The sequence below is a fragment of the Ambystoma mexicanum genome, chromosome 2p (assembly GCF_040938575.1).
Source record: "Ambystoma mexicanum isolate Mex_15411 chromosome 2p, UKY_AmexF1_1, whole genome shotgun sequence".
In the NCBI taxonomy this organism is placed as follows: domain Eukaryota; kingdom Metazoa; phylum Chordata; class Amphibia; order Caudata; family Ambystomatidae; genus Ambystoma; species Ambystoma mexicanum.
Window position 1 is genome coordinate 426,878,627 of NC_090923.1, and position 144,179 is coordinate 427,022,805.

A 144,179-nucleotide genomic window follows, 5' to 3' on the forward strand; every position below is an offset into this window, starting at 1 on the left:
ATGCGGCAGTAACAGCATTATCACCGCATTTAAGGGCTTCCGCCCAACTCGTGATAAGGCCCATAGTCCCAATGCATCATACACTGACAAAAACCTTGGTGTAGTCCTGCTATGTTGTGTGGTGTCATTGCAAAAGACGTGCCACTGAGTGTGATTTCCATAATGCATGTCTTGACCAAGGCTCCCATTATGCGCACATACCATGTCCATAATGACCTGATGTGGAGCAACATAAACAGATTGTCCTGCTGATCATTGTTAAAGTCCAGGCCTGATTCAATCTCTTGGGGGCATCCCCATGATGGAGCTTAGCAGTTTCCTTTATTCTCTTTTATATGGTGAGCAGAACACATCTGTTTCCTACCGGCATCCATTTATTGTACACTCATTTAGTACGTCTTTTGACCCGCTGTGAAACAGGGAATGGAGGGTTACAACAAAAATATAGAAGGATTAATTCTGGATAGCAACTCCATTCATAGATTTTTAGAAAATAAATACATGTAAATACCATCATATTTGATCATATTCCTCCCACACCCCGCAACAGATCTTGTCTTGTGGCACCTGGAAACACTGGTGTATAGGTGCCATACAGATGTCCAATACATACATAAATAAATAAATAAATACATAAATAAATAAATAAAGGAATTGGGCACATAGATATTTTTGCTGTAGTTCAATGTCTTTATAGCAAAGTAAACAGTTGGGAAAAGAAACGGATTGATCGCCAGTGCAATGAGCTATGCAACAGTGAGAAATGGAAGACAGGGCTCATTTGGCTGAAACTGCATGCCACAAAGATCCCTGTCTATAAACATACGGTCCCAATATGTACAAGATGAAGTTGCACACACATCAGAAGCAGGCATATGCACCCAGAACATGAAGCACACCGTCATCAATGTACAATTGCACTCAATGCTGGCAAATGCAAAACACACCCGCACAAGACCACAATTCCCAATGACACATCCATCAATGCATGGCAGCAAGGAAGGAGTCTGTAATCCTGACAGATGATGCACAGTCACATCAAGTTGAACCATATCTGTATCCTGCCAACACAATCTCTATGACAGAATGTGTAGACCATTGGCAGCATGCGGAGTGGAACACTGAGCACACAAGGAGGGCCCTAGTCTCCTTGTTTACCCCCTAGCTTAGAGCTGGGGGTAAATACGCTAGACTCAAATTTGGGCAGAGTGGTATATGCGGCAGTAACACCATTATCACCGCATTTAAGGGCTGCCGCCCAACTTGTGATAAGGCGCATAGTCCCAATGCATCATACACTGACAAAAACCTTGGTGTAGTCCTGCTATGTTGTGTAGTGTCATTGCAAAAGACGTGCCACTGAGTGTGATTTCCATAATGCATGTCTTGACCAAGGCTCCCATTATGCGCACATACCATGTCCATAATGACCTGATGTGGAGCAACATAAACAGATTGTCCTGCTGATCATCCTCCTAAATGATAAGGTGTAGATGTCATTTGTCCATGGATGTTCATGGCGTTTTGGGGTTGTACACATTCCCAGTTTTGTATCAGGCCCATGTACCAACATGTCGCTTATGCAGGATTTGCAGGGCACCACACATCTATGTGTACCTGGATTTCTGACAGTTTGTGGCTCACTTATTGTGTTGTTCTCGATTGTTCTTTCAGTGCCTGGTTGACATGTCAATGAGGAGACTTGCCTAGCATTAAATGCTGGACTGCCTCTGGGTAGGACAAAGACTGATATGCAGGGATATTTCTCCTCTGTGAAAGGGACAGTAAGCTAAAGACCTGGTGAGACTCTCCTGAAAGCCATCCACCCAAGAACAGGTGGATGGTCTGTGTTTGTGTCGGTAAAGAGACTCCCAGAAACCCCATTGTTTTGCATATTAAGTAAATTTGGGTCTCACACTAAGTTACCAGGGGAATCCAGACGTGGACCCCTTGCTCACTGTTCTCAGAGAGGCACAGATCCACCTCACTGATTATGCCCAACAAGGCTGAAACACGTGTATGGTGTTGCTCTTGGTTCTCTTGTTCAGAGGAGAATTGATAGCATTTCGGTGCTGGACTGCCCCTGGGCAGGACAAAGACTGATATGCAGGGATATTTCTCCTCTGTGAAAGGAACAGTGAGCTAAGGACTTGGTAGACTCTCCCGGGGGCCATCCACCCAAGAACAGGTGAATGGGCTATGTTCGTGCTGGTAGAGAGACTCCCAGAACCCCCTTTTGTTTTGCATATTAAGTAACTTTGGGTCCACTTTAAGTTACCACAGGAATCCAGATATGGACCCCATGCTCACTGTTCTCATAGAGGCACAGCTCCATGTTACTGATGATGCCCAACAAGGCTGAAACACATTTATGGTGTTGCTCTTGGTTCTCTTGTTCAGAGGAGAATTGATAGCATTTTGGTGCTGGACTGCCCCTGGGCAGGACAAAGACTGATATGCAGGGATATTTCTCCTCTGTGAAAGGAACAGTGAGCTAAAGACTTGGTAGACTCTCCCGGGGGCCATTATTAAGTAAATTTGGGTCTCACCCTAAGTTACCAGGGGAATCCAGACGTGGAACCCTTGCTCACTGTTCTCAGAGAGGCACACCTCCACCTCACTGATTATGCCCAACAAGGCTGAAACACGTGTATTGTGTTGCTCTTGGTTCTCTTGTTCAGAGGAGAATTGATAGCATTTCGGTGCTGGACTGCCCCTGGGCAGGACAAAGACTGATATGCAGGGATATTTCTCCTCTGTGAAAGGAACAGTGAGCGAAGGACTTGGTAGACTCTCCCGGGGGCCATCCACCCAAGAACAGGTGAATGGGCTATGTTCGTGCTGGTAGAGAGACTCCCAGAACCCCCTTTTGTTTTGCATATTAAGTAACTTTGGGTCCACTTTAAGTTACCACAGGAATCCAGATATGGACCCCGTGCTCACTGTTCTCATAGAGGCACAGCTCCATGTTACTGATGATGCCCAACAAGGCTGAAACACATTTATGGGGTTGCTGTTGGTACTCTTGTTCAGAAGAGAATTGCCTAGCATTTCGGTGCTGGACTGCCCCTGGCCAGGACAAAGACTGATATGCAGGGATATTTCTCCTCTGTGAAAGGGACAGTGACCTATAGGCTTGGTTGAGACTCTCCCGGGGGCCATCCACCCAAGAACAGGTGAATGGGCTATGTCCGTGCTGGTAGAGAGACTCCCAGAACCCCCTTTTGTTTTGCATATTAAGTAACTTTGGGTCCACTCTAAGTTACCACAGGAATCCAGATATGGACCCCGTGCTCACTGTTCTCATAGAGGCACAGCTCCATGTTACTGATGATGCCCAACAAGGCTGAAACACATTTATGGGGTTGCTGTTGGTACTCTTGTTCAGAGGAGAATTGCCTAGCATTTCTGTGCTGGACATCCCCTGGGCAGGAAAAAGACTGATATGCAGGGATATTTCTCCTCTGTGAAAGGGACAGTGAGCTAAAGACTTGGTTGAGACTCTCACAGGGGCCATCCACCCAACAACATGTTAATGGCTGTGTGGTGCCGGTAGAGAGACTCCCAGAACCCCCTTTGTTTTGCATATGAAGTAACTTTGCGTCTCAACCTAAGTAACAGGGGAATCCAGAATTGGATCTCTTGTTTACTGTTATCAGAGAGGCACAGCTCCACCTCACTGATGATGCCGAACAAGGCTGAAACACGTGTATGGGATTGCTGTTTGTATTCTTGTTCAGAGGAGAATTGCCTAGCATTTCGACGCTGGACTGTCTCTGGGTAGGACAAAGACTGATATGCAGGGATATTTCTCCTCTGTGAAAGGGACAGTAAGCTAAAGACTTGGTGAGACTCTCCTGAGGGCCATCCACCCAAGAACATGTCAATGGTCTGTGTTTGTGTCGGTAATGCGACTCCCAGAAACCCCATTGTTTTGCATTTAAGTAAATTTGGGTCTCACCCTAAGTTACCAAGGGAATCCAGACGTGGACCCCTTGCTCACTATTCTCAGAGAGGCACAGCTCCACCTCACTGATTATACCCAACAAGGCTGAAACACGTGTATGGTGTTGCTCTTGGTACTCTTGTTCAGAGGAGAATTGTCTAGCATTTTGGTGCTGGACTGCCCCTGGGCAGGACAAAGACTGATATGCAGAGATATTTCTCCTCTGTGAAAGGGACAGTAAGCTAAAGACTTGGTTAAATTCTCCCGGGGGCCATCCACCCAAGAAATGGTCAATGGTCTGCGGCAAGTAAATGGTCTGTGTTCGTGTTGGTAGAGAGACTCTCAGAACCCCCTTTGTTTTGCAGATTAAGTCACTTTGGGTCTCACCCTAAGTTACCAAGGGAATCCAGACGTGGACCCCTTGCTCACTGTTCTCAGAGAGGCACAGCTCCACCTCACTGACTATGCCCAACAAGTCTGAAACACGTGTATGGGGTTGCTGTTGGTACGCTTGTTCAGAGGAGAATTGCCTAGCATTTTGGTGCTGGACTGCCTCAGGGTAGGACAAATACTCATATGCAGGGATATTTCTCCTCTGTGAAAGACACAGTAAGCTAAAGACTTGGTGAGACTCTCCCGGGGGCCATCCACCCAAGAACAGGTCAATGGTCTGTGTTTGTGCTGGTAAAGAGACTCCCAGAACCACCTTTTTTTTCCGCATATTAGGTCACTTTGCTTCTCACCCTAAGTTACCAGGGGAATCCAGACGTGGACCCCTTGCTCATTGTTCTCAGAGAGACACAGCGCCACCTCAGTGATGGTGCCCAACAATGCTGAAACACTTGAATGGGGTTGCTGTTGGTACTCTTGTTCAGAGGAGAATTGCCTAGCATTTTGGTGCTGGACTGCCCCTGGCTAGGACAAAGACTGATATGCAGGGATATTTCTCCTCTGTGAAAGAGACAGTAAGCTAAAGACTTGGTTGAGAATCTTCCGGGGCCATCCACCTAAGAAAAGGTCAATGGACTGTGTTTGTACTGGTAGAGAGACTCCCAGAACCCCCTTTGTTTTGCATATTAAGTAACATTGGGTCTCACCCTAAGTTACCAGGGGAATCCAGACATGGACCCCTTGCTCACTGTTCTCAGAGAGGCACAGCTCCACCTCACTGATGATGCCCAACAAGGCTGAAACACCTGTATTGGGTTGCTGTTGGTACTCTTGTTCAGAGGAGAATTGCCTAGCATTTCGGTGCTGGACTGCCCCTGGGCAGGACAAAGACTGATATGCAGGGATATTTTTCCTCTATGAAAGAGACAGTGAGCTAAAGACTTGGTTGAGACTCTTCTGGGGCCATCCACCTAAGAAAAGGTCAATGGACGGTGTTCATGCTGGTAGAGAGACTCCCAGAACCCCCTTTGTTTTGCATATTAAGTAACATTGGGCCCCACCCTAAGTTACCAGGGGAATCCAGACGTGGACCCCCTGCTCACTGTTGTCAGAGTGGCACAGCTCCACCTCACTGATGATGCCGAACAAGGCTGAAACACGTGTATGGGATTGCTGTTTGTATTCTTGCTCAGAGGAGAATTGCCTAGCATTTTGGTGCTGGACTTCCCCTGGGCAGGACAAAGACTGATATGCAGGGATAGTTCTCCTCTGTGAAAGGGACATTGAGCTAAAGACTTGGTTGAGACTCTCCCAGGGGCTATCCACCCAAGAAAAGGTCAATGGGCTATGTTCGTGCTGGTAGAGAGACTCCCAGAACCCCCTTTTGTTTTGCATATTAAGTAACTTTGGGTCTCAACCTAAGTTACCAGGGGAATCCAGATGTGGACCCCTTGTTCACTGTTATCAGAGAGGCACAGCTCTACCTCACTGATGATGCCCAACAAGGCTGAAACACGTGTATTGGGTTGCTGTTGGTACGCTTGTTCAGAGGAGAATTGCCTAGCATTTTGGTGCTGGACTGCCTCAGGGTAGGAAAAATACTCATATGCAGGGATATTTCTCCTCTGTGAAAGACACAGTAAGCTAAAGACTTGGTGAGACTCTCCCGGGGGCCATCCACCCAAGAACAGGTCAATGGTCTGTGTTCGTGTTGGTAAAGAGACTCCCAGAACCACCTTTTTTTTTCGCATATTAGGTCACTTTGCGTCTCACCCTAAGTTACCAGGGGAATCCAGACGTGGACCCCTTGCTCATTGTTCTCAGAGAGACACAGCGCCACCTCAGTGATGGTGCCCAACAATGCTGAAACACTTGAATGGGGTTGCTGTTGGTACTCTTGTTCAGAGGAGAATTGCCTAGCATTTTGGTGCTGGACTGCCCCTGGCCAGGACAAAGACTGATATGCAGGGATATTTCTCCTCTGTGAAAGAGACAGTGAGCTAAAGACTTGGTTGAGACTCTTCCGGGGCCATCCAGCTAAGAAAAGGTCAATGGACTGTGTTTGTGCTGGTAGAGAGACTCCCAGAACCCCCTTTGTTTTGCATATTAAGTAACATTGGGTCTCACCCTAAGTTACCAGGGGAATTCAGACATGGACCCCTTGCTCACTGTTCTCAGAGAGGCACAGCTCCACCTCACTGATGATGCCGAACAAGGCTGAAACACGTGTATTGGGTTGCTGTTGGTACTCTTGTTCAGAGGAGAATTGCCTAGCATTTCGGTGCTGGACTGCCCCTGGGCAGGACAAAGACTGATATGCAGGGATATTTTTCCTCTATGAAAGAGACAGTGAGCTAAAGACTTGGTTGAGACTCTTCCGGGGCCATCCACCTAAGAAAAGGTCAATGGACGGTGTTCGTGCTGGTAGAGAGACTCCCAGAACCCCCTTCGTTTTGCATATTAAGTAACATTGGGCCCCACCCTAAGTTACCAGGGCAATCCAGACGTGGACACCCTGCTCACTGTTGTCAGAGTGGCACAGCTCCACCTCACTGATGATGCCGAACAAGGCCGAAACACGTGTATGGGATTGCTGTTTGTATTCTTGTTCAGAGGAGAATTGCCTAGCATTTTGGTGCTGGACTTCCCCTGGGCAGGACAAAGACTGATATGCAGGGATATTTCTCCTCTGTGAAAGGGACAATGAGCTAAAGGCTTGGTTGAAACTCTCCTGCGGTCCATCCATCTAAGAACAGGTCAATGGACTGTGTTTGTGCCGGTAGAGAGAGACTCCCAGAACCCCCTTTGTTTTGCCTATTAAGTAACTTTGGGTCCCACCCTAAGTTTCCAGGGAATCCCAACGTGGACCCCTTGCTCACTGTTCTCAGAGAGGCACAGCTCCACCTCACTGATGATGCCCAACAAGGCTGAAACACGTGTATGGGGTTGCTGTTGGTACTCTTGTTCTGAGGAGAATTGCCTAGCATTTTGGTGCTGGACTGCCCCTGGGCAGGACAAAGACTGATATGCAGGGATATTTCTCCTCTGTGAAAGGGACAGTGAGCTAAAGACTTGGTTGAGACTCTACCGGGGGCCATCCACCCAAGAACAGGTGAATGGGCTATGTTCGTGCTGGTAGAGAGACTCCCTGAACCCCCTTTTGTTTTGCATATTAAGTAACTTTGGGTCCACTCTAAGTTACCAGGGGAATCCAGATATGGACCCCGTGCTCACTGTTCTCATAGGGGCACAGCTCCATGTCACTGATGATGCCCAACAAGGCTGAAACACATGTATGGGGTTGCTGTTGGTACTCTTGTTCAGAGGAGAATTGCCTAGCATTTCGGTGCTGGAATGCCCCTGGCCAGGACAAAGACTGATAAGCAGGGATATTTCTCCTCTGTGAAAGGGACATTGACCTATAGGCTTGGTTGAGACTCTCCCGGGGGCCATCCACCCAAGAACAGGTCAATGGGCTGTATTAGTGCTGGTAGAGAGAGACTCGCAGAATCCCCTTTGTTTTGCATATTAAGTCACTTTGGGTCTCACCCTAAATTACCAGGGGAATCCAGACGTGGACCCCTTGCTCACTGTTCTCAGAGAGGCACAGCTCCGCCTCACTGATGATGCCCAATAAGGCTGAAACACGTGTATGGGGTTGCTGTTGGTACTTTTGTTCGGAGGAGAATTGCCCAGCATTTCGGTGCTGGACTGCCCCTGGCCAGGACAAAGACTGACATGCAGGGATATTTCTCCTCTGTGACAGGGACAGTGACCTAAAGGCTTGGTTGAGACTCACCCGGGGGCCATCCACCCAAGAACAGGTTAATGGGCTGTGTTCGTGCCAGTAGAGAGAGACTCCTAGAACCCCCTTTGTTTTGCCTATTAAGTAACTTTGGGTCCCACCCTAAGTTACCAGGGGAATCCCGACGTGGATCCCCTGCTCACTGTTGTCAGAGTGGCACAGCTCCACCTCACTGATGATGCCCAACAAGGCTAAAACACGTGTATGGGCTTGCTCTTGGTACTCTTGTTCCGAGGAGAATTGCCTAGCATTTTGGTGCTGGACTCCCCCTGGGCAGGACAAAGACTGATATGCAGGGATATTTCTCCTCTGTGAAAGAGACAGTGAGCTAAAGACTTGATTGAGACTCTCGGGCCATCCACCGAAGAGCAGGTTAATGGACTGTGTTTGTGCCGGTAGAGAGACTGCCAGAACCCCTCTTTGTTTTGCATATTAAATAACTTTGGGTTTCAACCTAAGTTACGAGTGGAATCCAGATGTGGACACCTTGTTCGCTGTTATCAGAGATGCACACCTCCACTTCACTAATGATGCCCAACAAGGCTGAAACACGTGTATGGGGTTGCTGTTTGTACTCTTGTTCAGAGGAGAATTGCCTAGCATTTCGGTGCTGGATTGCCCCTGGCCAGGACAAAGACTGATATGCAGGGATATTTCTCCTCTGTGAAAGCAACAATGACCTAAAGGCTTGGTTGAGACTCACCCGGGGGCCATCAACCCAAGAACAGGTCTATGGGCTGTGTTCGTGCCGGTAGAGAGAGACTCCCAGAACCCCCTTTGTTTTGCATATTAAGTCACTTTGGATCTCACCCTAAATTACCAGGGGAATCCAGACGTGGACCCCTTGCTCACTGTTCTCAGAGAGGCACAGCTCCACCTCACTGATGATGCCCAATAAGGCTGAAACACGTGTATGGGGTTGCTGTTGGTACTTTTGTTCAGAGGAGAATTGCCTAGCATTTCGGTGCTGGAGTGCCCCTGGCCAGGACAAAGACTGATATGCAGGGATATTTCTCCTCTGTGAAAGGGACAGTGACCTAAAGGCTTGGTTGAGACTCGCCCGGGGGCCATCCACCCAAGAACAGGTCAATGGGCTGTGTTCGTGCCAGTAGAGAGAGACTCCCAGAACCCCCTTTGTTTTGCGTATTAAGTAACTTTGGGTCCCACCCTAAGTTACCAGGGGAATCCCGACGTGGACCCATTGCTCACTGTTCTCAGAGAGGCACAGCTCCACCTCACTGATGATGCCCAACAAGGCTGAAACACGTGTATGGGGTTGCTGTTGGTACTCTTGTTCCGAGGAGAATATCCTAGCATTTTGGTGCTGGACTGCCCCTGGGCAGGACAAAGACTGATATGCCGGGATATTTCTCCTCTGTGAAAGGGATAGTGAGCTAAAGACTTGGTTGAGACTCTCCCGGGGGCCATCCACCCAAGAACAGGTTAATGGGCTGTGTTTGTGCCGGTAAAGAGACTCCCAGAACCCCTCTTTGTTTTGCATATTAAGTAAATTTGGGTCTCAACCTAAGTTACGAGTGGAATCCAGATGTGGACCCCTTGTTCACTGTTATTAGAGAGACACAGCTCCACTTCACTAATGATGCCCAACAAGGCTGAAAATCGTGTATGGGGTTGCTGTTTGTACTCTTGTTCAGAGGACAATTGCCTAGCATTTCGGTGATGGACTGCCCCTGGGCAGGACAAAGACTGATATGCATGGATATTTCTCCTCTGTGAAAGGGACAGTGAGCTAAAGACTTGGTTGAGACGCTCCCAGGGTCATCCACCCATGAACATGTTAATGGGCTGTGTTCGTGCCGGTAGAGAGACTCCCAGAACCCCCTTTGTTTGGCATATTAAATAACTTTGGATCTCAACTTTAAGTTATAAGGGGAATCCAGATGTGGACACCTTGTTCACTGTTATCAGAGATGCACAGCTCCACTTCACTAATGATGCCCAACAAGGCTGAAACACGTGTATGGGGTTGCTGTTTGTACTCTTGTTCAGAGGAGAATTGCCTAGCATTTTGGTGCTGGACTGCCCCTGGGCAGGACAAAGACTGATATGCAGGGATATTTCTCCTCTGTGAAAGGAACAGTGAGCTAAAGACTTGGTTGAGACGCTCCCAGGGGCCATCCACCCAAGAACAGGTTAATGGGCTGTGTTTGTGCCGGTAAAGAGACTCCCAGAACCCCTCTTTGTTTTGCATATTAAGTAAATTTGGGTCTCAACCTAAGTTACGAGGGGAATCCAGATGTGGACCCCTTATTCACTGTTATTAGAGAGACACAGCTCCACTTCACTAATGATGCCCAACAAGGCTGAAACTCGTGTATGGGGTTGCTGTTTGTACTCTTGTTCAGAGGAGAATTGCCTAGCATTTCGGTGCTGGACTGCCCCTGGACAGGACAAAGACTGATATGCAGGGATATTTCTCCTCTGTGAAAGGAACAATGAGCTAAAGACTTGGTTCAGACTCTCCAAGGGTCATCCACCCAAGAACATGTTAATGGGCTGTGTTCATGCCGGTAGAGAGACTCCCAGAACCCCCTTTGTTTTGCATATTGAATAACGTTGGGTCTCAACCTAAGAAACAGGGGAATCCAGATGTGGACCTCTTGTTTACTGTTATCAGAGAGGCACAGCTCCACCTCACTAACGATGCCCAACAGGCTGAAACACATTTATGGGGTTGCTGTTGGTGCTCTTGTTCAGAGGAGAATTGCCTAGCATTTCAGCGCTGGACTACCTCTGGGTAGGACAAAGACTGGTATGCAGGGATATTTCTCCTCTGTGAATGAGACAGTGAGCTAAAAACTTGGTTGAGACTCTTCCGGGGCCATCCACCTAAAAACAGGTCAATGGACTGTGTACGTGCTGGTAGAGAGATTGCCAGAACCCCCTTTGTTTTACAAATTAAGTAACATTGGGTCCCACCCTAAGTTGCCAGGGGAATCCAGACGTGGACCCCTTGCTCACTGTTGTCAGAGTGGCACAGCTACACCTCACTGATGATGCCAAACAAAGCTGAAACACGTGTATGGGGTTGCTGTTTGTATTCTTGTTCAGAGGAGAATTGCCTAGCATTTTGGTGCTGGAATTCCCCTGGGCAGGACAAAGACTGATATGCAGGGATATTTCTCCTCTGTGAAAGGGACAGTGAGCTAAAGACTTGGTTGAGACTCTCCCAGGGGCCATCCACCCAAGAACAGGTTAATGGGCTGTGTTTGTGCCGGTAAAGAGACTCCCAGAACCCCTCTTTGTTTTGCATATTAAGTAACTTTGGGTCTTAACCTAAGTTACCAGGGGAATCCAGATGTGGACCCCCTGCTCACTGTTGTCAGAGTGGCACAGCTCCACCTCACTGATGATGCCCAACAAGGCTGAAACACGTGTATGGGCTTGCTGTTGGTACTCTTGTTCCGAGGAGAATTGCCTAGCATTTTGGTGCTGGACTCCCGCTGGGCAGGACAAAGACTGATATGGAGGGATATTTCTCCTCTGTGAAAGAGACAGTGAGCTAAAGACTTGATTGAGACTCTCGGGCCATCCACCGAAGAGCAGGTTAATGGACTGTTTTTGTGCCGGTAGAGAGACTGCCAGAACCCCTCTTTGTTTTGCATATTAAATAACTTTGGGTTTCAACCTAAGTTACGAGTGGAATCCAGATGTGGACACCTTGTTCGCTGTTATCAGAGATGCACACCTCCACTTCACTAATGATGCCCAACAAGGCTGAAACACGTGTATGGGGTTGCTGTTTGTACTCTTGTTCAGAGGAGAATTGCCTAGCATTTCGGTGCTGGATTGCCCCTGGCCAGGACAAAGACTGATATGCAGGGATATTTCTCCTCTGTGAAAGCAACAATGACCTAAAGGCTTGGTTGAGACTCACCCGGGGGCCATCAACCCAAGAACAGGTCTATGGGCTGTGTTTGTGCCGGTAGAGAGAGACTCCCAGAACCCCCTTTGTTTTGCATATTAAGTCACTTTGGATCTCACCCTAAATTACCAGGGGAATCCAGACGTGGACCCCTTGCTCACTGTTCTCAGAGAGGCACAGCTCCACCTCACTGATGATGCCCAATAAGGCTGAAACACGTGTATGGGGTTGCTGTTGGTACTTTTGTTCAGAGGAGAATTGCCTAGCATTTCGGTGCTGGAGTGCCCCTGGCCAGGACAAAGACTGATATGCAGGGATATTTCTCCTCTGTGAAAGGGACAGTGACCTAAAGGCTTGGTTGAGACTCGCCCGGGGGCCATCCACCCAAGAACAGGTCAATGGGCTGTGTTCGTGCCAGTAGAGAGAGACTCCCAGAACCCCCTTTGTTTTGCCTATTAAGTAACTTTGGGTCCCACCCTAAGTTACCAGGGGAATCCCGACGTGGACCCATTGCTCACTGTTCTCAGAGAGGCACAGCTCCACCTCACTGATGATGCCCAACAAGGCTGAAACACGTGTATGGGGTTGCTGTTGGTACTCTTGTTCCGAGGAGAATATCCTAGCATTTTGGTGCTGGACTGCCCCTGGGCAGGACAAAGACTGATATGCCGGGATATTTCTCCTCTGTGAAAGGGATAGTGAGCTAAAGACCTGGTTGAGACTCTCCCGGGGGCCATCCACCCAAGAACAGGTTAATGGGCTGTGTTTGTGCCGGTAAAGAGACTCCCAGAACCCCTCTTTGTTTTGCATATTAAGTAAATTTGGGTCTCAACCTAAGTTACGAGGGGAATCCAGATGTGGACCCCTTGTTCACTGTTATTAGAGAGACACAGCTCCACTTCACTAATGATGCCCAACAAGGCTGAAACTCGTGTATGGGGTTGCTGTGTTTGTACTCTTGTTCAGAGGAGAATTGCCTAGCATTTCGGTGCTGGACTGCCCCTGGGCAGGACAAAGACTGATATGCAGGGATATTTCTCCTCTGTGAAAGGAACAGTGAGCTAAAGACTTGGTTGAGACTCTCCCAGGGTCATCCACCCAAGAACATGTTAATGGGCTGTGTTCATGCCGTTAGAGAGACTCCCAGAACCCCCTTTGTTTTGCATATTAAATAACGTTGGGTCTCAACCTAAGAAACAGGGGAATCCAGATGTGGACCTCTTGTTTACTGTTATCAGAGAGGCACAGCTCCACCTCACTAACGATGCCCAACAGGCTGAAACACATTTATGGGGTTGCTGTTGGTGCTCTTGTTCAGAGGAGAATTGCCTAGCATTTCAGCGCTGGACTACCTCTGGGTAGGACAAAGACTGATATGCAGGGATATTTCTCCTCTGTGAATGAGACAGTGAGCTAAAGACTTGGTTGAGACTCTTCCGGGGCCATCCACCTAAAAACAGGTCAATGGACTGTGTTCGTGCTGGTAGAGAGATTGCCGAAACCCCCTTTGTTTTACAAATTAAGTAACATTGGGTCCCACCCTAAGTTGCCAGGGGAATCCAGACGTGGACCCCTTGCTCACTGTTGTCAGAGTGGCACAGCTACACCTCACTGATGATGCCAAACAAAGCTGAAACACGTGTATGGGGTTGCTGTTTGTATTCTTGTTCAGAGGAGAATTGCCTAGCATTTTGGTGCTGGAATTCCCCTGGGCAGGACAAAGACTGATATGCAGGGATATTTCTCCTCTGTGAAAGGGACAGTGCGCTAAAGACTTGGTTGAGACTCTCCCAGGGGCCATCCACCCAAGAACAGGTTAATGGGCTGTGTTTGTGCCGGTAAAGAGACTCCCAGAACCCCTCTTTGTTTTGCATATTAAGTAACTTTGGGTCTTAACCTAAGTTACCAGGGGAATCCAGATGTGGACCCCTTGTTCACTGTTATCAGAGAGGCACAGCTCCACCTCACTGATGATGCCCAACAAGGCTGAAACACGTGTATGAGGTTGCTGTTGGTATTCTTGTTCAGAGGAGAATTACCTAGCATTTTGGTGCTGGACTGCCTCTGGGTAGGACAAATACTGATATGCATGGATATTTCTCCTCTGTGAAAGACACAGTAAGCTAAAGACTTGGTGAGACTCTCCCGGGGGCCATCCACCCAAGAACAGGTCAATGGTCTGTGTTCGTGTTGGTATAGAGACTCCCAGAACCCTGTGTTTTTTGCATATTAGATCGATTTGGGTCTCACCCTAAGTTACTAGGGGAATCCAGACGTGGATCCCTTGCTCATTGTTCTCAGTGAGACACAGCTCCACCTCAGTGATGATGCCCAACAATGCTGAAACACGTGTATGGGGTTGCTGTTGGTATTCTTGTTCAGAGGAGAATTACCTAGCATTTTGGTGCTGGACTGCTCCTGGGCAGGACAAAGACTGATATACAGGGATATTTCTCCTCTGTGAAAGGGACAATGAGCTAAAGGCTTGGTTGAAACTCTCCTGCGGTCCATCCATCTAAGAACAGGTCAATGGACTGTGTTTGTGCCGGTAGAGAGAGACTCCCAGAACCCCCTTTGTTTTGCCTATTAAGTAACTTTGGGTCCCACCCTAAGTTTCCAGGGAATCCCAACGTGGACCCCTTGCTCACTGTTCTCAGAGAGGCACAGCTCCACCTCACTGATGATGCCCAACAAGGCTGAAACACGTGTATGGGGTTGCTGTTGGTACTCTTGTTCCGAGGAGAATTGCCTAGCATTTTGGTGCTGGACTGCCCCTGGGCAGGACAAAGACTGATATGCAGGGATATTTCTCCCCTGTGAAAGGGACAGTGAGCTAAAGACTTGGTTGAGACTCTACCGGGGGCCATCCACCCAAGAACAGGTGAATGGGCTATGTTCGTGCTGGTAGAGAGACTCCCTGAACCCCCTTTTGTTTTGCATATTAAGTAACTTTGGGTCCACTCTAAGTTACCAGGGGAATCCAGATATGGACCCCGTCCTCACTGTTCTCATAGACGCACAGCTCCATGTCACTGATGATGCCCAACAAGGCTGAAACACATGTATGGGGTTGCTGTTGGTACTCTTGTTCCTAGGAGAATTGCCTAGCATTTTGGTGCTGGACTGCCCCTGGTCAGGACAAAGACTGATATGCAGGGATATTTCTCCTCTGTGAATGGGACAGTGAGCTAAAGACTTGGTTGAGACTCTCCTGGGGGCCATCCACCCAAGAACAGGTCAATGGGCTGTGTTCGTGCCGGTAGAGAGAGACTCCCAGAATCCCCTTTGTTTTGCAAATTAAGTCACTTTGGGTCTCACCCTAAGTTACCAGGGGAATCCAGATGTGGACACCTTGTTCACTGTTATCAGAGATGCACAGCTCCACTTCACTCATGATGCCGAACAAGGCTGAAACACATGTATGGGGTTGCTGTTGGTACTCTTGTTCAGAGGAGAATTGCCTAGCATTTCGACGCTGGACTGTCTCTGGGTAGGACAAAGACTGATATGCAGGGATATTTCTCCTCTGTGAAAGGGACAGTAAGCTAAAGACTTGGTGAGACTCTCCTGAGGGCCATCCACCCAAGAACATGTCAATGGTCTGTGTTTGTGTCGGTAAAGAGACTCCCAGAAACCCCATTGTTTTGCATATTAAGTAACGTTGGGTCCCACCCTAAGTTACCAGGGGAATCCAGACGTGGACCCCTTGCTCACTGTTCTCAGAGAGGCACAGCTCCACCTCACTGGTTATGCCCAATAAGGCTGAAACATGTGTATGGGATTGCTGTTTGTATTCTTGTTCAGAGGAGAATTGCCTAGCATTTCGACGCTGGACTGTCTCTGGGTAGGACCAAGACTGATATGCAGGGATATTTCTCCTCTGTGAAAGGGACAGTAAGCTAAAGACTTGGTGAGACTCTCCTGAGGGCCATCCACCCAAGAACATGTCAATGGTCTGTGTTTGTGTCGGTAATGCGACTCCCAGAAACCCCATTGTTTTGCATTTAAGTAAATTTGGGTCTCACCCTAAGTTACCAAGGGAATCCAGACGTGGACCCCTTGCTCACTATTCTCAGAGAGGCACAGCTCCACCTCACTGATTATACCCAACAAGGCTGAAACACGTGTATGGTGTTGCTCTTGGTACTCTTGTTCAGAGGAGAATTGTCTAGCATTTTGGTGCTGGACTGCCCCTGGGCAGGACAAAGACTGATAATCAGAGATATTTCTCCTCTGTGAAAGGGACAGTAAGCTAAAGACTTGGTTAAATTCTCCCGGGGGCCATCCACCCAAGAAATGGTCAATGGTCTGCGGCAAGTAAATGGTCTGTGTTCGTGTTGGTAGAGAGACTCTCAGAACCCCCTTTGTTTTGCAGATTAAGTCACTTTGGGTCTCACCCTAAGTTACCAAGGGAATCCAGACGTGGACCCCTTGCTCACTGTTCTCAGAGAGGCACAGCTCCACCTCACTGACTATGCCCAACAAGTCTGAAACACGTGTATGGGGTTGCTGTTGGTACGCTTGTTCAGAGGAGAATTGCCTAGCATTTTGGTGCTGGACTGCCTCAGGGTAGGACAAATACTCATATGCAGGGATATTTCTCCTCTGTGAAAGACACAGTAAGCTAAAGACTTGGTGAGACTCTCCCGGGGGCCATCCACCCAAGAACAGGTCAATGGTCTGTGTTTGTGTTGGTAAAGAGACTCCCAGAACCACCTTTTTTTTTCGCATATTAGGTCACTTTGCGTCTCACCCTAAGTTACCAGGGGAATCCAGACGTGGACCCCTTGCTCATTGTTCTCAGAGAGACACAGCGCCACCTCAGTGATGGTGCCCAACAATGCTGAAACACTTGAATGGGGTTGCTGTTGGTACTCTTGTTCAGAGGAGAATTGCCTAGCATTTTGGTGCTGGACTGCCCCTGGCCAGGACAAAGACTGATATGCAGGGATATTTCTCCTCTGTGAAAGAGACAGTAAGCTAAAGACTTGGTTGAGAATCTTCCGGGGCCATCCACCTAAGAAAAGGTCAATGGACTGTGTTTGTGCTGGTAGAGAGACTCCCAGAACCCCCTTTGTTTTGCATATTAAGTAACATTGGGTCTCACCCTAAGTTACCAGGGGAATCCAGACATGGACCCCTTGCTCACTGTTCTCAGAGAGGCACAGCTCCACCTCACTGATGATGCCCAACAAGGCTGAAACACCTGTATTGGGTTGCTGTTGGTACTCTTGTTCAGAGGAGAATTGCCTAGCATTTCGGTGCTGGACTGCCCCTGGGCAGGACAAAGACTGATATGCAGGGATATTTTTCCTCTATGAAAGAGACAGTGAGCTAAAGACTTGGTTGAGACTCTTCTGGGGCCATCCACCTAAGAAAAGGTCAATGGACGGTGTTCATGCTGGTAGAGAGACTCCCAGAACCCCCTTTGTTTTGCATATTAAGTAACATTGGGCCCCACCCTAAGTTACCAGGGGAATCCAGACGTGGACCCCCTGCTCACTGTTGTCAGAGTGGCACAGCTCCACCTCACTGATGATGCCGAACAAGGCTGAAACACGTGTATGGGATTGCTGTTTGTATTCTTGCTCAGAGGAGAATTGCCTAGCATTTTGGTGCTGGACTTCCCCTGGGCAGGACAAAGACTGATATGCAGGGATAGTTCTCCTCTGTGAAAGGGACATTGAGCTAAAGACTTGGTTGAGACTCTCCCAGGGGCTATCCACCCAAGAAAAGGTCAATGGGCTATGTTCGTGCTGGTAGAGAGACTCCCAGAACCCCCTTTTGTTTTGCATATTAAGTAACTTTGGGTCTCAACCTAAGTTACCAGGGGAATCCAGATGTGGACCCCTTGTTCACTGTTATCAGAGAGGCACAGCTCTACCTCACTGATGATGCCCAACAAGGCTGAAACACGTGTATTGGGTTGCTGTTGGTACGCTTGTTCAGAGGAGAATTGCCTAGCATTTTGGTGCTGGACTGCCTCAGGGTAGGAAAAATACTCATATGCAGGGATATTTCTCCTCTGTGAAAGACACAGTAAGCTAAAGACTTGGTGAGACTCTCCCGGGGGCCATCCACCCAAGAACAGGTCAATGGTCTGTGTTCGTGTTGGTAAAGAGACTCCCAGAACCACCTTTTTTTTTCGCATATTAGGTCACTTTGCGTCTCACCCTAAGTTACCAGGGGAATCCAGACGTGGACCCCTTGCTCATTGTTCTCAGAGAGACACAGCGCCACCTCAGTGATGGTGCCCAACAATGCTGAAACACTTGAATGGGGTTGCTGTTGGTACTCTTGTTCAGAGGAGAATTGCCTAGCATTTTGGTGCTGGACTGCCCCTGGCCAGGACAAAGACTGATATGCAGGGATATTTCTCCTCTGTGAAAGAGACAGTGAGCTAAAGACTTGGTTGAGACTCTTCCGGGGCCATCCACCTAAGAAAAGGTCAATGGACTGTGTTTGTGCTGGTAGAGAGACTCCCAGAACCCCCTTTGTTTTGCATATTAAGTAACATTGGGTCTCACCCTAAGTTACCAGGGGAATTCAGACATGGACCCCTTGCTCACTGTTCTCAGAGAGGCACAGCTCCACCTCACTGATGATGCCGAACAAGGCTGAAACACGTGTATTGGGTTGCTGTTGGTACTCTTGTTCAGAGGAGAATTGCCTAGCATTTCGGTGCTGGACTGCCCCTGGGCAGGACAAAGACTGATATGCAGGGATATTTTTCCTCTATGAAAGAGACAGTGAGCTAAAGACTTGGTTGAGACTCTTCCGGGGCCATCCACCTAAGAAAAGGTCAATGGACGGTGTTCGTGCTGGTAGAGAGACTCCCAGAACCCCCTTCGTTTTGCATATTAAGTAACATTGGGCCCCACCCTAAGTTACCAGGGCAATCCAGACGTGGACACCCTGCTCACTGTTGTCAGAGTGGCACAGCTCCACCTCACTGATGATGCCGAACAAGGCCGAAACACGTGTATGGGATTGCTGTTTGTATTCTTGTTCAGAGGAGAATTGCCTAGCATTTTGGTGCTGGACTTCCCCTGGGCAGGACAAAGACTGATATGCAGGGATATTTCTCCTCTGTGAAAGGGACAATGAGCTAAAGACTTGGTTGAAACTCTCCTGCGGTCCATCCATCTAAGAACAGGTCAATGGACTGTGTTTGTGCCGGTAGAGAGAGACTCCCAGAACCCCCTTTGTTTTGCCTATTAAGTAACTTTGGGTCCCACCCTAAGTTTCCAGGGAATCCCAACGTGGACCCCTTGCTCACTGTTCTCAGAGAGGCACAGCTCCACCTCACTGATAATGCCCAACAAGGCTGAAACACGTGTATGGGGTTGCTGTTGGTACTCTTGTTCCGAGGAGAATTGCCTAGCATTTTGGTGCTGGACTGCCCCTGGGCAGGACAAAGACTGATATGCAGGGATATTTCTCCTCTGTGAAAGGGACAGTGAGCTAAAGACTTGCTTGAGACTCTACCGGGGGCCATCCACCCAAGAACAGGTGAATGGGCTATGTTCGTGCTGGTAGAGAGACTCCCTGAACCCCCTTTTGTTTTGCATATTAAGTAACTTTGGGTCCACTCTAAGTTACCAGGGGAATCCAGATATGGACCCCGTGCTCACTGTTCTCATAGGGGCACAGCTCCATGTCACTGATGATGCCCAACAAGGCTGAAACACATGTATGGGGTTGCTGTTGGTACTCTTGTTCAGAGGAGAATTGCCTAGCATTTCGGTGCTGGAATGCCCCTGGCCAGGACAAAGACTGATAAGCAGGGATATTTCTCCTCTGTGAAAGGGACATTGACCTATAGGCTTGGTTGAGACTCTCCCGGGGGCCATCCACCCAAGAACAGGTCAATGGGCTGTATTAGTGCTGGTAGAGAGAGACTCGCAGAATCCCCTTTGTTTTGCATATTAAGTCACTTTGGGTCTCACCCTAAATTACCAGGGGAATCCAGACGTGGACCCCTTGCTCACTGTTCTCAGAGAGGCACAGCTCCGCCTCACTGATGATGCCCAATAAGGCTGAAACACGTGTATGGGGTTGCTGTTGGTACTTTTGTTCGGAGGAGAATTGCCCAGCATTTCGGTGCTGGACTGCCCCTGGCCAGGACAAAGACTGACATGCAGGGATATTTCTCCTCTGTGACAGGGACAGTGACCTAAAGGCTTGGTTGAGACTCACCCGGGGGCCATCCACCCAAGAACAGGTTAATGGGCTGTGTTCGTGCCAGTAGAGAGAGACTCCTAGAACCCCCTTTGTTTTGCCTATTAAGTAACTTTGGGTCCCACCCTAAGTTACCAGGGGAATCCCGACGTGGATCCCCTGCTCACTGTTGTCAGAGTGGCACAGCTCCACCTCACTGATGATGCCCAACAAGGCTAAAACTCGTGTATGGGCTTGCTCTTGGTACTCTTGTTCCGAGGAGAATTGCCTAGCATTTTGGTGCTGGACTCCCCCTGGGCAGGACAAAGACTGATATGCAGGGATATTTCTCCTCTGTGAAAGAGACAGTGACCTAAAGGCTTGGTTGAGACTCGCCCGGGGGCCATCCACCCAAGAACAGGTCAATGGGCTGTGTTCGTGCCAGTAGAGAGAGACTCCCAGAACCCCCTTTGTTTTGCGTATTAAGTAACTTTGGGTCCCACCCTAAGTTACCAGGGGAATCCCGACGTGGACCCATTGCTCACTGTTCTCAGAGAGGCACAGCTCCACCTCACTGATCATGCCCAACAAGGCTGAAACACGTGTATGGGGTTGCTGTTGGTACTCTTGTTACGAGGAGAATATCCTAGCATTTTGGTGCTGGACTGCCCCTGGGCAGGACAAAGACTGATATGCCGGGATATTTCTCCTCTGTGAAAGGGATAGTGAGCTAAAGACTTGGTTGAGACTCTCCCGGGGGCCATCAACCCAAGAACAGGTTAATGGACTGTGTTTGTGCCGGTAGAGAGACTGCCAGAACCCCTCTTTGTTTTGCATATTAAATAACTTTGGGTTTCAACCTAAGTTACGAGTGGAATCCAGATGTGGACACCTTGTTCGCTGTTATCAGAGATGCACACCTCCACTTCACTAATGATGCCCAACAAGGCTGAAACACGTGTATGGGGTTGCTGTTTGTACTCTTGTTCAGAGGAGAATTGCCTAGCATTTCGGTGCTGGATTGCCCCTGGCCAGGACAAAGACTGATATGCAGGGATATTTCTCCTCTGTGAAAGCAACAATGACCTAAAGGCTTGGTTGAGACTCACCCGGGGGCCATCAACCCAAGAACAGGTCTATGGGCTGTGTTCGTGCCGGTAGAGAGAGACTCCCAGAACCCCCTTTGTTTTGCATATTAAGTCACTTTGGATCTCACCCTAAATTACCAGGGGAATCCAGACGTGGACCCCTTGCTCACTGTTCTCAGAGAGGCACAGCTCCACCTCACTGATGATGCCCAATAAGGCTGAAACACGTGTATGGGGTTGCTGTTGGTACTTTTGTTCAGAGGAGAATTGCCTAGCATTTCGGTGCTGGAGTGCCCCTGGCCAGGACAAAGACTGATATGCAGGGATATTTCTCCTCTGTGAAAGGGACAGTGACCTAAAGGCTTGGTTGAGACTCGCCCGGGGGCCATCCACCCAAGAACAGGTCAATGGGCTGTGTTCGTGCCAGTAGAGAGAGACTCCCAGAACCCCCTTTGTTTTGCGTATTAAGTAACTTTGGGTCCCACCCTAAGTTACCAGGGGAATCCCGACGTGGACCCATTGCTCACTGTTCTCAGAGAGGCACAGCTCCACCTCACTGATGATGCCCAACAAGGCTGAAACACGTGTATGGGGTTGCTGTTGGTACTCTTGTTCCGAGGAGAATATCCTAGCATTTTGGTGCTGGACTGCCCCTGGGCAGGACAAAGACTGATATGCCGGGATATTTCTCCTCTGTGAAAGGGATAGTGAGCTAAAGACTTGGTTGAGACTCTCCCGGGGGCCATCCACCCAAGAACAGGTTAATGGGCTGTGTTTGTGCCGGTAAAGAGACTCCCAGAACCCCTCTTTGTTTTGCATATTAAGTAAATTTGGGTCTCAACCTAAGTTACGAGGGGAATCCAGATGTGGACCCCTTGTTCACTGTTATTAGAGAGACACAGCTCCACTTCACTAATGATGCCCAACAAGGCTGAAAATCGTGTATGGGGTTGCTGTTTGTACTCTTGTTCAGAGGAGAATTGCCTAGCATTTCGGTGATGGACTGCCCCTGGGCAGGACAAAGACTGATATGCATGGATATTTCTCCTCTGTGAAAGGGACAGTGAGCTAAAGACTTGGTTGAGACTCTCCCAGGGTCATCCACCCATGAACATGTTAATGGGCTGTGTTCGTGCCGGTAGAGAGACTCCCAGAACCCCCTTTGTTTGGCATATTAAATAACTTTGGATCTCAACCTAAGTTATAAGGGGAATCCAGATGTGGACACCTTGTTCACTGTTATCAGAGATGCACAGCTCCACTTCACTAATGATGCCCAACAAGGCTGAAACACGTGTATGGGGTTGCTGTTTGTACTCTTGTTCAGAGGAGAATTGCCTAGCATTTTGGTGCTGGACTGCCCCTGGGCAGGACAAAGACTGATATGCAGGGATATTTCTCCTCTGTGAAAGGAACAGTGAGCTAAAGACTTGGTTGAGACGCTCCCAGGGGCCATCCACCCAAGAACAGGTTAATGGGCTGTGTTTGTGCCGGTAAAGAGACTCCCAGAACCCCTCTTTGTTTTGCATATTAAGTAAATTTGGGTCTCAACCTAAGTTACGAGGGGAATCCAGATGTGGACCCCTTATTCACTGTTATTAGAGAGACACAGCTCCACTTCACTAATGATGCCCAACAAGGCTGAAACTCGTGTATGGGGTTGCTGTTTGTACTCTTGTTCAGAGGAGAATTGCCTAGCATTTCGGTGCTGGACTGCCCCTGGACAGGACAAAGACTGATATGCAGGGATATTTCTCCTCTGTGAAAGGAACAATGAGCTAAAGACTTGGTTCAGACTCTCCAAGGGTCATCCACCCAAGAACATGTTAATGGGCTGTGTTCATGCCGGTAGAGAGACTCCCAGAACCCCCTTTGTTTTGCATATTGAATAACGTTGGGTCTCAACCTAAGAAACAGGGGAATCCAGATGTGGACCTCTTGTTTACTGTTATCAGAGAGGCACAGCTCCACCTCACTAACGATGCCCAACAGGCTGAAACACATTTATGGGGTTGCTGTTGGTGCTCTTGTTCAGAGGAGAATTGCCTAGCATTTCAGCGCTGGACTACCTCTGGGTAGGACAAAGACTGGTATGCAGGGATATTTCTCCTCTGTGAATGAGACAGTGAGCTAAAAACTTGGTTGAGACTCTTCCGGGGCCATCCACCTAAAAACAGGTCAATGGACTGTGTACGTGCTGGTAGAGAGATTGCCAGAACCCCCTTTGTTTTACAAATTAAGTAACATTGGGTCCCACCCTAAGTTGCCAGAGGAATCCAGACGTGGACCCCTTGCTCACTGTTGTCAGAGTGGCACAGCTACACCTCACTGATGATGCCAAACAAAGCTGAAACACGTGTATGGGGTTGCTGTTTGTATTCTTGTTCAGAGGAGAATTGCCTAGCATTTTGGTGCTGGAATTCCCCTGGGCAGGACAAAGACTGATATGCAGGGATATTTCTCCTCTGTGAAAGGGACAGTGAGCTAAAGACTTGGTTGAGACTCTCCCAGGGGCCATCCACCCAAGAACAGGTTAATGGGCTGTGTTTGTGCCGGTAAAGAGACTCCCAGAACCCCTCTTTGTTTTGCATATTAAGTAACTTTGGGTCTTAACCTAAGTTACCAGGGGAATCCAGATGTGGACCCCCTGCTCACTGTTGTCAGAGTGGCACAGCTCCACCTCACTGATGATGCCCAACAAGGCTGAAACACGTGTATGGGCTTGCTGTTGGTACTCTTGTTCCGAGGAGAATTGCCTAGCATTTTGGTGCTGGACTCCCCCTGGGCAGGACAAAGACTGATATGGAGGGATATTTCTCCTCTGTGAAAGAGACAGTGAGCTAAAGACTTGATTGAGACTCTCGGGCCATCCACCGAAGAGCAGGTTAATGGACTGTTTTTGTGCCGGTAGAGAGACTGCCAGAACCCCTCTTTGTTTTGCATATTAAATAACTTTGGGTTTCAACCTAAGTTACGAGTGGAATCCAGATGTGGACACCTTGTTCGCTGTTATCAGAGATGCACACCTCCACTTCACTAATGATGCCCAACAAGGCTGAAACACGTGTATGGGGTTGCTGTTTGTACTCTTGTTCAGAGGAGAATTGCCTAGCATTTCGGTGCTGGATTGCCCCTGGCCAGGACAAAGACTGATATGCAGGGATATTTCTCCTCTGTGAAAGCAACAATGACCTAAAGGCTTGGTTGAGACTCACCCGGGGGCCATCAACCCAAGAACAGGTCTATGGGCTGTGTTTGTGCCGGTAGAGAGAGACTCCCAGAACCCCCTTTGTTTTGCATATTAAGTCACTTTGGATCTCACCCTAAATTACCAGGGGAATCCAGACGTGGACCCCTTGCTCACTGTTCTCAGAGAGGCACAGCTCCACCTCACTGATGATGCCCAATAAGGCTGAAACACGTGTATGGGGTTGCTGTTGGTACTTTTGTTCAGAGGAGAATTGCCTAGCATTTCGGTGCTGGAGTGCCCCTGGCCAGGACAAAGACTGATATGCAGGGATATTTCTCCTCTGTGAAAGGGACAGTGACCTAAAGGCTTGGTTGAGACTCGCCCGGGGGCCATCCACCCAAGAACAGGTCAATGGGCTGTGTTCGTGCCAGTAGAGAGAGACTCCCAGAACCCCCTTTGTTTTGCCTATTAAGTAACTTTGGGTCCCACCCTAAGTTACCAGGGGAATCCCGACGTGGACCCATTGCTCACTGTTCTCAGAGAGGCACAGCTCCACCTCACTGATGATGCCCAACAAGGCTGAAACACGTGTATGGGGTTGCTGTTGGTACTCTTGTTCCGAGGAGAATATCCTAGCATTTTGGTGCTGGACTGCCCCTGGGCAGGACAAAGACTGATATGCCGGGATATTTCTCCTCTGTGAAAGGGATAGTGAGCTAAAGACCTGGTTGAGACTCTCCCGGGGGCCATCCACCCAAGAACAGGTTAATGGGCTGTGTTTGTGCCGGTAAAGAGACTCCCAGAACCCCTCTTTGTTTTGCATATTAAGTAAATTTGGGTCTCAACCTAAGTTACGAGGGGAATCCAGATGTGGACCCCTTGTTCACTGTTATTAGAGAGACACAGCTCCACTTCACTAATGATGCCCAACAAGGCTGAAACTCGTGTATGGGGTTGCTGTGTTTGTACTCTTGTTCAGAGGAGAATTGCCTAGCATTTCGGTGCTGGACTGCCCCTGGGCAGGACAAAGACTGATATGCAGGGATATGTCTCCTCTGTGAAAGGAACAGTGAGCTAAAGACTTGGTTGAGACTCTCCCAGGGTCATCCACCCAAGAACATGTTAATGGGCTGTGTTCATGCCGGTAGAGAGACTCCCAGAACCCCCTTTGTTTTGCATATTAAATAACGTTGGGTCTCAACCTAAGAAACAGGGGAATCCAGATGTGGACCTCTTGTTTACTGTTATCAGAGAGGCACAGCTCCACCTCACTAACGATGCCCAACAGGCTGAAACACATTTATGGGGTTGCTGTTGGTGCTCTTGTTCAGAGGAGAATTGCCTAGCATTTCAGCGCTGGACTACCTCTGGGTAGGACAAAGACTGATATGCAGGGATATTTCTCCTCTGTGAATGAGACAGTGAGCTAAAGACTTGGTTGAGACTCTTCCGGGGCCATCCACCTAAAAACAGGTCAATGGACTGTGTTCGTGCTGGTAGAGAGATTGCCAGAACCCCCTTTGTTTTACAAATTAAGTAACATTGGGTCCCACCCTAAGTTGCCAGGGGAATCCAGACGTGGACCCCTTGCTCACTGTTGTCAGAGTGGCACAGCTACATCTCACTGATGATGCCAAACAAAGCTGAAACACGTGTATGGGGTTGCTGTTTGTATTCTTGTTCAGAGGAGAATTGCCTAGCATTTTGGTGCTGGAATTCCCCTGGGCAAGACAAAGACTGATATGCAGGGATATTTCTCCTCTGTGAAAGGGACAGTGCGCTAAAGACTTGGTTGAGACTCTCCCAGGGGCCATCCACCCAAGAACAGGTTAATGGGCTGTGTTTGTGCCGGTAAAGAGAATCCCAGAACCCCTCTTTGTTTTGCATATTAAGTAACTTTGGGTCTTAACCTAAGTTACCAGGGGAATCCAGATGTGGACCCCTTGTTCACTGTTATCAGAGAGGCACAGCTCCACCTCACTGATGATGCCCAACAAGGCTGAAACACGTGTATGAGGTTGCTGTTGGTATTCTTGTTCAGAGGAGAATTACCTAGCATTTTGGTGCTGGACTGCCTCTGGGTAGGACAAATACTGATATGCATGGATATTTCTCCTCTGTGAAAGACACAGTAAGCTAAAGACTTGGTGAGACTCTCCCGGGGGCCATCCACCCAAGAACAGGTCAATGGTCTGTGTTCGTGTTGGTATAGAGACTCCCAGAACCCTGTGTTTTTTGCATATTAGATCGCTTTGGGTCGCACCCTAAGTTACTAGGGGAATCCAGACGTGGATCCCTTGCTCATTGTTCTCAGTGAGACACAGCTCCACCTCAGTGATGATGCCCAACAATGCTGAAACACGTGTATGGGGTTGCTGTTGGTATTCTTGTTCAGAGGAGAATTACCTAGCATTTTGGTGCTGGACTGCTCCTGGGCAGGACAAAGACTGATATACAGGGATATTTCTCCTCTGTGAAAGGGACAATGAGCTAAAGGCTTGGTTGAAACTCTCCTGCGGTCCATCCATCTAAGAACAGGTCAATGGACTGTGTTTGTGCCGGTAGAGAGAGACTCCCAGAACCCCCTTTGTTTTGCCTATTAAGTAACTTTGGGTCCCACCCTAAGTTTCCAGGGAATCCCAACGTGGACCCCTTGCTCACTGTTCTCAGAGAGGCACAGCTCCACCTCACTGATGATGCCCAACAAGGCTGAAACACGTGTATGGGGTTGCTGTTGGTACTCTTGTTCCGAGGAGAATTGCCTAGCATTTTGGTGCTGGACTGCCCCTGGGCAGGACAAAGACTGATATGCAGGGATATTTCTCCTCTGTGAAAGGGACAGTGAGCTAAAGACTTGGTTGAGACTCTACCGGGGGCCATCCACCCAAGAACAGGTGAATGGGCTATGTTCGTGCTGGTAGAGAGACTCCCTGAACCCCCTTTTGTTTTGCATATTAAGTAACTTTGGGTCCACTCTAAGTTACCAGGGGAATCCAGATATGGACCCCGTCCTCACTGTTCTCATAGACGCACAGCTCCATGTCACTGATGATGCCCAACAAGGCTGAAACACATGTATGGGGTTGCTGTTGGTACTCTTGTTCCTAGGAGAATTGCCTAGCATTTTGGTGCTGGACTGCCCCTGGTCAGGACAAAGACTGATATGCAGGGATATTTCTCCTCTGTGAATGGGACAGTGAGCTAAAGACTTGGTTGAGACTCTCCTGGGGGCCATCCACCCAAGAACAGGTCAATGGGCTGTGTTCGTGCCGGTAGAGAGAGACTCCCAGAATCCCCTTTGTTTTGCAAATTAAGTCACTTTGGGTCTCACCCTAAGTTACCAGGGGAATCCAGATGTGGACACCTTGTTCACTGTTATCAGAGATGCACAGCTCCACTTCACTCATGATGCCCAACAAGGCTGAAACTCGTGTATGGGGTTGCTGTTTGTACTCTTGTTCAGAGGAGAATTGCCTAGCATTTCGGTGCTGGACTGCCCCTGGACAGGACAAAGACTGATATGCAGGGATATTTCTCCTCTGTGAAAGGAACAATGAGCTAAAGACTTGGTTCAGACTCTCCAAGGGTCATCAACCCAAGAACATGTTAATGGGCTGTGTTCATGCCGGTAGAGAGACTCCCAGAACCCCCTTTGTTTTGCATATTGAATAACGTTGGGTCTCAACCTAAGAAACAGGGGAATCCAGATGTGGACCTCTTGTTTACTGTTATCAGAGAGGCACAGCTCCACCTCACTAACGATGCCCAACAGGCTGAAACACATTTATGGGGTTGCTGTTGGTGCTCTTGTTCAGAGGAGAATTGCCTAGCATTTCAGCGCTGGACTACCTCTGGGTAGGACAAAGACTGATATGCAGGGATATTTCTCCTCTGTGAATGAGACAGTGAGCTAAAAACTTGGTTGAGACTCTTCCGGGGCCATCCACCTAAAAACAGGTCAATGGACTGTGTACGTGCTGGTAGAGAGATTGCCAGAACCCCCTTTGTTTTACAAATTAAGTAACATTGGGTCCCACCCTAAGTTGCCAGGGGAATCCAGACGTGGACCCCTTGCTCACTGTTGTCAGAGTGGCACAGCTACACCTCACTGATGATGCCAAACAAAGCTGAAACACGTGTATGGGGTTGCTGTTTGTATTCTTGTTCAGAGGAGAATTGCCTAGCATTTTGGTGCTGGAATTCCCCTGGGCAGGACAAAGACTGATATGCAGGGATATTTCTCCTCTGTGAAAGGGACAGTGAGCTAAAGACTTGGTTGAGACTCTCCCAGGGGCCATCCACCCAAGAACAGGTTAATGGGCTGTGTTTGTGCCGGTAAAGAGACTCCCAGAACCCCTCTTTGTTTTGCATATTAAGTAACTTTGGGTCTTAACCTAAGTTACCAGGGGAATCCAGATGTGGACCCCCTGCTCACTGTTGTCAGAGTGGCACAGCTCCACCTCACTGATGATGCCCAACAAGGCTGAAACACGTGTATGGGCTTGCTGTTGGTACTCTTGTTCCGAGGAGAATTGCCTAGCATTTTGGTGCTGGACTCCCCCTGGGCAGGACAAAGACTGATATGGAGGGATATTTCTCCTCTGTGAAAGAGACAGTGAGCTAAAGACTTGATTGAGACTCTCGGGCCATCCACCGAAGAGCAGGTTAATGGACTGTTTTTGTGCCGGTAGAGAGACTGCCAGAACCCCTCTTTGTTTTGCATATTAAATAACTTTGGGTTTCAACCTAAGTTACGAGTGGAATCCAGATGTGGACACCTTGTTCGCTGTTATCAGAGATGCACACCTCCACTTCACTAATGATGCCCAACAAGGCTGAAACACGTGTATGGGGTTGCTGTTTGTACTCTTGTTCAGAGGAGAATTGCCTAGCATTTCGGTGCTGGATTGCCCCTGGCCAGGACAAAGACTGATATGCAGGGATATTTCTCCTCTGTGAAAGCAACAATGACCTAAAGGCTTGGTTGAGACTCACCCGGGGGCCATCAACCCAAGAACAGGTCTATGGGCTGTGTTTGTGCCGGTAGAGAGAGACTCCCAGAACCCCCTTTGTTTTGCATATTAAGTCACTTTGGATCTCACCCTAAATTACCAGGGGAATCCAGACGTGGACCCCTTGCTCACTGTTCTCAGAGAGGCACAGCTCCACCTCACTGATGATGCCCAATAAGGCTGAAACACGTGTATGGGGTTGCTGTTGGTACTTTTGTTCAGAGGAGAATTGCCTAGCATTTCGGTGCTGGAGTGCCCCTGGCCAGGACAAAGACTGATATGCAGGGATATTTCTCCTCTGTGAAAGGGACAGTGACCTAAAGGCTTGGTTGAGACTCGCCCGGGGGCCATCCACCAAGAACAGGTCAATGGGCTGTGTTCGTGCCAGTAGAGAGAGACTCCCAGAACCCCCTTTGTTTTGCCTATTAAGTAACTTTGGGTCCCACCCTAAGTTACCAGGGGAATCCCGACGTGGACCCATTGCTCACTGTTCTCAGAGAGGCACAGCTCCACCTCACTGATGATGCCCAACAAGGCTGAAACACGTGTATGGGGTTGCTGTTGGTACTCTTGTTCCGAGGAGAATATCCTAGCATTTTGGTGCTGGACTGCCCCTGGGCAGGACAAAGACTGATATGCCGGGATATTTCTCCTCTGTGAAAGGGATAGTGAGCTAAAGACCTGGTTGAGACTCTCCCGGGGGCCATCCACCCAAGAACAGGTTAATGGGCTGTGTTTGTGCCGGTAAAGAGACTCCCAGAACCACTCTTTGTTTTGCATATTAAGTAAATTTGGGTCTCAACCTAAGTTACGAGGGGAATCCAGATGTGGACCCCTTGTTCACTGTTATTAGAGAGACACAGCTCCACTTCACTAATGATGCCCAACAAGGCTGAAACTCGTGTATGGGGTTGCTGTGTTTGTACTCTTGTTCAGAGGAGAATTGCCTAGCATTTCGGTGCTGGACTGCCCCTGGGCAGGACAAAGACTGATATGCAGGGATATTTCTCCTCTGTGAAAGGAACAGTGAGCTAAAGACTTGGTTGAGACTCTCCCAGGGTCATCCACCCAAGAACATGTTAATGGGCTGTGTTCATGCCGGTAGAGAGACTCCCAGAACCCCCTTTGTTTTGCATATTAAATAACGTTGGGTATCAACCTAAGAAACAGGGGAATCCAGATGTGGACCTCTTGTTTACTGTTATCAGAGAGGCACAGCTCCACCTCACTAACGATGCCCAACAGGCTGAAACACATTTATGGGGTTGCTGTTGGTGCTCTTGTTCAGAGGAGAATTGCCTAGCATTTCAGCGCTGGACTACCTCTGGGTAGGACAAAGACTGATATGCAGGGATATTTCTCCTCTGTGAATGAGACAGTGAGCTAAAGACTTGGTTGAGACTCTTCCGGGGCCATCCACCTAAAAACAGGTCAATGGACTGTGTTCGTGCTGGTAGAGAGATTGCCAGAACCCCCTTTGTTTTACAAATTAAGTAACATTGGGTCCCACCCTAAGTTGCCAGGGGAATCCAGACGTGGACCCCTTGCTCACTGTTGTCAGAGTGGCACAGCTACACCTCACTGATGATGCCAAACAAAGCTGAAACACGTGTATGGGGTTGCTGTTTGTATTCTTGTTCAGAGGAGAATTGCCTAGCATTTTGGTGCTGGAATTCCCCTGGGCAAGACAAAGACTGATATGCAGGGATATTTCTCCTCTGTGAAAGGGACAGTGCGCTAAAGACTTGGTTGAGACTCTCCCAGGGGCCATCCACCCAAGAACAGGTTAATGGGCTGTGTTTGTGCCGGTAAAGAGAATCCCAGAACCCCTCTTTGTTTTGCATATTAAGTAACTTTGGGTCTTAACCTAAGTTACCAGGGGAATCCAGATGTGGACCCCTTGTTCACTGTTATCAGAGAGGCACAGCTCCACCTCACTGATGATGCCCAACAAGGCTGAAACACGTGTATGAGGTTGCTGTTGGTATTCTTGTTCAGAGGAGAATTACCTAGCATTTTGGTGCTGGACTGCCTCTGGGTAGGACAAATACTGATATGCATGGATATTTCTCCTCTGTGAAAGACACAGTAAGCTAAAGACTTGGTGAGACTCTCCCGGGGGCCATCCACCCAAGAACAGGTCAATGGTCTGTGTTCGTGTTGGTATAGAGACTCCCAGAACCCTGTGTTTTTTGCATATTAGATCGCTTTGGGTCGCACCCTAAGTTACTAGGGGAATCCAGACGTGGATCCCTTGCTCATTGTTCTCAGTGAGACACAGCTCCACCTCAGTGATGATGCCCAACAATGCTGAAACACGTGTATGGGGTTGCTGTTGGTATTCTTGTTCAGAGGAGAATTACCTAGCATTTTGGTGCTGGACTGCTCCTGGGCAGGACAAAGACTGATATACAGGGATATTTCTCCTCTGTGAAAGGGACAATGAGCTAAAGGCTTGGTTGAAACTCTCCTGCGGTCCATCCATCTAAGAACAGGTCAATGGACTGTGTTTGTGCCGGTAGAGAGAGACTCCCAGAACCCCCTTTGTTTTGCCTATTAAGTAACTTTGGGTCCCACCCTAAGTTTCCAGGGAATCCCAACGTGGACCCCTTGCTCACTGTTCTCAGAGAGGCACAGCTCCACCTCACTGATGATGCCCAACAAGGCTGAAACACGTGTATGGGGTTGCTGTTGGTACTCTTGTTCCGAGGAGAATTGCCTAGCATTTTGGTGCTGGACTGCCCCTGGGCAGGACAAAGACTGATATGCAGGGATATTTCTCCTCTGTGAAAGGGACAGTGAGCTAAAGACTTGGTTGAGACTCTACCGGGGGCCATCCACCCAAGAACAGGTGAATGGGCTATGTTCGTGCTGGTAGAGAGACTCCCTGAACCCCCTTTTGTTTTGCATATTAAGTAACTTTGGGTCCACTCTAAGTTACCAGGGGAATCCAGATATGGACCCCGTCCTCACTGTTCTCATAGACGCACAGCTCCATGTCACTGATGATGCCCAACAAGGCTGAAACAAATGTATGGGGTTGCTGTTGGTACTCTTGTTCCTAGGAGAATTGCCTAGCATTTTGGTGCTGGACTGCCCCTGGTCAGGACAAAGACTGATATGCAGGGATATTTCTCCTCTGTGAATGGGACAGTGAGCTAAAGACTTGGTTGAGACTCTCCTGGGGGCCATCCACCCAAGAACAGGTCAATGGGCTGTGTTCGTGCCAGTAGAGAGAGACTCCCAGAACCCCCTTTGTTTTGCGTATTAAGTAACTTTGGGTCCCACCCTAAGTTACCAGGGGAATCCCGACGTGGACCCATTGCTCACTGTTCTCAGAGAGGCACAGCTCCACCTCACTGATGATGCCCAACAAGGCTGAAACACGTGTATGGGGTTGCTGTTGGTACTCTTGTTCCGAGGAGAATATCCTAGAATTTTGGTGCTGGACTGTCCCTGGGCAGGACAAAGACTGATATGCCGGGATATTTCTCCTCTGTGAAAGGGATAGTGAGCTAAAGACCTGGTTGAGACTCTCCCGGGGGCCATCCACCCAAGAACAGGTTAATGGGCTGTGTTTGTGCCGGTAAAGAGACTCCCAGAACCCCTCTTTGTTTTGCATATTAAGTAAATTTGGGTCTCAACCTAAGTTACGAGGGGAATCCAGATGTGGACCCCTTGTTCACTGTTATTAGAGAGACACAGCTCCACTTCACTAATGATGCCCAACAAGGCTGAAACTCGTGTATGGGGTTGCTGTTTGTACTCTTGTTCAGAGGAGAATTGCCTAGCATTTCGGTGCTGGACTGCCCCTGGGCAGGACAAAGACTGATATGCAGGGATATTTCTCCTCTGTGAAAGGAACAGTGAGCTAAAGACTTGGTTGAGACTCTCCCAGGGTCATCCACCCAAGAACATGTTAATGGGCTGTGTTCATGCCGGTAGAGAGACTCCCAGAACCCCCTTTGTTTTGCATATTAAATAACGTTGGGTCTCAACCTAAGAAACAGGGGAATCCAGATGTGGACCTCTTGTTTACTGTTATCAGAGAGGCACAGCTCCACCTCACTAACGATGCCCAACAGGCTGAAACACATTTATGGGGTTGCTGTTGGTGCTCTTGTTCAGAGGAGAATTGCCTAGCATTTCAGCGCTGGACTACCTCTGGGTAGGACAAAGACTGATATGCAGGGATATTTCTCCTCTGTGAATGAGACAGTGAGCTAAAGACTTGGTTGAGACTCTTCCGGGGCCAACCACCTAAAAACAGGTCAATGGACTGTGTTCGTGCTGGTAGAGAGATTGCCAGAACCCCCTTTGTTTTAAAAATTAAGTAACATTGGGTCCCACCCTAAGTTGCCAGGGGAATCCAGACGTGGACCCCTTGCTCACTGTTGTCAGAGTGGCACAGCTACACCTCACTGATGATGCCAAAGAAAGCTGAAACACGTGTATGGGGTTGCTGTTTGTATTCTTGTTCAGAGGAGAATTGCCTAGCATTTTGGTGCTGGAATTCCCCTGGGCAGGACAAAGACTGATATGCAGCGATATTTCTCCTCTGTGAAAGGGACAGTGCGCTAAAGACTTGGTTGAGACTCTCCCAGGGGCCATACACCCAAGAACAGGTTAATGGGCTGTGTTTGTGCCGGTAAAGAGACTCCCAGAACCCCTCTTTGTTTTGCATATTAAGTAACTTTGGGTCTTAACCTAAGTTACCAGGGGAATCCAGATGTGGACCCCTTGTTCACTGTTATCAGAGAGGCACAGCTCCACCTCACTGATGATGCCCAACAAGGCTGAAACATGTGTATGAGGTTGCTGTTGGTATTCTTGTTCAGAGGAGAATTACCTAGCATTTTGGTGCTGGACTGCCTCTGGGTAGGACAAATACTGATATGCACGGATATTTCTCCTCTGTGAAAGACACAGTAAGCTAAAGACTTGGTGAGACTCTCCCGGGGGCCATCCACCCAAGAACAGGTCAATGGTCTGTGTTCGTGTTGGTAGAGAGACTCCCAAAACCCTGTGTTTTTTGCATATTAGATCGCTTTGGGTCTCACCCTAAATTACTAGGGGAATCCAGACGTGGATCCCTTGCTCATTGTTCTCAGTGAGACACAGCTCCACCTCAGTGATGATGCCCAACAATGCTGAAACACGTGTATGGGGTTGCTGTTGGTATTCTTGTTCAGAGGAGAATTACCTAGCATTTTGGAGCTGGACTGCTCCTGGGCAGGACAAAGACTGATATGCAGGGATATTTCTCCTCTGTGAAAGGGACAATGAGCTAAAGGCTTGGTTGAAACTCTCCTGCGGTCCATCCATCTAAGAACAGGTCAATGAACTGTGTTTGTGCCGGTAGAGAGAGACTCCCAGAACCCCCTTTGTTTTGCCTATTAAGTAACTTTGGGTCCCACCCTAAGTTTCCAGGGAATCCCAACGTGGACCCCTTGCTCACTGTTCTCAGAGAGGCACAGCTCCACCTCACTGATGATGCCCAACAAGGCTGAAACACGTGTATGGGGTTGCTGTTGGTACTCTTGTTCCGAGGAGAATTGCCTAGCATTTTGGTGCTGGACTGCCCCTGGGCAGGACAAAGACTGATATGCAGGGATATTTCTCCTCTGTGAAAGGGACAGTGAGCTAAAGACTTGGTTGAGACTCTACCGGGGGCCATCCACCCAAGAACAGGTGAATGGGCTATGTTCGTGCTGGTAGAGAGACTCCCTGAACCCCCTTTTGTTTTGCATATTAAGTAACTTTGGGTCCACTCTAAGTTACCAGGGGAATCCAGATATGGACCCCGTCCTCACTGTTCTCATAGACGCACAGCTCCATGTCACTGATGATGCCCAACAAGGCTGAAACACATGTATGGGGTTGCTGTTGGTACTCTTGTTCCTAGGAGAATTGCCTAGCATTTTGGTGCTGGACTGCCCCTGGTCAGGACAAAGACTGATATGCAGGGATATTTCTCCTCTGTGAATGGGACAGTGAGCTAAAGACTTGGTTGAGACTCTCCTGGGGGCCATCCACCCAAGAACAGGTCAATGGGCTGTGCTCGTGCCGGTAGAGAGAGACTCCCAGAATCCCCTTTGTTTTGCAAATTAAGTCACTTTGGGTCTCACCCTAAGTTACCAGGGGAATCCAGATGTGGACACCTTGTTCACTGTTATCAGAGATGCATAGCTCCACTTCACTCATGATGCCGAACAAGGCTGAAACACATGTATGGGGTTGCTGTTGGTACTCTTGTTCAGAGGAGAATTGCCTAGCATTTCGACGCTGGACTGTCTCTGGGTAGGACAAAGACTGATATGCAGGGATATTTCTCCTCTGTGAAAGGGACAGTAAGCTAAAGACTTGGTGAGACTCTCCTGAGGGCCATCCACCCAAGAACATGTCAATGGTCTGTGTTTGTGTCGGTAAAGAGACTCCCAGAAACCCCATTGTTTTGCATATTAAGTAACGTTGGGTCCCACCCTAAGTTACCAGGGGAATCCAGACGTGGACCCCTTGCTCACTGTTCTCAGAGAGGCACAGCTCCACCTCACTGGTTATGCCCAACAAGGCTGAAACACGTGTATGGTGTTGCTCTTGGTACTCTTGTTCAGAGGAGAATTGCTTAGCATTTCCGTGCTGGACTGCCCCTGGGCAGGACAAAGACTGATATGCAGGGATATTTCTCCTCTGTGAAAGGAACAGTGAGCTAAAGACTTGGTTGAGACTCTCCCAGGATCATCCACCCAAGAACATGTTAATGGGCTGTGTTCATGCCGGTAGAGAGACTCCCAGAACCCCCTTTGTTTTGCATATTAAATAATGTTGGGTCTCAACCTAAGAAACAGGGGAATCCAGATGTGGACCTCTTGTTTACTGTTATCAGAGAGGCACAGCCCCACCTCACTAACGATGCCCAACAGGCTGAAACACATGTATGGGGTTGCTGTTGGTGCTCTTGTTCAGAGGAGAATTGCCTAGCATTTCAGCGCTGGACTACCTCTGGGTAGGACAAAGACTGATATGCAGGGATATTTCTCCTCTGTGAATGAGACAGTGAGCTAAAGACTTGGTTGAGACTCTTCCGGGGCCATCCACCTAAAAACAGGTCAATGGACTGTGTTCGTGCTGGTAGAGAGATTGCCAGAACCCCCTTTGTTTTACAAATTAAGTAACATTGGGTCCCACCCTAAGTTGCCAGGGGAATCCAGACGTGGACCCCTTGCTCACTGTTGTCAGAGTGGCACAGCTACACCTCACTGATGATGCCAAACAAAGCTGAAACACGTGTATGGGGTTGCTGTTTGTATTCTTGTTCAGAGGAGAATTGCCTAGCATTTTGGTGCTGGAATTCCCCTGGGCAGGACAAAGACTGATATGCAGGGATATTTCTCCTCTGTGAAAGGGACAGTGCGCTAAAGACTTGGTTGAGACTCTCCCAGGGGCCATCCACCCAAGAACAGGTTAATGGGCTGTGTTTGTGCCGGTAAAGAGACTCCCAGAACCCCTCTTTGTTTTGCATATTAAGTAACTTTGGGTCCCACCCTAAGTTGCCAGGGGAATCCAGACGTGGACCCCTTGCTCACTGTTGTCAGAGTGGCACAGCTCCACCTCACTGATGATGCCCAACAAGGCTGAAACACGTGTATGGGCTTGCTGTTGGTACTCTTGTTCCGAGGAGAATTGCCTAGCATTTTGGTGCTGGACTCCCCCTGGGCAGGACAAAGACTGATATGCAGGGATATTTCTCCTCTGTGAAAGAGACAGTGAGCTAAAGACTTGATTGAGACTCTCGGGCCATCCACCGAAGAACAGGTTAATGGACTGTTTTTGTGCCGGTAGAGAGACTGCCAGAACCCCTCTTTGTTTTGCATATTAAATAACTTTGGGTTTCAACCTAAGTTACGAGTGGAATCCAGATGTGGACACCTTGTTCGCTGTTATCAGAGATGCACACCTCCACTTCACTAATGATGCCCAGCAAGGCTGAAACACGTGTATGGGGTTGCTGTTTGTACTCTTGTTCAGAGGAGAATTGCCTAGCATTTCGGTGCTGGATTGCCCCTGGCCAGGACAAAGACTGATATGCAGGGATATTTCTCCTCTGTGAAAGCAACAATGACCTAAAGGCTTGGTTGAGACTCACCCGGGGGCCATCAACCCAAGAACAGGTCTATGGGCTGTGTTTGTGCCGGTAGAGAGAGACTCCCAGAACCCCCTTTGTTTTGCATATTAAGTCACTTTGGATCTCACCCTAAATTACCAGGGGAATCCAGACGTGGACCCCTTGCTCACTGTTCTCAGAGAGGCACAGCTCCACCTCACTAATGATGCCCAATAAGGCTGAAACACGTGTATGGGGTTACTGTTGGTACTTTTGTTCAGAGGAGAATTGCCTAGCATTTCGGTGCTGGAGTGCCCCTGGCCAGGACAAAGACTGATATGCAGGGATATTTCTCCTCTGTGAAAGGGACAGTGACCTAAAGGCTTGGTTGAGACTCGCCCGGGGGCCATCCACCCAAGAACAGGTCAATGGGCTGTGTTCGTGCCAGTAGAGAGAGACTCCCAGAACCCCCTTTGTTTTGCGTATTAAGTAACTTTGGGTCCCACCCTAAGTTACCAGGGGAATCCCGACGTGGACCCATTGCTCACTGTTCTCAGAGAGGCACAGCTCCACCTCACTGATGATGCCCAACAAGGCTGAAACACGTGTATGGGGTTGCTGTTGGTACTCTTGTCCCGAGGAGAATATCCTAGAATTTTGGTGCTGGACTGTCCCTGGGCAGGACAAAGACTGATATGCCGGGATATTTCTCCTCTGTGAAAGGGATAGTGAGCTAAAGACCTGGTTGAGACTCTCCCGGGGGCCATCCACCCAAGAACAGGTTAATGGGCTGTGTTTGTGCCGGTAAAGAGACTCCCAGCACCCCTCTTTGTTTTGCATATTAAGTAAATTTGGGTCTCAACCTAAGTTACGAGGGGAATCCAGATGTGGACCCCTTGTTCACTGTTATTAGAGAGACACAGCTCCACTTCACTAATGATGCCCAACAAGGCTGAAACTCGTGTATGGGGTTGCTGTTTGTACTCTTGTTCAGAGGAGAATTGCCTAGCATTTCGGTGCTGGACTGCCCCTGGGCAGGACAAAGACTGATATGCAGGGATATTTCTCCTCTGTGAAAGGAACAGTGAGCTAAAGACTTGGTTGAGACTCTCCCAGGGTCATCCACCCAAGAACATGTTAATGGGCTGTGTTCATGCCGGTAGAGAGACTCCCAGAACCCCCTTTGTTTTGCATATTAAATAACGTTGGGTCTCAACCTAAGAAACAGGGGAATCCAGATGTGGACCTCTTGTTTACTGTTATCAGAGAGGCACAGCTCCACCTCACTAACGATGCCCAACAGGCTGAAACACATTTATGGGGTTGCTGTTGGTGCTCTTGTTCAGAGGAGAATTGCCTAGCATTTCAGCGCTGGACTACCTCTGGGTAGGACAAAGACTGATATGCAGGGATATTTCTCCTCTGTGAATGAGACAGTGAGCTAAAGACTTGGTTGAGACTCTTCCGGGACATCCACCTAAAAACAGGTCAATGGACTGTGTTCGTGCTGGTAGAGAGATTGCCAGAACCCCCTTTGTTTTACAAATTAAGTAACATTGGGTCCCACCCTAAGTTGCCAGGGGAATCCAGACGTGGACCCCTTGCTCACTGTTGTCAGAGTGGCACAGCTACACCTCACTGATGATGCCAAACAAAGCTGAAACACGTGTATGGGGTTGCTGTTTGTATTCTTGTTCAGAGGAGAATTGCCTAGCATTTTGGTGCTGGAATTCCCCTGGGCAGGACAAAGACTGATATGCAGCGATATTTCTCCTCTGTGAAAGGGACAGTGCGCTAAAGACTTGGTTGAGACTCTCCCAGGGGCCATCCCCCAAGAACAGGTTAATGGGCTGTGTTTGTGCCGGTAAAGAGACTCCCAGAACCCCTCTTTGTTTTGCATATTAAGTAACTTTGGGTCTTAACCTAAGTTACCAGGGGAATCCAGATGTGGACCCCTTGTTCACTGTTATCAGAGAGGCACAGCTCCACCTCACTGATGATGCCCAACAAGGCTGAAACATGTGTATGAGGTTGCTGTTGGTATTCTTGTTCAGAGGAGAATTACCTAGCATTTTGGTGCTGGACTGCCTCTGGGTAGGACAAATACTGATATGCACGGATATTTCTCCTCTGTGAAAGACACAGTAAGCTAAAGACTTGGTGAGACTCTCCCGGGGGCCATCCACCCAAGAACAGGTCAATGGTCTGTGTTCGTGTTGGTAGAGAGACTCCCAGAACCCTGTGTTTTTTGCATATTAGATCGCTTTGGGTCTCACCCTAAGTTACTAGGGGAATCCAGACGTGGATCCCTTGCTCATTGTTCTCAGTGAGACACAGCTCCACCTCAGTGATGATGCCCAACAATGCTGAAACACGTGTATGGGGTTGCTGTTGGTATTCTTGTTCAGAGGAGAATTACCTAGCATTTTGGAGCTGGACTGCTCCTGGGCAGGACAAAGACTGATATACAGGGATATTTCTCCTCTGTGAAAGGGACAATGAGCTAAAGGCTTGGTTGAAACTCTCCTGCGGTCCATCCATCTAAGAACAGGTCAATGGACTGTGTTTGTGCCGGTAGAGAGAGACTCCCAGAACCCCCTTTGTTTTGCCTATTAAGTAACTTTGGGTCCCACCCTAAGTTTCCAGGGAATCCCAACGTGGACCCCTTGCTCACTGTTCTCAGAGAGGCACAGCTCCACCTCACTGATGATGCCCAACAAGGCTGAAACACGTGTATGGGGTTGCTGTTGGTACTCTTGTTCCGAGGAGAATTGCCTAGCATTTTGGTGCTGGACTGCCCCTGGGCAGGACAAAGACTGATATGCAGGGATATTTCTCCTCTGTGAAAGGGACAGTGAGCTAAAGACTTGGTTGAGACTCTACCGGGGGCCATCCACCCAAGAACAGGTGAATGGGCTATGTTCGTGCTGGTAGAGAGACTCCCTGAACCCCCTTTTGTTTTGCATATTAAGTAACTTTGGGTCCACTCTAAGTTACCAGGGGAATCCAGATATGGACCCCGTCCTCACTGTTCTCATAGACGCACAGCTCCATGTCACTGATGATGCCCAACAAGGCTGAAACACGTGTATGGGATTGCTGTTGGTACTCTTGTTCCTAGGAGAATTGCCTAGCATTTTGGTGCTGGACTGCCCCTGGTCAGGACAAAGACTGATATGCAGGGATATTTCTCCTCTGTGAATGGGACAGTGAGCTAAAGACTTGGTTGAGACTCTCCTGGGGGCCATCCACCCAAGAACAGGTCAATGGGCTGTGCTCGTGCCGGTAGAGAGAGACTCCCAGAATCCCCTTTGTTTTGCAAATTAAGTCACTTTGGGTCTCACCCTAAGTTACCAGGGGAATCCAGATGTGGACACCTTGTTCACTGTTATCAGAGATGCACAGCTCCACTTCACTCATGATGCCGAACAAGGCTGAAACACATGTATGGGGTTGCTGTTGGTACTCTTGTTCAGAGGAGAATTGCCTAGCATTTCGACGCTGGACTGTCTCTGGGTAGGACAAAGACTGATATGCAGGGATATTTCTCCTCTGTGAAAGGGACAGTAAGCTAAAGTCTTGGTGAGACTCTCCTGAGGGCCATCCACCCAAGAACATGTCAATGGTCTGTGTTTGTGTCGGTAAAGAGACTCCCAGAAACCCCATTGTTTTGCATATTAAGTAACGTTGGGTCCCACCCTAAGTTATCAGGGGAATCCAGACGTGGACCCCTTGCTCACTGTTCTCAGAGAGGCACAGCTCCACCTCACTGGATATGCCCAACAAGGCTGAAACACGTGTATGGTGTTGCTCTTGGTACTCTTGTTCAGAGGAGAATTGCTTAGCATTTCCGTGCTGGACTGCCCCTGGGCAGGACAAAGACTGATATGCAGGGATATTTCTCCTCTGTGAAAGGAACAGTGAGCTAAAGACTTGGTTGAGACTCTCCCAGGATCATCCACCCAAGAACATGTTAATGGGCTGTGTTCATGCCGGTAGAGAGACTCCCAGAACCCCCTTTGTTTTGCATATTAAATAATGTTGGGTCTCAACCTAAGAAACAGGGGAATCCAGATGTGGACCTCTTGTTTACTGTTATCAGAGAGGCACAGCCCCACCTCACTAACGATGCCCAACAGGCTGAAACACATGTATGGGGTTGCTGTTGGTGCTCTTGTTCAGAGGAGAATTGCCTAGCATTTCAGCGCTGGACTACCTCTGGGTAGGACAAAGACTGATATGCAGGGATATTTCTCCTCTGTGAATGAGACAGTGAGCTAAAGACTTGGTTGAGACTCTTCCGGGGCCATCCACCTAAAAACAGGTCAATGGACTGTGTTCGTGCTGGTAGAGAGATTGCCAGAACCCCCTTTGTTTTACAAATTAAGTAACATTGGGTCCCACCCTAAGTTGCCAGGGGAATCCAGACGTGGACCCCTTGCTCACTGTTGTCAGAGTGGCACAGCTACACCTCACTGATGATGCCAAACAAAGCTGAAACACGTGTATGGGGTTGCTGTTTGTATTCTTGTTCAGAGGAGAATTGCCTAGCATTTTGGTGCTGGAATTCCCCTGGGCATGACAAAGACTGATATGCAGGGATATTTCTTCTCTGTGAAAGGGACAGTGAGCTAAAGACTTGGTTGAGACTCTCCCAGGGGCCATCCACCCAAGAACAGGTGAATGGGCTGTGTTTGTGCCGGTAAAGAGACTCCCAGAACCCCTCTTTGTTTTGCATATTAGATCACTTTGGGTCTCACCCTAAATTACCAGGGGAATCCAGACGTGGACCCTTGCACATTGTTCTCAGAGAGACACACCTCCACCTCAGTGATGATGCCCAACAATACTGAAACACGTGTATGGGGTTGCTGTTGGTACTCTTGTTCAGAGGAGAATTGCCTAGCATTTTGGTGCTGGACTGCTCCTGGGCAGGACAAAGACTGATATGCAGGGATATTTCTCCTCTGTGAAAGGGAAAATGAGCTAAAGACGTAGTTGAAACTCTCCTGCGGTCCATCCATTTAAGAACAGGTCAATGAACTGTGTTTGTGCCAGTAGAGAGACTCCCAGAAGCCCCTTTGTTTTGCTATTAAGTAACTTTGGGTCTCACCCTAAGTTACCAGGGGAATCCAGACATGGACCCCTTGCTCATTGTTCTTAGAGAGGCACAGCTCCACCTCACTGATGATGCCCAACAAGGATGAAACACGTGTATGGGGTTGCTGTTGGTACTCTTGTTCAGAGGAGAATTACCTAGCATTTCGGTGCTGGACTGCTCCTGGCCAGGACAAAGACTGATATGCAGGGATATTTCTCCTCTGTGAAAAAGACAGAGACCTAAAGGCTTGGTTGAGACTCTCCCGGGGGCCATCCACCCAAGAACAGGTCTATGGGCTGTGTTCGTGCTGGTAGTGAGAGACTCGCAGAACCCCCTTTGTTTTGCCTATTAAGTAACTTTGGGTCCCACCCTAAGTTACCAGGGGAATACCGACGTGGACCCCTTGCTCACTGTTCTCAGAGAGGCACAGTTCCACCTCACTGATGATGCCCAACAAGGCTGAAACACGTGTATGGGGTTACTGTTGGTACTCTTGTTCCGAAGAGAATTGCCTAGCATTTTGGTGCTGGACTGCCCCTGGGCAGGAAAAAGACTGATATGCAGGATATTTCTCCTCTGTGAATGGGACAGTGAGCTAAAGACTTGGTTGAGACTCTCCCGGGGGCCATCCACCCAAGAACAGGTCAATGGGCTGTGTTCGGTAGAAAGAGACACCCAGAATTCCCTTTGTTTTGCATATTAAGTCACTTTGGGTCTCACCCTAAATTACCAGGGGAATCCAGACGTGGACGTCTTGCTCACTGTTCTCAGAGAGGCACAGCTCCACCTCACTGATGATGCCCAATAAGGCTGAAACACGTGTATGGGGTTGCTGTTGGTACTTTTGTTCAGAGGAGAATTGCCTAGCATTTCAGTGCTGGACTGCCCCTGGCCAGGACAAAGACTGATATGCAGGGATATTTCTCCTCTGTGAAAGGGACAGTGACCTAAAGGCTTGGTTGAGACTCGCCCGGGGGCCATCCACCCAAGAACAGGTCAATGGGCTGTGTTCGTGCCAGTAGAGAGAGACTCCCAGAACCCCCTTTGTTTTGCCTATTAAGTAACTTTGGGTCCCACCCTAAGTTACCAGGGGAATCCCGACGTGGACCCATTGCTCAGTGCTCTCAGAGAGGCACAGCTCCATCTCACTGATGATGCCCAACAAGGCTGGAACACGCGTATGGGGTTGCTGTTGGTACTCTTGTTCCTAGGAGAATTGCCTAGCATTTTGGTGCTGGACTGCCCCTGGGCAGGACAAAGAGTGATATGCAGGGATATCTCTCCTCTGTGAAAGGGACAGTGAGCTAAAGACTTGGTTCAGACTCTCCCTGGGGCCATCCACCAAAGAACAGGTCAATGGGCTGTGTTTGTGCCGGTAAAGAGACTCCCAGAACCCCTCTTTGTTTTGCATATTAAATAACTTTGGGTCTCAACCTAAGTTACCAGGGGAATCCAGATGTGGACACCTTGTTCACTGTTATCAGAGATGCACAGCTCCACTTCACTAATGATGCCCAACAAGGCTGAAACACGTGTATGGGGTTGCTGTTTGAACTGTTGTTCAGAGGAGAATTGCCTAGCATTTTGGTGCTGGACTGCCCTTGGGCAGGACAAAGACTGATATGCAGGGATATTTCTCCTCTGTGAAAGGAACAGTGAGCTAAAGACTTGGTTGAGACTCTCCCAGGGGCCATCCACCCAAGAACGGGTTAATGGGCTGTGTTTGTGCCGCTAAAGAGACTCCCAGAACCCCTATTTGTTTTGCATATTAAGTAAATTTGGGCCTCAACCTAAGTTACAACGGGAATCCAGATGTGGACCCCTTGTTCACTGTTGTTAGAGAGACACAGCTCCACTTCACTAATGATGCCCAACAAGGCTGAAACTCGTGTATGGGGTTGCTGTTTGTACTCTTGTTCAGAGGAGAATTGCCTAGCATTTCGGTGCTGGACTGCCCCTGGGCAGGAAAAAGACTGATATGCAGGGATATTTCTCCTCTGTGAAAGGTTCAGTGAGCTAAAGATTGATTGAGACTCTCCCATGGTCATCCACCCAAGAACATGTTAATGGGCTCTGTTCGTGCCAGTAGAGAGACTCCCAGAACCCCCTTTGTTTTGCATATTAAGTAACTTTGGGTCTCAACCTAAGTTACCAGGGGAATCCAGATGTGGACTGCTTCTTTACTGTTATCAGAGAGGCACAGCTCCACCTCACTAATGTTGCAGAACAAGGCTGAAACACATGTATGGGGTTGCTGTTGGTACTATTGTTCCGAGGAGAATTGCCTAGCATTTTGGTGCTGGACTGCCCCTGGGCAGGACAAAGACTGATATGCAGGGATATTTCTCCTCTGTGAAAGGAACAGTGAGCTAAGGACTTGGTTGAGACTCTCCCGGGGGCCATCCACCCAAGAACAGGTGAATGGGCTATGTTCGTGCTGGTAGAGAGACTCCCAGAACACCCTTTTGTTTTGCATATTAAGTAACTTTGGGTCCACTCTAAGTTATCAGTGGAATCCCGACGTGGACCCCTTGCTCACTGTTCTCAGAGAGGCACAGCTCCACCTCACTGATGATGCCCAACAAGGCTGAAACACTTGTATGGGGTTGCTGTTGGTACTCTTGTTCCGAGGAGAATTGCCTAGCATTTTGGTGCTGGACTGCCCCTGGGCAGGACAAAGACTGATATGCAGGGATATTTCTCCTCTGTGAAAGGGACAGTGAGCTAAAGACTTGGTTGAGACTCTCCTGGGGGCCATCCACCCAAGAACAGGTCAATGGGCTGTGTTCGGTAGAAAGGGACACCCAGAATTCCCTTTGTTTTGCATATTAAGTCACTTTGGGTCTCACCCTAAGTTACGAGGGCAATGCAGACGTGGACCCCTTGCTCACTGTTCTCAGAGAGACACAATTCCACCTCACTGATGATGCTCAATAGGGCTGAAACACGTGTATGGGGTTGCTGTTGGTACTTTTGTTCAGAGGAGAATTGCCTAGCATTTCGGTGCTGGACTGCCCCTGGCCAGGACAAAGACAGATATGCAGGGATACTTCTCCTCTGTGAAATGGACAGTGAGCTAAAGACTTGGTTGAGACTCTCCCGGGTGCATCTACCCAAGAACAGGTTAATGGGCTGTTTTTGTGCCGGTAGAGAGAGACTCCCAGAACCCCTCTTTGTTTTGCATATTAAGTAACTTTGGGTCTCAACCTAAGTTACGAGGGGAATCCAGATGTGGACACCTTGTTCACTGTTATCAGGGATGCACAGCTCCACTTCACTAATGATGCCCAACAAGGCTGAAACACGTGTATGGGGTTGCTGTTTGTACTCTTGTTCAGAGGAGAATTGCCTAGCATTTCAGGTGCTGGACTGCCCCTGGGCAGGACAAAGACTGATATGCAGGGATATTTCTCCTCTGTGAAAGGAACAATGACCTAAAGGCTTGGTTGAGACTCTCCCGGGGGCCATCCACCCAAGAACAGGTCAATGGACTGTCTTCGTGCTGGTAGAGAGACTCCCAGAACCCCCTTTTGTTTTGCATATTAAGTAACTTTGGGTCCACTCTAAGTTACCAGGGGAATCCAGATATGGACCCCGTGCTCACTGTTCTCATAGAGGCACAGCTCCATGTCACTGATGATGCCCAACAAGGCTGAAACACATGTATGGGGTTGCTGTTGGTACTCTTGTTCAGAGGAGAATTGCCTAGCATTTCAGTGCTGGACTGCCCGTGGCCAGGACAAAGACTGATATGCAGGGATATTTCTCCTCTGTGAAAGGGACATTGACCTATAGGCTTGGTTGAGACTCTCCCGGGGGCCATCCACCCAAGAACAGGTCAATGTCTGTGTTAGTTCCAGTAGAGAGAGACTCCCAGAATCCCCTTTGTTTTGCATATTAAGTCACTTTGGGTCTCACCCTAAATTACCAGGGGAATCCAGACGTGGACGTCTTGCTCACTGTTCTCAGAGAGGCACAGCTCCACCTCACTGATGATGCCCAATAAGGCTGAAACACGTGTATGGGGTTGCTGTTGGTACTTTTGTTCAGAGGAGAATTGCCTAGCATTTCGGTGCTGGACTGCCCCTGGGCAGGACAAAGACTGATATGCAGGGATATTTCTCCTCTGTGAAAGGGACATTGAGCTAAAGACTTGGTTGAGACTCTCCTGGGGGCCATCCACCCAAGAACAGGTCAATGGGCTGTGTTTGGTAGAAAGGGACACCCATAATTCCCTTTGTTTTGCATATTAAGTCACTTTGGGTCTCACCCTAAGTTACGAGGGCAATCCAGACGTGGACCCCTTGCTCACTGTTCTCAGAGAGACACAATTCCACCTCACTGATGATGCCCAATAGGGCTGAAACACGTGTATGGGGTTGCTGTTGGTACTTTTGTTCAGAGGAGAATTGCCTAGCATTTCGATGCTGGAATGCCCCTGGCCAGGACAAAGACAGATATGCAGGGATACTTCTCCTCTGTGAAATGGACAGTGACCTAAAGGCTTGGTTGAGACTCTCCCGGGGGCCATCCACCCAAGGACAGGTCAATGGACTGTCTTCGTGCTGGTAGAGAGAGACTCCCAGAACCCCCTTTGTTTTGCCTATTAAGTAACTTTGGGGCCCACCCTAAGTTACCAGGGTAATCCCGAGGTGGACCCATTGCTCACTGTTCTCAGAGAGGCACAGCTCCATCTCACTGATGATGCCCAACAAGGCTGAAACACGTGTATGGGGTTGCTGTTGGTACTCTTGTTCCGAGGAGAATTGCCTAGCATTTTGGTGCTGGACTGCCCCTGGGCAGGACAAAGACTGACATGCAGGGATATTTCTCCTCTGTGAAAGGGACAGTGAGCTAAAGTCTTGGTTGAGACTCTCCCGGGTGCATCTCGTTCGTGCTGGTAGAGAGACTCCCAGAACACCCTTTTGTTGTGCATATTAAGTAACTTTGGGTCCACTCTAAGTTACCAGGGGAATCCCGACGTGGACCCCTTGCTCACTGTTCTCAGAGAGGCACAGCTCCACCTCACTGATGATGCCCAACAAGGCTGAAACACTTGTATGGGGTTGCTGTTGGTACTCTTGTTCCGAGGAGAATTGCCTAGCATTTTGGTGCTGGACTGCCCCTGGGCAGGACAAAGACTGATATGCAGGGATATTTCTCCTCTGTGAAAGGGACAGTGAGCTAAAGACTTGGTTGAGACTCTCCTGGGGGCCATCCACCCAAGAACAGGTCAATGGGCTGTGTTCGGTAGAAAGGGACACCCAGAATCCCTTTGTTTTGCATATTAAGTCACTTTGGGTCTCACTCTAAGTTACGAGGGCAATCCAGACGTGGACCCCTTGCTCACTGTTCTCAGAGAGACACAATTCCACCTCACTGATGATGCTCAATAGGGCTGAAACACGTGTATGGGGTTGCTGTTGGTACTTTTGTTCAGAGGAGAATTGCCTAGCATTTCGGTGCTGGACTGCCCCTGGCCAGGACAAAGACAGATATGCAGGGATACTTCTCCTCTGTGAAATGGACAGTGAGCTAAAGACTTGGTTGAGACTCTCCCGGGTGCATCTACCCAAGAACAGGTTAATGGGCTGTGTTTGTGCCGGTAGAGAGAGACTCCCAGAACCCCTCTTTGTTTTGCATATTAAGTAACTTTGGGTCTCAACCTAAGTTACGAGGGGAATCCAGATGTGGACACCTTGTTCACTGTTATCAGAGATGCACAGCTCCACTTCACTAATGATGCCCAACAAGGCTGAAACACGTGTATGGGGTTGCTGTCTGTACTCTTGTTCAGAGGAGAATTGCCTAGCATTTCAGGTGCTGGACTGCCCCTGGGCAGGACAAAGACTGATATGCAGGGATATTTCTCCTCTGTGAAAGGAACAATGACCTAAAGGCTTGGTTGAGACTCTCCCGGGGGCCATCCACCCAAGAACAGGTCAATGGACTGTCTTCGTGCTGGTAGAGAGACTCCCAGAACCCCCTTTTGTTTTGCATATTAAGTAACTTTGGGTCCACTCTAAGTTACCAGGGGAATCCAGATATGGACCCCGTGCTCACTGTTCTCATAGAGGCACAGTTCCATGTCACTGATGATGCCCAACAAGGCTGAAACACATGTATGGGGTTGCTGTTGGTACTCTTGTTCAGAGGAGAATTGCCTAGCATTTCAGTGCTGGACTGCCCCTGGCCAGGACAAAGACTGATAAGCAGGGATATTTCTCCTCTGTGAAAGGGACATTGACCTATAGGCTTGGTTGAGACTCTCCCGGGTCCATCCACCCAAGAACAGGTCAATGTCTGTGTTAGTTCCAGTAGAGAGAGACTCCCAGAATCCCCTTTGTTTTGCATATTAAGTCACTTTGGGTCTCACCCTAAATTACCAGGGGAATCCAGACGTGGACGTCTTGCTCACTGTTCTCAGAGAGGCACAGCTCCATCACACTGATGATGCCAACAAGGCTGGAACACATGTATGGGGTTGCTGTTGGTACTCTTGTTCCTAGGAGAATTGCCTAGCATTTTGGTGCTGGACTGCCCCTGGGCAGGACAAAGACTGATATGCAGGGATATTTCTCCTCTGTGAAAGGGACAGTGAGCTAAATACTTGGTTGAGACTCTCCTGGGGGCCATCCACCCAAGAACAGGTCAATGGGCTGTGTTCGGTAGAAAGGGACACCCAGAATTCCTTTTGTTTTGCATATTAAGTCACTTTGGGTCTCACCCTAAGTTACGAGGGCAATCCAGACATGGACCCCTTGCTCACTGTTCTCAGAGAGACACAATTCCACCTCACTGATGATGCCCAATAGGGCTGAAACACGTGTATGGGGTTGCTGTTGGTACTTTTGTTCAGAGGAGAATTGCCTAGCATTTCGGTGCTGGACTGCCCCTGGCCAGGACAAAGACAGATATGCAGGGATACCTCTCCTCTGTGAAATGGACAGTGACCTAAAGTATTGGTTGAGACTCTCCTGGGGGCCATCCACCCAAGAACAGGTCAATGGACTGTCTTCGTGCTGGTAGAGAGAGACTCCCAGAACCCCCTTTGTTTTGCCTATTAAGTAACTTTGGGGCCCACCCTAAGTTATCAGGGTAATCCCGACGTGGACCCATTGCTCACTGTTCTCAGAGAGGCACAGCTCCACCTCACTGATGATGCCCAACAAGGCTGAAACACGTGTATGGGGATGCTGTTGGTACTCTTGTTCCGAGGAGAATTGCCTAGCATTTTGGTGCTGGACTGCCCCTGGGCAGGACAAAGACTGACATGCAGGGATATTTCTCCTCTGTGAAAGGGACAGTGAGCTAAAGACTTGGTTGAGACTCTCCCGGGTGCATCTACCCAAGAACAGGTTAATGGGCTGTGTTTGTGCCGGTAGAGAGAGACTCCCAGAACCCCTCTTTGTTTTGCATATTAAGTAACTTTGGGTCTCAACCTAAGTTACGAGGGGAATCCAGATGTGGACACCTTGTTCACTGTTATCAGAGATGCACAGCTCCACTTCACTAATGATGCCCAACAAGGCTGAAACACGTGTATGGGGTTGCTGTTTGTACTCTTGTTCAGAGGAGAATTGCCTAGCATTTCAGGTGCTGGACTGCCCCTGGGCAGGACAAAGACTGTTATGCAGGGATATTTCTCCTCTGTGAAAGGAACAATGACCTAAAGGCTTGGTTGAGACTCACCCGGGGGCCATCCACCCAAGAACAGGTCTATGGGCTGTGTTTGTGCCGGTAGATAGAGACTCCCAGAACCCCCTTTGTTTTGCATAATAAGTCACTTTGGATCTCACCCTAAATTACCAGGGAATCTTTACATGGACCTCTTGCTCACTGTTCTCAGAGAGGCACAGGTCCACCTCACTGATGATGCCCAACAAGGCTGAAACACGTGTATGGGTTTGCTGTTGGTACTCTTGTTCAGAGGAGAATTGCCTAGCATTTTGGTACTGGACTGCTCCTGGGCAGGACAAAGACTGATATGCAGGGATATTTCTCCTCTGTGAAAGGGACAATGAGCTAAAGACTTGGTTGAAACTCTCCTGCGGTCCATCCATCTAAGAACAGGTCAATGGACTGTGTTTGTGCCGGTAGAGAGAGTCTCCCAGAACCCCCTTTTGTTTTGCATATTAAGTAAGTTTGGGTCCATTCTAAGTTACCAGGGGAATCCAGATATGGACCCCGTGCTCACTGTTCTCAGAGAGGCACAGCTCCACCTCACTTATGATGCCCAACAAGGCTGAAACACGGGTATGGGGTTGCTGTTGGTACTCTTGTTCCGAGGAGAATTGCCTAGCATTTTGGTGCTGGATTGCCCCTGGGCAGGACAAAGACTGATATGCAGGGATATTTCTCCTCTGTGAAAGGGACAGTGAGCTAAAGACTTGGTTGAGACTCTCCCGGGGGCCATCCACCCAAGAACAGGTGAATGGGCTATGTTCGTGCTGGTAGAGAGACTCCCAGAACCCCCTTTTGTTTTGCATATTAAGTAACTTTGGGTCCATTCTAAGTTACCAGGGGAATCCAGATATGGACCCTGTGCTCACTGTTCTCATAGAGGCACAGCTCCATGTCACTGATGATGCCCAACAAGGCTGAAACACACGTATGGGGTTGCTGTTGGTACTCTTGTTCAGAGGAGAATTGCCTAGCATTTCGGTGCTGGACTGCCCCTGGCCAGGACAAAGACTGATATGCAGGGATATTTCTCCTCTGTGAAAGGGACATTGACCTATAGGCTTGGTTGAGACTCTCCCGGGGGCCATCCACCCAAGAACAGGTCAATGGGCTGTATTAGTGCTGGTAGAGAGAGACTCCCAGAATCCCCTTTGTTTTGGATATTAAGTCACTTTGGGTGTCTCCCTAAATTACCAGGGGAATCCAGACGTGGACCCCTTGCTCACTGTTCTCAGAGAGGCACAGCTCCACCTCACTGATGATGCCCAATAAGGCTGAAACACGTGTATGGGGTTGCTGTTGTTACTTTTGTTCAGAGGAGAATTGCCTAGCATTTCGGTGCTGGACTGCCCCTGGCCAGGACAAAGACTGATATGCAGGGATATTTCTCCTCTGTGAAAGGGACAGTGACCTAAACGCTTGGTTGAGACTCGCCCGGGGGCCATCCACCCAAGAACAGGTCAATGGGCTGTGTTCGTGCCAGTAGAGAGAGACTCCCAGAACCCCCTTTGTTTTGCCTATTAAGTAACTTTGGGTCCCACCCTAAGTTACCAGGGGAATCCAGATGTGGACTGCTTCTTTACTGTTATCAGAGAGGCACAGCTCCACCTCACTAATGTTGCCGAACAAGGCTGAAACACATGTATGGGGTTGCTGTTCGTACTATTGTTCCGAGGAGAATTGCCTAGCATTTTGGTGCTGGACTGCCCCTGGGCAGGACAAAGACTGATACTGATATGCAGGGATATTTCTCCTCTGTGAAAGGAACAGTGAGCTAAGGACTTGGTTGAGACTCTCCCGGGGGCCATCCACCCAAGAACAGGTGAATGGGCTATGTTCGTGCTGGTAGAGAGACTCCCAGAACACCCTTTTGTTTTGCATATTAAGTAACTTTGGGTCCACTCTAAGTTACCAGGGGAATCCCGACGTGGACCCCTTGCTCACTGTTCTCAGAGAGGCACAGCTCCACCTCACTGATGATGCCCAACAAGGCTGAAACACTTGTAAGGGGTTGTTGTTGGTACTCTTGTTCCGAGGAGAATTGCCTAGCATTTTGGTGCTGGACTGCCCCTGGGCAGGACAAAGACTGATATGCAGGGATATTTCTCCTCTGTGAAAGGGACAGTAAGCTAAAGACTTGGTTGAGACTCTCCTGGGGGCCATCCACCCAAGAACAGGTCAATGGGCTGTTTTCGGTAGAAAGGGACACCCAGAATTCCCTTTGTTTTGCATATTAAGTCACTTTGGGTCTCACCCTAAGTTACGAGGGCAATCCAGACGTGGATCCCTTGCTCACTGTTCTCAGAGAGACACAATTCCACCTCACTGATGATGCTCAATAGGGCTGAAACACGTGTATGGGGTTGCTGTTGGTACTTTTGTTCAGAGGAGAATTGCCTAGCATTTCGGTGCTGGACTGCCCCTGGCCAGGACAAAGACAGATATGCAGGGATACTTCTCCTCTGTGAAATGGACAGTGAGCTAAAGACTTGGTTGAGACTCTCCCGGGTTCATAAACCCAAGAACAGGTTAATGGGCTGTGTTTGTGCCAGTAGAGAGAGACTCCCAGAACCCCTCTTTGTTTTGCATATAAGTAACTTTGGGTCTCAACCTAAGTTACGAGGGGAATCCAGATGTGTACACCTTGTTCACTGTTATCAGAGATGCACAGCTCCACTTCACTAATGATGCCCAACAAGGCTGAAACACGTGTATGGGGTTGCTGTTTGTACTCTTGTTCAGAGGAGAATTGCCTAGCATTTCAGGTGCTGGACTGCCCCTGGGCAGGACAAAGACTGATATGCAGGGATATTTCTCCTCTGAAAAAGGAACAATGACCTAAAGGCTTGGTTGAGACTCTCCCGGGGGCCATCCACCCAAGAACAGGTCAATGGACTGTCTTCGTGCTGGTAGAGAGACTCCCAGAACCCCCTTTTGTTTTGCATATTAAGTAACTTTGGGTCCACTCTAAGTTACCAGGGGAATCCAGATATGGACCCCGTGCTCACTATTCTCATAGAGGCACAGCTCCATGTCACTGATGATGCCCAACAAGGCTGAAACACATGTATGGGGTTGCTGTTGGTACTCTTGTTCAGAGGAGAATTGCCTAGCATTTTGGTGCTGGACTGCCCCTGGGCAGGACAAAGACTGATATGCAGGGATATTTCTCCTCTGTGAAAGGGACAGTGAGCTAAAGACTTGGTTGAGACTCTCCCGGGGGCCATCCACCCAAGAACAGGTCAATGGGCTGTGTTCGGTAGAAAGGGACACCCAGAATTCCCTTTGTTTTGCATATTAAGTCACTTTGGGTCTCACCCTAAGTTACGAGGGCAATCCAGACGTGGACCCCTTGCTCACTGTTCTCAGAGAGACACAATTCCACCTCACTGATGATGCCCAATAGGGCTGAAACACGTGTATGGGGTTGCTGTTGGTACTTTTGTTCAGAGGAGAATTGCCTAGCATTTCGGTGCTGGACTGCCCCTGACCAGGACAAAGACAGATATGCAGGGATACTTCTCCTCTGTGAAATGGACAGTGACCTAAAGGCTTGATTGAGACTCTCCCGGGGGCCATCCACCCAAGAACAGGTCAATGGACTGTCTTCGTGCTGGTAGAGAGAGACTCCCAGAACCCCCTTTGTTTTGCCTATTAAGTAACTTTGGGGCCCACCCTAAGTTACCAGGGTAATCCCGACGTGGACCCATTGCTCACTGTTCTCAGAGAGGCACAGCTCCACCTCACTGATGATGCCCAATAGGGCTGAAACACGTGTATGGGGTTGCTGTTGGTACTCTTGTTCAGAGGAGAATTGCCTAGCATTTCAGTGCTGGACTGCCCCTGGCCAGGACAAAGACTGATATGCAGGGATATTTCTCCTCTGTGAAAGGGACATTGACCTATAGGCTTGGTTGAGACTCTCCCGGGGGCCATCCACCCAAAAACAGGTCAATGTCTGTGTTAGTTCCAGTAGAGAGAGACTCCCAGAATCCCCTTTGTTTTGCATATTAAGTCACTTTGGGTCTCACCCTAAATTACCAGGGGAATCCAGACCTGGGCGTCTTGCTCACTGTTCTCAGAGAGGCACAGCTCCATCTCACTGATGATGCCCAACAAGGCTAGAACACGTGTATGGGGTTGCTGTTGGTACTCTTGTTCCTAGGAGAATTGCCTAGCTTTTTGGTGCTGGACTGCCCCTGGGCAAGACAAAGACTGATATGCAGGGATATTTCTCCTCTGTGAAAGGGACAGTGAGCTAAAGACTTGGTTGAGACTCTCCTGGGGGCCATCCACCCAAGAACAGGTCAATGGGCTGTGTTCGGTAGAAAGGGACACCCAGAATTCCCTTTGTTTTGCATATTAAGTCACTTTGGGTCTAACCATAAGTTACGAGGGCAATCCAGACGTGGACCCCTTGCTCACTGTTCTCAGTGAGACACAATTCCACCTCACTGATGATGCCCAATAGGGCGGAAACACGTGTATGGGGTTGCTGTTGGTACTTTTGTTCAGAGGAGAATTGCCTAGCATTTCGGTGCTGGACTGCCCCTGGCCAGGACAAAGACTGATATGCAGGGATATTTCTCCTCTGTGAAAGGGACATTGACCTATAGGCTTGGTTGAGACTCTCCCGGGGTCCATCCACCCAAGAACAGGTCAATGTCTGTGTTAGTTCCAGTAGAGAGAGACTCCCAGAATCCCCTTTGTTTTGCATATTAAGTCACTTTGGGTCTCACCCTAAATTACCAGGGGAATCCAGACGTGGACGTCTTGCTCACTGTTCTCAGAGATGCACAGCTCCACCTCACTGATGATGCCCAATAAGGCTGAAACACGTGTATGGGGTTGCTGTTGGTACTTTTGTTCAGAGGAGAATTGCCTAGCATTTTGGTGCTGGACTGCCCCTGGGCAGGACAAAGACTGACATGCAGGGATATTTCTCCTCTGTGAAAGGGACAGTGACCTAAAGGCTTGGTTGAGACTCGCCCGGGGGCCATCCACCCAAGAACAGGTCAATGGGCTGTGTTCGTGCCAGTAGAGGGAGACTCCCAGAACCCCCTTTGTTTTGCCTATTAAGTAACTTTGGGTCCCACCCTAAGTTACCAGGGGAATCCCGACGTGGACCCATTGCTCACTGTTCTCAGAGAGGCACAGCTCCATCTCACTGATGATGCCCAACAAGGCTGGAACACGTGTATGGGGTTGCTGTTGGTACTCTTGTTCCTAGGAGAATTGCCTAGCATTTTGGTGCTGGACTGCCCCTGGGCAGGACAAAGACTGATATGCAGGGATATTTCTCCTCTGTGAAAGGGACAGTGAGCTAAAGACTTGGTGCAGACTCTCCCTGGGGCCATCCACCAAATAACAGGTCAATGGGCTGTGTTTGTGCCGGTAAAGAGACTCCCAGAACCCCTCTTTGTTTTGCATATTAAATAACTTTGGGTCTTAACCTAAGTTACCAGGGGAATCCAGATGTGGACACCTTGTTCACTGTTATCAGAGATGCACAGCTCCACTTCACTAATGATGCCCAACAAGGCTGAAACACGTGTATGGGGTTGCTGTTTGAACTGTTGTTCAGAGGAGAATTGCCTAGCATTTCGGTGCTGGACTGCCCTTGGGCAGGACAAAGACTGATATGCAGGGATATTTCTCCTCTGTGAAAGGAACAGTGAGCTAAAGACTTAGTTGAGACTCTCCCAGGGGCCATCCACCCAAGAACAGGTTAATGGGCTGTGTTTGTGCCGCTAAAGAGACTCCCAGAACCCCTATTTGTTTTGCATATTAAGTAAATTTGGGTCTCAACCTAAGTTACGACGGGAATCCAGATGTGGACCCCTTGTTCACTGTTATTAGAGAGACACAGCTCCACTTCACTAATGATGCCCAACAAGGCTGAAACTCGTGTATGGGGTTGCTGTTTGTACTCTTGTTCAGAGGAGAATTGCCGATGCCTAGCATTTCGGTGGTGGACTGCCCCTGGGCAGGACAAAGACTGATATGCAGGGATATTTCTCCTCTGTGAAAGGTTCAGTGAGCTAAAGATTGATTGAGACTCTCCCATGGTCATCCACCAAAGAACATGTTAATGGGCTCTGTTCGTGCCAGTAGAGAGACTCCCAGAACCCCCTTTGTTTTGCATATTAAGTAACTTTGGGTCTCAACCTAAGTTACCAGGGGAATCCAGATGTGGACTGCTTGTTTACTGTTATCAGAGAGGCACAGCTCCACCTCACTAATGTTGCCGAACAAGGCTGAAACACATGTATGGGGTTGCTGTTGGTACTATTGTTCCGAGGAGAATTGCCTAGCATTTTGGTGCTGGACTGCCTCTGGGCAGGACAAAGACTGATATGCAGGGATATTTCTCCTCTGTGAAAGGAACAGTGAGCTAAGGACTTGGTTGAGACTCTCCCGGGGGCCATCCACCCAAGAACAGGTGAATGGGCTATGTTCGTGCTTGTAGAGTGACTCCCAGAACACCCTTTTGTTTTGCATATTAAGTAACTTTGGGCCCACTCTAAGTTACCAGGGGAATCCCGACGTTTACCCCTTGCTCACTGTTCTCAGAGAGGCACAGCTCCACCTCACTGATGATGCCCAACAAGGCTGAAACACTTGTATGGGGTTGCTGTTGGTACTCTTGTTCCGAGGAGAATTGCCTAGCATTTTGGTGCTGGACTGCCCCTGGGCAGGACAAAGACTGATATGCAGGGATATTTCTCCTCTGTGAAAGGGACAGTGAGCTAAAGACTTGGTTGAGACTCTCCTGGGGGCCATCCACCCAAGAACAGGTCAATGGGCTGTGTTCGGTAGAAAGGGACACCCAGAATTCCTTTTGTTTTGCATATTAAGTCACTTTGGGTCTCACCCTAAGTTACGAGGGCAATCCAGACATGGACCCCTTGCTCACTGTTCTCAGAGAGACACAATTCCACCTCACTGATGATGCCCAATAGGGCTGAAACACGTGTATGGGGTTGCTGTTGGTACTTTTGTTCAGAGGAGAATTGCCTAGCATTTCGGTGCTGGACTGCCCCTGGCCAGGACAAAGACAGATATGCAGGGATACCTCTCCTCTGTGAAATGGACAGTGACCTAAAGGCTTGGTTGAGACTCTCCTGGGGGCCATCCACCCAAGAACAGGTCAATGGACTGTCTTCGTGCTGGTAGAGAGAGACTCCCAGAACCCCCTTTGTTTTGCCTATTAAGTAACTTTGGGGCCCACCCTAAGTTATCAGGGTAATCCCGACGTGGACCCATTGCTCACTGTTCTCAGAGAGGCACAGCTCCACCTCACTGATGATGCCCAACAAGGCTGAAACATGTGTATGGGGATGCTGTTGGTACTCTTGTTCCGAGGAGAATTGCCTAGCATTTTGGTGCTGGACTGCCCCTGGGCAGGACAAAGACTGACATGCAGGGATATTTCTCCTCTGTGAAAGGGACAGTGAGCTAAAGACTTGGTTGAGACTCTCCCGGGTGCATCTACCCAAGAACAGGTTAATGGGCTGTGTTTGTGCCGGTAGAGAGAGACTCCCAGAACCCCTCTTTGTTTTGCATATTAAGTAACTTTGGGTCTCAACCTAAGTTACGAGGGGAATCCAGATGTGGACACCTTGTTCACTGTTATCAGAGATGCACAGCTCCACTTCACTAATGATGCCCAACAAGGCTGAAACACGTGTATGGGGTTGCTGTTTGTACTCTTGTTCAGAGGAGAATTGCCTAGCATTTCAGGTGCTGGACTGCCCCTGGGCAGGACAAAGACTGTTATGCAGGGATATTTCTCCTCTGTGAAATGACCTAAAGGCTTGGTTGAGACTCACCCGGGGGCCATCCACCCAAGAACAGGTCTATGGGCTGTGTTTGTGCCGGTAGATAGAGACTCCCAGAACCCCCTTTGTTTTGCATAATAAGTCACTTTGGATCTCACCCTAAATTACCAGGGAATCTTTACATGGACCTCTTGCTCACTGTTCTCAGAGAGGCACAGGTCCACCTCACTGATGATGCCCAACAAGGCTGAAACACGTGTATGGGGTTGCTGTTGGTACTCTTGTTCAGAGGAGAATTGCCTAGCATTTTGGTACTGGACTGCTCCTGGGCAGGACAAAGACTGATATGCAGGGATATTTCTCCTCTGTGAAAGGGACAATGAGCTAAAGACTTGGTTGAAACTCTCCTGCGGTCCATCCATCTAAGAACAGGTCAATGGACTGTGTTTGTGCCGGTAGAGAGAGACTCCCAGAACCCCCTTTTGTTTTGCATATTAAGTAAGTTTGGGTCCATTCTAAGTTACCAGGGGAATCCAGATATGGACCCCGTGCTCACTGTTCTCAGAGAGGCACAGCTCCACCTCACTTATGGTGCCCAACAAGGCTGAAACACGGGTATGGGGTTGCTGTTGGTACTCTTGTTCCGAGGAGAATTGCCTAGCATTTTAGTGCTGGATTGCCCCTGGGCAGGACAAAGACTGATATGCAGGGATATTTCTCCTCTGTGAAAGGGACAGTGAGCTAAAGACTTGGTTGAGACTCTCCCGGGGGCCATCCACCCAAGAACAGGTGAATGGGCTATGTTCGTGCTGGTAGAGAGACTCCCAGAACCCCCTTTTGTTTTGCATATTAAGTAACTTTGGGTCCATTCTAAGTTACCAGGGGAATCCAGATATGGACCCTGTGCTCACTGTTCTCATAGAGGCACAGCTCCATGTCACTGATGATGCCCAACAAGGCTGAAACACACGTATGGGGTTGCTGTTGGTACTCTTGTTCAGAGGAGAATTGCCTAGCATTTCAGTGCTGGACTGCCCCTGGCCAGGACAAAGACTGATATGCAGGGATATTTCTCCTCTGTGAAAGGGACATTGACCTATAGGCTTGGTTGAGACTCTCCCGGGGGCCATCCACCCAAGAACAGGTCAATGGGCTGTATTAGTGCTGGTAGAGAGAGACTCCCAGAATCCCCTTTGTTTTGGATATTAAGTCACTTTGGGTGTCACCCTAAATTACCAGGGGAATCCAGACGTGGACCCCTTGCTCACTGTTCTCAGAGAGGCACAGCTCCACCTCACTGATGATGCCCAATAAGGCTGAAGCACGTGTATGGGGTTGCTGTTGTTACTTTTGTTCAGAGGAGAATTGCCTAGCATTTCGGTGCTGGACTGCCCCTGGCCAGGACAAAGACTGATATGCAGGGATATTTCTCCTCTGTGAAAGGGACAGTGACCTAAACGCTTGGTTGAGACTCGCCCGGGGCCATCCACCCAAGAACAGGTCAATGGGCTGTGTTCGTGCCAGTAGAGAGAGACTCCCAGAACCCCCTTTGTTTTGCCTATTAAGTAACTTTGGGTCCCACCCTAAGTTACCAGGGGAATCCCGACGTGGACCCATTGCTCACTGTTCTCAGAGAGGCACAGCTCCACCTCACTGATGATGCCCAACAACACTGAAACACGTGTATGGGGTTGCTGTTGGTACTCTTGTTCCTAGGTGAATTGCCTATCATTTTGGTGCTGGACTGCCCCTGGGCAGGACAAAGACTGATATGCAGGGATATTTCTCCTCTGTGAAAGGGACAGTGAGCTAAAGACTTGGTTGAGACTCTCCCTGGGGCCATCCACCAAAGAACAGGTCAATGGGCTGTGTTTGTGCCGGTAAAGAGACTCCCAGAACCCCTCTTTGTTTTGCATATTAAATAACTTTGGGTCTCAACCTAAGTTACCAGGGGAATCCAGATGTGGACACCTTGTTCACTGTTATCAGAGATGCACAGCTCCACTTCACTAATGATTCCCAACAAGGCTGAAACACGTGTATGGGGTTGCTGTTTGAACTGTTGTTCAGAGGAGAATTGCCTAGCATTTCGGTGCTGGACTGCCCCTGGGCAGGACAAAGACTGATATGCAGGGATATTTCTCCTCTTTGAAAGGAACAGTGAGCTAAAGACTTGGTTGAGACTCTCCCAGGGGCCATCCACCCAAGAACAGGTTAATGGGCTGTGTTTGTGTCGCTAAAGAGACTCCCAGAACCCCTATTTGTTTTGCATATTAAGTAAATTTGGGTCTCAACCTAAGTTACGAGGGGAATCCAGATGTGGACCCCTTGTTCACTGTTCTCAGAGAGGCATAGCTCCACCTCACTGATGATGCCCAACAAGGCTGAAACACGTGTATGGGGTTGCTGTTGGTACTCTTGTTCCGAAGATGCTGGACAGCCCCTGGGCAGGACAAAGACTGATATGCAGGGATATTTCTCCTCTGTGAAAGGGACAGTGAGCTAAAGACTTGGTTGAGACTCTCCCTGGGGCCATCCACCCAATAACAGGTCAATGGGCTGTGTTTGTGCCGGCAAAGAGACTCCCAGAACCCCTCTTTGTTTTGCATATTAAGTAAATTTGGGTCTCAACCTAAGTTACGAGGGGAATCCAGATGTGGACACCTTTTTCACTGTTATAAGAGATGCACAGCTCCACTTCACTAATGATGCCCAACAAGGCTGAAACACGTGTATGGGGTTGCTGTTTGTACTCTTGTTCAGAGGAGAATTGCCTAGCATTTTGGTGCTGGACTGCCCCTGGGCAGGACAAAGACTGATATGCAGGGATATTTCTCCTCTGTGAAAGGAACAGTGAGCTAAAGACTTGGTTGAGACTCTCCCAGGGGCCATCAACCCAAGAACAGGTGAATGGGCTATGTTCGTGCCGGTAAAGAGACTCCCAGAACCCCCTTTTGTTTTGCATATTAAGTAACTTTGGGTCCATTCTAAGTTACCAGGGGAATCCAGATGTGGACCCCTTGTTCACTGTTATTAGAGAGACACAGCTCCACTTCACTAATGATGCCCAACAAGGCTGAAACACACGTATGGGGTTGCTGTTGGTACTCTTGTTCAGAGGAGAATTGCCTAGCATTTCGGTGCTGGACTGCCCCTGGCCAGGACAAAGACTGATATGCAGGGATATTTCTGCTCTGTGAAAGGGACATTGACCTATAGGCTTGGTTGAGACTCTCCCGGGGGCCATCCACCCAAGAACAGGTCAATGGGCTGTATTAGTGCTGGTAGAGAGAGACTCCCAGAATCCCCTTTGTTTTGCATATTAAGTCACTTTGGGTGTCACCCTAAATTACCAGGGGAATCCAGACGTGGACCCCTTGCTTACTGTTCTCAGAGAGGCACAGCTCCACCTCACTGATGATGCCCAATAAGGCTGAAACACGTGTATGGGGTTGCTGTTGTTACTTTTGTTCAGAGGAGAATTGCCTAGCATTTCGGTGCTGGACTGCCACTGGCCAGGACAAAGACTGATATGCAGGGATATTTATCCTCTGTGAAAGGGACAGTGACCTAAACGCTTGGTTGAGACTCGCCCGGGGGCCATCCACCCAAGAACAGGTCAATGGGCTGTGTTCTTGCCAGTAGAGAGAGACTCCCAGAACCCCCTTTGTTTTGCCTATTAAGTAACTTTGGGTCCCACCCTAAGTTACCAGGGGAATCCCGACGTGGACCCATTGCTCACTGTTCTCAGAGAGGCACAGCTCCACCTCACTGATGATGCCCAACAACACTGAAACACGTGTATGGGGTTGATGTTGGTACTCTTGTTCCTAGGAGAATTGCCTAGCATTTTGGTGCTGGACTGCCCCTGGGCAGGACAAAGACTGACATGCAGGGATATTTCTCCTCTATGAAAGGGACAGTGAGCTAAAGACTTGGTTGAGACTCTCCCTGGGGCCATCCACCAAAGAACAGGTCAATGGGCTGTGTTTGTGCCGGTAAAGAGACTCCCAGAACCCCTCTTTGTTTTGCATATTAAATAACTTTGGGTCTAAACCTAAGTTACCAGGGGAATCCAGATGTGGACACCTTGTTCACTGTTATCAGAGATGCACAGCTCCACTTCACTAATGATTCCCAACAAGGCTGAAACACGTGTATGGGGTTGCTGTTTGAACTGTTGTTCAGAGGAGAATTGCCTAGCATTTCGGTGCTGGACTGTCCCTGGGCAGGACAAAGACTGATATGCAGGGATATTTCTCCTCTGTGAAAGGAACAGTGAGCTAAAGACTTGGTTGAGACTCTCCCAGGGGCCATCCACCCAAGAACAGGTTAATGGGCTGTGTTTGTGCCGCTAAAGAGACTCCCAGAACCCCTATTTGTTTTGCATATTAAGTAAATTTGGGTCTCAACCTAAGTTACGAGGGGAATCCAGATGTGGACCCCTTGTTCACTGTTCTCAGAGAGGCACAGCTCCACCTCACTGATGATGCCCAATAAGGCTGAAACACGTGCATGGGGTTGCTGTTGCTACTTTTGTTTAGAGGAGAATTGCCTAGCATTTCGGTGCTGGAGTGCCCCTGGCCAGGACCAAGACTGATATGCAGGGATATTTCTCCTCTGTGAAAGGGACAGTGACCTAAACGCTTGGTTGAGACTCGTCCGGGGGCCATCCACCCAAGAACAGGTCAATGGGCTGTGTTCGTGCCAGTAGAGAGAGACTCCCAGAACCCCCTTTGTTTTGCATATTAAGTAACTTTGGGTCTCAACCTAAGTTACCAGGGGAATCCAGATGTGGACCTCTTGTTTACTGTTATCAGAGAGGCACAGCTCCACCCCACTCATGATGCCGAACAAGGCTGAAACACATGTATGGGGTTGCTGTTGGTACTCTTGTTCAGAGGAGAATTGCCTAGCATTTTGGTGCTGGACTGCCCCTGGGCAGGACAAAGACTGATATGCAGGGATATTTCTCCTCTGTGAAAGGAACAGTGAGCTAAAGATCTGGTTGAGACTCTCCCAGGGGCCATCGACCCAAGAACAGGTTAATGGGCTGTGTTTTTGCAGGTAAAGAGACTACCAGAACCCCTCTTTGTTTTGCATATTAAGTAAATTTGGGTCTCAACCTAAGAAACAGGGGAATCCAGATGTGGACCTCTTGTTTACTGTTATCAGAGAGGCACAGCTCCACCTCACTAATGATGCCCAACAAGGCTGAAACACATGTATGGGGTTGCTGTTGGTGCTCTTGTTCAGAGGAGAATTGCCTAGCATTTTTGTGCTGGACTGCCTCTGGGTAGGACAAATACTGATATGCACGGATATTTCTCCTCTGTGAAAGACACAGTAAGCTAAAGACTTGGTGAGACTCTCCCGGGGGCCATCCACCCAAGAACAGGTCAATGGTCTGTGTTCGTGTTGGTAGAGAAACTCCCAGAACCCCGTGTTTTTTGCATATTAGGTCACTTTGGGTCTCACCCTAAGTTACCAGGGGAATCCAGATGTGGACACCTTGTTCACTGTTATCAGAGATGCACAGCTCCACTTCACTCATGATGCCGAACAAGGCTGAAACACATGTATGGGGTTGCTGTTGGTACTCTTGTTCAGAGGAGAATTGCCTAGCATTTCGGCGCTGGACTGCCCCTGGGCAGGACAAAGACTGATATGCAGGGATATTTCTCCTCTGTGAAAGAGACAGTGAGCTAAAGACGTGGTTGAGACTCTTCCGGGGCCATCCACCTAAGAACAGGTCAATGGACGCGGTTCGTTCTGGTAGAGAGACTCTCAGAACCCCCTTTGTTTTGCATATTAAGTAACATTTGGTCCCACCCTAAGTTACCAGGGGAATACAGACGTGGAGTCCTTGCTCATTGTTGTCAGAGTGGCACAGCTCCACCTCAATGATGATGCCGAACAAGGCTGAAACACATGTATGGGGTTGGTGTTTGTATTCTTGTTCAGAGAAGAATTGCCTAGCATTTTGGTGCTGGACTTCCCCTGGGCAGGACAAAGACTGATATGTAGGGATATTTCTCCTCTGTGAAAGGGACAGTGAGCTAAAGACTTGGTTGAGACTCTCCCAGCGGCTATCCACCCAAGAAAAGGTCAATGGGCTATGTTCATGCTGGTAGAGAGACTCCCAGAACCCCTTTTGTTTTGCATATTAAGTAACTTTGGGTCTCAACCTAAGTTACTAGGGGAATCCAGATGTAGACCCCTTGTTCACTGTTATCAGAGAGGCACAGCTCCACATCACTGATGATGCCCAACAAGGCTGAAACACGTGTATGTGGTTGCTGTTGGTACGCTTGTTCAGAGGAGAATTGCCTAGTATTTTGGTGCTGGATTGCCTCTGGGTAGGACAAATACTGATATGCAGGGATACTGCTCCTCTGTGAAAGACACAGTAAGCTAAAGACTTGGTGAGACACTCCCGGGGGCCATCCACCCAAGAACAGGTCAATGGTCTGTGTTTGTGTTGGTAGACAGTCTCCCAGAACCCCCTTTATTTGCATATTAGGTCACTTTTGGTCTCACCCTAAGTTACCAGGGGAATGCAGACGTGGACCCTTGCACATTGTTCTCAGAGAGACACACCTCCACCTCAGTGATGATGCCCAACAAGGCTGAAACACGTGCATGGGGTTGCTGTTGGTACTCTTGTTCAGAGGAGAATTGTCTAGCATTTCGGTGCTGGACTGCTCCTGGCCAGGACAAACACTGATATGCAGGGATATTTCTCCTCTTTGAATGCGACAGTGAGATAAAGACTTGGTTGAGACTCTCCCGGGGGCCATCCACCCAAGAACAGGTGAATGGGCTATGTTCGTGCTGGTAGAGAGACTCCCAGAACCCCCTTTTGTTTTGCATATTAAGTAACTTTGGGTCCACTCTAAGTTACCAGGGGAATCCAGATATGGACCCCGTGCTCACTGTTCTCATAGAGGCACAGCTCCATGTCACTGATGATGCCCAACAAGGCTGAAACACATGTATGGGGTTGCTGTTGGTACTCTTGTTCAGAGGAGAATTGCCTAGCATTTCGGTTCTGGACTGCCCCTGGCCAGGACAAAGACTGATATGCAGGGATATTTCTCCTCTGTGAAACGGACATTGACCTATAGGCTTGGTTGAGACTCTCCCGGGGGCCATCCACTCAAGAACAGGTCAATGGGCTGTGTTAGTGCCAGTAGAGAGAGACTCCCCGAATCCCCTTTGTTTTGCATATTAAGTCACTTTGGGTCTCACCCTAAATTACCAGGGGAATCCAGACGTGGACGTCTTGCTCACTGTTCCCAGAGAGGCACAGCTCCACCTCACTGATGATGCCCAATAAGGCTAAAACACGTGTATGGGGTTGCTGTTGGTACTTTTGTTCAGAGGAGAATTGCCTAGCATTTCGGTGTTGGACTGCCCCTGGCCAGGACAAAGACTGATATGCAGGGATATTTCTCCTCTGTGAAAGGGACAGTGACCTAAAGGCTTGGTTGAGACTCGCCCGGGGGCCATCCACCCAAGAACAAGTCAATGGGCTGTGTTCGTGCCAGTAGAGAGAGACTCCCAGAACCCCCTTTGTTTTGCCTATTAAGTAACTTTGGGTCCCACCCTAAGTTACCAGGGGAATCCCGACGTGGACCCATTGCTCACTGTTCTAAGAGAGGCACAGCTCCACCTCACTGATGATGCCCAACAAGGCTGAAACACATGTATGGGGTTGCTGTTGGTACTATTGTTCCGAGGAGAATTGCCTAGCATTTTGGTGCTGGACTGCCCCTGGGCAGGACAAAGACTGATATGCAGGGATATTTCTCCTCTGTGAAAGGAACAGTGAGCTAAGGACTTGGTTGAGACTCTCCCGGGGGCCATCCACCCAAGAACAGGTGAATGGGCTATGTTCGTGCTGGTAGAGAGACTCCCAGAAAACCCCTTTGTTTTGCATATTAAGTAACTTTGGGTCCACTCTAAGTTACCAGGGGAATCCCGACGTGGACCCCTTGCTCACTGTTCTCAGAGAGGCACAGCTCCACCTCACTGATGATGCCCAACAAGGCTGAAACACTTGTAAGGGGTTGCTGTTGGTACTCTTGTTCCGAGGAGAATTGCCTAGCATTTTGGTGCTGGACTGCCCCTGGGCAGGACAAAGACTGATATGCAGGGATATTTCTCCTCTGTGAAAGGGACAGTAAGCTAAAGACTTGGTTGAGACTCTCCTGGGGGCCATCCACCCAAGAACAGGTCAATGGGCTGTTTTCGGTAGAAAGGGACACCCAGAATTCCCTTTGTTTTGCATATTAAGTCACTTTGGGTCTCACCCTAAGTTACGAGGGCAATCCAGACGTGGACCCCTTGCTCACTGTTCTCAGAGAGACACAATTCCACCTCACTGATGATGCTCAATAGGGCTGAAACACGTGTATGGGGTTGCTGTTGGTACTTTTGTTCAGAGGAGAATTGCCTAGCATTTCGGTGCTGGACTGCCCCTGGCCAGGACAAAGACAGATATGCAGGGATACTTCTCCTCTGTGAAATGGACAGTGAGCTAAAGACTTGGTTGAGACTCTCCCGGGTGCATAAACCCAAGAACAGGTTAATGGGCTGTGTTTGTGCCAGTAGAGAGAGACTCCCAGAACCCCTCTTTGTTTTGCATATAAGTAACTTTGGGTCTCAACCTAAGTTACGAGGGGAATCCAGATGTGTACACCTTGTTCACTGTTATCAGAGATGCACAGCTCCACTTCACTAATGATGCCCAACAAGGCTGAAACACGTGTATGGGGTTGCTGTTTGTACTCTTGTTCAGAGGAGAATTGCCTAGCATTTCAGGTGCTGGACTGCCCCTGGGCAGGACAAAGACTGATATGCAGGGATATTTCTCCTCTGTGAAAGGAACAATGACCTAAAGGCTTGGTTGAGACTCTCCCGGGGGCCATCCACCCAAGAACAGGTCAATGGACTGTCTTCGTGCTGGTAGAGAGACTCCCAGAACCCCCTTTTGTTTTGCATATTAAGTAACTTTGGGTCCACTCTAAGTTACCAGGGGAATCCAGATATGGACCCCGTGCTCACTGTTCTCATAGAGGCACAGCTCCATGTCACTGATGATGCCCAACAAGGCTGAAACACATGTATGGGGTTGCTGTTGGTACTCTTGTTCAGAGGAGAATTGCCTAGCATTTCTGTGCTGGACTGCCCCTGGCCAGGACAAAGACTGATATGCAGGGATATTTCTCCTCTGTGAAAGGGACATTGACCTATAGGCTTGGTTGAGACTCTCCCGGGGGCCATCCACCCAAGAACAGGTCAATGTCTGTGTTAGTTCCAGTAGAGAGAGACTCCCAGAATCCCCTTTGTTTTGCATATTAAGTCACTTTGGGTCTCACCCTAAATTACCAGGGGAATCCAGACGTGGACGTCTTGCTCACTGTTCTCAGAGAGGCACAGCTCCACCTCACTGATGATGCCCAATAAGGCTGAAACACGTGTATGGGTTGCTGTTGGTACTTTTGTTCAGAGGAGAATTGCCTAGCATTTCGGTGCTGGACTGCCCCTGGCCAGGACAAAGACTGATATGCAGGGATATTTCTCCTCTGTGAAAGGGACAGTGAGCTAAAGACTTGGTTGAGACTCTCCTGGGGGCCATCCACCCAAGAACAGGTCAATGGGCTGTGTTCGGTAGAAAGGGACACCCAGAATTCCCTTTGTTTTGCATATTAAGTCACTTTGGGTCTCACCCTAAGTTACGAGGGCAATCCAGACGTGGACCCCTTGCTCACTGTTCTCAGAGAGACACAATTCCACCTCACTGATGATGCCCAATAGGGCTGAAACACGTGTATGGGGTTGCTGTTGGTACTTTTGTTCAGAGGAGAATTGCCTAGCATTTCGGTGGTGGACTGCCCCTGGCCAGGACATAGACAGATATGCAGGGATACTTCTCCTCTGTGAAATGGACAGTGACCTAAAGGCTTGATTGAGACTCTCCCGGGGGCCATCCACCCAAGAACAGGTCAATGGACTGTCTTCGTGCTGGTAGAGAGAGACTCCCAGAACCCCCTTTGTTTTGCCTATTAAGTAACTTTGGGGCCCACCCTAAGTTACCAGGGTAATCCCGACGTGGACCCATTGCTCACTGTTCTCAGAGAGGCACAGCTCCACCTCACTGATGATGCCCAACAAGGCTGAAACACGTGTATGGGGTTGCTGTTGGTACTCTTGTTCCGAGGAGAATTGCCTAGCATTTTGGTGCTGGACTGCCCCTGGGCAGGACAAAGACTGACATGCAGGGATATTTCTCCTCTGTGAAAGGGACAGTGAGCTAAAGACTTGGTTGAGACTCTCCCGGGTGCATCTACCCAAGAACAGGTTAATGGGCTGTGTTTGTGCCGGTAGAGAGAGACTCCCAGAACCCCTCTTTGTTTTGCATATTAAGTAACTTTGGGTCTCAACCTAAGTTACGAGGGGAATCCAGATGTGGACACCTTGTTCACTGTTATCAGAGATGCACAGCTCCACTTCACTAATGATGCCCAACAAGGCTGAAACACGTGTATGGGGTTGCTGTTTGTACTCTTGTTCAGAGGAGAATTGCCTAGCATTTCAGGTGCTGGACTGCCCCTGGGCAGGACAAAGACTGATATGCAGGGATATTTCTCCTCTGTGAAAGGAACAATGACCTAAAGGCTTGGTTGAGACTCTCCCGGGGGCCATCCACCCAAGAACAGGTCAATGGACTGTCTTCGTGCTGGTAGAGAGACTCCCAGAACCCCCTTTTGTTTTGCATATTAAGTAACTTTGGGTCCACTCTAAGTTACCAGGGAAATCCAGATATGGACCCCGTGCTCACTGTTCTCATAGAGGCACAGCTCCATGTCACTGATGATGCCCAACAAGGCTGAAACACATGTATGGGGTTGCTGTTGGTACTCTTGTTCAGAGGAGAATTGCCTAGCATTTCAGTGCTGGACTGCCCCTGGCCAGGACAAAGACTGATATGCAGGGATATTTCTCCTCTGTGAAAGGGACATTGACCTATAGGCTTGGTTGAGACTCTCCCGGGGGCCATCCACCCAAAAACAGGTCAATGTCTGTGTTAGTTCCAGTAGAGAGAGACTCCCAGAATCCCCTTTGTTTTGCATATTAAGTCACTTTGGGTCTCATCCTAAATTACCAGGGGAATCCAGACGTGGACGTCTTGCTCACTGTTCTCAGAGAGGCACAGCTCCATCTCACTGATGATGCCCAACAAGGCTGGAACACGTGTATGGGGTTGCTGTTGGTACTCTTGTTCCTAGGAGAATTGCCTAGCATTTTGGTGCTGGACTGCCCCTGGGCAGGACAAAGACTGATATGCAGGGATATTTCTCCTCTGTGAAAGGGACAGTGAGCTGAAGACTTGGTTGAGACTCTCCTGGGGGCCATCCACCCAAGAACAGGTCAATGGGCTGTGTTCGGTAGAAAGGGACACCCATAATTCCCTTTGTTTTGCATATTAAGTCACTTTGGGCCTCACCATAAGTTACGAGGGCAATCCAGACGTGGACCCCTTGCTCACTGTTCTCAGTGAGACACAATTCCACCTCACTGATGATGCCCAATAGGGCTGAAACACGTGTATGGGGTTGCTGTTGGTACTTTTGTTCAGAGGAGAATTGCCTAGCATTTCGGTGCTGGACTGCCCCTGGCCAGGACAAAGACAGATATGCAGGGGTACTTCTCCTCTGTGAAATGGACAGTGACCTAAAGGCTTGATTGAGACTCTCCCGGGGGCCATCCACCCAAGAACAGGTCAATGGACTGTCTTCGTGCTGGTAGAGAGAGACTCCCAGATCCCCCTTTGTTTTGCCTATTAAGTAACTTTGGGGCCCACCCTAAGTTACCAGGGTAATCCTGACGTGGACCCATTGCTCACTGTTCTCAGAGAGGCACAGCTCCACCTCACTGATGATGCCCAACAAGGCTGAAACACGTGTATGGGGTTGCTGTTGGTACTCTTGTTCCGAGGAGAATTGCCTAGCATTTTGGTGCTGGACTGCCCCTGGGCAGGACAAAGACTGACATGCAGGGATATTTCTCCTCTGTGAAAGGGACAGTGAGCTAAAGACTTGGTTGAGACTCTCCCGGGTGCATCTACCCAAGAACAGGTTAATGGGCTGTGTTTGTGCCGGTAGAGAGAGACTCCCAGAACCCCTCTTTGTTTTGCATATTAAGTAACTTTGGGTCTCAACCTAAGTTACGAGGGGAATCCAGATGTGGACACCTTGTTCACTGTTATCAGAGATGCACAGCTCCACTTCACTAATGATGCCCAACAAGGCTGAAACACGTGTATGGGGTTGCTGTGTGTACTCTTGTTCAGAGGAGAATTGCCTAGCATTTCAGGTGCTGGACTGCCCCTGGGCAGGACAAAGACTGATATGCAGGGATATTTCTCCTCTGTGAAAGGAACAATGACCTAAAGGCTTGGTTGAGACTCTCCCGGGGGCCATCCACCCAAGAACAGGTCAATGGACTGTCTTCGTGCTGGTAGAGAGACTCCCAGAACCCCCTTTTGTTTTGCATATTAAGTAACTTTGGGTCCACTCTAAGTTACCAGGGGAATCCAGATATGGACCCCGTGCTCACTGTTCTCATAGAGGCACAGCTCCATGTCATTGATGATGCCCAACAAGGCTGAAACACATGTATGGGGTTGCTGTTGGTACTCTTGTTCAGAGGAGAATTGCCTAGCATTTCAGTGCTGGACTGCCCCTGGCCAGGACAAAAACTGATATGCAGGGATATTTCTCCTCTGTGAAAGGGACATTGACCTATAGGCTTGGTTGAGACTCTCCCGGGGGCCATCCACCCAAGAACAGGTCAATGTCTGTGTTAGTTCCAGTAGAGAGAGACTCCCAGAATCCCCTTTGTTTTGCATATTAAGTCACTTTGGGTCTCACCCTAAATTACCAGGGGAATCCAGACGTGGACGTCTTGCTCACTGTTCTCAGAGAGGCACAGCTCCACCTCACTGATGATGCCCAATAAGGCTGAAACACGTGTATGGGGTTGCTGTTGGTACTCTTGTTCAGAGGAGAATTGCCTAGCATTTCAGGTGCTGGACTGCCCCTGGGCAGGACAAAGACTGATATGCAGGGATATTTCTCCTCTGTGAAAGGAACAATGACCTAAAGGCTTGGTTGAGACTCTCCCGGGGGCCATCCACCCAAGAACAGGTCAATGGACTGTCTTCGTGCTGGTAGAGAGACTCCCAGAACCCCCTTTTGTTTTGCATATTAAGTAACTTTGGGTCCACTCTAAGTTACCAGGGGAATCCAGATATGGACCCCGTGCTCACTGTTCTCATAGAGGCACAGCTCCATGTCATTGATGATGCCCAACAAGGCTGAAACACATGTATGGGGTTGCTGTTGGTACTCTTGTTCAGAGGAGAATTGCCTAGCATTTCAGTGCTGGACTGCCCCTGGCCAGGACAAAAACTGATATGCAGGGATATTTCTCCTCTGTGAAAGGGACATTGACCTATAGGCTTGGTTGAGACTCTCCCGGGGGCCATCCACCCAAGAACAGGTCAATGTCTGTGTTAGTTCCAGTAGAGAGAGACTCCCAGAATCCCCTTTGTTTTGCATATTAAGTCACTTTGGGTCTCACCCTAAATTACCAGGGGAATCCAGACGTGGACGTCTTGCTCACTGTTCTCAGAGAGGCACAGCTCCACCTCACTGATGATGCCCAATAAGGCTGAAACACGTGTATGGGGTTGCTGTTGGTACTTTTGTTCAGAGGAGAATTGCCTAGCATTTTGGTGCTGGACTGCCCCTGGGCAGGACAAAGACTGACATGCAGGGATATTTCTCCTCTGTGAAAGGGACAGTGACCTAAAGGCTTGGTTGAGACTCGCCCGGGGGCCATCCACCCAAGAACAGGTCAATGGGCTGTGTTCGTGCCAGTAGAGAGAGACTCCCAGAACCCCCTTTGTTTTGCCTATTAAGTAACTTTGGGTCCCACCCTAAGTTACCAGGGGAATCCCGACGTGGACTCATTGCTCACTGTTCTCAGAGAGGCACAGCTCCATCTCACTGATGATGCCCAACAAGGCTGGAACACGTGTATGGGGTTGCTGTTGGTACTCTTGTTCCTAGGAGAATTGCCTAGCATTTTGGTGCTGGACTGCCCCTGGGCAGGACAAAGACTGATATGCAGGGATATTTCTCCTCTGTGAAAGGGACAGTGAGCTAAAGACTTGGTGCAGACTCTCCCTGGGGCCATCCACCAAAGAACAGGTCAATGGGCTGTGTTTGTGCCGGTAAAGAGACTCCCAGAACCCCTCTTTGTTTTGCATATTAAATAACTTTGGGTCTTAACCTAAGTTACCAGGGGAATCCAGATGTGGACACCTTGTTCACTGTTATCAGAGATGCACAGCTCCACTTCACTAATGATGCCCAACAAGGCTGAAACTCGTGTATGGGGTTGCTGTTTGTACTCTTGTTCAGAGGAGAATTGCCGATGCCTAGCATTTCGGTGGTGGACTGCCCCTGGGCAGGACAAAGACTGATATGCAGGGATATTTCTCCTCTGTGAAAGGTTCAGTGAGCTAAAGATTGATTGAGACTCTCCCATGGTCATCCACCAAAGAACATGTTAATGGGCTCTGTTCGTGCCAGTAGAGAGACTCCCAGAACCCCCTTTGTTTTGCATATTAAGTAACTTTGGGTCTCAACCTAAGTTACCAGGGGAATCCAGATGTGGACTGCTTGTTTACTGTTATCAGAGAGGCACAGCTCCACCTCACTAATGTTGCCGAACAAGGCTGAAACACATGTATGGGGTTGCTGTTGGTACTATTGTTCCGAGGAGAATTGCCTAGCATTTTGGTGCTGGACTGCCCCTGGGCAGGACAAAGACTGATATGCAGGGATATTTCTCCTCTGTGAAAGGAACAGTGAGCTAAGGACTTGGTTGAGACTCTCCCGGGGGCCATCCACCCAAGAACAGGTGAATGGGCTATGTTCGTGCTTGTAGAGAGACTCCCAGAACACCCTTTTGTTTTGCATATTAAGTAACTTTGGGCCCACTCTAAGTTACCAGGGGAATCCCGACGTTTACCCCTTGCTCACTGTTCTCAGAGAGGCACAGCTCCACCTCACTGATGATGCCCAACAAGGCTGAAACACTTGTATGGGGTTGCTGTTGGTACTCTTGTTCCGAGGAGAATTGCCTAGCATTTTGGTGCTGGACTGCCCCTGGGCAGGACAAAGACTGATATGCAGGGATATTTCTCCTCTGTGAAAGGGACAGTGAGCTAAAGACTTGGTTGAGACTCTCCTGGGGGCCATCCACCCAAGTACAGGTCAATGGGCTGTGTTCGGTAGAAAGGGACACCCAGAATTCCTTTTGTTTTGCATATTAAGTCACTTTGGGTCTCACCCTAAGTTACGAGGGCAATCCAGACATGGACCCCTTGCTCACTGTTCTCAGAGAGACACAATTCCACCTCACTGATGATGCCCAATAGGGCTGAAACACGTGTATGGGGTTGCTGTTGGTACTTTTGTTCAGAGGAGAATTGCCTAGCATTTCGGTGCTGGACTGCCCCTGGCCAGGACAAAGACAGATATGCAGGGATACCTCTCCTCTGTGAAATGGACAGTGACCTAAAGGCTTGGTTGAGACTCTCCTGGGGGCCATCCACCCAAGAACAGGTCAATGGACTGTCTTCGTGCTGGTAGAGAGAGACTCCCAGAACCCCCTTTGTTTTGCCAATTAAGTAACTTTGGGGCCCACCCTAAGTTATCAGGGTAATCCCGACGTGGACCCATTGCTCACTGTTCTCAGAGAGGCACAGCTCCACCTCACTGATGATGCCCAACAAGGCTGAAACACGTGTATGGGGATGCTGTTGGTACTCTTGTTCCGAGGAGAATTGCCTAGCATTTTGGTGCTGGACCGCCCCTGGGCAGGACAAAGACTGACATGCAGGGATATTTCTCCTCTGTGAAAGGGACAGTGAGCTAAAGACTTGGTTGAGACTCTCCCGGGTGCATCTACCCAAGAACAGGTTAATGGGCTGTGTTTGTGCCGGTAGAGAGAGACTCCCAGAACCCCTCTTTGTTTTGCATATTAAGTAACTTTGGGTCTCAACCTAAGTTACGAGGGGAATCCAGATGTGGACACCTTGTTCACTGTTATCAGAGATGCACAGCTCCACTTCACTAATGATGCCCAACAAGGCTGAAACACGTGTATGGGGTTGCTGTTTGTACTCTTGTTCAGAGGAGAATTGCCTAGCATTTCAGGTGCTGGACTGCCCCTGGGCAGGACAAAGACTGTTATGCAGGGATATTTCTCCTCTGTGAAAGGAACAATGACCTAAAGGCTTGGTTGAGACTCACCCGGGGGCCATCCACCCAAGAACAGGTCTATGGGCTGTGTTTGTGCCGGTAGATAGAGACTCCCAGAACCCCCTTTGTTTTGCATAATAAGTCACTTTGGATCTCACCCTAAATTACCAGGGAATCTTTACATGGACCTCTTGCTCACTGTTCTCAGAGAGGCACAGGTCCACCTCACTGATGATGCCCAACAAGGCTGAAACACGTGTATGGGGTTGCTGTTGGTACTCTTGTTCAGAGGAGAATTGCCTAGCATTTTGGTACTGGACTGCTCCTGGGCAGGACAAAAACTGATATGCAGGGATATTTCTCCTCTGTGAAAGGGACAATGAGCTAAAGACTTGGTTGAAACTCTCCTGCGGTCCATCCATCTAAGAACAGGTCAATGGACTGTGTTTGTGCCGGTAGAGAGAGACTCCCAGAACCCCCTTTTGTTTTGCATATTAAGTAAGTTTGGGTCCATTCTAAGTTACCAGGGGAATCCAGATATGGACCCCGTGCTCACTGTTCTCAGAGAGGCACAGCTCCACCTCACTTATGATGCCCAACAAGGCTGAAACACGTGTATGGGGTTGCTGTTGGTACTCTTGTTCCGAGGAGAATTGCCTAGCATTTTGGTGCTGGATTGCCCCTGGGCAGGACAAATACTGATATGCAGGGATATTTCTCCTCTGTGAAAGGGACAGTGAGCTAAAGACTTGGTTGAGACTCTCCCGGGGGCCATCCACCCAAGAACAGGTGAATGGGCTATGTTCGTGCTGGTAGAGAGACTCCCAGAACCCCCTTTTGTTTTGCATATTAAGTAACTTTGGGTCCACTCTAAGTTACCAGGGGAATCCAGATATGGACCCTGTGCTCACTGTTCTCATAGAGGCACAGCTCCATGTCACTGATGATGCCCAACAAGGCTGAAACACACGTATGGGGTTGCTGTTGGTACTCTTGTTCAGAGGAGAATTGCCTAGCATTTCGGTGCTGGACTGCCCCTGGCCAGGACAAAGACTGATATGCAGGGATATTTCTCCTCTGTGAAAGGGACATTGACCTATAGGCTTGGTTGAGACTCTCCCGGGGGCCATCCACCCAAGAACAGGTCAATGGGCTGTATTAGTGCTGGTAGAGAGAGACTCCCAGAATCCCCTTTGTTTTGCATATTAAGTCACTTTGGGTGTCACCCTAAATTACCAGGGGAATCCAGACGTGGACCCCTTGCTCACTGTTCTCAGAGAGGCACAGCTCCACCTCACTGATGATGCCCAATAAGGCTGAAACACGTGTATGGGGTTGCTGTTGTTACTTTTGTTCAGAGGAGAATTGCCTAGCATTTCGGTGCTGGACTGCCCCTGGCCAGGACAAAGACTGATATGCAGGGATATTTCTCCTCTGTGAAAGGGACAGTGACCTAAACGCTTGGTTGAGACTCGCCCGGGGGCCATCCACCCAAGAACAGGTCAATGGGCTGTGTTCGTGCCAGTAGAGAGAGACTCCCAGAACCCCCTTTGTTTTGCCTATTAAGTAACTTTGGGTCCCACCCTAAGTTACCAGGGGAATCCCGACGTGGACCCATTGCTCACTGTTCTCAGAGAGGCACAGCTCCACCTCACTGATGATGCCCAACAACACTGAAACACGTGTATGGGGTTGCTGTTGGTACTCTTGTTCCTAGGAGAATTGCCTATCATTTTGGTGCTGGACTGCCCCTGGCAGGACAAAGACTGACATGCAGGGATATTTCTCCTCTGTGAAAGGGACAGTGAGCTAAAGACTTGGTTGAGACTCTCCCGGGTGCATCTACCCAAGAACAGGTTAATGGGCTGTGTTTGTGCCGGTAGAGAGAGACTCCCAGAACCCCTCTTTGTTTTGCATATTAAGTAACTTTGGGTCTCAACCTAAGTTACGAGGGGAATCCAGATGTGGACACCTTGTTCACTGTTATCAGAGATGCACAGCTCCACTTCACTAATGATGCCCAACAAGGCTGAAACACGTGTATGGGGTTGCTGTTTGTACTCTTGTTCAGAGGAGAATTGCCTAGCATTTCAGGTGCTGGACTGCCCCTGGGCAGGACAAAGACTGTTATGCAGGGATATTTCTCCTCTGTGAAAGGAACAATGACCTAAAGGCTTGGTTGAGACTCACCCGGGGGCCATCCACCCAAGAACAGGTCTATGGGCTGTGTTTGTGCCGGTAGATAGAGACTCCCAGAACCCCCTTTGTTTTGCATAATAAGTCACTTTGGATCTCACCCTAAATTACCAGGGAATCTTTACATGGACCTCTTGCTCACTGTTCTCAGAGAGGCACAGGTCCACCTCACTGATGATGCCCAACAAGGCTGAAACACGTGTATGGGGTTGCTGTTGGTACTCTTGTTCAGAGGAGAATTGCCTAGCATTTTGGTACTGGACTGCTCCTGGGCAGGACAAAGACTGATATGCAGGGATATTTCTCCTCTGTGAAAGGGACAATGAGCTAAAGACTTGGTTGAAACTCTCCTGCGGTCCATCCATCTAAGAACAGGTCAATGGACTGTGTTTGTGCCGGTAGAGAGAGACTCCCAGAACCCCCTTTTGTTTTGCATATTAAGTAAGTTTGGGTCCATTCTAAGTTACCAGGGGAATCCAGATATGGACCCCGTGCTCACTGTTCTCAGAGAGGCACAGCTCCACCTCACTTATGATGCCCAACAAGGCTGAAACACGTGTATGGGGTTGCTGTTGGTACTCTTGTTCCGAGGAGAATTGCCTAGCATTTTGGTGCTGGATTGCCCCTGGGCAGGACAAATACTGATATGCAGGGATATTTCTCCTCTGTGAAAGGGACAGTGAGCTAAAGACTTGGTTGAGACTCTCCCGGGGGCCATCCACCCAAGAACAGGTGAATGGGCTATGTTCGTGCTGGTAGAGAGACTCCCAGAACCCCCTTTTGTTTTGCATATTAAGTAACTTTGGGTCCATTCTAAGTTACCAGGGGAATCCAGATATGGACCCTGTGCTCACTGTTTTCATAGAGGCACAGCTCCATGTCACTGATGATGCCCAACAAGGCTGAAACACACGTATGGGGTTGCTGTTGGTACTCTTGTTCAGAGGAGAATTGCCTAGCATTTCGGTGCTGGACTGCCCCTGGCCAGGACAAAGACTGATATGCAGGGATATTTCTCCTCTGTGAAAGGGACATTGACCTATAGGCTTGGTTGAGACTCTCCCGGGGGCCATCCACCCAAGAACAGGTCAATGGGCTGTATTAGTGCTGGTAGAGAGAGACTCCCAGAATCCCCTTTGTTTTGCATATTAAGTCACTTTGGGTGTCACCCTAAATTACCAGGGGAATCCAGACGTGGACCCCTTGCTCACTGTTCTCAGAGAGGCACAGCTCCACCTCACTGATGATGCCCAATAAGGCTGAAACACGTGTATGGGGTTGCTGTTGTTACTTTTGTTCAGAGGAGAATTGCCTAGCATTTCGGTGCTGGACTGCCCCTGGCCAGGACAAAGACTGATATGCAGGGATATTTCTCCTCTGTGAAAGGGACAGTGACCTAAACGCTTGGTTGAGACTCGCCCGGGGGCCATCCACCCAAGAACAGGTCAATGGGCTGTGTTCGTGCCAGTAGAGAGAGACTCCCAGAACCCCCTTTGTTTTGCCTATTAAGTAACTTTGGGTCCCACCCTAAGTTACCAGGGGAATCCCGACGTGGACCCATTGCTCACTGTTCTCAGAGAGGCACAGCTCCACCTCACTGATGATGCCCAACAACACTGAAACACGTGTATGGGGTTGCTGTTGGTACTCTTGTTCCTAGGAGAATTGCCTATCATTTTGGTGCTGGACTGCCCCTGGGCAGGACAAAGACTGACATGCAGGGATATTTCTCCTCTGTGAAAGGGACAGTGAGCTAAAGACTTGGTTGAGACTCTCCCGGGTGCATCTACCCAAGAACAGGTTAATGGGCTGTGTTTGTGCCGGTAGAGAGAGACTCCCAGAACCCCTCTTTGTTTTGCATATTAAGTAACTTTGGGTCTCAACCTAAGTTACGAGGTGAATCCAGATGTGGACACCTTGTTCATTGTTATCAGAGATGCACAGTTCCACTTCACTAATGATGCCCAACAAGGCTGAAACACGTGTATGGGGTTGCTGTTTGTACTCTTGTTCAGAGGAGAATTGCCTAGCATTTCAGGTGCTGGACTGCCCCTGGGCAGGACAAAGACTGTTATGCAGGGATATTTCTCCTCTGTGAAAGGAACAATGACCTAAAGGCTTGGTTGAGACTCACCCGGGGGCCATCCACCCAAGAACAGGTCTATGGGCTGTGTTTGTGCCGGTAGATAGAGACTCCCAGAACCCCCTTTGTTTTGCATAATAAGTCACTTTGGATCTCACCCTAAATTACCAGGGAATCTTTACATGGACCTCTTGCTCACTGTTCTCAGAGAGGCACAGGTCCACCTCACTGATGATGCCCAACAAGGCTGAAACACGTGTATGGGGTTGCTGTTGGTACTCTTGTTCAGAGGAGAATTGCCTAGCATTTTGGTACTGGACTGCTCCTGGGCAGGACAAAGACTGATATGCAGGGATATTTCTCCTCTGTGAAAGGGACAATGAGCTAAAGACTTGGTTGAAACTCTCCTGCGGTCCATCCATCTAAGAACAGGTCAATGGACTGTGTTTGTGCCGGTAGAGAGAGACTCCCAGAACCCCCTTTTGTTTTGCATATTAAGTAAGTTTGGGTCCATTCTAAGTTACCAGGGGAATCCAGATATGGACCCCGTGCTCACTGTTCTCAGAGAGGCACAGCTCCACCTCACTTATGATGCCCAACAAGGCTGAAACACGTGTATGGGGTTGCTGTTGGTACTCTTGTTCCGAGGAGAATTGCCTAGCATTTTGGTGCTGGATTGCCCCTGGGCAGGACAAATACTGATATGCAGGGATATTTCTCCTCTGTGAAAGGGACAGTGAGCTAAAGACTTGGTTGAGACTCTCCCGGGGGCCATCCACCCAAGAACAGGTGAATGGGCTATGTTCGTGCTGGTAGAGAGACTCCCAGAACCCCCTTTTGTTTTGCATATTAAGTAACTTTGGGTCCATTCTAAGTTACCAGGGGAATCCAGATATGGACCCTGTGCTCACTGTTCTCATAGAGGCACAGCTCCATGTCACTGATGATGCCCAACAAGGCTGAAACACACGTATGGGGTTGCTGTTGGTACTCTTGTTCAGAGGAGAATTGCCTAGCATTTCGGTGCTGGACTGCCCCTGGCCAGGACAAAGACTGATATGCAGGGATATTTCTCCTCTGTGAAAGGGACATTGACCTATAGGCTTGGTTGAGACTCTCCCGGGGGCCATCCACCCAAGAACAGGTCAATGGGCTGTATTAGTGCTGGTAGAGAGAGACTCCCAGAATCCCCTTTGTTTTGCATATTAAGTCACTTTGGGTGTCACCCTAAATTACCAGGGGAATCCAGACGTGGACCCCTTGCTCACTGTTCTCAGAGATGCACAGCTCCACCTCACTGATGATGCCCAATAAGGCTGAAACACGTGTATGGGGTTGCTGTTGTTACTTTTGTTCAGAGGAGAATTGCCTAGCATTTCGGTGCTGGACTGCCCCTGGCCAGGACAAAGACTGATATGCAGGGATATTTCTCCTCTGTGAAAGGGACAGTGACCTAAACGCTTGGTTGAGACTCGCCCGGGGGCCATCCACCCAAGAACAGGTCAATGGGCTGTGTTCGTGCCAGTAGAGAGAGACTCCCAGAACCCCCTTTGTTTTGCCTATTAAGTAACTTTGGGTCCCACCCTAAGTTACCAGGGGAATCCCGACGTGGACCCATTGCTCACTGTTCTCAGAGAGGCACAGCTCCACCTCACTGATGATGCCCAACAACACTGAAACACGTGTATGGGGTTGCTGTTGGTACTCTTGTTCCTAGGAGAATTGCCTATCATTTTGGTGCTGGACTGCCCCTGGGCAGGACAAAGACTGATATGCAGGGATATTTCTCCTCTGTGAAAGGGACAGTGAGCTAGATACTTGGTTGAGACTCTCCCTGGGGCCATCCACCAAAGAACAGGTCAATGGGCTGTGTTTGTGCCGGTAAAGAGACTCCCAGAACCCCTCTTTGTTTTGCATATTAAATAACTTTGGGTCTCAACCTAAGTTACCAGGGGAATCCAGATGTGGACACCTTGTTCACTGTTATCAGAGATGCACAGCTCCACTTCACTAATGATTCCCAACAAGGCTGAAACACGTGTATGGGGTTGCTGTTTGAACTGTTGTTCAGAGGAGAATTGCCTAGCATTTCGGTGCTGGACTGCCCCTGGGCAGGACAAAGACTGATATGCAGGGATATTTCTCCTCTGTGAAAGGAACAGTGAGCTAAAGACTTGGTTGAGACTCTCCCAGGGGCCATCCACCCAAGAACAGGTTAATGGGCTGTGTTTGTGCCGCTAAAGAGACTCCCAGAACCCCTATTTGTTTTGCATATTAAGTAAATTTGGGTCTCAACCTAAGTTACGAGGGGAATCCAGATGTGGACCCCTTGTTCACTGTTCTCAGAGAGGCACAGCTCCACCTCACTGATGATGCCCAATAAGGCTGAAACACGTGCATGGGGTTGCTGTTGGTACTTTTTCTCAGAGGAGAATTGCCTAGCATTTCGGTGCTGGAGTGCCCCTGGCCAGGACCAAGACTGATATGCAGGGATATTTCTCCTCTGTGAAAGGGACAGTGACCTAAAGGCTTGGTTGAGACTCGCCCGGGGGCCATCCACCCAAGAACAGGTCAATGGGCTGTGTTCGTGCCAGTAGAGAGAGACTCCCAGAACCCCCTTTGTTTTGCATATTAAGTAACTTTGGGTCTCAACCTAAGTTACCAGGGGAATCCAGATGTGGACCTCTTGTTTACTGTTATCAGAGAGGCACAGCTCCACCCCACTCATGATGCCGAACAAGGCTGAAACACATGTATGGGGTTGCTGTTGGTACTCTTGTTCAGAGGAGAATTGCCTAGCATTTTGGTGCTGGACTGCCCCTGGGCAGGACAAAGACTGATATGCAGGGATATTTCTCCTCTGTGAAAGGAACAGTGAGCTAAAGACCTGGTTGAGACTCTCCCAGGGGCCATCGACCCAAGAACAGGTTAATGGGCTGTGTTTGTGCCGGTAAAGAGACTACCAGAACCCCTCTTTGTTTTGCATATTAAGTAAATTTGGGTCTCAACCTAAGTTACGAGGGGAATCCAGATGTGGACCCCTTGTTCACTGTTATTAGAGAGACACAGCTCCACTTCAGTAATGATGCCCAACAAGGCTGAAACTCGTGTATGGGGTTTCTGTTTGTACTCTTGTTCAGAGGAGAATTGCCTAGCATTTCGGTGCTGGACTGCCCCTGGGCAGGACAAAGACTGATATGCAGGGATATTTCTCCTCTGTGAAAGGAACAGTGAGCTAAAGACTTGGTTGAGACTCTCCCAGGGTCATCCAACCAAGAACATGTTAATGGACTGTGTTCGTGCCGGTAGAGAGACTCCCAGAACCCCCTTTGTTTTGCATATTAAGTAACGTTGGGTCTCAACCTAAGAAACAGGGGAATCCAGATGTGGACCTCTTGTTTACTGTTATCAGAGAGGCACAGCTCCACCTCACTAATGATGCCCAACAAGGCTGAAACACATGTATGGGGTTGCTGTTGGTGCTCTTGTTCAGAGGAGAATTGCCTAGCATTTTTGTGCTGGACTGCCTCTGGGTAGGACAAATACTGATATGCACGGATATTTCTCCTCTGTGAAAGACACAGTAAGCTAAAGACTTGGTGAGACTCTCCCGGGGGCCATCCACCCAAGAACAGGTCAATGGTCTGTGTTCGTGTTGGTAGAGAAACTCCCAGAACCCCGTGTTTTTTGCATATTAGGTCACTTTGGGTCTCACCCTAAGTTACCAGGGGAATCCAGACGTGGACCCCTTGCTCATTGTTCTCAGTGAGACACAGCTCCACCTCAGTGATGATGCCCAACAATGCTGAAACACGTGTATGGGGTTGCTGTTGGTATTCTTGTTCAGAGGAGAATTACCTAGCATTTTGGTGCTGGACTGCTCCTGGGCAGGACAAAGACTGATATACAGGGATATTTCTCCTCTGTGAAAGGGACAATGAGCTAAAGACTTGGTTGAGACTCTCCCGGGGGCCATCCACCTAAGAACAGGTCTATGGGCTGTGTTCGTGCCGGCAGAGAAAGACTCCCAGAAACCCCTTTGTTTTGCCTATTCAGTAACCTTGGGTCTCACCCTAAGTTACCAGGGGAATCTCGACGTGGACCCCTTGCTCACTGTTTTCAGAGAGGCACAGGTCCACCTCACTGATGATGCCCAACAAGGCTGAAACACGTGTATGGGGTTGCTGTTGGTAATGTTGTTCCGAGGAGAATTGCCTAGCATTTTGGTGCTGGACTGCCCCTGTGCAGGACAAAGACTGATATGCAGGGATATGTCTCCTCTGTGAATGGGACAGTGAGCTAAAGACTTGGTTGAGACTCTCCCGGGGGCCATCCACCCAAGAACAGGTCAATGGGCTGTGTTCATGCCGGTAGAGAGAGACTCCCAGAATCCCCTTTGTTTTGCATATTAAGTCACTTTTGGTCTCACCCCAAGTTACCAGGGGAATCCAGATGTGGACACCTTGTTCACTGTTATCAGAGATGCACAGCTCCACTTCACTCATGATGCCGAACAAGGCTGAAACACATGTATGGGGTTGCTGTTGGTACTCTTGTTCAGAGGAGAATTGCCTAGCATTTCGGCGCTGGACTGCCCCTGGGCAGGACAAAGACTGATATGCAGGGATATTTCTCCTCTGTGAAAGAGACAGTGAGCTAAAGACGTGGTTGAGACTCTTCCGGGGCCATCCACCTAAGAACAGGTCAATGGACGCGGTTCGTTCTGGTAGAGAGACTCTCAGAACCCCCTTTGTTTTGCATATTAAGTAACATTTGGTCCCACCCTAAGTTACCAGGGGAATACAGACGTGGAGTCCTTGCTCATTGTTGTCAGAGTGGCACAGCTCCACCTCAATGATGATGCCGAACAAGGCTGAAACACATGTATGGGGTTGGTGTTTGTATTCTTGTTCAGAGAAGAATTGCCTAGCATTTTGGTGCTGGACTTCCCCTGGGCAGGACAAAGACTGATATGCAGGGATATTTCTCCTCTGTGAAAGGGACAGTGAGCTAAAGACTTGGTTGAGACTCTCCCAGCGGCTATCCACCCAAGAAAAGGTCAATGGGCTATGTTCATGCTGGTAGAGAGACTCCCAGAACCCCCTTTTGTTTTGCATATTAAGTAACTTTGGGTCTCAACCTAAGTTACTAGGGGAATCCAGATGTAGACCCCTTGTTCACTGTTATCAGAGAGGCACAGCTCCACATCACTGATGATGCCCAACAAGGCTGAAACACGTGTATGTGGTTGCTGTTGGTACGCTTGTTCAGAGGAGAATTGCCTAGTATTTTGGTGCTGGATTGCCTCTGGGTAGGACAAATACTGATATGCAGGGATATTTCTCCTCTGTGAAAGACACAGTAAGCTAAAGACTTGGTGAGACACTCCCGGGGGCCATCCACCCAATAACAGGTCAATGGTCTGTGATTGTGTTGGTAGACAGACTCCCAGAACCCCCTTTATTTGCATATTAGGTCACTTTTGGTCTCACCCTAAGTTACCAGGGGAATGCAGACGTGGACCCTTGCACATTGTTCTCAGAGAGACACACCTCCACCTCAGTGATGATGCCCAACAATGCTGAAACACGTGTATGGGGTTGCTGTTGGTACTCTTGTTCAGAGGAGAATTGCCTAGCATTTTGGTGCTGGACTGCCCCTGGGCAGGACAAAGACTGACATGCAGGGATATTTCTCCTCCGTGAAAGGGAAAATGACGTAGTTGAAACTCTCCTGTGGTCCATCCATCTAAGAACAGGTCAATGAACTGTGTTTGTGCCAGTAGAGAGACTCCCAGAACCCCCTTTGTTTTGCATATTAAGTAACTTTGGGTCTCACCCTAAGTTACCAGGGGAATCCAGACATGGACCCCTTGCTCACTGTTCTCAGAGAGGCACAGCTCCACCTCACTGATGATGCCCAACAAGGCTGAAACACGTGTATGGGGTTGCTGTTGGTACTCTTGTTCAGAGGAGAATTGCCTAGCATTTCGGTGCTGGACTGCTCCTGGCCAGGACAAACACTGATATGCAGGGATATTTCTCCTCTGTGAATGCGAACAGGTGAATGGGCTATGTTCGTGCTGGTAGAGAGACTCCCAGAACCCCCTTTTGTTTTGCATATTAAGTAACTTTGGGTCCACTCTAAGTTACCAGGGGAATCCAGATATGGACCCTGTGCTCACTGTTCTCATAGAGGCACAGCTCCATGTCACTGATGATGCCCAACAAGGCTGAAACACATGTATGGGGTTGCTGTTGGTACTCTTGTTCAGAGGAGAATTGCCTAGCATTTCGGTTCTGGACTGCCCCTGGCCAGGACAAAGACTGATATGCAGGGATATTTCTCCTCTGTGAAACGGACATTGACCTATAGGCTTGGTTGAGACTCTCCCGGGGGCCATCCACCCAAGAACAGGTCAATGGGCTCTGTTAGTGCCAGTAGAGAGAGACTCCCAGAATCCCCTTTGTTTTGCATATTAAGTCAATTTGGGTCTCACCCTAAATTACCAGGGGAATCCAGACATGGACGTCTTGCTCACTGTTCCCAGAGAGGCACAGCTCCACCTCACTGATGATGCCCAATAAGGCTGAAACACGTGTATGGGGTTGCTGTTGGTACTTTTGTTCAGAGGAGAATTGCCTAGCATTTCGGTGTTGGACTGCCCCTGGCCAGGACAAAGACTGATATGCAGGGATATTTCTCCTCTGTGAAAGGGACAGTGACCTAAAGGCTTGGTTGAGACTCGCCCGGGGTCCATCCACCCAAGAACAAGTCAATGGGCTGTGTTCGTGCCAGTAGAGAGAGACTCCCAGAACCCCCTTTGTTTTGCCTATTAAGTAACTTTGGGTCCCACCCTAAGTTACCAGGGGAATCCCGACGTGGACCCATTGCTCACTGTTCTCAGAGAGGCACAGCTCCACCTCACTGATGATGCCCAACAAGGCTGAAACACATGTATGGGGTTGCTGTTGGTACTCTTGTTCCTAGGAGAATTGCCTAGCATTTTGGTGCTGGACTGCCCCTGGGCAGGACAAAGACTGATATGCAGGGATATTTCTCCTCTCTGAAAGGTACAGTGAGCTAAAGACTTGGTTGAGACTCTCCCTGGGGCCATCCACCCAAGAACTGGTCAATGGGCTGTGTTTGTGCCGATGAAGAGACTCCCAGAACCCCTCTTTGTTTTGCATATTAAATAACTTTGGGTCTCAACCTAAGTTACCAGGGGAATCCAGATGTGGACACCTTGTTCACTGTTATCAGAGATGCACAGCTCCACTTCACTAATGATGCCCAACAAGGCTGAAACACGTGTATCGGTTGCTGTTTGTACTGTTGTTCAGAGGAGAATTGCCTAGCATTTCGGTGCTGGACTGCCCCTGGGCAGGACAAAGACTGATATGCAGGGATATTTCTCCTCTGTGAAAGGAACAGTGAGCTAAAGATTGATTGAGACTCTCCCATGGTCATCCACCCAAGAACATGTTAATGGGCTCTGTTCGTGCCGGTAGAGAGACTCCCAGAACCCCCTTTGTTTTGCATATTAAGTAACTTTGGGTCTCAACCAAAGTTACCAGGGGAATCCAGATGTGGACTGCTTGTTTACTGTTATCAGAGAGGCACAGCTCCACCTCACTGATTATGCCCAACAAGGCTGAAACACGTGTATACACATGTATGGGGTTGCTGTTGGTACTCTTGTTCAGAGGAGAATTGCCTAGCATTTTGGTGCTGGACTGCCCCTGGGCAGGACAAAGACGGATATGCAGGGATATTTCTCCTCTGTGAAAGGGACAGTGAGCTAAAGACTTGGTTGAGACTCTCCCAGGGGCCATCCACCCAAGAACAGGTGAATGTGCTATGTTCGTGCTGGTAGAGAGACTCTGAGAACCCCCTTTTGTTTTGCATATTAAGTAACTTTGGGTCCACTCTAGGTTACCAGGGGAATCCAGATATGGACCCCGTGCTCACTGTTCTCATAGAGGCACAGCTCCATGTAACTGATGATGCCCAACAGGGCTGAAACACATCTATGGGGTTGCTGTTGGTACTCTTGTTCAGAGGAGAATTGCCTAGCATTTCGGTGCCGGACTGCCCCTTGCCAGGACAAAGACTGATATGCAGGGATAGTTCTCTTCTGTGAAAGGGACAATGACATATAGGCTTGGTTGAGAGTCTCCGGGGGCCATCCACCCAAGAAACGGTCAATGGGCCGGTAGAGAGAGACTCCCAGAATCCCCTTTGTTTTGCATATCACGTCACTTTGGATCTCACCCTAAGTTACCAGGGGAATCCAGACGTGGACCCCTTGCTCACTGTTCTCAGAGAGGCACAACTCCACCTCACTGATGATGCCCAATAAGGCTGAAACACATCTACGGGGTTGCTGTTGGTACTCTTGTTCAGAGGAGAATTGCCTAGCATTTCGGTGCTGGACTGCCCCTGGCCAGGACAAAGACTGATATGCAGGGATATTTATCCTCCGTGAAAGGGACAGTGACCTAAACGCTTGGTTGAGACTCTCCCGGGGGCCATCCACCCAAGAACAGGCCAATGGGCTGTGTTCGTGCCATTAGAGTGAGACTCCCAGAACCCCTTTTTTTTGCCTATTAAGTAACTTTGGGTCCCACCCTAAGTTACCAGGGGAATCCCGACGTGGACCCCTTGCTCACTGTTCTCAGAGAAGCACAGCTCCACCTCACTGATGATGCCCAACAAGGCTGAAACACGTGTATGGGGTTGCTGTTGGTACTCTTGTTCCGAGGAGAATTGCCTAGCATTTTGGCGCTGGACTGCCCGTGGGCAGGACAAAGACTGATATGCAGGGATATTTCTCCTCTGTGAAAGGGACAGTGAGCTAAAGACTTGGTTGAGACTCTCCCAGGGGCCATCCACACAAGAACATGTTAATGGGCTGTTTTCATGCTGGTAGAGAGACTCCCAGAACCCCCTTTGTTTTGCATATTAAGTAACTTTGGGTCTCAACCTAAGTTACCAGGGGAATCCAGATGTGGACCTCTTGTTTACTGTTATCAGAGAGGCACAGCTCCACCCCACTCATGATGCCGAACAAGGCTGAAACACATGTATGGGTTTGCTGTTGGTACTCTTGTTCAGAGGAGAATTGCCTAGCATTTCCGCGCTGGACTGCCTCTGGGTAGGACAAAGACTGATATGCAGGGATATTTCTCCTCTGTGAAAGGGACAGTAAGCTAAAGACTTGGTGAGACTCTCCTGAGGGCCATCCACCCAAGAACATGCCAATGGTCTAGGTTCGTGTTGGTAAAGAGACTCCCAGAAACCCCATTGTTTTGCATATTAAGTAAATTTGGGTCTCACCCTAAGTTACCAGGGGAATCCAGACGTGGACCCTTGCTCACTGTTCTCAGAGAGGCACAGCTCCACCTCACTGATTATGCCCAACAGGGCTGAAGCACGTGTATGGTGATGCTCTTGGTACTCTTGTTCAGAGGTGAATTGCCTAGCATTCTGGTGCTAGACTGCCTCTAGGCAGGACAAAGACTGATATGCAGGGATATTTCTCCTCTGTGAAAGGGACAGTGAGCTAAAGGCTTGGTTGAGACTCTTTTGGGCCAACCACCTAAGAACAGGTCAATGGACTGTGTACGTGCAGAACCCCCTTTGTTTTGCATATTAAGTAACATTGGGTCCCACCCTAAGTTACCAGAGGAATCCAGACGTGGACCCCTTGCTCACTGTTGTCAGAGTGGCACAGCTCCACCTCACTGATGATGCCGAACAAGGCTGAAACACGTGTATGGGGTTGTTGTTTGTATTCTTGTTCAGAGGAGAATTGCCTAGCATTTTGGTGCTGGACTTCCCCTGGGCAGGACAAAGACTGATATGCAGGGATATTTCTCCTCTGTGAAAGGGACAGTGAGCTAAAGACTTGGTTGAGACTCTCCCAGGGGCTATCCACCAAAGAAAAGGTCAATGGGCTATGTGTGTGCTGGTAGAGAGACTCCCAGAACCCATTTTTGTTTTGCATAGTAAGTAACTTTGGGTCTCAACCTAAGTTACCAGGGGAATCCAGATGTGGACCCCTTGTTCACTGTTATCTGAGAGGCACAGCTCCACCTCACTGATGATGCCCAACAAGGCTGAAACACGTGTATGGGCTTGCTGTTGGTACTCTTGTTCCGAGGAGAATTGCCTAGCATTTTGGTGCTGGACTGCCACTGGGCAAGACAAAGACTGATTTGCAGGGATATTTCTCCTCTGTGAAAGGGACAGTGAGCTAAAGACTTTGTTGAGACTCTACCGGGGGCCATCCACCCAAGAACAGGTGAATGGGCTATGTCAAAAACATGTGAATGGGCTTTGTTCTTGCTCGTATAGAGACTCCCAGAACCCCCTTTTGTTTTGCATATTAAGTAACTTTGGGTCCACTCTAAGTTACCAGGGGAATCCAGATATGGACCCCATGCTCACTGTTCTCATAGAGGCACAGCTCCCTGTCACTGATGATGCCCAACAAGGCTGAAACACATGTATGGGGTTGCTGTTGGTACTCTTGTTCAGAGGAGAATTGCCTAGCATTTTGGTGCTGGACTGCCCGTGGGCAGGACAAAGACTGATATGCAGGGATATTTATCCTCTGTGAAAGTGACAGTGAGCTAAAGACTTGGTTGAGACTCTCCTGTGGCCCATCCACCCAAGAACAGGTGAATGGGCTATGTCAAGAACAGGTGAATGGGCTATGTTCGTGCTCGTATAGAGACTCCCAGAACCCCCTTTTGTTTTGCATATTAAGTAACTTTGGGTCCACTCTAAGTTACCAGGGGAATCCAGATATGGACCCCATGCTCACTGTTCTCATAGAGGCACAGCTCCATGTCACTGATGATGCCCAACAAGGCTGAAACACATGTACGGGGTTGCTGTTGGTACTCTTGTTCAGAGGAGAATTGCCTAGCATTTTGGTGCTGGACTGCCTGTGGGCAGGACAAAGACTGATATGCAGGGATATTTATCCTCTGTGAAAGTGACAGTGAGCTAAAGACTTGGTTGAGATTCTCCCGGGGCCCATCCACCCAAGAACAGGTCAATGGGCTGTATTTGTGCCGGTAGAGAGACTCCGAGAACCCCCTTTGCTTTGCACATGTCATGTTACATTGCATACATCCTGCTGCATATTTGGCAATCTTGGAGCTGTCATGACCTCAGGCGTTCTGCACTGCTCATGTGACAGGGTGTGATGTCATGGCTTGTGCAGTCGTACAACAGAAACATGTACTGGCTACTTGATTGTAGTATCCTGGGATTCTTGACTGGCCTGGGCAACAATTGTTATGCAGATGTGTGACTGTGGTACTGCTTATTGTACTTGTTACATGCAATTGATTGTTTTGTGTATAGGTTGCAACTGGGCCATGGTGGAGATGGGGTATGAGTGTTTGATATGTGTATCATCCGAGTTCTGTTCAGGTGGCGCTAACAACCATTGTCATTCACAGTAGTTTACATTATGTGATCATTCATGGCTCCATTGCTGTTCAGGAGATTGCTCTTTGTCGCCAGATGGTAGTGGGGGAATCCCCCTCCTTTGCTGTTTGATTGGTGGGAGTTATCTACTGATCTCAGATTGAGCGGTTTGGGGTTTGTGTATTACTTGAATTGTATCTATGCAGGATATGCGCCATGGATGCCTTTGGGGATGTGACATAAAATTTGTGTTACATTTCACTTGCTGCCTGGTGTGGGTGTGTTGCTGTATTGTCTGTTGATGTGTGTTCTCTCTAGCCATTTTTCTGAAAGGTGTGCACTGGCACAAGTGAGAGTCTAGCCACCTTGGTATGAAGTAAGCTGGCAAACCTGTGTCAGCTATTTGAAGGACGTGAGGGCAGAAAATTGCTGGATTCATACTTAACAGGTGGGTGGTTGCCTATGTGATGTGGGAAGAGGCATGACTGTTGAGGGGCAACTGACGTTCGGGTGATGCTTGACTACATATCCGGCTCCTCTGAAGTGATAGCAGTACACATGCGTAGCATAACCATGTAGACTGGCGAATGAGTGCCACCAGTTGGACCTGACTTCCGGTTTGTCATTTGGGGTTTCAGTGCAATCTGGTGTTTGGATTGATGTTCACGGTTTCATTTGCATTGCATTCATACTGGTGTTAGTGTTGGGTGACAGACCCGATCTTCAGTTCCTCTTTCAGGTGTGATGTACGAGTGCGTTCCACCGTGGACGCACTCTTGAGCCAATCACTTGCTATTTGATCAGCAGATCCTTGGTGCTACATTTTCCTGGACACCGGGAGGGTTCTGGGCGAGTATGGTGCTACCTTTGGTCTTTTGCATGGTTTGGTTGTGTGCCCCCATTTCGTTATGAATTGCCTTCATGGCTAGAGTCTTAGTGCTAATTACTCTTGAATTGGTGCCAAGTGTCTGCAATATCGCCCTAGGAGTTTGCCTTGGGGAAAACTTTGCCCTGCTACTAACAATGTGGAAAATTGCACTTGCAACGCTGCAGAGTTTCTTGCTGGCACAGGGAGTTGTTGTTGGCACAGGCCAGCCAGCTGGACATATATGCAGACGTCAGAGGGTCACCAGTTCCTGTGTACACTGCCACTCTAACGAACACAGCAACGTCCTCAGATGGTGGATTCAGATGTTGAATAGCAGCTGTGACTACACATAGTCCAGGGGTGTCATGCACCCCACAGTGCCGCCAGACCAACAGTGGACGCCCATGACCATTTCAGTGCTGCCTGACTCCTGTTAAGGGGGAATCTCACATCAGCAAACGCAACGTTACATACTGAAGAATAACGCATGATGCTTGAACTGTGAATCTGAATGTACACCACAATATAGCTGCACTTAGCATCAAGAAAACACCGCCGGTTATCCACATTGCAATCTTCTTTTGAATTCTCAACGACTCATAGATTACATAATTATTTTCAGTCGTCATTTAAAATATTTTTCTCAATGTCCGGTACACACCAATATAAATAAATAAATGACAGTATTGAAACACGACAGCAGTATTTTAAAGTGTGTTGATTTTGTTTATATTTTACACATTGTTCAATTCAGTTTGTAGAATGGCCTCGAGACTTTCCTTTTTTTTTTTAATATGGAGACATTGCCCTCTAGCGGTCGATTGACGGAAACACCTGCAAAACTGGGACCAGGCTTGTTCTCAATCCTTGATGCTGTGTCGCTTGCTGTCAACCTGTGTACTAAGACGGCCACCTCTGTAAGTAAGCGTACCATATTTATTAAGCAGCACATATCTATATTAAATTGACGTTTTTGTTCTGAGGAATTTTTCATGAAGGTTATTTCGATTATCGTCACTAAAATGTTCGAGTTGGGGCCACATCCGGTTAAACTGAAAGTACACTGAGCCTTGTCTAGGAAAACCTTAATTATACAATAGAACGTTACAGATCCCAATCTGCAGTACAGGCGCAGAACGTCAATGAGCTGACTGGGCTCAAGTAACCCCCCCCCTCTCTCCAAATGTTGGCTCAGGGGCGGGGATTCCGTATCCTTTAACAGTTCAAAGGATCAGGAACATGGTCCTGTTGGCGCATTTTCTTTCTTCTGATGCAGCAAATCTACTCTCTGCTAGGCTCGTCAAGCACTGCCAGTTTCCCGAGTCACAGCCCCCTTGAGACATACAGTCTGGGTCCCTGGCCTTAATGAACTCGACAACACGTTTCTTTTGTCATCAGCAGCATAGCCTTTCTTATTGATGATGGTGAATTTCCAACTGAAAGACCAGTTAAAGCGAGCAACACAATGAAGCATCCTTTCACAATGTGTTCAAACCCATAATGTCTAATAGCTTGATATGCGAAAAAGTAAAGTCTGTTTGATGTCCTTAGTTGAATGTTCTTAAAACCATACATAAGAACACACTGGAGATTTGTGAATAATCTCCAAACATAAGAGAGTTTATTACACAACTTATTTTATTGTGTGTCTTAAAGCGCTGAAAATAAAGTGGGCAAATAGATGTTTTGCCGTTATCCTCTTATAGCTTTCCATTCAGGATGTGGAAAATAAAGGTAGACTGATATTATTTTGTCTGAACATGCTGCTATAAGGATGTGCATGTTGTCATGATGCTTTACTATGCAATTTATGTATTTTACAAGTAAACTCTGAAGGGCAGTGTTATTGTAGGCCTTGACACCCAAATGTAAATATTTGTTCTAAGTAAAGCATGGAAGAAGGTGGCTGTGCCCAAATTGCAGAGTTGGTTAGAAATTCCTGCTTTGCTGTGTAGTGTGTGATCCGGGGCAAATATTGTAATCTCACCCTGACTTCAACTGCAAAAATTGTAGTGTTTATAAGTGATTGCTTTTACACCCTTACAATAGGACAGTTTTAATAAGTGTAGGGGCAAATTAGTGTACCCTGGTGCTCCCCTGCTAGTAGCTCCAACAATGTCACATAGAATAGCATTATTGCTGCACTGGCCCTCCCCCAGTCTGTTATCACTTGATTTGACAGGCAGACAGTCTCACCAGCCAGTCAGTGCACCAGAGATTCTAGTATAGCGGACTAACTGTGGTAGAACCAACATTACATTTTCTCCCACGTTGCTCCAAGCCACTGAAGTTGCTTTGGCCATCCAGAGTACTGCCCAACACTCTGCAATGCCCTGTTATGCTAGGATACTGAGTCTTTCATTGCACACCATCTGCCATTTTCACACTTTCTAGGACCTTCAGGATCTGCAAGAAATTGCTGTTTTCACTTAAAGGAGAGAGCTAACTGATTGTAACATTGAAGCTGAACTATACTAGTCTTATTACAATGAGTAAGGAAGTTATATGTCCCTACACAAGTAGGTTTGCCACTCTTCCACCATCTCTGAAGTTAGTAACTCTCCCAACATTTGAAGGGTTAGCCCTGCCTAAATTATAGCCTAGATGCACCCCTGGATGTGCGCACTTGCAGTTTGTTAAGCAGAGAGGTGAGGGAAGCCTTTCCCCGAAATGTAGGTTTCGTTTCGCTCCTGGTATCAACCCGTGTAACATTTCTCTTTCAATAGAAACAATTGGGATCATGATCATAGTGCTGCAATGGTGGAATGATAGAGCTTTGGGACTGAGCAAACTAGCTCTGAATCATGTTCTCGGAATAGGAGCGACTTCCAGTCAATTTATTTCATTGTATATGTATTCAGGATGTCTGATCACTCTTGATTTGACACTGCAAAAAATGTGTTCATTTTTATTGGAGGCAATGGCAAGAACAGATCAGTGGAATGAGTACAATCAGTTTTTTTTTTTTTACAAACAATGTACGTTTGTCACCGACCCCGCTGCAAAGCATCTCCTGAAAGTGAAGGCCTTCAACACCATCCCTGTAGCCATGCGAAACACAGGAGAAGAGCATGGGGGTGAGAGGTAGTGGGCGTTATGCCTAAACATTAAAACATATTTGATGGGCAAATTGTAATTCTGCTAACATTCCCATCGTAGACTGACTTGCAGTCATTCATGTGGATGCAACATCTTTTGGTTCAGGTCTTCTCAACGGAGATTCAACTCTACCCATTCTTGAAAAATTGCAATTCGTTTACACTCTGTCAAAAAGCTAGCAATTCTGCAGGTTGATCATCTCCAGTAAATCTTAAACATATCATAACATATATGCAAGTGTGTTTGAGAGCTAAATCAAGATGACCACACTAACATGCCTTATGCGCCATGACTTGCTATCACATTTCTTACTTTGCAAGTGTTATGCACAGCAGCTACCAATATGCGCACACAGTAAGGAGCTCATTTACAAAGTCCCTGTGTAAACCATTTACGCCTTGAATTTACGCACCACCACATGTTGATCCTGTACATGACTGCCCTCTGACTTTACACCAGCAAACACAGGCCTAACTCTGTATGCATATTGTACGCAATGTAAATGACACCATGGTGTAGACACTCCTACATTTGCTATAAAACAACTCCACCTGCCCAGAATAGGTTTAATTTGCCAGAGAAAAATTGGCAATCCACACAGCAGGTAACATTCATCCCTTCAAGACATGCAACCTTCACAAAAAGCCACCCCCCCTCGTTTAAGCGTTCAAAGGGCCGCATTTCTGCACCAAAGGTTTTTTTCTGCTATACTGTCAACCTGGGACATGGCATTTCTAAGCCCAGCCTCTCACCCATCCTCTCACAGGTCACTTCTGGTATGATGGGATGGATGGGCCAGCACATTGCCAAACCCTACGGTCTTCAACCTGATCAAGGCCATGTTCTATGCATTTGCAGGCTTCCACAATGTGGTCGGAGCCCTGGACCGGACACAACACATAGTGGCACTTGTACCACCCAGGGCAAAGGTGCATGTCTACATCCACAGATGCACGCAGCATACTATCAATGTGCAAATGGTCTGTGATGCAACCATGCACTTCATACACATCTATGCCAGATTCCCTGATCCTGGCCCAGATCCAGATCAACCTTCCATACATCGTGGAGAACCCGCATCAACATCGGGCATGGATTCTGGGTATGTAGATGACAGCACATCACTACACCAGTGCATGAAAAGTCACTGACCACTGAATGTGACATGAGCAAAACATGGCCTGAATGCCAACCAGGCCCTGTAGGCCATTCACGAGAGGTGGGGGCTGACTGTAGACACTAGCACACAAGCACCTGCCAAGCACTGTCAACCATGCAAGCATCATAACACAAAGTCAAGGTATGGCAATCCTCCTTTATCACCTACCTATGATGTCCAAGACCCGCCTTCAGTGTATGCCTACCAACAACTGTCAAAACACTGACTACACCTGGTTTTACCTGCCCACTACCAGCACTGCACTGTTCCGCCACTACCATGGCATACCCTACAGTGGAAGCCATATACGGTAAAGTCCCACAAATGCACACCAGACATGGAATACTGTTCCACCCAAAATGGTACATTTCTAAATTGCATCTCAAGCACAACACTTTTTTTAAAAACAATTTTTATTAATTTTCAACAATACAAACCAAACTTGTAGTACATTTGATGTCATTTCGGATTTGCATCACTCCAGGCATGTGTACTGCTCCCCCAACCCCTTCCCACCCAAGCCTATTCTCCCATACATTCTGTTTCTTTGTCTTGCAGCTGGGGTCCTTCTCCCGTATTCTCTACTGAGTCCCGGTTGCTCGACCAATCTTGCGTGGGCCCAAATAGCATAGCTGCTAAATGTTTCCAGGCTGTCAAGGTTTCTGTTTCCTCCTCCCCACCAGAGTTGCTTGCCTCTGTCTCAAGCACAACACTTGCTCAGAAACAAAACGTGTGACTCCTGCCCATAACCTTGTCACTCACAATGCCTTGTGTTACTAGACACACAGGTATATCTGACTTGACCTGCATCACATACCCATGTATTGTTTCATTGATGCCACCATGCTCACTCACATGAACCAGAAAGCCACCCACAGGAATAGAACACCACTGGACATATGTTGCTGTGAGAATGTAATAACATGTGATGTGACACTGCAAGCCCCTGCCAATACAACAGAGCCTGAAGCTATGCATTCCACATTGTACACCTCAACCGAATCCAAACAAAACATGCACTATGGAATCACCCATGGTGGACAACATCCACTGTTTGCTAATTTGTGCGTGTCTGTCACCTGTCTGCCACTGATGCAAGGGGAAGGGTCAAAACAACAATGTGTACCCCATATCACCAAATGTTCAAGACTGTAACCCACCCATTTTCCTCCACAGGCAATGCCCGATAACTCATCCACCCTTGGATGATGACCCCATTGCACAGTCTAGGAATCCAGCTGGAGCGTCGCTAGAAGAATGCCCACACTCACAGCTGCACCATCATGGAAAGGGCCTTTGGTGCACTGAATAACCTCTTCCTCTGTCTGCACCGATCTGACGGGGCACTCATGTATAACCCAGTTAAGGTGTGCCAAATAATTGCTGCATGTTGCATAATGTGGCCATTAGACACAACATCCCAATGCCTGATGATGCCATCACACATGATGAGTCTGATGATGAGGATGATGGTCTCGATCGGCAGCCACAATGACATGGCCAGCAGCAAGCAGGATAACATTGATGGGCTTGGGTATCCAGTCATTGCACCGAATAAAAAGCATTGAATGTCAAAAGCATCGGAAGAAAAAGCATCGAAAAAAAGCATCGGATGTATTTTTTTCAAAGGTAAAGGTTTTATTTTAGTTATAATGGGGTTTAAGGGGTAAAAAAAACTAGGATTGGTGGGACCCCCCATTAAAAAAAAATGAAAAAAAATGCATTCAATGCTTTTTTTCGTTGCTTTTTTTAGATGCTAAGGCATCCGATGTTTTGGCATTCAATGCAATCACTTTAAACCATGGGCTTGTGCTTAGTGATGAGCTTGTGCACAATTTCTTCCGTTAGAGGTACGTGCATTACTGCAAATGAGCCAATGATGGCACATACAACTCATTGACCACCCAGCAGAGCACCTCTCAATGGTAAACACTGCAGCCTCTCTATACAAGAGGATTTATTCAACTTTAAATAAAGAGTTGTGAATAAGAGGCATCCTGTGAGATGCAGGAACAGAGGGATGAACTGTAAATCTGTGGCACTTTCCAGAAGAGCCCAAAAACCATGAAAATAAAGTTCAAGGCAATGTCCAGGTGTGCAGTTCCAGGTCCATTCATCATAATGCAAAAGGAGGAAACAAAAGTTGGCCTTTAGGAATAACACAAATTCATGTCCAATTTGGAAGCGGAAAGCAGTGAATGACCGGGCACATGGAAGTGTGGATCACCAACCCTTCCCTGTCTTTTTTACAGGTGGGCTTTGTGTAGTTGGTGTTGGTGGCAGAGGAACCGACCAATGGTGCAGGTACTGGGCTGGGATAGGCTACCCAGGCGACCTCTGGGCCGACGGGGGGTGGGAGGTAAAGAAGGGAATTGGATGAGGAAGTGATTGGATCTCTGCCCACAAACTGATGGATCAGGGCAAGGAGCTGATCCTGGTGGGCCATCATTTCAGTGATGTCAAACTGTGGTGGACTATGCTGCAGGCTGGCCTCCACCATCCAGCAGCAGATGGGGACCCTGCAGTGGGCCATACAGAGCACTACTGGTGAGAAGGAACTGGTAGCATTACAAGCGGCCTGACTATGCCTGGCCCTATGCTTTTCGGTCAGTGAGGCCTGAAAACAGACTTCTGCAGCAGACACTGCAGAGACTTGTTCCGGTGCTAGTCGGGCATCCTTCCCATCCCCAATGTAGGCCTATGTGGCAGCCACCATTGTAGCTGGGGCCTGCTCGAGGGATAATTGGCCATCCTCCCTGGCCCCAGAGTAGGCCTCTGAAGTGACTGCAGCCACTGCAGTGGTCTTCTCTCAGGCCAGTCAGGCATCCTTCCTGGCGCTAGTGTAGGCCAAGAATCGTCCCTTTCCTGAGGACAGACCTCTGCAGCAGCAGCCTGCTCTTGAGCAAGCAGAGCATCCTCCCTGGCCCAGAGGTCGAAGTGGGCGGGAGCGGTCGGGAGCAGTGGTCCTATACTTTTTATTTTTCAGTTTCACTGTTCCTATACTTTTAGTTTAAAAAGAAACCGTTCCGGAACAGTTTAGTTTTATAATAAAAGTGTAGGAAGAAGTTGAAGCTTGCCCTTCAGTGTACTGCACTGAACATTCCCTTAAATAATAGGTGTGTTTGTTTGGGGGTTTGGACTGTGTGTGGATTGGGTGGATTGTGTGCAGCGATTGGGTTTGTGGAGAGTGGGGCAGACTGGCAGGGAACATAGCTCCACTACTTCTTTTCGTATACTTCGACCACTGCCCTGGCCTCTTTCTTTGCTGATTGTGATTTCGACCAGTAAGTCTTCCCTCAGCTGGTTGGCTGCTACCAATTCATAGTGTACATTTTCCAGGGACTGCTGGATATTCCCCAACATTGGCCCAAGTGACAGACAGGTCTCCAGTATTTCCCACTGGGCTCTACCCGTGCCCGGGCTGCCTCCATACCTTTCAGTCTCTCAATGTCATCTGCCAAGAGACTGCCACCCACAGGGGCAGGTGCAATGCATACATGAGGTAGGCTGGAACTGCTCCATGCATGGTCTGATGTTGGCAGATGACCAGAAGTCACTGGAAGATGTGCAGCACATTCCCTATGTGGCCTTCGGAGAGATAGCTCCACAGGAGTGGTGTTGATGAGCTCCACCACCACCAGGATGGCCCCAGGCCCAGTAGCAGAATGCCACATGAGGTCACAGTGACAGTGACTATGGTGGAATCATTAATGCCAGCATCCTGGTCACCATGGCTGTGCATTTACACTGTATGTCTGTTGGAGGGCATGGGCTCAATGGTGTCAACTGCTGGCGGCAAGGTGTCTTGTAGAGTTTCACTCTCCTCTGTATCATGTTGGCTAGGTTGGCTTGCCCACTCTTTGGTGTCATTTATTTTATTTATTAATTTGTATATTTGTAATGCTCTGGAGGCCCGCGGGCAGTGGGGCGCAGACATGAACACAGTTAGACTAAACATAGAAAACAGGACAGGCAGAGGTATATAGTTGGCAGGGTAGATTGTTAGATCATTTGTATTGGAAGGTTTTTAGAGCTTTCTAGAAATGTTTTAAGTCTGGTTCGAGCCCCAATGCCGGAGGCAGGGCATACCAAAAGTAGTCCGCTTTTGTGGGCAAAGATCTACCAAGGCCATTGGTACGCTTGACCGCTGTATCAGCCCTATGCTGGAAGAGCAAAGGGACCTGATGGGTTGGCACAATGTTGCCGATGGTTTGAGATACTCCAGTATTTGGCCAAAGAGGCAACAGTGAACCATGGTGCCCATTTTGAAACTGATACGGTCCCGGATCGGTAGCCAATGTCATTTCTTCCTATGACCTGAAATGTGTGTTCTTCTTTGAGTGATGGTGACAATACGAACCATATAATTTTGGACCACCTGACATCTCTCAAAGTTTGAAAGTGAAGCTCCACTTAATAGGGAGTTAGAGTAGTCCAATCTGGTCAGGATGGTAACTCGTGCGATGGTGGCACAATTCTTCTCAGATATGTAGGGCCAGACATTCTTAAGGAGACGCAGGTAATAATTACATGTGTGATTTGCATATGCTATGTGGGCATCTGGGTTAAAAGAAGCCTCCATCTGAACCCCCAAGATTTTTACATTCTGTTGGATTTTAATTGCATTCTCACTTATTGGGAAGCTGCTATAATCTGTGCTCAGTTTGTTGCGGGCCTGTTTAGATACAAAGATCATTAGCTCTATCTTGCTGCCGTTCAGGCACCGCCAGTTCTCAGACATCCAACTTTCAATGTAACCATAGATGTAACACAAAGTTTGGAGTCTGTGGCATAATGGCCAGTGAGTTCCAAGACAATTTGGGTCTCGTCTGCGTAGTTTGTAAAAAGTACACCCAGATTGTCGAGGAGTGTACAGAGGAATCTGATGTATAGGTTGAAGAGTACCAGCGAGATAGAAGCACCCTGTGGTACTCCACAGCAGATAGGTGCTGTGGAGGAAAAAGAAGATCCCCACTGTAATCTGGATTCTCGATTAGAAAGGAAAGAGTGGAGCCAGTCCACAGCTTCCTTGGAACAATGGCCTGGGTTTTTTAGGAAGGCAAGAAGGTGTTCATGGTCTAGCGGATCGAAGGCCACAGAGAGATCCAGTAAAATCAACATCCCAGCCTTCCCCCTGCCCATGATCTCCAGCCTTTGGGTCTGAAGATCAACAAGAGCTGTCTCAGTACTGAACGATGGTCGAAAACATGATTGGCGTGTGTGTAGAATACAATTGGACTCCACAAACTTTTGTAACTGGGTAGTGGCGAATTTGTCCAGTATTTTAAGAAGAAATTGACAGTTGGTAATAGGTCTCACGTTACTTCTGTCTTTAGGATCAATGTTAGGGGTTTTTGGAATGGGGTGACTGTGACTTTTTTGATGTCGTTAGGAACATGATTATCCCGAAACGAGGCGTTGACTAGACATGTCAGGAAAGGAGCGAATAGGTCTTTATGCTCCAGGATCAGTTCATGGAGGACAGCGTGACAGACATATCTTGGACAGTTATTTGGGTACAGGTACATTCCTGAAAGACACGTCCCATTGATTCTAGAAAGGCCTGTTTCATGAGGGAGGAGTTGGAGTTTTGGGCTGCTGTTATTTTGTTTTTGAGCCTTTAAGATTTTTGCATCAAAAAGGAGTGTGTAAAGGAGATCTGAGATGCCTTGGGTTTTTCCAGGGATTTCTTCCTCCTCTGCAGTGTCATCTCCATCCCTGGTCAACAAGAAGGCAATGTCAGTGTTGCCAGTACATGTGACAATATGGACACTATTAACACATGAAGAAAATGTGGCCCCTAGACAGTAAAGACTGCTTTACATAGATCACTCAGTGGTTATTTGCTGGATTCATGTGTACCCACAGTAATGTATATCTATATCAGTGTGAGCTGGCCATGTGTGCAGCACAATATGGGAAAGGGTAACTAGGCACTGTTTGGTGGCAGGCAGATTATGGAGGTTTGTCTTTCGTAGGCATTTGATAACATTTGGGCATATTCACAGAATCCAGTGGATGTGTTCCATATTCCTGTTGGTTACATTACTCAAGCAAATGCATCCACAGATTAATCATGTAAAGGTGTCACATGACTATCCCGATTGGATCCATACTCTACTGTATGGAGGCCTACGGACCACTGTTGTCATGCTGCAATGAGCCACACAACGTTGCTCAATGTGTGATTTTGTGGACATGCCACAATGTGACATTCTAAGAATGAAATTCATACATAAATGTCCCTTCTGTGATGTTGTCCATTGCTTTGGATAGTGCACATTTATGTCCCAGACTCTCTGTTCTTAGTTATTATTGCAGCAAGTAGGTACATCCCGGGAGGATAGCTCAGCTGCAATGAGGTCGCCTTGGAAACAAGACAACACGAAGCAACAAAGGTTCGAAACCGGGTCCCCGCTTAGAAACCTCTGGGTACTAAGCGCGTTATAAATATGGAACTAAGAGACATATTCCTGTAACAGTGCCTCGATGCCCCGGGGCTGTGTGAGTGCTTTAAAAATGCAAAATGGAAAATTCCAAAATACATGCCATATGCTGCATGAGTTGGGATATGAATTGAATTCCTGTAGCAGCCCAATGTCACCAAGGTCACTTCCAGCAGTGTTTCGCAACCATCTTCTGCGCCTGCCTCTTGAGGTCCTTCCTGCGCATCTGGATCTTGCCCACTTTGTGAGGTATTGTTGCTGCTCCATTGATGTTTGGAAGATAGCCTTCCAGATCTTGTTGCACTGACATTTTGGGATCTTTAGGAATTCCGGACACATAAGACGCTTGGCCTACTTTGTGACACCCTCTACCAGGATCTTCAGCAACTCATTGATGAACTTGGTTCTCCATTGCAACGGCATGGTCCTATTGTGTGCCCGGTGTTGGGCTGTGAAGGTGACACGCTGGTCAGGCAGGGAGATAACACGTGGTGGTGGAGCAAGGGATTGTTCAATGGACTGGGATTTGGAGGACAACAGAAGATGTGATGTGACGACTCGGTGGTAAGCAAGGGAGGTTATTGGTGGCACTGTTTGAATGGTGGTGCCAGGAGCAGTGGGTGGGATGTGTTTAGGGATTTGGGGGCAAAGGATGTCAGGGGTTCTTGAGGACAGGGGGCTTAAGGGGTGTCAGGGAGTATTGTGTGTCCTGGGGACAGTTTTGTGGGGTCATAACAGAGTTCACTGTTTGAACACCAGTGAAAACACATTTTTTTAAACTGTTGTCTTTATTTTTCGGAACCGCAAACATAGCAATCAATCTGGAACTTGGTGTGCAAGGAATTGAGTATGTCATTATCAATTCTGCTGATGAATTAATTACTCGACAACAAGAAATCCATGCTTGATGTTTTAAAATGAAACAGTATGAAACCCTGGCTTTGGTTCACACATGTAAATAATGTTTTAAAAACGTGTAATAAGGGGAATTTGTGGGATAGCCCTGAACTTCTTTAATACTCATCCATGCACTCAATAAAGAACTTGCTGGGATTGATGGACCTTATGAATAGAGTTTATGATAAGCCATCAGTCATAACATAACCCAGGTCAAAACCTGAATTGGGCTACGAACTGCGTAGCCCAATTCAACTGGTTAACAAATTCAGCTGAAAGGAACGTATACATTAAATTATCCCTGGGAATTGTACCCCTCATAAAAAGTAACCATACATGCAATGAATCTAATGTCAAGCTATGTCCCTGGTGTCGACATCCTACTGAGGATGAGTTTCCATTTGTATTCTTGTGTGCCATGTTAATGGATCTTTAACTGGCTGCTGCCAATGCTTAAGCACCTTCATACTGGCACGTCAATTGAGCATTAGATTTATGCAAGTCGGCACATAGAGAACTGTATTGTGTTTGCAGTTACAGACTTCCTAACTAGAGCATGGAATTGAAGATGGACCATTTTTAAATAAGTCATATTCTTAATGGTTTCAGTGTATGCTTTTAATTTACAAACCAATTCGTGTGAAACATGCCTTTATCCAAAATATTCTTCTTCAGAAATGTCATGTTTTCTTTTTTCATTTTCATGTGTTGTTTTATGAATTGCGTTTCCTAAATAAACGTAACTTGTACTATTGATTTCTTTTTCTGATCCTGCAGTTGTTAGCTCTTACCTGGGCTTGAAGCTGTGGGAACGGGGGAGGAGGGGATACGGTGGCCTTGGGTGGGTGGGTGTTCTCTTTCCAAAGTGTACCTGTCCCACACACCACGTGCTTCCCATCCAGATATGCGACTGTATGCACGGATTCGGAAGCGGATGTGACGTGGCACGGCTGCAAGGCATATACACCCCGTCTTTTCTGTGTTACTCAGGCTTACAAGGTGGTGCTGCTATTCCACATTGGAAACTATTTTATGGCTTAAAACATCAAAAATTAAGTGTATACGCCTCGTGTTTTGACTGGCATAAGCGTAAAATCCATCTGTGGCATAAAATGCACCACAGTAAATATGAGCTCCTAATTGTGACCTCCATCGCTTTGAATAATTTTCATCCATGCAGCAGTTAGAGTACAGGTTCTGTGGACTGCTCAAGTTATAGGCTGACAAAACCCCACATTCCTATGGTGTGTCTCAGCATCTTTTAACTTTACGGCATTCATTTTCGGCCCATACACAAAAGACACTGCTCTGTTGATGCACACACTAAGCAAGAAAACTGCTTATTTTTGACCTTTGCTAATGACTGTATTGTCTTGTACATCTTTGAGGATAGACAGGCTAACGGTATTCTGATAATCGAACCTTACTGCAAGTGGGTCTGCTTGAATGGTTTGCCATTCCTCTTGTTCTGTATTTTTCTACCGACCTGATAGTGTTCATCAGTTGGCCACCAGACAGGCTGCCAGGTTGTCAAGCAGGAGTTGGGAGCCTGCTTTGCTAGGGCCGGACCAGGCTTGGGATTACAGGCAGTGTCTGGCTCTGGTAAACTCCCTAATGATTGCTGCAGTGATGGCACACATCCAGCTGCACCCTCTCCACTCTTACCAAGCCTGGAAACACGACATCCCTTTCTGGCTGATGACATCAGAGGGAGGAGGTAGGGCAGCCAAGCATAAACCCAACTACTGAGAACAAACACAGCTCAATAATCCGTGTTCTGGAATGCTTCCCCCGAAGGATGGTCAACACCATGTTTTAGCACAATATACCGTTCACTGAGGAGAAATATTCATTGGCATATCAGTCTCTTCCTACCTCCACAAGGACAGTTCAGCTTTGCAATACTAGACATATTTGCATTGAGCTCTCATGACAATCATAAAAGATGGCCATGGAAAACACACCAGAAGTCATACATTGGATTTTATCAACCACAGTTGCATTAATCTGTTTAATCATTTTGTGTCAAGGGAAATGATCAATTTTTTGCTTAACATTAACAGTTCCTTCAAGCTAAGCTTCCTTAAATTTATCGCAGTGATATCTAAAATGATATCCTGCTTAGCTAAAATTCTGTTCAACAAATGGTCATTAACCAGAGAATTTCCATTATACACACATTTTTCAAATGGCTAGGATGGAGTCTGGAGAAGATACGCAAACCTCGCAAATTGAAACCAACAAGACTACATGATGAGAACAAGCATATCAGATCTCGTCATCAGCTCCAGCTCGAGTTGCCCCTACAAACCCCTTCAATTGGAAGATGCTACCGGTGTGACCTTCAATTTCCTCATCAGGAAGGTGTGAAATTTCCTGGCTTTGGGCAAGCCTGTGCCAAGTGTGGTATAGAGAATCACTTGGCGATTCTCTGCAATTTTCCACCCGAACAGTCAGCAGGGTACAACTCCATGACATATAGATTGGAGTATGGCACACGCAGCAATGCTTCAAGGAGAGATGCAAGCACATGGAAAGACATTGTGATACATCTCAGGCAAGTGACAGGAAGATCTCTGTCACACACCCTCTACAGATGGCATCCAACGCTGCCACCCTTAACATCATGTGTATATCGGAATAACAAAGGATGACATCTCCACCCCAGTTAAGGTCATCTGAACTCAGAGTTTTTCAGTGGGCTGAAAGAGGACCGGTGCAGAATAATAGGAAATTCTCCACAACAATCTGCTACGAGGAGAAATGTGTGCAAGCTGAATTACACATGCTGCAAGAGGAAGTCTCTGGAAGAGCAACCTACTAGGGCCCACCAATGCGCTTGAGATGGAAATTGTGGCTGTGTCCTACACCATGCAACACGGACTGTCAATCATGCAAGCCTTCCTAACTGCAGGTCTCACCCTAAATCACCCTAAATTACTAGGGTAATCCAGACGTGGACCCCTTGCTCACTGCTCTTAGAGAGGCACAGCTCCACCATACTGATGAGGCCAAACATGACCGAAACACATGTCTTAGGTTGCTGTTGGTACTCTTTTTCAGAGGAGAATTGCCTGGCATTTTGGTGCTGGACTTCCCCCAGCACAGGACAAAGACTAATATGTGATGGATATTTCTCCTCTGTGAAAGAGATAGTGAACTAAAGAATCTGGGTAAGACTCTGGAAACCACGACTTATTGGCCGGCATAGGGACTAACAGGACCCCCCTTGTTTTTGCATAATTAAAGTAACTTTGGGTCTCACCCTAAGTTACTAGGGTAATCCAGACGTGGAGCCCTTGCTCACTGCTCTTAGAGAGGAACAGATCCATCATACTGATGAGGCCCAACAAGGAAGAAACACGTGTCTGGGGTTGCTGTGGGTACTCTTGTTCAGAGAATTGTCTGGCATTTCGGTACTGGACTGCCCTAGGGCAGGACAAAGACTGATATGTTATGGATAGCTCTCCTCTGTGAAAGAGATAGTGAGCTAAAGAATCAGGGTAAGACTCTCAAACCGGGACTTATTGGCCATCAGGGGGACTCCCAGGACCCCTCTTGTTTTTGCATAATTAAAGTAACTTTGGGTCTCACCCTAAGTTACCGAGGTAATCCAGACGTGGAGCCCTTGCTCACTGGTCTTAGAGAGACACAACTCCACCCAACTGATGAGGCCCAACAAGGCCAAAACAGGTGTCTGGGGTTGCTGTTGAGGCTCTTGTTCAGAGGAGAATTGCCTGGCATTTCGGTGCTGGACTGCCCCATGGCAGGACAAAGTGTTAGGATAAACTCCCAGGTATGCCAGAGGCCCACTAGGAGTTTTCAGACTCTCGGAAGGCCCACCACCTTCCCAAGGACAAACGGATGCCGCAGTCAAATGCCAAGTTCAAAGTGCAGTTTATTACAGCAAAAACCAATAGGGATCAGTACAGGGACAGAAGAAATGTGTGGACATCTCAACATCTCTTGGCTCGCTGGCCAGTTTTGACCTAAAATTGCCTCAGAGTGACATCACAACCTGGACCCTGTTCCAGAATTGGTCATCAGGAGCCTAATAACCTATGTAATCACCTATATGTGTTATTCTACTGGCTCTCGCATATCAGATGGCTGGCCTGGTTCATCCCGAAGTCACCATCTATAACAATGTTGCGGTGTGAGAATCTTACCATTGGTTCTTGCCTGTTACTGCCCACCCACCGGATACTAAACTGTGATTAACTAGAGCTGATGTTCCCAGGCCTGGGATCCGCAAAGGTTCTCAGCTCTTGGTGTACCTTCTCAAGGTAATAAGAATTACTATGGGCTCATTACGAGAATCGAACTAAAAACGGAGTCATTACCGGCATGGAGGTAGTAGCGCGTACGTGCTCCATTGACGCCGCTAATAGCGGCTGATTATGAGTGCGCGAGCACGCGCGAAACCCCATGCCGGTAATGGCTGCACTGCCATGCCGCAAAAGGCTGTTAGGGAGAATTTTCCTTGTAGGGGTAATTTCCCTCACCTAGTGAGTCCCCCAGCAGATTTGCTGGATTTCTGGAGTTTATTTTTTCCACCTGGTAAGAGTGTACATCTTTTTCCACTCTTACATGTGTTTTGGCCTATGTGTTTTTACTCATTGTGTGATCTTGGGCACTGGAGCACACCACTCCAGGTGCTCCTGTTCTTGTATGGGTTACACTGCACCCTCAGTGTAGTAACCCAGGATTTTCTTTAAGACTTCCCCCTGACTCCATTTCACTGGGGCTGACTACTGTCCCTCAGAGAAAGGTAAAGTTTCCATTTACTTTATATAGTCATTTTTACCACAGGCCCAGTACACCCTATTTTACATGGAGTACTGGAAAGGGCTAATCTGTACCCCTTTTCTGTCTGTACCTCCCTGAGCATAGGTTCGCTCTTTTAACATTTAGACTTGGCTGGTGGCAGTGGTATCTACCCTAACTTTTCTACCGCAATTATATTAGATAAACGTGGTACTGTTCTTGGCTATTATATTAGCCTCGAACATAAACCCACTTGACCAAATTCGTCTTTCTTTTGGCTCCGGTTGGGTTTATATGCCATTTATTTTTGTTAAAGCCCTTCTTGTGTTTTACTTTGCGCAGCAAACTAGGTTCGCCTTCTTTGTTCACCGTCTTTTTGGCAGGCTTCTGCAGAGAAGCCCTCCTCAAGGCGCCTGGGTGTCTAGGTGGGCTGAATGTGAGGGAGGGGTGTAGTCACCCCGTGCACAGGGTATCCTAGGAAACCCAAGTTGCACTTTGCCATGTTTGGCTGAGGTGGTTGTCCCGGCTGGACATCCCCCCTGCTGCGTGATTGACAGCCAGGTTGTGTGAATGGGGGTTTTGCGCATAAAAGGCAGGTCTCTTCGGCTAGAAGTCAGAGTCGCGTCTGGAACTACAAGGAACCAAAGAGAAGCAGAGAGAACAACGCTGCTGCAACTACCCCATTCCGGTGAAGCCCTGCTGCAGTCCTGAGCTATCTACCCTTCGACGACTAAGAGGAGATCCAGTCCGGAGTCTTCTTCCCTTGACCCTGGTGGGGATAACCAGCTCATCTTCTTCAGCCAGAGATCTCCGCCGTGGTCGAAATCACTGCACACTGCTGTAATGGTCCGGATAGCCACCTGCTGAGCCTCTCCTGTTTTTAAGGAGCGCATCTTTTATTCGTTGTCACTGCTTCCGGCTTCATCCCTGTGTGGTGCAGACCCCGTTTAGACGTCCTCCTTCACAACGAAGGTCCAGGAATCGTGGGTCTGCAGGAAACCAACAGGAACAACTGCCAGGGCTCCAGCTGCATCGTGAGAATAAGGTACTGTGCTGTACTCGAGAAAACTGGGTGAATCCCTTTTCTTCATCTTCAAGGCTCATCCTTATCTTCCCTCCTTCTTATAACTTTTGCTTCGGAACATTGACAATATTCAAATACTTTTGGGCTACGCTGAATCGTGAATTGTCTAACGGTGTGATCTTCGGCAACAGGTCTCCGGTGTCACTTAACCCTGGCTCCGACTCTTTGACTTTTGAATTCCTGTTTCTGAGTGTTTCTCGATACTGTCTGCCTAACCTAAATATTGCCTGTGATTTCTGCCTCCAACTCCCTCTGGGTATCTCAGGTTCTAAGTGTGTTTTTGCCCCGGTAACATTTAATGTCACGGATACGCGTTTAGTGAGTAGACCGAACTGTCAAAAAGTGATTGCAACCGTATCCGCGGTAGCGTGTTTTGTTCATAACACCGGTTCATTTAAACACAGGGTACTTACCTTGAGACATACTGTACAAAGTGAATTGGTTAGTTGTAGTATATTTAACGTGTGGTTTTGTTTTAAGTTTAATAGAAGTGTTGCGTTTATAACTGATGGTTTAAAAATAAATGTACTTATATTTTTTTACCTGAAACCTTGAGTCAGTGTTTGCTTGAGTCACAGTAATTGTGGTCCCTTTGTGTAATCTGTGCTACTGCTCATATACTCTTGAGATAAGCCTGGCTGCTCTGCTACTGCTACCACTATAACTTAGTAGTACACAGGATTCTGCCTAACACTGGTGTACAGCGGTGAGGATTTGGAAGAAGTAGAGTGGTTACAATTAGAGTGCTGCTATTGCTTGGGTTCAATTTACAACAAGGCTAACACCACTAATTCTATTTTAACTGAGAAATCATGTCAAGTATGGAAAACTACACTGAAGAGAGTCTTTTACTCTATACTACTGAGGTTCTTAGAACCATGCGTAGTGATAAGAATCTCTCTGGTAAAGGAAAAAAGTCTGAACTGGTTGCAAAGTTAATGGGAAAAAGTCTGGAGAGTGGGTCAGAAGGGCCTACCACTCCAGCCAATGTGGATTTTGATGTTTCTGATTCTGAGAGTGTTAATTTAGAAGATGTAGATGAGTCCTTGCTAGGAAACCCTACAACTCCTTTGCCTGCTCAGAATGCACAAGCTCTGTCCACAGGGACCCCCACAGGTCCTACACTTACTCCTGAATTTATTGCACTTGAGAAAATGAGACTTGAATTAGAAGTGAAACGTATTGATGCACAAACTGCCATGAAACATCAAGAATAAAGGCTCAGAGAAATGGAGCTGAATCATGAACTAGAAATGAAGAAACTGTCTCTAGAAAATGCTTCTCTCCCAGAGTCTTCTAGGTCTTCCAGCCCTAAGAGACCCCGTATGCCAAAGGAAATGATTGGTATGTATGAGACTAAACTTGATGTTTTGGATTGGTTAGCACTGTTTGAGTACAATCATGGGACTCAAGGTATCTCAGGGAATCAGTTTATTCCTTGGCTTTTCTCTAGGCTTCCCCCTGTTGCAAGTGATGCTGTAATGGAGTTGGGGGAGGAGGATAAGCAGGAGTATGAGTGTATGAAACTAGCATTAATAGCTAGGTTTGGGAAGACCCCTTGCCAGTATTTTAAGAGGTTTAGAACCCTCAAAAAGCATGATGGTACCCCTTGGGCTACCTGGGTGTGTGACTGAAAAACGTAGATCGTTGGGTTAACGGTTACAAAGTGAACATTTATGAACGGTTTGAGGAATCTTGTAATGTTGGAGTTTATTTTTGATGCCTGCTCTCCTGAGCTTAGACAGCACATGGCTGATTCAAAGGAGATAGATCCTAAGAAATTAGCTAAGGCTGCTGACTTGTGGGTTGCCAACAGGGCTACTCACAAGCATTCTGGGGCAACTCAGAAGATGGAAGAGGGAAAGCAGTCCAAGAAAGACAACAAGGAGAATTCCAATAATTCCAATCCAAAAATGGGCCACAAACATAACCAGGGTAAACCACAAGGTAAACCGAATCAGGCTAGTGTACCACCTGGTTCCACACCAGATGGAGGTCAGAGCAAGCCCCCATTACAAAGAGCATTTGGGAAATGCTTTGTTTGTGGATTGCCTGGCCATGTGAAAGGAGATCCCAAGTGTAAGGGTAAACCTTCAGGGATCAACACTGTCTCCTTAGCCTTCTTCCAGGTGGATGAAGTACCTATGACCAATGTTCCCTCTAAGTTGTGCGCATGTGCGCTTGCCCAGCTACCGTCTGGTTGCCGCTCATAAGATTTTTAGCGGCGCACACAGACAATTCTCACCTATTCAAAAATATTTCATAAGGCACAAGCCACAGCAATTACCTGACATTTTCTTCCTCTTAAAATAAACAACTAGTCTTGATAGTCTGATAATTTGCATTGCATTAACTACTATGCACCTAAAATCCCTAACAGCAAAATACAACACAAGAGTTTAAAAACTAATATGAAACACTGGCTCCATGGACAAAGAAATCTAACCAAGATATGCCCCCACACATTAACCAACGATTTTACCTCACCACCCATGATTCCTAAACCTGACTCTATCACACTTTTACCTTATGACTCTAACTTCTGCACCAGAGTACATTAAGATACTACCGGACAACCTTGACTCTTCCTCTCTTGGCTCTGCGAAAGGTTAGCAGACGTGTACCTACATCCACTTGTTTTACGTTTGTTGTAACATGAATAACGTTCACACGCCAACATTTCCTTACCAAAAGCGTCACCCACACTATATAATCATACTACCAGCTCAAATATCGGATACTGACTGTAAGTAAGCAGGCTACTTGGATGTATAACTAAATCCCATACTTCCTTTTCTTTGTACATATGTGAACCAAGTGCTTTGAAGCGGCCCCTTGTAAGTTAACGCATTATAAAAATCTCAAATATTAATTTGCCCTCTAAAGATTTGGAAAAGACAAATGTGATGCTCAGTGTTTCCTTCTTTAGCATTACTAAAATTTCCCTATAAGTGGAGAGCAACATTGCAATATCATTTACTTAGCCTACCAGGGATAATGGGTATGGACTATGCCTGGGATTACTCGTCCATAGTATCAGGGCACCGGCTATTCAGACAGGAGGGTGCTTTTCACACAACCTGCTTCGTTTCCAAGTGTTCATAGTTCCTTTGGGCATAGACCTTCACACATTATATGGTAACTTGCTTCTATACAAAAACAGTTTCACTGAGCACTTGTGTAATCCTACACAATGATATAAGGGTGGGTTGTATTGCACACAATCTTGTATGCACTGCAAACGAATTGTGTACATGCAGAGTCATGACTTTCTTAAAATGCACATGATATGTTGAGGCATTTAAATATGCCTTGCTTGCAAATTGTTGTGGGTCTGTAAATATCCCAGAGAGTGTTTACTGCTACAACCCCTCACTTTTTACAGTGCTCTATCAACTAGAATTGGAGGCGAGCACAGAGGCCGGAGAAGGGTATGGGTGGAAGCATCACTCCTTGCGGTTGATGAACAAAGCAGCAAATTTCAAAGACCAAGTCAGATGTTTCAGCAGTACACTGAAGGAAATGTGTTGGTGTTTGCTAAAGGATAGGAAAGTCTAGTACCCATCTAGACAACATCAACTTTTTCTTTCTATGCTCAACTGCTGAGGCCGTTTCAATATAACCATGTGTTCTGTGTGTGCCGTCTCTAGCATCTCCCTCTATTTTATTTAACTGATCACAAAGAATTACAGTAGATGGATTCATAGTTACAGAAGAAGGCACTCAATCAATTGTATCTCTGATGAATTCATGCAATTAACTTAAAAGGCATATGTGTATGATTTTCTTCAATGGGACTCCATAGTAAACCTCAGTTAAACTCTTGTTTAATTTTATCTAGGCTGTGGTGCAGAAGGGTGGGCAAAACTATACATTTTATTATGTGCCCTGGCATTTCACTTCCTATGTCAGGGGTACAAGCAGGGCTCTAATCCGATTTGGATCCCTACTTGGAGTCAAATGATTTTTCAGAGAGTAAAAAAGTAATTAGCACTGCCAATAGGGATACTTTCTGCTTATTAAAAGATGTTCTTTTCCTATAAAATTCCTTTTGAGATCGGGCATTAATATTATTAGAGTTCCTTCCTTCCTATGCCACTGCTCTACTGGTCCCTAATTCGAAAAAATATCATTGTAGCTTTGTGGTTTTGAGCAATGATATGTTCATTATTTCTTGTTTTTGTTAGGCACCTTTTCCTTTTTTTGGGAGTAAAAATGCATGGTGCATTTGTCTCTTAGCTCTAAGGCTGGTGTTATCACTACCCACAGGAGAACGTAATGTAGTAAGCAGAGGCACAGGAAATTTGGATCATCATATTCTAAGGTGCAGTTATTCTGATGCAATTATCATCCTTACACAAATTATTAGAAGCATGTTCTCCTGGCCCTTGAATTACTTCATTAAAGTGGCACTTTCAGTATGTTTTTCACACATTGCTTTTAATTGCCATTAATCCATCGGCAAATGTATTCTGTCTGAGTTTTTTGACAGCCACATCAGTTATGACAAGAGATATTTTTGTTTTGTAATACAAATGAGTGATTTTCCAGTGGCATAAAACATACAGGGCCTCATTACGAATTAGGGCGGTATCCTGGTGTAAATCTACTAGAATACCGCCCAAACAAATTACTGTTACTGCTACTTGGTCCGGAGGAATTTCCACTGGATTCCAACTGGTGATGGCAGTGTAATTCCCCTTTCATATTGAGTTCATTGGACTCAATGTGACTTTTTTGGCAGAATTACCGCAGCAGAAGTTTGCCATAGGGGTAAAGTTGGTGGTGATGGAGAAACTGCCAACTTTACCACTTACCACCAACCTCGTAATGAGGCTGACATTTGTCTCTGCGCAGAAGTATGTTTGCAAGGTACTGTGGCAGATAGCAAAGTCTTGGACTGGTTGATGAGTTTTCTGTATAATCAAATATTACATTTTATTTTAGCCTATGTGTTTGGAAAAAGTGTTGTAAGGTTTTTAAAGAACTGCAGTGGCTGGAAAGAGGAAATTCCTTTCCAAACTCTCATCTGCGACGGTTGCTCACAAAGTGGCTTACCTCATTAGTCAGTTGCACACATGTAAAATATTGTGCGCACAAAAGCCAACCGGATCCGCACATAGAGAAAAATAATTAGAGGGAACATTGCCTATGACAAGTGGAAACTTTCAGTTACTAGCTGATGAGCCCATGAGAGTCTCAGCTAGTGTTGCTTTAGTGTCCTTGGGTCTTTGGGAACAACAGAACTTAGACGTCTATAACTCAATCCCAGATAATACTAAAGAGTATTACAAATATAGTGTTCTTGTGAAGGGTCATGAGACCCCTGCCATCAGAGACATTGGAGCCAGCATAACTGTGGTTGATGAATGTTTTTTCAAGGTGGAGGATGTTGCTAAGGCACCCAAACACCGAACCAAGTTAGCTGGAGGCCCTGTGCAAATGGTTCCCCAGTTACCAGCTCTCATCCAATGTAATGACATGACTGTCAGGATACCTGTAAGTGTCCAAAATAACGTACCTGGGAGGGTCCTGTTGGGTAATGACCTTAAAACTCTTGGAGTTGTGTCTAGTACCCCCAGGCCCTCCCGTAGAAGGAATCAGGAGCTCACAAGGTCTGCAAGGGAGAGAACCTTAAGAGGCTTGCCTGGGGACATGATAGAGGAAGCTATCACCCCAAATCCACAGGACTTACTTACTGCCATTGCAGGGCAAGAAAAGACAAAAGAGAAACCTAAGTCTGCCAGCAAGAAACCAGCAAGCACTCCTGTGCCCAGAAGGACATCTCCGAGACTGTCCCAAGTCACACCTGTGACTCCCACACCAGCTGAGGCTGATTGTGAGGTTCAACCCTGAATGGTCAAACTAGATACTGAGGAATCAGATCTAGAAGAGGATCTTACCTTGGTAGGAGATCTTAACCCTGTTGACCATCCTGAGCTGCAGTCGTTATTGGCAGAAGGTGGACCCAACAGGGAGGATTTCAGGAAGGGACAAAGAGAGTGTCCTACCTTGGAAGGTCTTCGCCAACAGGCCACTTCTCAGCTCGATGGGACTGAGCATGGGAAGTATAGGTTGCACTGGGAAGATGGCATCTTCTACAGTGAACCAACTGAGTCACCCCTGGAGACTACAAAAGACTTGTAGTACCTCTAGTTAACTGACTCCAGTTTCTGCAGTTAGCCCATGAGGTACCTTTGGCTGGTCACTAAAGTTGTAAGAAGACCAAAGAAAGGCTATCTCTGCACTTCTACTGGCCTAAGATGGGTACAGAAGTAGACAAATTCTGCAGAAGCTGCCACACTTGCCAAACCTCTGGCAAGAGTGGGTTCAAGAATTTGACACCCTTAGTGCCTCTCCCAGTGGTGGGAATTCCTTTTGAGAAGGTGGGGATTGACATTGTTGGTCCGCTTGACCCTCCCACATCTTCAGGCAACAGGTTTATCCTGGTTGTAGTGGACCATGCCACTAGATTTCCTGAAGCCATAGCTATGAGGACTGTTACGGCTCCAGCTGTAGCTAAGGCCCTACTTGGTATTTTTACCAGAGTAGGTTTTCCTAAGGAGGTGATATCTGACAGGGGATCAAATTGTATATCCCCTTACATGCAAACGATGTGGAAAACCTGTGGAGTTACCTACAAGTTCTCAACTGCCTACCACCTCCAAACCAATGGAATGGTAGAGAGGTTTACCAGAACTATGAAGAGCATGATAGGTGCTTTAGAAGAACCCCTTAGAGGAAAGTGGGACCTTCTACTGCCATGCCTTCTCTTTGCTTATAGAGAAGTCCCTCCGGAGGGAGGAGGATTTAGTCCCTTTGAACTTCTCTATGGCCATCCAGTCAGAGGTCCATTGGCCCTGATTAAGGAGGGGTTGGAGAGTGCTCCTTCCCCCAAGCCTGTCAGAGTGACTGACTATGTCTTAGGTCTCCGGAGGAGAATGTCACACATGATGGCAGAAGCAAGTGATACCTTGAGGGCTGGTCACGCTCTGGTCAAGCATTGGCATGACCAAAAGGCTAACATGGTTGAGTTTACTCAAGACCAGCTTGTTCTTGTTATGGTCCCCACAAGGCTGAGGGCCTTGCAGGACAAATGGATAGGACCCTTCAAGGTTGTGGGTAAACTTGGAGAGGTGAACTATCTGGTGGATTTAGGCAACCCTAAGGAGGCTCCCAGAGTCTTTCACACCAACCGTTTAAAGGCTTATGTCTCTAGACCTGACATAGGAGCTCTGCTTCTAGCTTCAAGAGGAGGAGGAGAGTGAACCTCTGCCTGACCTCCTTAGAGGCTTACCTTTAGATGAGCAAGTGGAAGGAGTTAATCCCTCTTCCAGTCTCACATCTGACCAGCAGGATGAGTGGAAGTTACTGTTAAATCAGTTTGCCTCCCTGTTCTCACTTTCACCAGGCTTGACCCCTTGGGGCCAGCATGACATACACACTGGTGACTGTTTGCCTGTCAAAAGCAGGGGGTAGAGAATGTCTGACAATATCAGATCCCACATAAGGAATGAGGTCAACAAGATGCTTGAACTCGGGATCATAGAGCCCTCTACTAGCCCATGGTCTAGTCCAGTTGTGCTTGAACTAAAGGCAGGATCCAAGGAGTTGAGATTCTGCGTGGACTATAGAGCTCTAAATGCAGTCACCACGACTGATGCCCATCCTTTGCCTAGGACAGATGAGCTGGTGGACAAACTTGGTGCAGCCAAGTACCTCAGCACATTTGACCTAACGTCAGGCTATTGGCAAATAGCCCTGACAGACCATGCCAAGGAGAAAACGGCATTCTCCACTCCAGCTGGCCTCTACCAATTCAAGGTGATGCATTTTGAGTTAAAGAATGCACCTGCTACATTTCAGAGGATGGTCAATCAAGTTCTGAATGGGATGGAGGACCTCTGCATTGCATGCTTGGATGACATTGCAATGTTCAGCCCTACATGGAAAGAACATATTGAACACCTAGGTTATGTATTGCAGGCTCTGGAACAGGCCCATCTGACCATAAAGGCATGCAAATGTCAAAAAAGTTCAATGGTCTACCTTGGACACGAGATAGTAGGAGGTGAAATAAGGCCTTTGCCTAGCAAAGTACAAGCTGTACAAAACTGGGCCACCCCAACTACTCAAACCCAAGTAGGAGCCTTCCTAGGTGTTACTGGGTACTAAAGGAACTTCATAGAGAACTATGGGACCATAGCCTCTCCCTTGAATGTCATCTCCTCTCCCAAATTTCATAAAAAGGTCAGGTGGAATGAGGAGTGCAATCAAGCCTTTGAAGGTCTTAATAAGGCCCTTTGTCAAGTTCCAGTCCTAAGAGCTCCTGACTACCACCAACCCTTCATTGTACAAACAGATGCTTCTAATGTAGGTATAGGTGCAGTCCTTAGTCAACTGGATGAGAAAGGTAGGGAACATGCCATTTGGTTCATCAGCAGCAAGTTAAAGGATCCTGAAACAAGGTGGGCAGCAGTAGAAGGAGAATGCTGTGCTATTATGTGGGCACTGAAGAGGTTTATACCATACTTATATGGATCTACCTTCATCATTCAGACTGACCACCAACCCTTGAGATGGCTGAGCAAATGAAAGGGGAAAACCCAAAGTTACTCAGATGGTCAATCTACCTGCAAGGATTTGATTTTTCCATTGAGCACAGAGCAGGAAGTCACCACCAAAATGCTGATGGTCTCTCTAGGATGTGTTTAACCGACTAGAGGTATGAGATCCATCCAGGAGTGGATTAAATCCTCCTGTCCCTTAGTCTGGGGGGGCGAGTGTTAGGGAGAATTCAACTTCTAGGGCTAATTTCCCTCACCTAGTGAGTCCCCCAGCAGATTTGCTGGATTTCTGGAGTTTATTTTTTCCACCTAGTAAGAGTGTACATCTTTTTCCATTCTTACATGTGTTTTGGCCTATGTGTTTTTAACTCATTGTGTGATCTTGGGCACTGGAGCACACGACTCCAGGTGCCCCTGTTCTTGTATGGGTTACACCGCACCCTCAGTGTAGTAACCCAGGGTTGTCTTTAAGACGTCCCCCTGACTCCATTTCACTGGGGCTGACTACTGTCCCCCAGAGAAAGGTAAAGTTGCCATTTACTTTACAGAGTCATTTTTACCACAGACCCAGTACACCCCATCTTACATGGAGTACTGGAAAGGGCTAATCTGTACCCCTTTTCTGTCTGTACCTCCCTGAGCATTGTTTCCCTCTTTTAACATTTAGACTTGGCTGGTGGCAGTGGTATCTACCCTAACTTTTCTACCGCGATTATATTAGATAAACGTGGTACTGTTCTTGGCTATTATATTAGCCTCAGACATAAACCCACTTGACCAAATCGTCTTTCTTTTGGCTCCGGTTGGGTATATTTGCCATTTCTTTTTGTTGAAGTCCTTCTTGTGTTTTACTTTGCGTGGCAAACTAGGTTCGCCTTCTTTGTTCACCGTCTTTTTGGCAGGCTTCTGCAGAGAAGCCCTCCTCAAGGCGCCTGGGTGTCTAGGTGGGCTGAATGTGAGGGAGGGGTGTAGTCACCCCCTGCACAGGGTATCCTAGGAAACCCAAGTCACACTTTGCCATGATTGGCTGAGGTGGTTGTCCCGGCTGGACAACCCCCCTGCTGCGTGATTGACAGCCAGGCTGTGTGAATGGGGGTTTTGCGCATAAAAGGCAGGTCTCTTCGGCTAGAAGTCAGAGTCGCCTCTGGAACTACAAGGAACCAAAGAGAAGCAGTGAGAACAACGCTGCTGCAACTACCCCGTCCCAGTGAAGCCCTGCTGCAGTCCTGAGCTATCTACCCTTCGGCGACTAAGAGGAGATCCAGTCCGGAGTCTTCTTCCCTTGACCCTGGTGGGGATAACCAGCTCATCTTCTTCAGCCAGAGATCTCCGCCGTGGTCGAAATCACTGCACACTGCTGTAGTGATCCGGATAGCCACCTGCTGAGCCTCTCCTTTTATTAAGGAGCGCATCTTGTATTCATTGTCGCTGCTGCCGGCTTCATCCCTGTGTGGTGCAGACCCCGTTTAGACGTCCTCCTTCCCAACAAAGCTCCAGGAATCGTGGGTCTGCAGGAAACCAACAGGAACAACTGCCAGGGCTCCAGCTGCATCGTGAGAATAAGGTACTGTGCTGTACTCGAGGAAACTGGGTGAATCCCTTTTCTTCATCTTCAAGGCTCATCCTTATCTTCCCTCCTTCTTATAACTTTTGCTTCGGAACATTGACAATATTCAAATACTTTTGGGCTACGCTGAATCGTGAACTGTCTAACGGTGTGATCTTCGGCAACAGGTCTCCGGTGTCACTTAACCCTGGCTCTTACTCTTTGACTTTTGAATTCCTGTTTCTGAGTGTTTCTCGATACTGTCTGCCTAACCTAAATATTGCCTGTGATTTCTGCCTCCAACTCCCTCTGGGTATCTCAGGTTCTAAGTGTGTTTTTGCCCCAGTAACATTTAATGTCACGGATACGCGTTTAGTGAGTAGACCGAACTGTCAAAAAGTGATTGCAACCGTATCCGCGGTAGCGTGTTTTGTTCATAACACCGGTTCATTTAAACACAGGGTACTTACCTTGAGACATACTGTACAAAGTGAATTGGTTAGTTGTAGTATATTTAACGTGTGGTTTTGTTTTAAGTTTAATAGAAGTGTTGCGTTTATAACTGATGGTTTAAAAATAAATGTACTTATATTTTTTTGCCTGAAATCTTGAGTCAGTGTTTGCTTGAGTCACAGTAATTGTGGTCCCTTTGTGTAATCTGTGCTACTGCTCATATACTCTTGAGATAAGCCTGGCTGCTCTGCTACTGCTACCACTATAACTTAGTAGTACACAGGATTCTGCCTAACACTGGTGTACAGCGGTGAGGATTTGGAAGTAGAGTGGTTACAATTAGAGTGCTGCTATTGCTTGGGTTCAATTTACAACAAGGCTAACACCACTAATTCTATTTTAACTGAGAAATCATGTCAAGTATGGAAAACTACACTGAAGAGAGTCTTTTACTCTATACTACTGAGGTTCTTAGAACCATGTGTAGTGATAAGAATCTCTCTGGTAAAGGAAAAAAGTCTGACCTGGTTGCAAAGTTAATGGGAAAAAGTGTGGAGAGTGGGTCAGAAGGGCCTACCACTCCAGCCAATGTGGATTTTGATGTTTCTGATTCTGAGAGTGTTAATTTAGAAGATGTAGATGAGTCCTTGCTAGGAAACCCTACAACTCCTTTGCCTGCTCAGAATGCACAAGCTCTGTCCACAGGGACCCCCACAGGTCCTACACTTACTCCTGAATTTATTGCACTTGAGAAAATGAGACTTGAACTAGAAGTGAAACGTATTGATGCACAAACTGCCATGAAACATCAAGAATAAAGGCTCAGAGAAATGGAACTGAATCATGAACTCGAAATGAAGAAACTGTCTCTAGAAAATGCTTCTCTCCCAGAGTCTTCTAGGTCTTCCAGCCCTAAGAGACCCCGTATGCCAAAGGAAATGATTGGTATGTATGAGACTAAACTTGATGTTTTGGATTGGTTAGCACTGTTTGAGTACAATCATGGGACTCAAGGTATCTCAGGGAATCAGTTTATTCCTTGGCTTTTCTCTAGGCTTCCCCCTGTTGCAAGTGATGTTGTAATGGAGTTGGGGGAGGAGGATACGCAGGAGTATGAGTGTGTGAAACTAGCATTAATAGCTAGGTTTGGGAAGACCCCTTGCCAGTATTTTAAGAGGTTTAGAACCCTCAAAAAGCATGATGGTACCCCTTGGGCTACCTGGGTGTGTGACTGAAAAACGTAGATCGTTGGGTTAACGGTTACAAAGTGAACATTTATGAACGGTTTGAGGAATCTTGTAATGTTGGAGTTTATTTTTGATGCCTGCTCTCCTGAGCTTAGACAGCACATGGCTGATTCAAAGGAGATAGATCCTAAGAAATTAGCTAAGGCTGCTGACTTGTGGGTTGCCAACAGGGCTACTCACAAGCATTCTGGGGCAACTCAGAAGATGGAAGAGGGAAAGCAGTCCAAGAAAGACAACAAGGAGAATTCCAATAATTCCAATCCAAAAAAGGGCCACAAACATAACCAGGGTAAACCACAAGGTAAACCGAATCAGGCTAGTGTACCACCTGGTTCCACACCAGATGGAGGTCAGAGCAAGCCCCCATTACAAAGAGCATTTGGGAAATGCTTTGTTTGTGGATTGCCTGGCCATGTGAAAGGAGATCCCAAGTGTAAGGGTAAACCTTCAGGGATCAACACTGTCTCCTTAGCCTTCTTCCAGGTGGATGAAGTACCTACAAGTGGAAACTTTCAGTTACTAGCTGATGAGCCCATGAGAGTCTCAGCTAGTGTTGCTTTAGTGTCCTTGGGTCTTTGGGAACAACAGAACTTAGACGTCTATAACTCAATCCCAGATAATACTAAAGAGTATTACAAATATAGTGTTCTTGTGAAGGGTCAGGAGACCCCTGCCATCAGAGACACTGGAGCCAGCATAACTGTGGTTGATGAATGTTTTTTCAAGGTGGAGGATGTTGCTAAGGCACCCAAACACCGAACCAAGTTAGCTGGAGGCCCTGTGCAAATGGTTCCCCAGTTACCAGCTCTCATCCAATGTAATGACATGACTGTCAGGATACCTGTAAGTGTGCAAAATAACGTACCTGGGAGGGTCCTGTTGGGTAATGACCTTAAAACTCTTGGAGTTGTGTCTAGTACCCCCAGGCCCTCCCGTAGAAGGAATCAGGAGCTCACAAGGTCTGCAAGGGAGACAACCTTAAGAGGCTTGCCTGGGGACATGATAGAGGAAGCTATCACCCCAAATTCACAGGACTTACTTACTGCCATTGCAGGGCAAGAAAAGACAAAAGAGAAACCTAGGTCTGCCAGCAAGAAACCAGCAAGCACTCCTGTGCCCAGAAGGACATCTCCGAGACTGTCCCAAGTCACACCTGTGACTGCCACACCAGCTGAGGCTGAGTGTGAGGTTCAACCCTGTATGGTCAAACTAGATACTGAGGAATCAGATCTAGAAGAGGATCTTACCTTGGTAGGAGATCTTAACCCTGTTGACCATCCTGAGCTGCAGTAGTTACTGGCAGAAGGTGGACCCAACAGGGAGGATTTCAGGAAGGGACAAAGAGAGTGTCCTACCTTGGAAGGTCTTCGCCAACAGGCCACTTCCCAGCTCAATGGGACTGAGCATGGGAAGTATAGGTTGCACTGGGAAGATGGCATCTTCTACAGTGAACCAACTGAGTCACCCCTGGAGACTACAAAAGACTTGTAGTACCTCTAGTTAACTGACTCCAGTTTCTGCAGTTATCCCATGAGGTACCTTTGGCTGGTCACTAAAGTTTTAAGAAGACCAAAGAAAGGCTATCTCTGCACTTCTACTGGCCTAAGATGGGTACAGAAGTAGACAAATTCTGCAGAAGCTGCCACACTTGCCAAACCTCTGGCAAGAGTGGGTTCAAGAATTTGGCACCCTTAGTGCCTCTCCCAGTGGTGGGAATTCCTTTTGAGAAGGTGGGGATTGACATTGTTGGTCCGCTTGACCCTCCCACATCTTCAGGCAACAGGTTTATCCTGGTTGCAGTGGACCATGCCACTAGATTTCCTGAAGCCATACCTATGAGGACTGTTACGGCTCCAGCTGTAGCTAAGGCCCTACTTGGTATTTTTACCAGAGTAGGTTTTCCTAAGGAGGTGATATCTGACAGGGGATCAAATTTTATATCCCCCTACATGCAAACCATGTGGAAAACCTGTGGAGTTACCTACAAGTTCTCAACTGCCTACCACCCCAAACCAATGGAATGGTAGAGAGGTTTAACAGAACTATGAAGATCATGATAGGTGCTTTAGAAGAACCCCTTAGAGGAAAGTGGGACCTTCTACTGCCATGCCTTCCCTTTGCTTATAGAGAAGTCCCTCCGGAGGGAGGAGGATTTAGTCCCTTTGAACTTCTCTATGGCCATCCAGTCAGAGGTCCATTGGCCCTGATTAAGGAGGGGTTGGAGAGTGCTCCTTCCCCCAAGCCAGTCAGAGTGACTGACTATGTCTTAGGTCTCCGGAGGAGAATGTCACACATGATGGCAGAAGCAAGTGATACCTTGAGGGCTGGTCACGCTCTGGTCAAGCATTGGCATGACCAGAAGGCTAACATGGTTGAGTTTACTCAAGACCAGCTTGTTCTTGTTATGGTCCCCACAAGGCAGAGGGCCTTGCAGGACAAATGGATAGGACCCTTCAAGGTTGTGGGTAAACTTGGAGAGGTGAACTATCTGGTGGATTTAGGCAACCCTAAGGAGGCTCCCAGAGTCTTTCACACCAACCGTTTAAAGGCTTATGTCTCTAGACCTGACATAGGAGCTCTGCTTCTAGCTTCAAGAGGAGGAGGAGAGTGAACCTCTGCCTGACCTCCTTAGAGGCTTACCTTTAGATGAGCAAGTGGAAGGAGTTAATCCCTCTTCCAGTCTCACATCTGACCAGCAGGATGAGTGGAAGTTACTGTTAAATCAGTTTGCCTCCCTGTTCTCACTTTCACCAGGCTTGACCCCTTGGGGCCAGCATGACATACACACTGGTGACTGTTTGCTTGTCAAAAGCAGGGGGTAGAGAATGTCTGACAATATCAGATCCCACATAAGGAATGAGGTCAACAAGATGCTTGAACTCGGGATCATAGAGCCCTCTACTAGCCCATGGTCTAGTCCAGTTGTGCTTGAACTAAAGGCAGGATCCAAGGAGTTGAGATTCTGCGTGGACTATAGAGCTCTACATGCAGTCACCACGACTGATGCCCATCCTTTGCCTAGGACAGATGAGCTGGTGGACAAACTTGGTGCAGCCAAGTACCTCAGCACATTTGACCTAACGTCAGGCTATTGGCAAATAGCCCTGACAGACCATGCCAAGGAGAAAACGGCATTCTCCACTCCAGCTGGCCTCTACCAATTCAAGGTGATGCATTTTGGGTTAAAGAATGCACCTGCTACATTTCAGAGGATGGTCAATCAAGTTCTGAATGGGATGGAGGACTTCTGCATTGCATGCTTGGATGACATTGCAATGTTCAGCCCTACATGGAAAGAACATATTGAACACCTAGGTTATGTATTGCAGGCTCTGGAACAGGCCCATCTGACCATAAAGGCATGCAAATGTCAAAAAAGTTCAATGGTCTACCTTGGACACGAGATAGTAGGAGGTGAAATAAGGCCTTTGCCTAGCAAAGTACAAGCTGTACAAAACTGGGCCACCCCAACTACTCAAACCCAAGTAGGAGCCTTCCTAGGTGTTACTGGGTACTAAAGGAACTTCATAGAGAACTATGGGACCATAGCCTCTCCCTTGAATGTCATCTCCTCTCCCAAATTTCATAAAAAGGTCAGGTGGAATGAGGAGTGCAATCAAGCCTTTGAAGGTCTTAATAAAGCCCTTTGTCAAGTTCCAGTCCTAAGAGCTCCTGACTACCACCAACCCTTCATTGTACAAACAGATGCTTCTAATGTAGGTATAGGTGCAGTCCTTAGTCAACTGGATGAGAAAGGTAGGGAACACCCCATTTGGTTCATCAGCAGGAAGTTAAAGGATCCTGAAACAAGGTGGGCAGCAATAGAAGGAGAATGCTGTGCTATTATGTGGGCACTGAAGAGGTTTATACCATACTTATATGGATCTACCTTCATCATTCAGACTGACCACCAACCCTTGAGATGGCTGATGCAAATGAAAGGGGAAAACCCAAAGTTACTCAGATGGTCAATCTACCTGCAAGGATTTGATTTTTCCATTGAGCACAGAGCAGGAAGTCACCACCAAAATGCTGATGGTCTCTCTAGGATGTGTTTAACCGACTAGAGGTATGAGATCCATCCAGGAGTGGATTAAATCCTCCTGTCCCTTAGTCTGGGGGGGCGAGTGTTAGGGAGAATTCAACTTGTAGGGCTAATTTCCCTCACCTAGTGAGTCCCCCAGCAGATTTGCTGGATTTCTGGAGTTTATTTTTTCCACCTAGTAAGAGTGTACATCTTTTTCCATTCTTACATGTGTTTTGGCCTATGTGTTTTTAACTCATTGTGTGATCTTGGGCACTGGAGCACACGACTCCAGGTGCCCCTCTTCTTGTATGGGTTACACCGCACCCTCAGTGTAGTAACCCAGGGTTGTCTTTAAGACGTCCCCCTGACTCCATTTCACTGGGGCTGACTACTGTCCCCCAGAGAAAGGTAAAGTTGCCATTTACTTTACAGAGTCATTTTTACCACAGACCCAGTACACCCCATCTTACATGGAGTACTGGAAAGGGCTAATCTGTACCCCTTTTCTGTCTGTACCTCCCTGAGCATTGTTTCCCTCTTTTAACATTTAGACTTGGCTGGTGGCAGTGGTATCTACCCTAACTTTTCTACCGCGATTATATTAGATAAACGTGGTACTGTTCTTGGCTATTATATTAGCCTCAAACATAAACCCACTTGACCAAATCGTCTTTCTTTTGGCTCCGGTTGGGTATATTTGCCATTTCTTTTTGTTGAAGTCCTTCTTGTGTTTTACTTTGCGTGGCAAACTAGGTTCGCCTTCTTTGTTCACCGTCTTTTTGGCAGGCTTCTGCAGAGAAGCCCTCCTCAAGGCGCCTGGGTGTCTAGGTGGGCTGAATGTGAGGGAGGGGTGTAGTCACCCCCTGCACAGGGTATCCTAGGAAACCCAAGTCACACTTTGCCATGATTGGCTGAGGTGGTTGTCCCGGCTGGACAACCCCCCTGCTGCGTGATTGACAGCCAGGCTGTGTGAATGGGGGTTTTGCGCATAAAAGGCAGGTCTCTTCGGCTAGAAGTCAGAGTCGCCTCTGGAACTACAAGGAACCAAAGAGAAGCATAGAGAACAACGCTGCTGCAACCACCCCGTCCCAGTGAAGCCCTGCTGCAGTCCTGAGCTATCTACCCTTCGGCGACTAAGAGGAGATCCAGTCCGGAGTCTTCTTCCCTTGACCCTGGTGGGGATAACCAGCTCATCTTCTTCAGCCAGAGATCTCCGCCGTGGTCGAAATCACTGCACACTGCTGTAGTGATCCGGATAGCCACCTGCTGAGCCTCTCCTTTTTTTAAGGAGCGCATCTTGTATTCGTTGTCGCTGCTGCCGGCTTCATCCCTGTGTGGTGCAGACCCCGTTTAGACGTCCTCCTTCCCAACAAAGCTCCAAGAATCGTGGGTCTGCAGGAAACCAACAGGAACAACTGCCAGGGCTCCAGCTGCATCGTGAGAATAAGGTACTGTGCCGTACTCGAGGAAACTGGGTGAATCCCTTTTCTTCATCTTCAAGGCTCATCCTTATCTTCCCTCCTTCTTATAACTTTTGCTTCGGAACATTGACAATATTCAAATACTTTTGGGCTACGCTGAATCGTGAACTGTCTAACGGTGTGATCTTCGGCAACAGGTCTCCGGTGTCACTTAACCCTGGCTCCGACTCTTTGACTTTTGAATTCCTGTTTCTGAGTGTTTCTCGATACTGTCTGCCTAAATATTGCCTGTGATTTCTGCCTAAAACTCCCTCTGGGTATCTCAGGTTCTAAGTGTGTTTTTGCCCCGGTAACATTTAATGTCACGGATACGCGTTTAGTGAGTAGACTGAACTGTCAAAAAGTGATTGCAACCGTATCCGCGGTAGCGTGTTTTGTTCATAACACCGGTTCATTTAAACACAGGGTACTTACCTTGAGACATACTGTACAAAGTGAATTGGTTAGTTGTAGTATATTTAACGTGTGGTTTTGTTTTAAGTTTAATAGAAGTGTTGCGTTTATAACTGATGGTTTAAAAATAAATGTACTTATATTTTTTTACCTGAAACCTTGAGTCAGTGTTTGCTTGAGTCACAGTAATTGTGGTCCCTTTGTGTAATCTGTGCTACTGCTCATATACTCTTGAGATAAGCCTGGCTGCTCTGCTACTGCTACCACTATAACTTAGTAGTACACAGGATTCTGCCTAACACTGGTGTACAGCGGTGAGGATTTGGAAGTAGAGTAGTTACAATTAGAGTGCTGCTATTGCTTGGGTTCAATTTACAACAAGGCTAACACCACTAATTCTATTTTAACTGAGAAATCATGTCAAGTATGGAAAACTACACTGAAGAGAGTCTTTTACTCTATACTACTGAGGTTCTTAGAACCATGTGTAGTGATAAGAATCTCTCTGGTAAAGGAAAAAAGTCTGAACTGGTTGCAAAGTTAATGGGAAAAAGTCTGGAGAGTGGGTCAGAAGGGCCTACCACTCCAGCCAATGTGGATTTTGATGTTTCTGATTCTGAGAGTGTTAATTTAGAAGATGTAGATGAGTCCTTGCTAGGAAACCCTACAACTCCTTTGCCTGCTCAGAATGCACAAGCTCTGTCCACAGGGACCCCCACAGGTCCTACACTTACTCCTGAATTTATTGCACTTGAGAAAATGAGACTTGAATTAGAAGTGAAACGTACTGATGCACAAACTGCCATGAAACATCAAGAATAAAGGCTCAGAGAAATGGAGCTGAATCATGAACTAGAAATGAAGAAACTGTCTCTAGAAAATGCTTCTCTCCCAGAGTCTTCTAGGTCTTCCAGCCCTAAGAGACCCCGTATGCCAAAGGAAATGATTGGTATGTATGAGACTAAACTTGATGTTTTGGATTGGTTAGCACTGTTTGAGTACAATCATGGGACTCAAGGTATCTCAGGGAATCAGTTGATTCCTTGGCTTTTCTCTAGGCTTCCCCCTGTTGCAAGTGATGCTGTAATGGAGTTGGGGAGGAGGATACGCAGGAGTATGAGTGTGTGAAACTAGCATTAATAGCTAGGTTTGGGAAGACTCCTTGCCAGTATTTTAAGAGGTTTAGAACCCTCAAAAAGCATGATGGTACCCCTTGGGCTACCTGGGTGTGTGACTGTTTGAAAAACGTAGATCGTTGGGTTAACGGTTACAAAGTGAACATTTATGAACGGTTTGAGGAATCTTGTAATGTTGGAGTTTATTTTTGATGCCTGCTCTCCTGAGCTTAGACAGCACATGGCTGATTCAAAGGAGATAGATCCTAAGAAATTAGCTAAGGCTGCTGACTTGTGGGTTGCCAACAGGGCTACTCACAAGCATTCTGGGGCAACTCAGAAGATGGAAGAGGGAAAGCAGTCCAAGAAAGACAACAAGGAGAATTCCAATAATTCCAATCCAAAAAAGGGCCACAAACATAACCAGGGTAAACCACAAGGTAAACCGAATCAGGCTAGTGTACCACCTGGTTCCACACCAGATGGAGGTCAGAGCAAGCCTCCATTACAAAGAGCATTTGGGAAATGCTTTGTTTGTGGATTGCCTGGCCATGTGAAAGGAGATCCCAAGTGTAAGGGTAAACCTTCAGGGATCAACACTGTCTCCTTAGCCTTCTTCCAGGTGGATGAAGTACCTATGACCAATGTTCCCTCTAAGTTGTGCGCATGTGCGCTTGCCCAGCTACCGTCTGGTTGCCGCTCATAAGATTTTTAGCGGCGCACACAGACAATTCTCACCTATTCAAAAATATTCCATAAGGCACAAGCCACAGCAATTACCTGACATTTTCTTCCTCTTAAAATAAACAACTAGTCTTGATAGTCTGATAATTTGCATTGCATTAACTACTATGCACCTAAAATCCCTAACAGCAAAATACAACACAAGAGTTTAAAAACTAATATGAAACACTGGCTCCATGAACAAAGAAATCTAACCAAGATATGCCCCCACACATTAACCAACGATTTTACCTCCCCACCCATGATTCCTAAACCTGACTCTATCACACTTTTACCTTATGACTCTAACTTCTGCACCAGAGTACATTAAGATACTACCGGACAACCTTGACTCTTCCTCTCTTGGCTCTGCGAAAGGTTAGCAGACGTGTACCTACATCCACTTGTTTTACGTTTGTTGTAACATGAATAACGTTCACACGCCAACATTTCCTTACCAAAAGCGTCACCCACACTATATAATCGTACTACCAGCTCAAATATCGGATACTGACTGTAAGTAAGCAGGCTACTTGGATGTATAACTAAATCCCATACTTCCTTTTCTTTGTACATATGTGAACCAAGTGCTTTGAAGCGGCCCCTTGTAAGTTAACGCATTATAAAAATCTCAAATATTAATTTGCCCTCTAAAGATTTGGAAAAGACAAATGTGATGCTCAGTGTCTCCTTCTTTAGCATTACTAACATTACCCTATAAGTGGAGAGCAACATTGCAATATCATTTACTTAGCCTACCAGGGATAATGGGTATGGACTATGCCTGGGATTACTCGTCCATAGTATCAGGGCACCGGCTATTCAGACAGGAGGGTGCTTTTCACACAACCTGCTTCGTTTCCAAGTGTTCATAGTTCCTTTGGGCATAGACCTTCACACATTATATGGTAACTTGCTTCTATACAAAAACAGTTTCACTGAGCACTTGTGTAATCCTACACAATGATATAAGGGTGGGTTGTATTGCACACAATCTTGTATGCACTGCAAACGAATTGTGTACATGCAGAGTCATGACTTTCTTAAAATGCACATGATATGTTGAGGCATTTAAATATGCCTTGCTTGCAAATTGTTGTGGGTCTGTAAATATCCCAGAGAGTGTTTACTGCTACAACCCCTCACTTTTTACAGTGCTCTATCAACTAGAATTGGAGGCGAGCACAGAGGCCGGAGAAGGGTATGGGTGGAAGCATCACTCCTTGCGGTTGATGAACAAAGCAGCAAATTTCAAAGACCAAGTCAGATGTTTCAGCAGTACACTGAAGGAAATGTGTTGGTGTTTGCTAAAGGATAGGAAATTCTAGTACCCATCTAGACAACATCAACTTTTTCTTTCTATGCTCAACTGCTGAGGCCGTTTCAATATAACCATGTGTTCTGTGTGTGCCGTCTCTAGCATCTCCCTCTATTTTATTTAACTGATCACAAAGAATTACAGAAGATGGATTCATAGTTACAGAAGAAGGCACTCAATCAATTGTATCTCTGATGAATTCATGCAATTAACTTAAAAGGCATATGTGTATGATTTTCTTCAATGGGACTCCATAGTAAACCTCAGTAAAACTCTTGTTTAATTTTATCTAGGCTGTGGTGCAGATGGGTGGGCAAAACTATACATTTTATTATGTGCCCTGGCATTTCACTTCCTATGTCAGGGGTACAAGCAGGGCTCTAATCCGATTTGGATCCCTACTTGGAGTCAAATGATTTTTCAGAGAGTAAAAAAGTAATTAGCACTGCCAATAGGGATACTTTCTGCTTATTAAAAGATGTTCTTTTCCTATAAAAATTCCTTTTGAGATCGGGCATTAATATTATTAGAGTTCCTTCCTTCCTATGCCACTGCTCTACTGGTCCCTAATTCGAAAAAATATCATTGTAGCTTTGTGGGTTTAAGCAATGATATGTTCATTATTTCTTGTTTTTGTTAGGCACCTTTTCCTTTTTTTGGGAGTAAAAATGCATGGTGCATTTGTCTCTTAGCTCTAAGGCTGGTGTTATCACTACCCACAGGAGAACGTAATGTAGTAAGCAGAGGCACAGGAAATTTGGATCATCATATTCTAAGGTGCAGTTATTCTGATGCAATTATCATCCTTACACAAATTATTAGAAGCATGTTCTCCTGGCCCTTGAATTACTTCATTAAAGTGGCACTTTCAGTATGTTTTTCACACATTGCTTTTAATTGCCATTAATCCATCGGCAAATGTATTCTGTCTGAGTTTTTTGACAGCCACATCAGTTATGACAAGAGATATTTGTGTTTTGTAATACAAATGAGTGATTTTCCAGTGGCATAAAACATACAGGGCCTCATTACGAATTAGGGCGGTATCCTGGTGTAAATCTACTAGAATACCGCCCAAACAAATTACTGTTACTGCTACTTGGTCCGGAGGAATTTCCACTGGATTCCAACTGGTGATGGCAGTGTAATTCCCCATTCATATTGAGTTCATTGGACTCAATGTGACTCTTTTGGCAGAATTACCGCAGCAGAAGTTTGCCATAGGGGTAAAGTTGGCGGTGATGGAGAAACTGCCAACTTTACCACTTACCACCAACCTCGTAATGAGGCTGACATTTGTCTCTGCGCAGAAGTATGTTTGCAAGGTACTGTGGCAGATAGCAAAGTCTTGGACTGGTTGATGAGTTTTCTGTATAATCAAATATTACATTTTATTTTAGCCTATGTGTTTGGAAAAAGTGTTGTAAGGTTTTTAAAGAACTGCAGTGGCTGGAAAGAGGAAATTCCTTTCCAAACTCTCACCTGCGACGGTTGCTCACAAAGTGGCTTACCTCATTAGTCAGTTGCACACATGTAAAATATTGTGCGCACAAAAGCCAACCGGATCCGCACATAGAGAAAAATAATTAGAGGGAACATTGCCTATGACAAGTGGAAACTTTCAGTTACTAGCTGATGAGCCCATGAGAGTCTCAGCTAGTGTTGCTTTAGTGTCCTTGGGTCTTTGGGAACAACAGAACTTAGACGTCTATTACTCAATCCCAGATAATACTAAAGAGTATTACAAATATAATGTTCTTGTGAAGGGTCAGGAGACCCCTGCCATCAGAGACACTGGAGCCAGCATAACTGTGGTTGATGAATGTTTTTTCAAGGTGGAGGATGTTGCTAAGGCACCCAAACACCGAACCAAGTTAGCTGGAGGCCCTGTGCAAATGGTTCCCCAGTTACCAGCTCTCATCCAATGTAATGACATGACTGTCAGGATACCTGTAAGTGTGCAAAATAACGTACCTGGGAGGGTCCTGTTGGGTAATGACCTTAAAACTCTTGGAGTTGTGTCTAGTACCCCCAGGCCCTCCCGTAGAAGGAATCAGGAGCTCACAAGGTCTGCAAGGGAGAGAACCTTAAGAGGCTTTCCTGGGGACATGATAGAGGAAGCTATCACCCCAAATCCACAGGACTTACTTACTGCCATTGCAGGGCAAGAAAAGACAAAAGAGAAACCTAAGTCTGCCAGCAAGAAACCAGCAAGCACTCCTGTGCCCAGAAGGACATCTCCGAGACTGTCCCAAGTCACACCTGTGACTGCCACACCAGCTGAGGCTGAGTGTGAGGTTCAACCCTGTATGGTCAAACTAGATACTGAGGAATCAGATCTAGAAGAGGATCTTACCTTGGTAGGAGATCTTAACCCTGTTGACCATCCTGAGCTGCAGTCGTTACTGGCAGAAGGTGGACCCAACAGGGAGGATTTCAGGAAGGGACAAAGAGAGTGTCCTACCTTGGAAGGTCTTCGCCAACAGGCCACTTCTCAGCTCAATGGGACTGAGCATGGGAAGTATAGGTTGCACTGGGAAGATGGCATCTTCTACAGTGAACCAACTGAGTCACCCCTGGAGACTACAAAAGACTTGTAGTACCTCTAGTTAACTGACTCCAGTTTCTGCAGTTAGCCCATGAGGTACCTTTGGCTGGTCACTAAAGTTTTAAGAAGACCAAAGAAAGGCTATCTCTGCACTTCTACTGGCCTAAGATGGGTACAGAAGTAGACAAATTCTGCAGAAGCTGCCACACTTGCCAAACCTCTGTCAAGAGTGGGTTCAAGAATTTGGCACCCTTAGTGCCTCTCCCAGTGGTGGGAATTCCTTTTGAGAAGGTGGGGATTGACATTGTTGGTCCGCTTGACCCTCCCACATCTTCAGGCAGCAGGTTTATCCTGGTTGTAGTGGACCATGCCACTAGATTTCCTGAAGCCATACCTATGAGGACTGTTACGGCTCCAGCTGTAGCTAAGGCCCTATTTGGTATTTTTACCAGAGTAGGTTTTCCTGAGGAGGTGATATCTGACAGGGGATCAAATTTTATATCCCCCTACATGCAAACCATGTGGAAAACCTCTGGAGTTACCTACAAGTTCTCAACTGCCTATCACCCCCAAACCAATGGAATGGTAGAGAGGTTTAACAGAACTATGAAGAGCATGATAGGTGCTTTAGAAGAACCCCTTAGAGGAAAGTGGGACCTTCTACTGCCATGCCTTCTCTTTGCTTATAGAGAAGTCCCTCCGGAGGGAGGAGGATTTAGTCCCTTTGAACTTCTCTATGGCCATCCAGTCAGAGGTCCATTGGCCCTGATTAAGGAGGGGTTGGAGAGTGCTCCTTCCCCCAAGCCAGTCAGAGTGACTGACTATGTCTTAGGTCTCCGGAGGAGAATGTCACACATGATGGCAGAAGCAAGTGATACCTTGAGGGCTGGTCACGCTCTGGTCAAGCATTGGCTAGCATGGCTAACATGGTTGAGTTTACTCAAGACCAGCTTGTTCTTGTTATGGTCCCCACAAGGCAGAGGGTCTTGCAGGACAAATGGATAGGACCCTTCAAGGTTGTGGGTAAACTTGGAGAGATGAACTATCTGGTGGATTTAGGCAACCCTGAGGAGGCTCCCAGAGTCTTTCACACCAACCGTTTAAAGGCTTATGTCTCTAGACCTGACATAGGAGCTCTGCTTCTAGCTTCAAGAGGAGGAGGAGAGTGAACCTCTGCCTGACCTCCTTAGAGGCTTACCTTTAGATGAGCAAGTGGAAGGAGTTAATCCCTCTTCCAGTCTCACATCTGACCAGCAGGATGAGTGGAAGTTACTGTTAAATCAGTTTGCCTCCCTGTTCTCACTTTCACCAGGCTTGACCCCTTGGGGCCAGCATGACATACACACTGGTGACTGTTTGCCTGTCTAAAGCAGGGGGTAGAGAATGTCTGACAATATCAGATCCCACATAAGGAATGAGGTCAACAAGATGCTTGAACTCGGGATCATAGAGCCCTCTACTAGCCCATGGTCTAGTCCAGTTGTGCTTGAACTAAAGGCAGGATCCAAGGAGTTGAGATTCTGCGTGGACTATAGAGCTCTAAATGCAGTCACCACGACTGATGCCCATCCTTTGCCTAGGACAGATGAGCTGGTGGACAAACTTGGTGCAGCCAAGTACCTCAGCACATTTGACCTAACGTCAGGCTATTGGCAAATAGCCCTGACAGACCATGCCAAGGAGAAAACGGCATTCTCCACTCCAGCTGGCCTCTACCAATTCAAGGTGATGCATTTTGGGTTAAAGAATGCACCTGCTACATTTCAGAGGATGATCATTCAAGTTCTGAATGGGATGGAGGACTTCTGCATTGCATGCTTGGATGACATTGCAATGTTCAGCCCTACATGGAAAGAACATATTGAACACCTAGGTTATGTATTGCAGGCTCTGGAACAGGCCCATCTGACCATAAAGGCATGCAAATGTCAAAAAAGTTCAATGGTCTACCTTGGACACGAGATAGTAGGAGGTGAAATAAGGCCTTTGCCTAGCAAAGTACAAGCTGTACAAAACTGGGCCACCCCAACTACTCAAACCCAAGTAGGAGCCTTCCTAGGTGTTACTGGGTACTAAAGGAACTTCATAGAGAACTATGGGACCATAGCCTCTCCCTTGAATGTCATCTCCTCTCCCAAATTTCATAAAAAGGTCAGGTGGAATGAGGAGTGCAATCAAGCCTTTGAAGGTCTTAATAAAGCCCTTTGTCAAGTTCCAGTCCTAAGAGCTCCTGACTACCACCAACCCTTCATTGTACAAACAGATGCTTCTAATGTAGGTATAGGTGCAGTCCTTAGTCAACTGGATGAGAAAGGTAGGGAATACCCCAATTGGTTCATCAGCAGGAAGTTAAAGGATCCTGAAACAAGGTGGGCAGCAATAGAAGGAGAATGCTGTGCTATTATGTGGGCACTGAAGAGGTTTATACCATACTTATATGGATCTACCTTCATCATTCAGACTGACCAACAACCCTTGAGATGGCTGATGCAAATGAAAGGGGAAAACCCAAAGTTACTCAGATGGTCAATCTACCTGCAAGGATTTGATTTTTCCATTGAGCACAGAGCAGGAAGTCACCACCAAAATGCTGATGGTCTCTCTAGGATGTGTTTAACCGACTAGAGGTATGAGATCCATCCAGGAGTGGATTAAATCCTCCTGTCCCTTAGTCTGGGGGGGCGAGTGTTAGGGAGAATTCAACTTGTAGGGCTAATTTCCCTCACCTAGTGAGTCCCCCAGCAGATTTGCTGGATTTCTGGAGTTTATTTTTTCCACCTAGTAAGAGTGTACATCTTTTTCCATTCTTACATGTGTTTTGGCCTATGTGTTTTTAACTCATTGTGTGATCTTGGGCACTGGAGCACACCACTCCAGGTGCCCCTGTTCTTGTATGGGTTACACCGCACCCTCAGTGTAGTAACCCAGGGTTGTCTTTAAGACGTCCCCCTGACTCCATTTCACTGGGGCTGACTACTGTCCCCCAGAGAAAGGTAAAGTTGCCATTTACTTTATAGAGTCATTTTTACCACAGACCCAGTACACCCCATCTTACATGGAGTACTGGAAAGGGCTAATCTGTACCCCTTTTCTGTCTGTACCTCCCTGAGCATTGTTTCCCTCTTTTAACATTTAGACTTGGCTGGTGGCAGTGGTATCTACCCTAACTTTTCTACCGCGATTATATTAGATAAACGTGGTACTGTTCTTGGCTATTATATTAGCCTCGAACATAAACCCACTTGACCAAATCGTCTTTCTTTTGGCTCCGGTTGGGTATATTCGCCATTTCTTTTTGTTGAAGTCCTTCTTGTGTTTTACTTTGCGTGGCAAACTAGGTTCGCCTTCTTTGTTCACCGTCTTTTTGGCAGGCTTCTGCAGAGAAGCCCTCCTCAAGGCGCCTGGGTGTCTAGGTGGGCTGAATGTGAGGGAGGGGTGTAGTCACCCCCTGCACAGGGTAACCTAGGAAACCCAAGTCACACTTTGCCATGATTGGCTGAGGTGGTTGTCCCGGTTGGACAACCCCCCTGCTGCGTGATTGACAGCCAGGCTGTGTGAATGGGGGTTTTGCGCATAAAAGGCAGGTCTCTTCGGCTAGAAGTCAGAGTCGCCTCTGGAACTACAAGGAACCAAAGAGAAGCAGAGAGAACAACGCTGCTGCAACTACCCCGTCCCAGTGAAGCCCTGCTGCAGTCCTGAGCTATCTACCCTTCGGCGACTAAGAGGAGATCCAGTCCGGAGTCTTCTTCCCTTGACCCTGGTGGGGATAACCAGCTCATCTTCTTCAGCCAGAGATCTCTGCCGTGGTCGAAATCACTGCACACTGCTGTAGTGATCCGGATAGCCACCTGCTGAGCCTCTCCTTTTTTTAAGGAGCGCATCTTGTATTCGTTGTCGCTGCTGCCGGCTTCATCCCTGTGTGGTGCAGACCCCGTTTAGACGTCCTCCTTCCCAACAAAGCTCCAGGAATTGTGGGTCTGCAGGAAACCAACAGGAACAACTGCCAGGGCTCCAGCTGCATCGTGAGAATAAGATACTGTGCTGTACTCGAGGAAACTGGGTGAATCCCTTTTCTTCATCTTCAAGGCTCATCCTTATCTTCCCTCCTTCTTATAACTTTTGCTTCGGAACATTGACAATATTCAAATACTTTTGGGCTACGCTGAATCGTGAACTGTCTAACGGTGTGATCTTCGGCAACAGGTCTCCGGTGTCACTTAACCCTGGCTCCGACTCTTTGACTTTTGAATTCCTGTTTCTGAGTGTTTCTCGATACTGTCTGCCTAACGTAAATATTGCCTGTGATTTCTGCCTAAAACTCCCTCTGGGTATCTCAGGTTCTAAGTGTGTTTTTGCCCCGGTAACATTTAATGTCACGGATACGCGTTTAGTGAGTAGACCGAACTGTCAAAAAGTGATTGCAACCGTATCCGCGGTAGCGTGTTTTGTTCATAACACCGGTTCATTTAAACACAGGGTACTTACCTTGAGACATACTGTACAAAGTGAATTGGTTAGTTGTAGTATATTTAACGTGTGGTTTTGTTTTAAGTTTAATAGAAGTGTTGCGTTTATAACTGATGGTTTAAAAATAAATGTACTTATATTTTTTTACCTGAAACCTTGAGTCAGTGTTTGCTTGAGTCACAGTAATTGTGGTCCCTTTGTGTAATCTGTGCTACTGCTCATATACTCTTGAGATAAGCCTGGCTGCTCTGCTACTGCTACCACTATAACTTAGTAGTACACAGGATTCTGCCTAACACTGGTGTACAGCGGTGAGGATTTGGAAGTAGAGTGGTTACAATTAGAGTGCTGCTATTGCTTGGGTTCAATTTACAACAAGGCTAACACCACTAATTCTATTTTAACTGAGAAATCATGTCAAGTATGGAAAACTACACTGAAGAGAGTCTTTTACTCTATACTACTGAGGTTCTTAGAACCATGTGTAGTGATAAGAATCTCTCTGGTAAAGGAAAAAAGTCTGAACTGGTTGCAAAGTTAATGGGAAAAAGTCTGGAGAGTGGGTCAGAAGGGCCTACCACTCCAGCCAATGTGGATTTTGATGTTTCTGATTCTGAGAGTGTTAATTTAGAAGATGTAGATGAGTCCTTGCTAGGAAACCCTACAACTCCTTTGCCTGCTCAGAATGCACAATCTCTGTCCACAGGGACCCCCACAGGTCCTACACTTACTCCTGAATTTATTGCACTTGAGAAAATGAGACTTGAATTAGAAGTGAAACGTATTGATGCACAAACTGCCATGAAACATCAAGAATAAAGGCTCAGAGAAATGGAGCTGAATCATGAACTAGAAATGAAGAAACTGTCTCTAGAAAATGCTTCTCTCCCAGAGTCTTCTAGGTCTTCCAGCCCTAAGAGACCCCGTATGCCAAAGGAAATGATTGGTATGTATGAGACTAAACTTGATGTTTTGGATTGGTTAGCACTGTTTGAGTACAATCATGGGACTCAAGGTATCTCAGGGAATCAGTTGATTCCTTGGCTTTTCTCTAGGCTTCCCCCTGTTGCAAGTGATGCTGTAATGGAGTTGGGGAGGAGGATACGCAGGAGTATGAGTGTGTGAAACTAGCATTAATAGCTAGGTTTGGGAAGACCCCTTGCCAGTATTTTAAGAGGTTTAGAACCCTCAAAAAGCATGATGGTACCCCTTGGGCTACCTGGGTGTGTGACTGTTTGAAAAACATAGATGGTTGGGTTAAGGGTTACAAAGTGAACATTTATGAAGGTTTGAGGAATCTTGTAATGTTGGAGTTTATTTTTGATGCCTGCTCTCCTGAGCTTAGACAGCACATGGCTGATTCAAAGGAGATAGATCCTAAGAAATTAGCTAAAGCTGCTGATTTGTGGGTTGCCAACAGGGCTACTCACAAGCATTCTGGGGCAACTCAGAAGATGGAAGAGGGAAAGCAGTCCAAGAAAGACAACAAGGAGAATTCCAATAATTCCAATCCAAAAAAGGGCCACAAACATAACCAGGGTAAACCACAAGGTAAACCGAATCAGGCTAGTGTACCACCTGGTTCCACACCAGATGGAGGTCAGAGCAAGCCCCCATTACAAAGAGCATTTGGGAAATGCTTTGTTTGTGGATTGCCTGGCCATGTGAAAGGAGATCCCAAGTGTAAGGGTAAACCTTCAGGGATCAACACTGTCTCCTTAGCCTTCTTCCAGGTGGATGAAGTACCTATGACCAATGTTCCCTCTAAGTTGTGCGCATGTGCGCTTGCCCAGCTACCGTCTGGTTGCCGCTCATAAGATTTTTAGCGGCGCACACAGACAATTCTCACCTATTCAAAAATATTTCATAAGGCACAAGCCACAGCAATTACCTGACATTTTCTTCCTCTTAAAATAAACAACTAGTCTTGATAGTCTGATAATTTGCATTGCATTAACTACTATGCACCTAAAATCCCTAACAGCAAAATACAACACAAGAGTTTAAAAACTAATATGAAACACTGGCTCCATGAACAAAGAAATCTAACCAAGATATGCCCCCACACATTAACCAACGATTTTACCTCCCCACCCATGATTCCTAAACCTGACTCTATCACACTTTTACCTTATGACTCTAACTTCTGCACCAGAGTACATTAAGATACTACCGGACAACCTTGACTCTTCCTCTCTTGGCTCTGCGAAAGGTTAGCAGACGTGTACCTACATCCACTTGTTTTACGTTTGTTGTAACATGAATAACGTTCACACGCCAACATTTCCTTACCAAAAGCGTCACCCACACTATATATTCGTACTACCAGCTCAAATATCGGATACTGACTGTAAGTAAGCAGGCTACTTGGATGTATAACTAAATCCCATACTTCCTTTTCTTTGTACATATGTGAACCAAGTGCTTTGAAGCGGCCCCTTGTAAGTTAACGCATTATAAAAATCTCAAATATTAATTTGCCCTCTAAAGATTTGGAAAAGACACATGTGATGCTCAGTGTCTCCTTCTTTAGCTTTGCTAACATTACCCTATAAGTGGAGAGCAACATTGCAATATCATTTACTTAGCCTACCAGGGATAATGGGTATGGACTATGCCTGGGATTACTCGTCCATAGTATCAGGGCACCGGCTATTCAGACAGGAGGGTGCTTTTCACACAACCTGCTTCGTTTCCAAGTGTTCATAGTTCCTTTGGGCATAGACCTTCACACATTATATGGTAACTTTCTTCTATACAAAAACAGTTTCACTGAGCACTTGTGTAATCCTACACAATGATATAAGGGTGGGTTGTATTGCACACAATCTTGTATGCACTGCAAACGAATTGTGTACATGCAGAGTCATGACTTTCTTAAAATGCACATGATATGTTGAGGCATTTAAATATGCCTAGCTTGCAAATTGTTGTGGGTCTGTAAATATCCCAGAGAGTGTTTACTGCTACAACCCCTCACTTTTTACAGTGCTCTATCAACTAGAATTGGAGGCGAGCACAGAGGCCGGAGAAGGGTATGGGTGGAAGCATCACTCCTTGCGGTTGATGAACAAAGCAGCAAATTTCAAAGACCAAGTCAGATGTTTCAGTAGTACACTGAAGGAAATGTGTTGGTGTTTGCTAAAGGATAGGAAATTCTAGTACCCATCTAGACAACATCAACTTTTTCTTTCTATGCTCAACTGCTGAGGCCGTTTCAATATAACCATGTGTTCTGTGTGTGCCGTCTCTAGCATCTCCCTCTATTTTATTTAACTGATCACAAAGAATTACAGAAGATGGATTCATAGTTACAGAAGAAGGCACTCAATCAATTGTATCTCTGATGAATTCATGCAATTAACTTAAAAGGCATATGTGTATGATTTTCTTCAATGGGACTCCATAGTAAACCTCAGTAAAACTCTTGTTTAATTTTATCTAGGCTGTGGTGCAGAAGGGTGGGCAAAACTATACATTTTATTATGTGCCCTGGCATTTCACTTCCTATGTCAGGGGTACAAGCAGGGCTCTAATCCGATTTGGATCCCTACTTGGAGTCAAATGATTTTTCAGAGAGTAAAAAAGTAATTAGCACTGCCAATAGGGATACTTTCTGCTTATTAAAAGATGTTCTTTTCCTATAAAATTCCTTTTGAGATCGGGCATTAATATTATTAGAGTTCCTTCCTTCCTATGCCACTGCTCTACTGGTCCCTAATTCGAAAAAATATCATTGTAGCTTTGTGGGTTTAAGCAATGATATGTTCATTATTTCTTGTTTTTGTTAGGCACCTTTTCCTTTTTTTGGGAGTAAAAATGCATGGTGCATTTGTCTCTTAGCTCTAAGGCTGGTGTTATCACTACCCACAGGAGAACGTAATGTAGTAAGCAGAGGCACAGGAAATTTGGATCATCATATTCTAAGGTGCAGTTATTCTGATGCAATTATCATCCTTACACAAATTATTAGAAGCATGTTCTCCTGGCCCTTGAATTACTTCATTAAAGTGGCACTTTCAGTATGTTTTTCACACATTGCTTTTAATTGCTATTAATCCATCGGCAAATGTATTCTGTCTGAGTTTTTTGACAGCCACATCAGTTATGACAAGAGATATTTGTGTTTTGTAATACAAATGAGTGATTTTCCAGTGGCATAAAACATACAGGGCCTCATTACGAATTAGGGCGGTATCCTGGTGTAAATCTACTAGAATACCGCCCAAACAAATTACTGTTACTGCTACTTGGTCCGGAGGAATTTCCACTGGATTCCAACTGGTGATGGCAGTGTAATTCCCCATTCATATTGAGTTCATTGGACTCAATGTGACTTTTTTGGCAGAATTACCGCAGCAGAAGTTTGCCATAGGGGTAAAGTTGGCGGTGATGGAGAAACTGCCAACTTTACCACTTACCACCAACCTCATAATGAGGCTGACATTTGTCTCTGCGCAGAAGTATGTTTGCAAGGTACTGTGGCAGATAGCAAAGTCTTGGACTGGTTGATGAGTTTTCTGTATAATCAAATATTACATTTTATTTTAGCCTATGTGTTTGGAAAAAGTGTTGTAAGGTTTTTAAAGAACTGCAGTGGCTGGAAAGAGGAAATTCCTTTCCAAACTCTCATCTGCGACGGTTGCTCACAAAGTGGCTTACCTCATTAGTCAGTTGCACACATGTAAAATATTGTGCGCACAAAAGCCAACCGGATCCGCACATAGAGAAAAATAATTAGAGGGAACATTGCCTATGACAAGTGGAAACTTTCAGTTACTAGCTGATGAGCCCATGAGAGTCTCAGCTAGTGTTGCTTTAGTGTCCTTGGGTCTTTGGGAACAACAGAACTTAGACGTCTATAACTCAATCCCAGATAATACTAAAGAGTATTACAAATATAGTGTTCTTGTGAAGGGTCAGGAGACCCCTGCCATCAGAGACACTGGAGCCAGCATAACTGTGGTTGATTAATGTTTTTTCAAGGTGGAGGATGTTGCTAAGGCACCCAAACACCGAACCAAGTTAGCTGGAGGCCCTGTGCAAATGGTTCCCCAGTTACCAGCTCTCATCCAATGTAATGACATGACTGTCAGGATACCTGTAAGTGTGCAAAATAACGTACCTGGGAGGGTCCTGTTGGGTAATGACCTTAAAACTCTTGGAGTTGTGTCTAGTACCCCCAGGCCCTCCCGTAGAAGGAATCAGGAGCTCACAAGGTCTGCAAGGGAGAGAACCTTAAGAGGCTTTCCTGGGGACATGATAGAGGAAGCTATCACCCCAAATCCACAGGACTTACTTACTGCCATTGCAGGGCAAGAAAAGACAAAAGAGAAACCTAAGTCTGCCAGCAAGAAACCAGCAAGCACTCCTGTGCCCAGAAGGACATCTCCGAGACTGTCCCAAGTCACACCTGTGACTGCCACACCAGCTGAGGCTGAGTGTGAGGTTCAACCCTGTATGGTCAAACTAGATACTGAGGAATCAGATCTAGAAGAGGATCTTACCTTGGTAGGAGATCTTAACCCTGTTGACCATCCTGAGCTGCAGTCGTTACTGGCAGAAGGTGGACCCAACAGGGAGGATTTCAGGAAGGGACAAAGAGAGTGTCCTACCTTGGAAGGTCTTCGCCAACAGGCCACTTCTCAGCTCAATGGGACTGAGCATGGGAAGTATAGGTTGCACTGGGAAGATGGCATCTTCTACAGTGAATCAACTGAGTCACCCCTGGAGACTACAAAAGACTTGTAGTACCTCTAGTTAACTGACTCCAGTTTCTGCAGTTAGCCCATGAGGTACCTTTGGCTGGTCACTAAAGTTTTAAGAAGACCAAAGAAAGGCTATCTCTGCACTTCTACTGGCCTAAAATGGGTACAGAAGTAGACAAATTCTGCAGAAGCTGCCACACTTGCCAAACCTCTGGCAAGAGTGGGTTCAAGAATTTGGCACCCTTAGTGCCTCTCCCAGTGGTGGGAATTCCTTTTGAGAAGGTGGGGATTGACATTGTTGGTCCGCTTGACCCTCCCACATCTTCAGGCAACAGGTTTATCCTGGTTGAAGTGGACCATGCCACTAGATTTCCTGAAGCCATACCTATGAGGACTGTTACGGCTCCAGCTGTAGCTAAGGCCCTACTTGGTATTTTTACCAGAGTAGGTTTTCCTAAGGAGGTGATATCTGACAGGGGATCAAATTTTATATCCCCCTACATGCAAACCATGTGGAAAACCTGTGGAGTTACCTGCAAGTTCTCAACTGCCTACCACCCCCAAACCAATGGGATGGTAGAGAGGTTTAACAGAACTATGAAGAGCATGATAGGTGCTTTAGAAGAACCCCTTAGAGGAAAGTGGGACCTTCTACTGCCATGCCTTCTCTTTGCTTATAGAGAAGTCCCTCCGGAGGGAGGAGGATTTAGTCCCTTTGAACTTCTCTATGGCCATCCAGTCAGAGGTCCATTGGCCCTGATTAAGGAGGGGTTGGAGAGTGCTCCTGCCCCCAAGCCAGTCAGAGTGACTGACTATGTCTTAGGTCTCCGGAGGAGAATGTCACACATGATGGCAGAAGCAAGTGATACCCTGAGGGCTGGTCACGCTCTGGTCAAGCATTGGCATGACCAGAAGGCTAACATGGTTGAGTTTACTCAAGACCAGCTTGTTTTTGTTATGGTCCCCACAAGGCAGAGGGCCTTGCAGGACAAATGGATAGGACCCTTCAAGGTTGTGGGTAAACTTGGAGAGGTGATCTATCTGGTGGATTTAGGCAACCCTAAGGAGGCTCCCAGAGTCTTTCACACCAACCGTTTAAAGGCTTATGTCTCTAGACCTGACATAGGAGCTCTGCTTCTAGCTTCAAGAGGAGGAGGAGAGTGAACCTCTGCCTGACCTCCTTAGAGGCTTACCTTTAGATGAGCAAGTGGAAGGAGTTAATCCCTCTTCCAGTCTCACATCTGACCAGCAGGATGAGTGGAAGTTACTGTTAAATCAGTTTGCCTCCCTGTTCTCACTTTCACCAGGCTTGACCCCTTGGGGCCAGCATGACATACACACTGGTGACTGTTTGCCTGTCAAAAGCAGGGGGTAGAGAATGTCTGACAATATCAGATCCCACATAAGGAATGAGGTCAACAAGATGCTTGAACTCGGGATCATAGAGCCCTCTACTAGCCCATGGTCTATTCCAGTTGTGCTTGAACTAAAGGCAGGATCCAAGGAGTTGAGATTCTGCGTGGACTATAGAGCTCTAAATGCAGTCACCACGACTGATGCCCATCCTTTGCCTAGGACAGATGAGCTGGTGGACAAACTTGGTGCAGCCAAGTACCTCAGCACATTTGACCTAACGTCAGGCTATTGGCAAATAGCCCTGACAGACCATGCCAAGGAGAAAACGGCATTCTCCACTCCAGCTGGCCACTACCAATTCAAGGTGATGCATTTTGGGTTAAAGAATGCACCTGCTACATTTCAGAGGATGGTCAATCAAGTTCTGAATGGGATGGAGGACTTCTGCATTGCATGCTTGGATGACATTGCAATGTTCAGCCCTACATGGAAAGAACATATTGAACACCTAGGTTATGTATTGCAGGCTCTGGAACAGGCCCATCTGACCATAAAGGCATGCAAATGTCAAAAAAGTTCAATGGTCTACCTTGGACACGAGATAGTAGGAGGTGAAATAAGGCCTTTGCCTAGCAAAGTACAAGCTGTACAAAACTGGGCCACCCCAACTACTCAAACCCAAGTAGGAGCCTTCCTA